This window comes from Megascapheus bottae, chromosome 10 (assembly GCF_031878675.1).
Source record: "Megascapheus bottae isolate mThoBot1 chromosome 10, mThoBot2.hap1, whole genome shotgun sequence".
Taxonomy (NCBI): domain Eukaryota; kingdom Metazoa; phylum Chordata; class Mammalia; order Rodentia; family Geomyidae; genus Megascapheus; species Megascapheus bottae.
The window spans coordinates 17976946-18100575 of record NC_143518.1 but is presented as its reverse complement, the minus strand read 5'-3'; the positions used below and the strand labels follow the sequence as shown (position 1 = coordinate 18100575).

General features: G+C 38.3%; 1 protein-coding gene across 6 annotated transcripts; it reads right to left on the bottom strand.

Moving 5' to 3' along the window:
* Positions 1-46961: 46961 nt before the first annotated feature.
* Edem3 (ER degradation enhancing alpha-mannosidase like protein 3) lies at positions 46962-117995 on the bottom strand. Of its 6 annotated transcripts, none has more exons than XM_090340247.1 (21): positions 117628-117995; positions 112152-112197; positions 90346-90446; positions 89867-89906; positions 86358-86470; positions 84826-84979; positions 81614-81748; positions 79107-79212; positions 75267-75364; positions 72920-73045; positions 72647-72730; positions 69893-69976; positions 69307-69431; positions 65484-65649; positions 65095-65249; positions 63180-63336; positions 60355-60546; positions 58790-58955; positions 56082-56267; positions 53256-53303; positions 46962-47443 (listed from the first exon to the last, which is right to left on the bottom strand). In XM_090340247.1, exons 1-21 carry the CDS (start codon positions 117786-117788, stop codon positions 47034-47036), a joined length of 2853 nt encoding a protein of 950 aa, XP_090196373.1. In that variant the 5' UTR covers positions 117789-117995; the 3' UTR covers positions 46962-47033. The 6 variants fall into 6 exon arrangements, with proteins under 6 accessions (XP_090196373.1, XP_090196374.1, XP_090196378.1 ...); XM_090340248.1 differs by having other exon boundaries at positions 63180-63333; XM_090340252.1 differs by lacking the exon at positions 117628-117995 and adding an exon at positions 113295-113429.
* Between the last annotated feature and the right edge of the window lie 5635 nt (positions 117996-123630).

Below are 123630 nucleotides of genomic sequence, written 5' to 3'. Positions count from 1 at the left end.
GAACCTCTAACCACCCCTGGTTGCTCTCCAGAGGAGGAACCCTTGTAGCTTTTCAAATCTGTGCGTCATCTCATATTTTTGTGTTCTTTTCTCTGGTTTCTGCACATAGGAGTCCCAGACTGGGTCTTTGTCTGAAGTCCCACAGCTTCAGTGAGCCGGGGATGGGACTGGCTTTGACGAAGGTTTTGGAATCAGATGCTGCTCACAATTTTTACCCTGAATGAGTAATACTATCAATACTTACTGGGTGTGTTCCAATTGGGCCCCAAATACACTCTTTACATGCATTTCTTCCCAGGGATTTCAGGGTCCCTCTGAACTCTGCACACAGGACCCACAGACTTGTCCATCAGTGCTTTCCACAAAATTCCAAAATGCCTTCGTGTCATAGCGGACACCAGTTAATGTAGGCTGGTTAGCTGAGATTAGCGACACAAATACCACCAAATACATGAGAACATCATTTGAGGGACTCAAAAGATACAAGCAGGTAGATATGTAGATGGTGATGGTGGTGATAATGAAGATGATAGATTAGATAGATAGACCAATAGATGTGGATGGATGGACGGATAGATGGATATGTAGATATATAGATAGATAGATAGATAGATAGATAGATAGATGGATAAATGATAGATAATACACAGATGGATAGATAGATGATAGATAAAGAGACAGATAGATAAAGATAGATAGATACATATTGTACACATACTGACCATAACATCAGAGAAAGTACTTCAGAGATCAAATCAGAGTGGTGATTATGATTGATATGGGAAACAAGGATGCAGACCAGAAGATGTTGAGGAAGAAGGTTGGCAGCCATGGAGTGACTCCCCTGGGGGAAGGGTAAGAGCACTCGTCTGAAAGAGAGGAATTTCTTATGACTTAGTGACTGACTCAGTGTGGTTCCAAACACAACAGAGGGCAAAGGCCCATCTGTTGCTCTCCATCCAAAATGTGCTTCCCAATGGGCTTTATGGCCCAATAAATAATATCAGCAGTGAATCAGTGCTGGCTGTGAACATTCATTGAGTCTGCCTCCCCACATACACAAAAGAAAAGAAAAGAGAGAGAGAAGAAAAGAAATCACTTTGGCAGAACTGCCTTGCTTGTTCATGACCAGTCCTCGCTGCTGACCTCCACTGAAGCTGTACTTCTGGAATGGCCGGGGCTATGTCCAATAGCAGTATCCAGATCTGATCCTTGGGGTAGTTTTCAGAATCCTGGTGAGGAGGACGGGCACTTGTATTTTCCAGCCTTCCCCCCCATCTCAGAATAGAGAGCCACTTCTGTACTGGCCCTGCTACTGAACTAGGAACTAGCAAAAAAAAAAAAAAAACCAAAACTACAAAAGAGTGGACTACAGGTGTGCAAATACAGTTCCAGAGGCTCACAGAGCCCTCCAAGGAAAGTCACTTAACAAGATGGGACACGAATGTGCAGATCCTGTGAGGAGCTCGCAGGGGACACATGAAGGGAAAAGAGAAGAGTCCCCACTGCTAGTGTGGAGTAAGAGACTGGTCTTTTTCAACACCAAGAGCTCACTATAATACCTGGGGAGGGGGGAGAGGAGGAAAAGAGGGGAAAACACTGGGAGAAAACAAAGGAGGTGACACTGGTCAAGAAGAAATGTACTCATTAGCTGACTTAAGTAACTCTAACTCCTCTGTACATTGCCTTTACAATAGTAATAATAAGACCAAGAGCTCAGACTAAGGAAAAGTTTTAGGGGTTTATTTGATTTCTAGGCATGATTTTGCTTGAGCCATTCCAAAGAAAGGGAACTTTATCCCCTATAGGAACATTGCCACCTTCCCTGGAAACTCCTGTGTGAGGCAAGAATCCTCCCCTCATAGCCAGACCTTAGGCAATAGTCTAATCCTACCCCTGCCCCTTCCCCCAGAGCATCCCTAACTACAGGAGATACATCCAGGCTAGAACTGGCATCCAGACAATGAGTTGCTTTCCAGGGTGCTGTTACAAGCCAGGAAATGTCCACCCTGTCCTGGCGAAAAAGTTGACCCTTTTCAGCCCTTCCAGGTTGACCCTGCATCCCAGAAAAGCTTGCAGGTCAAGAAGGGATCCATGAAATCAAGGGGCTGAGAGCAATGGCTGCTAATCTTCTGTACAAGTTTCCCTCAACTGAATAGACAGCAAAAGTCACACGCCCAGTTTCTTTGTTTAAGGGGAGGGAGTTGCTGTTATGGTAAGTGGGGTTACAGCTCTTCTGATAAAGGATAATGGGTGAGTTGGGGAATTGTGATTGCATGTAACCCCAGACATATGCATCTCCCCAGGTGGGCAGCCACTTCATGGTTGGAATTTCAAACGATCACCACATTTGTATGCAGCTCACTGGTCACTGGTATGTTCAACATTTTACCACAGACCTGACACACAGTCCTCACTCATGGAGGACTAAAGGCTTTGAATCCAACTAGCATAGAGAAGCTACCATAAAAATGCCAGCCTCTTTTCTTCTCAGGGATCCAGCAAAGGGATGAGGATCCTGGGAGGAATTCTGGCTGGCCTGTCACCAGTGCTTTGGTGTCAGATGAAGCCTCCTTGAGCTATTTCCTGTCAGCTAGTCACAACCCCAGGCTCTTGTCCACAAGGAGCAAGTAAGTCTCTCATGATCAGATTGGAATATAAATAGGGCTTTAGATTTGAAGGTTGGGCTTCATGGCCTGTGAGCTCGAGAAAGACAGCCCCCTTCCTAAGGGGCAGCATGCAGCATGCAAGTCACTAACAAGGCTCTGTGGAGTTTCTATTTCCCCCTCCCATGAAAAGGAAAGAAAGAAAGAAAGAAAGAAAGAAAGAAAGAAAGAAAGAAAGAAAGAAAGAAAGAAAGAAAGAAAGAGAAAGAAAGAGAGGGGAAGTTGTAAGTCAACTCATCCTGAGACCTTCATCTTTTCTCAAGATGATCTGTCTGGCCTGTTGTCTCTATTGACCCTGGGATTCTGAAAAAGTCCAATTAGGGCTCTGCTAGAAGACTCAGGGATGGCCCCACCCCCATGCCCACCACATGCAGAACTGGAAGAGCTTGAGGATCCTCAAGATCAGCACATGGATTTATGGAGACATGGAAGAAGACCACAAATTGGGAAATGTGGTCCTGAGGTCCTGCCTTCAATTTCCAAATGAGACTGACTTCTTAACAGAAACTGAAGTTGTTGAGACGGCTGAACACAGGCAGAGACTGAAGCACTTAGGGGAGTGACTGTGTCATCAAAGTCATTTCCTGGTCCCCAGTGGATCCATTTGTTACTGCCACTTAATAAGCAGTGGCCAGATGTTCCCTCCCACAATCCTTCTGATAACCCTTATAAATGGGTGTTGATCCTTTAGTTTACAACTGGGAAAACTGGGCCTCAGAGTGATTGAGTAACCTGCTCAGAGTCAGACAGTAATAAGTGGTAGAGCCACAAAGCCAGCTGAAGTCCATTCTATCCAGAGGCCTGGTTTGGAACCATTCGTTTCCAGTGATACCTTGAGTCACCATGTCATTGCCAGTGCACTTAGGCCACACCCTTGTCCAGCTGATAAACTGGACAGTCGTTTTCTCTACCTTTCTTACAATATCCCCTGTCCTTACCTTCCCTCAGTGGAAACAATGGCTCCCAGTTCACTCCTCCAGTCCTAAATTCCATGAGCACTCTCTCAGGAGTGTGCACTGCACAGGAGTGGAGACAGTTTCTGCCCGTGGCCAGCTGGTGTCCTAGGCTCTTTTTCTTTCCTCTCTTCTTTTTTCCTTACCATCTTCTCAAGCTTTCTGCTTTCTTCTCAACAACTAGATAATCTGGAGAAGGCCAGAGGTCAGCAAGGGTCATCCCAAGAAGTGTTAAACATTCCACCTGATTCTTCCCAAACCATACCTGGAGACCGATGCCAATGACAAAGTCTATATGGAATCTTATTGCATGTTTATTATTAGTGCAGGGCCTCCAGCTCTCAGCTCATGATCATCTCTCGTCAAAGAAGATAGACTTACTATTATTATCATTATTATTATTATTATTATTATTATTATTATTCAGTAATAGTAGCAGTATCATTTTTGGTGTAGTACTGGGTTTTGAACTTAGGTAGTCTACCACTTGAGCCATACCTCCAGCCCCTTTCTGTATTGGTTATTTTCAAGGCAGAGTTTTGCTTCATGCACAGCCTGCCTGAACTAGGATCCCCCTACTTGTGCATCTTCATTTATCTTGGAATGACAGCACATACCACTATGCCCATCCATTGATTGGCCCAAGCCAGTCTTGAGGCATGCCCCCCCCCCCTCCATCTCCCCTTGCCAAGTAATTGTGATTACAGTTGTGAACCACCACACCAAACTTAGGAGCACTTGCCAACGAGTCACTGCTGAGCAGGTTTACACTTGCTCTGTGTCTTACCGGATCAGGGAACAGAGAAGGATGCTATCACATTACTCATACTAACAAGGATTAGATGCTCTGCCTTTCACCAGCATTCACTCTTCATCATTGATTGGCTAAGACAGGCAGTCACTGAAAGCGCTAGTAGCCAATCAGGACCCCCTATGACTATCAACCGGTTTCTTTTCTGGGACGAGGAGGTAGAGACAAGCACTGGTTGGGAAGGTGACTTTATCAGATGAAGCTCAGTAAAAACTCATTGGGGGCTCCCAGCATCTGTGAGCAAGGCAATCCAGCCTCCTAGGTACCCAGTGGTTTTCAGGCTGGTGGGTGGTTGTTTTTCCTCCAAAGCCTTTGGCAGGCCTTTCCTCTCACCAGAGGGCTGTGGTTTGGGGAATGTTTTGACTTGAAACATTCAGGCCCCGGGTGGTATTTAGAGTTGTGAGACCCTTCTGTGCTAAAAGGCAAAAATGAACCCGTTGTGTAAAGAACAGGCAACAATTGTGCAGCTGCAAGGCTGGCTGGCTGAGAGTTGCCCCAGAGGAGCTAGCCATGTGGCAATAGGGGACCCTGTTCTGGTTCGTCCATCTGAAAGACCCCACACTCATGGTGGAAAAGCTTCCAGAATATTATCCCTTTGTCCTGGCTTTTTCTTGGCCTCTCTTCAGCCTCTTCCCAAAATACTCTCCTCCTGGGACTTGTGGTGTTCTTATGCTTGAGTGAGACCTCTTTTCCTACACCAGATGAACTTTGCTCAAGGAAGGGTGGCTGTTCAAGACAGCCTCACACAGGCTCCTTGTGGGTCTGGATTGGTAGGTCTTATCTCACAATGCTTACCTGAGGGAATAGGCTTGCTTTCCCTCCCAACAAAATGAGCCCAGAACACACCCATGGTGTTTCCATCATCTGAGAATGATGCTTCATCTCACTGAAACCAAGGATCACAAGAGAATATGAAAATCACAGGTTTCTAAATATTCAGCCTAAATAAAGGCTAACCCATTTACTAAAATAACAAAACCTTTTTTTTCCCAAAAAGAACCCACAACTAGCAATGACGCTGAACTAATTTACCACAGTAAATTCTCTTAGCTAGGAGCTGACAGCTCATGCCAGTAAGAGAGCTACGATCTGAGGACTGAGGTTTGAAGCCAGCCAGAACAGAAAAAAAAATTTTTTTAGATGCTTATCTCCAATTAACTGTCAAAAAGCTTAAATGATACAGATCCAGCCTTCAGAGAAAAAAACTGAGGAAGATCATGAGGCCCTAAATTCAATCCCTAGTACTGGCACAAAAATAAATAAGTATATAAATTTTTTTAAAGTTCTCTTAAAACCACAAATAAGCCCAATAAAAATAAAATATGCTTTTGTATAAAAATCAGGAAACAGAAACTGAAATTTGAATAGAAATGCAAAGGCTACCAGAATAAATTTTGAAAAAGAAGAATTTAGAAGATTACTACAACCTTATTTGAAGGTTGTACAGTTCTAGTAATCAAGAAAATGTGGCACTAGAGTAAATGTAAACACATTAATAGAACTGAAGTCCAGAAATAGGCCCAGACATATATTGTCAACTGTCTATAGACAGAGGTGTCAATGTATCTCAGTGAGGAAAATATTGACTTTCGAATAAATTGTGCCGTTATAATTGGACATTCACATCCATAAAATAAGCTTCAAACCATACAGAAAAAGTAAGCTTGAACTGGATCATAGTACTGAATGTAAGGACTAATATAATAAGGCTCCTAGAAGAAAACTAGAAGGTTAAATAAAACCCACAAAAAGCATAAATCATAAAAGAAAAATCTGGAAAGTTACTTCAAGATATTAAACTATTCTTGAAAAAACCATGAAAGCAATGGGAGTATGCAGAACAAGCTGATAAAATTAAGTGTAGAAGGCCAGGAGCATAGCCTAGTAGTAGCATGCTTGCCTCCCATGCATGAAGCCCTGGGTTTTATTCCTCGGTACCACATACACAGAAAAAGGCCAGAAATTGTTTTAAGTGGCAGAGTGCTAGTCTTGAGCAAAAAGTGTCCAAGGACAGTGCCCAAGCCCTGAGTTCAAGCCCCAGGACTAGCAAAAAAAAAAAAAATTAAGTGTAGAGCATTTGCCTGAGAAAGACATAATAAATGTAAATACTTGATACATGTAAATACTTGATAAACGTGCTCTCAACATCATTGCAGTAATCACTAGGGAAATGCAAGCCAAAACCACAATGAAAGGCTGCCACACACCCACTAAAAGAGACTAAAATACCAGGTGCACAGCAACTACCACTTTCTACGCACTTTGCCAATAGGTGTCCAAACATCGTACACAATCTTCAGCTTACTAAAAAGTTAAACCCCCCTTAACATGTCACTCAGAAATTCCTGTCTTCAGTATTTTCCAAGAAAGGGAAAATTCGTATCCACAAGCCTTGTATTTTAATGTTCATAACAATTCTGTTCACACACACTACTGCTTGGGACTCAATTGGCCACAATTGGTGGACAGCAGTTCCTCTGTTGGTCCCCACTGCTGTGGATGCTATACTGCTGTCACTCTTGCTCTAATGGTTTCAGTGCCCCCCACAGCTGCTTTCCACTACCCAGGACCTTAGGGTTACAATTAGCCTGAGGCTTTCAGCATTCCCATTGCCACTGTGAACCTAATGCCACTTGTGCCATGGCTTCAGCTACATCCAGAGATGCTAGCCTATCTACTGCTTCTTTTGCTGGTTCCACTCCTCCTCCCCTTCCCCCTCCTCCTCCCTTACCCCCTTCTCCTCTTCCTCTTCTTCCTCTTCTTCTTCTTCTTCTTCTTCTTCTTCTTCTTCTTCTTCTTCTTCTTCTTCTTCTTCTTCTTCTTCTTCTATCTTGTGCTGTCCTGAGGGTTTCAACTCAGGTCCTGGGTACTGTCTGTAAGTTTTTCAGGTCAACAGCTGAGCCATGATTTCACTTCAGGCTTCTGGATGGCTAACTGGAGATAACAGTCACATGGACTTTCCTGCCCAGGCTTGTTTCCAACCACAATCCTCAGATCTCAAACTCCTGAAAAGCAAGGATTACAGGCATGAGCTTCCAGGGCCTGGCTCTTCTCTTCTTTTTTACACTAAGCTCAGACATTCTGCTAATGATGAGAATCAAAAGTAGGCAAGGCTGACCACTTGGGAGAAGTCGCTGTTTAAATCTGCTGCTGTAACAGCAGGGGACAGCATATGGAGATGTCTCCCAGCTGCTCAGCAAGTGAGGTGAGAGGCGTGTTTCTACAACTTACATAGCCAGAAGTGGCTCATGTAATTCCCTCCTGTACATGGAGGAAAACTGTGTTTGTGTCAATCAGAGGCCTTCTGCTACGCCACGACAAAGTACCATCCCTTTGACTTTTGTGCCAATGGCTACAAGTCATCTAAAATTCACTAGTGGTAGCAAAAAAAAAAAAGTTCCCTGAAAACTGTGAACTGAGTCTGTATCTTCTGGACCCAGAGGCCTCAGTTTGAATACTGAAATGACAGCCAGCAGTCTGGTTGCTGACTGGAAGTTCTTTTCTCAAGGCAGCCTGACCCTAGGAAAAGCTTTAACAGTTGCCAATTAGGGATTTAAATCTCATCAACCCTAACATTTTAACTCATTTAAAAGAAAAATAAACTTTCAAAAGTTTGCTTACAACAAAGCCTTATTGTCAACGGTGATTGATTGAACAATATTTTCCAGTATTTCAGTAATGCTTAACTCTTGCCCTAGTGCTTCAGGAAGAAATGAGCCCCTGCCAACGGCTGCAGTATCTGTCTGCTGGCAAATGATTTAAAAATTATGGCACATCCACATAATCTAATAAAAGTGATCAAAGGAGTAATTCCTCATAGATGCAACAACATGGATAGATGTCAAAACTATTACAATAAGAGAAAGAAGTCAGCCTCAAATGTGACTCCATATCATATGTTTCCATTGACATGATATAGTGGAATAAATTACCAAGACAGAAAACAGATCAGAAAGCATCTGGGCTACAGAGGAAAGTACAGAAGGACATGAAGTCACTATTTTGGAGCAATAGTATATCAAACAATTTTTAAAAAATGAAGTCCATGGCACATAATTATACCCTAATAAATCTAACTTTAAAGCAAATGAATTCCCAAACCAGCTTGGATAATGGAAAGTCATAAATTTAGATCCCTTCATTTATATTTAGTGATAATTTATACCCATGAGGTCAAATTGTGCATTTACTCTGCCTAAAAACGATTATTTTGCCCCTGTATCGTCCCACTAGGGAAAGAAAGAAGAACTGAAATCAGTGATGTGATATTTGCCAGGCGTTCATCTTAGCAGATATTTGGCTTGTGGTTCTATGCTGTGGCCTGTGCTATGGTCTATGATGTGATCTAGGCTGTGGACTGATTATGTTCTCCCCTCCTCCCTCCCACGTCATATGTTCAAACCTTAACTCTCTGTATCTCTCAACACAACTTTATTTGGAGATAGAACAGATGTTTTTGAGCTTTTGTTAAAAAAAAAAAAGCCAAAGTCTAAAGATTGGGAAAATTACAGTCCTAGGCCAGACCAGACAACTGGTGCAAATAAAGGGCTGACTCGGGTATCTCCCCCCAACTGTACACCAAACCCAGCTGAAGAGACACATGGATTTGAGATGTCAGTGTGGAAATGCAGCAGAGCTTCTTTATACTCTGGGCATTTCCAGGAGTGCAGAAAATTGGCCTTCTGGGCTTCACTGGCTCCTAAAGACTCAATAAGTAATAGATTTCAAGTCAACAAAATATTCAACTGAAGTTGAGGTGACTTAAATGAATATTAGTGACTCCATTGCTTGTGGTGAGAAATAGTCACTCTCAGGAAGTGACTTGGTGTGTTTTCTTAATGATTATCTGTAAGTGGTTGTACAAAGGGGTTTCAACTCAACAATTAAGTTTATAAGAATAATTCCTCTTGATCAATGTCCCGTCTTTCATTGTTCATCCCATCCTTTCTAACCCTATGCGTGCCCTCAGGATACGCGATTCAATTTTCATGTACTTACACAGACCATAATGACTCTCCATTCATCTGTCCTCTTATACAACTCTTTGACTCTCCCCACCCCGAGCCATACCCTGCTTCAACACAATGTGTTTTAGGTACATTTTTTTTTTTGCCTGTCCTGGGGTTTGAACTCAGGGCCTGAGCCCAGTCCATGCACTTTCTCAAGGCTAATGATCTACCACTTGAGTCACATCACCACTTCTGGCTTTTTCTGTGTATGTGGTACCGAGGAATCAAACCCAGGGCTTTGTGCATGCTAGCCAAGCACTCTAGCACTAGGTCACACTCTTGGCTCCTCAGGTACATTTTTAAAAATTCAGCATCAGTCAGTCAGATAGAAGTCACCTAGTCAATCAAAGCAAGGTCACGGTAGGTATGGAAAGTAGAAAATAAGAGAGTTGAATATGGAAATCAAAGAGAAAGGGGGTTAGTTTGCTTTCTGTGCCTATGACTGAGCACCACAGACTAGGACTTTATAAACAATAGTACTGCAGTTAGTCATGATTCTGCAGAAATGATGGAGACTATACTAGAGAGATGCATGCTTGGTTTCTTTTCCTCTTTTTACAAAGCCACTAATGCTACCATGAACTTCCCTAATACTAATTATTGTCAAAATACTCAACTTCCAAATACCATTAGCACATAAATTTGAATATTAAGTTTTTCTAACACATGAAGTTTGCGGAAATACATTCAGACCACAGCAGGAACCTTGACAGAAGCAGTCTGGCTTCTGAAGAAGCAAAGACAGTTCTGTAGAGAACCAAGTAGAGATTTTGAATTTGAGAGGGAGAAGAGGGCCGGGAGTTTGGCCTAGGGGTAGAGTGCTTGCCTAGCATGCACGAAGACCCAGGTTCGATTCCTCGGTACCACATACTTAGAAAAAGCCAGAAGTGGTGCTGAGACTCAAGTGGTAGAGTTCTAGCCTTGAGAAAAATCCAAGGACAGTGCTCAGGCCCTGAGCTTAAGCCCAGGACTGGCAAAAAAAAAAAAAAAAAGAAAAAGAGAGGGGGAAGATTGCCCACCTGGTGATAGCCAGCCAGCAAGGAGCTTTGTAGAAATACATCAGGACTGTGGACAGAGGAGGTGACTTTAAATGCTCTGGCCTTGCTCCTCTTTCTGAAAATACCCCCTGGTGATATCTTTTGTGTGTTTCTTGAAACTTTTCCTTTCTATGTGCTTACCCCTTGCAACTCTACATATTCACAGCCTCTTCCTTTAATTTCTGTCCTTCTGAAAGGTCTTCCTTGTCACCTGTCCTTTGTTTGAAGTGAAATTCTTAGATTCTCCTTGCTCACTAAAAGCTTATTGAATGCCTGTCTCTTCTCATTCTTTAAGGCTGAGCACAGGCATCCTTTCCTCCAGTGGTCTTCGATGCCCTAGGCTCAGCCAGGTGACCTCTAGTTTACATGTGTCATACCTGACCACACTGGCCTACAATTACCCTGTGTCCTCTCTTCCTGCACCAGCCTGCGCCTGGGTGACAACCACACTTAGGGGATCTCACCTGTGTCCTTAGCACCCATCTAATCCTTGGGCCAAAAAGCCTGCTTATTCACATGTGGTTTGACTACATTGTCAAAATAAATAACTCATTAAATAAAGAAAATCAAAACCCAAAATTTAACATTCCTTAATGCGTATGACACAGCTTGGTAGCTGTACCAAAGCCCCCAGTCAACTCGGCTATGTGTGATCTGCTGAGTGTTTTCCTGCTTATTTTTGTGAAAATCTGCTTCCCCCAAATAGCAAACAGTTCCCCAAAAGCACGTCAAAGAAAATGTCTTAATTGAAGTGATAAAGTGCTGATGTGAGATGTGTTGGAACCTGCCAAGTCTTTAGCAGAAGTTGCCTGGCATTATGGGGCGGGGGGGGGGGTGAATGAATCAAGCATCTGCAGAACAGTATTAAACTCCATGCAGCCCGAGCATGGAGATTTTGCTTAGATAGGTTTGGACATACAAGGGTTTCCTGCATTCAGGTCATCTTGGGATGGAGGGATGAATGCAAAGGGGAGAGGGATGAAAACCGGATGGGCACAAGACCCTACCTGAAAAATAATGAAAACCAACAGGGCGTGGCTCAAGTGGTAGAAGCTGGGGGACAGCATGTGGGGGGAAACACTGTCCCAGAGAAAACCAGTGCTCAATCCAAGAAGCTACACCACTAGACTGGTGAAGGGAACATGGATCCCAAGTGTCACTTCCTGTGACTATCAGACTTATTCTTTCTCTACAAAGAAATGGGCAACGGCGAGAGAAGGCAGCGAGACTCCCAGGTATGTGCAAGTGTTGTCTACCTTAAGTACTAATGAGAAGGTCATGGCTACTCCACAGAGAAGCCTCCCTAGCCTTTCCCTGCCAGCTTGTGAGACAAAGGTCTCCCTCCTGATTTCTGCTTCAAAGAAGGAGGAATAAACTAAGAGAGAGGCTGAAAGTGAATTAAATTCAGTTCTGTCCCTCTTGTCTGAATGAAATTCAGTCCTATCCCTCTCATCTCATACCTATGAATAGCCTTTTGAATGAGTCACATTGAGACATTTATTTGCTGTCTCTGAGAAGGCTTTTACTTAAAATAGATCCCAAGCCATCTTTCTATGGTTCTGGGACTCTGGAACAGCCAAGGTGGGCATCGTTTCTTGGAGAAATGTGTATCTAAATCCGGTCTCAGTTTAACTGGGTTGCACCTCTCACACACCTTGAAACCCAAGGGTCATGAACCCTTCCCCAGAGACTCTCCTCTTGACTTCCTGTGGAAAAAATACTGCATAGTCTCTACAAACTTGGTATTTTCTAAACTCTGACATGGTTCCTTTAATAGCTTTAGAGAAAATACTGCTGTTGACAAATGGAGATAGCAAGGGTGGGCGAATTTTATGAATATTCAATGTACTGAGTATTCAATGTATGTATGTGAAAATAGAAGTAGGTAACTGGAGGGTTTGGTTGGGAGAGACAGAGAATGAAGGAAGAGGTGATATTGATCAAGATGCATTGCATCTATCCATTGATAGGTAGAACTGAGATGCTTTTGTTCAACTGCTTAAAGATAACTTAAAAAGAAATGATTTAGTTATTCTCTTTTGCATATAGCTTAAAAAGAAAAAAAAACTTTTTTGAGTAAATTAGCTAATGAGTATATTTCTCTTTTTTTGATGAAAGTTTTGAAAATCCAAAAGTCTTTAAAAAATATTTTATAGTAGAAAAGACTGATATTTGACCCCAAGTGTGCCTGGAAAGAGAGAAAAGAGATCTTTCTCCTAGGACCCAGTGTCAGCGGCTTCTCCCTGACTCTCAGATCTTAATCCCCTCTGAACAAGGCCTCTGCTTTGCTCATGTCATACAAACCTAGCACCTCATTTCCTCCCCTGCCCCAAGTCATTTTTAACTGTCGGATTGGGAAGGTTTGGTCCCGACAGGGCAATTAAATATTAATACCTTGATTGAAGAGTCTGTGTGAATCAATTAAAAGTAGAACATTTGAAGCTAGGACATTTTTAGTCTATTTTTTTTTCTTTCTGTGAGGAAAGTTTCTGCTATGGAACTCATCCCCGAGCAGTGTGGAGCTAAGACGTATGAGCTTTTCACCATCCACCTCAGACAAGGCTGTAGGCAAGGGCTGAAAGTTGTCTTTGTCCTACGGAGAGAATGAGAAAGGACCCCACAGGTCAGTCTCGGTGCTGTATGGGTGTCTTCACACAATGAATTTTCACTCTTTCTGGGTTCCCTTTTTGTTTCAGCTTGCATCAGACATTTGTGATTATTAGTTACTTTTTAAAAAATTGCACTGTGGGGCCGGGAGTTTGGCCTAGTGGTAGAGTGCTTGCCTAGCATGTACGAAGACCCAGGTTCGATTCCTCAGTACCCCACATACATAGCAAAAAGCCAGAAGTGGTACTGAGATTCAAGTGGTAGAGCTCTAGCCTTGAGAAAGTCCAACGACAGTGCTCAGGCCCTGAGCTCAAGCCTAGGACTGGCAAAAAAAAAAAAAAAAGAATAAAAAATTGCACTGTGAGGAAACACATGAAAGGAGAGATTTTGATGTGTCAGTACTGAGAGTTGAACCCAGAACTTTGTGCTTGCTCTACTGTTAAGACACACCATCAGCACTTTTTTTTTTTTTTTTTTTTTTTGCCAGTCCTGGGCTTGAGCTCAGGGCCTGAGCACTGTCCTTGGACTTTCTCAAGGCTAGAGCTCTACCACTTGAGCCTCAGCACCACTTCTGGCTTTTTTTTCTATATGTGGTACCGAGGAATTGAACCCGGGTCTTCATGCATGCTAGGCAAGCACTTTAACCACTAGGCCAAACTCCCGGCCCCATCCATCAGCACTTTTTGACACTGCTGGCTCATGCCTGTAACCCCGACTACTCAGTAGGCTGAGATCTGAGGATCACAGTTTGAAGGCACCCCAAGCAGAAAAGTTTGAGAGCTTTATGTCCAATTAACCAGCAAAAAGGCAGCAGTGACGATATGGTTCATGGCTCAAGTAGTAGGGCACCAGCCATGAACAGAAAAATCTAAGGAAGAGCACAGCACCCTGAGTTCAGAATTCAATACCAGCACAAAGAGAAAGAAAAAGAAAAGTTCCTGTAATTGTGAAGACTGATGAGTGTTAGATACTGTGTTCCAGGAGCTTTTATGCCATATAATTCCATACAGGGACAGAAAGTAGATCTATAAATGGATTACATGAGCAAGTCCTGGGCCTGTCATCTTTCTGGAACATCAAGGGCCTAAGCAAGCTTTGGCAAGCTTTTATTCACTAGGGCTTGGCTCTTAATTGGGCTCCTCTGCAGTACTCTAAGCACAGCTCTTCATGCTCGCCTATGGGGAAAGCCTCCTGGTTTAGCTACCAGATGAGGAAATGAAGTGTCATTGACTAGCAGATGCTTATGGGAGGGACTTGCCACCTGGCTCACAGATAAAGGGAACTAGTTCAGTGCAAAACAGGGAAGCAGGAGCAGCAGGAGTCACCGTAGGCAGAGCCAGTGCAACCTGAAAAAGAGCTGATACAAGGCTCTGGAGTGAAACTCCCAGGGTTATGCAATCCCTATCTGTTGCTACACAACTAACAACTCCCAAAGAGTATCAGCTTTAAAACTAGATGATTATTATCTCATAATAATTGCAGCTCAGTTAGATGGTTCTGGTTGGTTCTAGGTGACCTATGAAACTGTCACCAAGAAAGGCATCAACCAGGGCTGCCATCATCTGAAAGCTTGACTGTAGCAGGAGAACCCATGGCTATTGAGAGTTTCTTACTGGCTACCATAGAAGGCCTGGACCCTCACCACCAACGTCTCTCCATAGGCCCCTTAAGGGTCCTTATTATCTGTCAGCCAGCACCCCTCAGAAGAGGTGACCCAAGAGAAAGAGCCACTCCAAACCCCAATTCCTTCATAACCTAGTCTTGAATACCCCACTTTGTTGTTTCCTCTATGTTCTCTTGGTTGGAAGTGACTGGCAAAGCTCAGACCACACCTGACCAAGTAAGAATTAAGTGAAGAATTAAGAATTAAGTGAAGAATACCAAAGCATAGACATATTCTTAAGCATTGTAGAGAAGGTGGCCTCAGCAGCCAGTGCCAGCCAGAGAAGTTTTGTGCCAGAGGTGGCGTGCCACACTGAAGAATTAGGCATTGCAGGTATCATACATCAAGCCCATCACTTACCAGCTGGAGGAACTCAAAGGATATTTTACTTGCTCTGGACTTCAGTTTTTTCTTGTTGACAATGGAGTTAAAATTACTCATTTGTACTTAGTGCTATGAGAAACTGGGAAAGTGCATGTCAATTCCTCTTCTGAGTACACCGTGTGCACTCAGGAAATGTCAAGTATTAGTAAATTATCTTATGATACCTCTTAATCCTTAATTTCTGAGGAACTCTAAATTTATATACTGTACAAGATAGAGGAGTATATAAGCTGCTTAAAGAAGAGTAACATATATCACATAAATGGTAAGAAATATTTATATAATATGGTAATATAGTAAACTTGATTCATCTCTCAGCATGCTCTTCTAGGATGTGTGTGTGTGTGAGAGAGAGAGAGAGAGAGAGAGAGAGAGAGAGAGAGAGAGAGAGAGAGAGGAAGAGAGAGAGAAAGAGAGAGAGAGAGAGAGAGGAAGAGAGAGAGAAAGAGAGAGAGAGAGAGAGAGAGAGAGAGAGAGAGAGAGAGAGAGAAAATATCTACCCTTACTTCTCCAAAGACATTTTAAGTGGCTTAAAAAATTGGCAACTGCAAAGCAGAGATGCTAAAACATACATTTTTAAACAAGCAAAGGAAGCAAACAGTTACCCAGGGATATGTAAAGCGCAATTCCAATGATAAGAAAGACTATAATGAAAAGAGAAATAAAAATCATTCAAGACAAAATCGGAATCTATACCAAAATGAGCAAAGCACCATGGAGAAGATGATAAGGAGAATCTCAACCCTTCTCCAACAACCTGGCTCTGGAGGAATGCCCCACAAGGATGTCAGGACTGAACTCAGAAGGGAATGTGGCAACCTCTTTGTGGGAGGTACAATCATTATTTTGATAAAGTATCCACATGAAGGTGTGACTTTAAAGTGCTATTAATAGTGGCCATTCTGAGACACATCAAAGGGACCACACTCTCCTTAATGTTGCTTAGCTTAGACATAGTTTTGGGGTGTTGAGAAGAGTGATAGGTTTTCACTGAACACACCCATTGATGTTTTCTCTTTTTAAGTGATTGATGCTCTTAGAACAGGCTTGCTAGGCCATGGATAAATTCTTCTTCTGTGTCTGACTGCTTTGAATAGTGTGTGGACCCCCAATTAAACTTCACTCAAGCTACAAAAGTCATTGCAACTGTGGCTGCTGCTGAAGCCACAACTTACACTTCAGAAAGCCCTGCTGTAGTCATGATCACTCAGGACAGCATGTACCAGCTCCCAGAGACTTCCCTCTCGTCTGACCCCCATGACTCCACCTATCTTGAAGCTATGCTCATTCGGGCCAGGAGGAGTGACTTGCTGATGGTGCAAAAAGCAATCTTTATCATTGCACAGGCAAGCCTTGTGATCAGAACTAAAAGCCATGCACATGCCCGAATGTGGCTGATAGAACTAGAAACTATGTACAAGCAGGCCTCACCTCTTTTTGGACTTCAGAAGGAGACTGTTATTCAGTCCCTTTGGGACCAGTCTGGAGCTGAAGGCTTCCCTACTAAGTATCAACCTGATGGTACAACACAAGGCTCCATAAGACTCTTTCCTGCCATGCCTCTCATTTGCCTGCCTGTGTTATCACAGGTAGAGTGGGCTGAGCTGATTGCAGAGTAGAAAAAAAAACAAAACGGAGGTCTTTCAAACCCACTGTGGCAGCAGCAATGAAGAGGCTGAAAGCTCCAGGGCTCGTCCTTATACGAAAACAACGAAGAACTCAGACAGCTGACAGGATGATTAAGATGAGAAATCACATGGAGGGCCAGAAATAGAAATGGCAATAAGAGACCTTCCACCTAAGAAAAGTCCAGGGCCAGATGGATTCACAGCTGAATTCTATAAGGTCTTCAAAGCAGAGCTCACACCAATACTCCTCAAGCTCTTCAACGAAATTGAAAATGAAGGTTCCTTACCAAACTCATTCTATGAAGCCAGTATAACCCTCATCCCCAAACCAGACAGAGATTCATCAAAGAAAGAGAACTATAGACCCATTTCTTAGATGAACATTGATGCAAAACTTCTCAACAAAATACTGGCCAACCGTCTACAACAACTCATCAAAAAAATTATACACTATGATCAAACAGGATTCATCACAGGGAGGCAAAGTTGGTTCAACATACGCAAATCAATTAATATAATTCAACACATCAACAGGAGCAAGGACAAAAATCACATGATTGTCTCAATAGATGTGGAAAAGGCATTTGACAAGATCCAACACCCCTTTATGTTAAAAGCTCTGGAGAAACTAGGAATCCATGGAACATTCCTCAGTATAATAAAGGCTGTGTATGACAAACCCACAGCTAGTATTATACTTAATGGTGAAAAGCTAAAGTCATTCCCTCTAAAATCAGGAACGAGACAAGGATGCCCACTCTCTCTACTCCTCTTTAACATAGTATTAGAATTCCTAGCCAGAGCAATAAGGCAAGAAGCAAGCATAAAGGGGATCCAAATAGGGAAAGAGGAAGTAAAACTTTCCCTCTTTGCAGATGACATGATTCTGTATTTAAAGAATCCTATAGACTCCACTCCCAAACTCCTTGAGCTGATTCAAAACTTTGGAAGGGTAGCAGGGTATAAAATTAACCCTCAAAAATCAACTGTCTTCCTCTACACCAACAGTGAGAGGAATGAGGCAACAATCAGAAAAGCAACTCCTTTTGCAATAGCCTCAAAGAAAATAAAGTATCTAGGAATTAACTAAGACTGTAAAGGGCCTTTTTGATGAAAACTTTAAAACCCTGAAAAAGGAAATTAAAGCAGAACCAAGGAAATGGAAAAACCTCCCATGCTCCTGGATTGGAAGATTTAACATCGTGAAAATGACAATCTTGCCAAGGGCTATCTACAAATTCAACGCAATACCCATTAATATCCCAATGTCATTCTTCAAAGAAATAGAAGAGACAATCCAAAATTTCATATGGAATAATAAAAGACCCCGTATAGCAAAAACACTTCTTAGCAGAAAGAACAGCGCTGGAAGAATTTCAATACCAAACTTTAGACTCTATTAGAGAGCTATAATAATCAAAACAGCTTGGTACTGGCACAAGAACAGGCCTGAAGACCAATGGAATAGAACTGAGGACCCAAATATTAAACCACAGACCTATGGCCACCTAATCTTTGATAAGGGAGCCAAAAAAATAGAATAGAAGAAAGACAGCCTCTTCAACAAGTGCTGCTGGCAGAACTGGTTAAGCACCTGCAGAAAACTAAAGTTGGATCCTTCTTTGTCACCCTGCACTAGAATTAACTCCAAATGGATCAAAGACCTCGAGGTAAAAGCCAACACACTGAAAACTTTACAAGAAGGAATAGGAGATACACTAGGCCTCCTTGGCACAGGGCAAAACTTTCTTAATAAGGACCAAGAATCAGAACAAATCAGAGAAAGGCTGGATAAGTGGGACTGCATTAAACTGCAGAGCTTTTGTATGGCAAAGGAAATAGCTAGTAATTTAATTAGGAAGCTACAGAATGGGAGAAGATCTTCACCAACCATACAACAGACAAAGACCTCATATCTAAAATATATCAACAGCTCAAAAAATTGAATCACTCCAAGACTAATCTCCAAAGAAACAACCATCCCATTGAAAGATGGGCCAAAGACGTAAAGAGAGTCTTCTCTAAAGAAGAAATAAAAATGGCCAATTGAAGAAATACTCAACATCTCTGGTCATAAAAGAAATGCAAATCAAAACAACTCTAAGATTCCATCTCACTCCATTTAGAATGGCCAGGATCAAGAAAACTAATAACAACAGATGCTGGAGGGGATGTGGCCAGGAGGGATCACTACTACACTGTTGGTGGGAGTGCAAACTTGTTCAACCACTATGGAAAGCAGTATGGCAGTTCCTCAAAAGACTAAAAATAGAACTCCCCTATGACCCAGCAATTCCACTACTTGGCATTTACCCAATCATCCAGAAACCAGGACATACTAAATCCACTAGCACAACGATGTTCATTGCAGCACTACTTACCATAGCAAAGATATGGTACCAACCCAGATGCCCCTCAGTTGATGATTGGACAGCAAGATGTGGTATTTATATACAATGGAATTCTATACTGCCATCAGAAAGAACAACATCGCCCCATTTGTAAGGAAAAGGAAAGACTTAGAAAAATCATATTAAGTGAAGTAAGCCAGACTCAAAGGAACTTAGGCTCAATGGTTTCCCTCATTTGTCATAATCAGTAGAAACCTTGGGCTCTCCTAGCAGAGATTTGCAATAGAGCAAAACCTAGATACAGAAGGCCATATAGGATGAAGCTAAATGAAAGAATCTCTAGGATATAGAAACAAAAGCCATATAATGAGTGATTGTTGTCCTTAATGTGCTATGTTATCTCTCATCTCTTTTGCTGTCCCTTGGTTATCTCATATTGTTACAGTATCTCACTTTGTTATCTGATATATTGAATATATTTGTATTTGGTTATTTGAAATTGGATAGGAAAGGGGGGGAAAACAAGATGAGGGGTGGGGGTGGGGGGAAGAAAAATGGGGACCAAGACATGAGAAAGGGCATCAATGTATGTGAAGTGATGCACCTTCTACCTGGCAAATGTAATGTAACCCTTCTATTAATTACAATAAAAAATATATGGAAAAAAAGTTTCATTGAAAGATTTCCAAAGAGCCACCAAGGGTTAAGAGCCAAAGGTACCCAACAAGATACCCAACACTCAACAGGTATAGTTCTAGCTCCTGGTGCTGGCCCACTAACACTCAAAGCTTAGCATAATAAGCCCTAGAGCACCTAGAACTGTAAGCTTCTGGCTCTGAACAAAGTGTCTGATTCTCAGGGTCTGGAGCTGGAAGTTTCTTGGGTTTGAAAGCTTGGCATGTAAGCCCTTGGTACTCAAGAGCTCAGGATGCCAACATGAAAGGAGCTGCTTCTTATCTATTAGAGATTTCCACATCTTAAAGCAAAGAACGCCCAGCCAGTCATTTCTGTCAGTTCTACAAGGAGCTGAGCCTGCTTGCTGTATTTGAAAGAATGAATAGGAGATAGCTTACAGATCTTTTAATGGTATTTATCCAATATTCAGAGTTAAGATGGTAATAAAAAAAGCAGTGAGAGATTTTAAAACACTAAGGATCAATTGATAAGCTGAGTGCTTTCCATCAATAATCTAGCAACCATAAAACACTGAAATCAGGACTTCCATCTTCCAGATGAGAAAACTGACATACCATGTTCCTCAGCCACCCGACTGAGTGGGAGAATCAGGGTCTAAACCTGAGCAAGCTCCCTACTGTGGAATCTGAAGGACTGGGGACTGGCGTGTAAAGGACTGATGAAGCCTGGAAAGACTAGACAAGGCCTTCTACCCTGTGACTTAAGCAGCAAGAACTCCCAGCATGGACTCACAACAAGAAGTACTAGGAGAAATAAGTAGGCTTCTATAACAGACTACAAAGGAATGTAATTAGGCTCTAATCCTAGCTACTCAGGAGGCTGAGATCTGAGATCCCAGCAGACAAATCTTTTTAAGACTTTTATCTCTAACTAGTGAAAAAAATGCCTGGAACTGGAGGCATGACTCAAATGGTAGCCTACCAGTCGTCGGTGAAAAACCCAAGCAAGAGTGAAAGGCCTTGAGTTCACGTCCTAGGAATCTCTTGACCTGAGAGCCAATGGTATGGTTATTAGATAGAAACTCCCCTAAAGGAAGTCCGTAACTGAATAAGATCAGAAAAGAAACTAAGAGCTATTAATATAACAAAGATATAATAGACCCCGGACCATTCTGTTGTCAAGAAATGCATTTAACATCCTATAATCTGGCAAACTTTATTTTATGAAAACCTATGTTAAATCCTAAAGAACTGACAAGTTCTAGCTTAAAACATCACCAAGTTTCCATTCTGCTCAAGATTTGAAGATGTCTTTAAAAAGATAACCATAGTATTAGAGAGTAATGACCTCCTTTGGGCATTGTTACAGGTTCAGGGTTGCCTGGAGGGAAAAAAAAAAAAGCAACACACATGCGTAGTGAGAGAAGCACAAGTTTATTAACTTGAAGGTAGAGGGAGAGCAAAGTGGACATACACACCACATACCATGGAAACAGGCCTGACCAAGAAAGCCCCAAGGCCTGGACAGTGGTGCCTGGGACAAGGCAGAAATGGAAGGTTCTTTCATGGGAGGAGTCCTTTGTAAGGGACAGTTTGAGGAGCTGTTGGTAGTTATATAATAGTTTCCCTATGCACGGGTCCATTCCCATAATGCACTCTGTTAATATGATATTCATCATCTATTAGGTATAATCATGAGGCCTTGCTAAGCTGTCTCTCTGGGAAGTATACTAAGTGCAGTCAAATTCAGTAAAGTGCAGCACTGCCCTGTGTCCTTAGAGGGAATTTTATTTTGCTGAGAAAACATCCTTGCGATCAGGATGTGGCGCTCATTTGACCCATACGAGATTTATGGCCTGGTGGTTTTTGACAGTCATAAGGCAGTGTTAGGAAGGCACTTGGAGCATTCCTCAAGCCGAATCTGCAGGTAGGTCAATGGACGAGTCTCACAAATGGCCCTGGCAAGCATGGGCCTGGTTCTTTCTACCTGACTCAGCAGGAACAAGAAATTTGAAATCAGATTGTCTAACTTTGATTTCTGGTTCTGTACTGGTTAACTGGGTGAGTCACTTAATGGCTCAAGCCTTGTGAAATAAGGATAGCAATATCTGTATCTTTAACTGCTGTGAAGATCAATTAATTATCGTTATACGTACTAAAAATAATGTATGCATTGAGATATGGCATACCTATATTAGCTATTATGATTACAATTTTTTATTATCTGGGTGATGTATAGAGGGGTTACAATTATATTCGCCAGGTAGGAGGTACATTACTTCTCACACATTGATACCCCTTCTCCTAGTTTTGGTCCCCATTTCCCTCCCCCCACCCCCTTATGATTACAAATTTTAAATCCATCTACAAGTTTAACCTGAAGACATTTTAGCCACTTGGTTGTCCACCTGGAACTTGTTTTCCACAGCCTTACCTGTTCTCAGTACTCTGAAAGAAGGATTCGTTATCTTCATTCTTGAAATGGGTACTTTCAACATCACTTCACTTGAGGACTGATTTGGATCCTGGAAGGATATAACAAATAGTTTGTTCTTTGCAGCAATGCTTTGCTAGCTCCCAATTCCAAAGGAAATCAAACTAAAGACAGAGCACAAGACAAAGGCAAACTCACAGGCAGATGATATTCACTGGCAAGTTGAATTTAAGTATAGCAAATCCCTTACAGAGGATCCTCAGAACAATTCTTCAAGGGCAGATATGGTGTGAAAATTTTAGGGGGGGAGCTGTCTTTCTGGTATAATATTTCTTTGGCACTTCTCATGCTGGCAGTTGCAAGACAGTCATCTTGGCCCAAACAATGCTTTCCTATCTTCTGCATGTAAGTACTTTAATTTTACGTCATGGAAACATCATCTTTCAAATTCTTCCACACTATTTACTTATTTTCTTAATTTTTGAGTCTCCCTCTTTGCCAACTTAAAGTATTTCCCACTTATACAATGTCTTTAAATTTTTTTTTCATTGTGTCTTGTCATGTCTGATGGGGTACACTTACTTGTCATTCCAGCACCTAAGAGGCTGAGGCAGGAAGGTCAAGAGACTGAGGTCAAGAGACTGAGGTCATGAGCATCTGGGCTTCATAGGAAGACATTGTCTCAAAAACCTGATTTGTCTCTTTAATAACCTAATGATGTCAAAGGTCGATATTGAGGCTGCATGAAACTTTCTGATACCTTTCTTCTGTAAGAATATTTTGAGATCTGGGACTGGGAGTTTGGCCTAGTGGTAGAGTGCTTGCCTAGCATGCAACAAAGAACCAGATTTGACTCCTCGGTACCAAATACATGGAAAAGAAAAGGCAGAAGTGGTGCTGAGGCTCAAGTGGTAGAGCTCCAGCCCTGAGAAAGTCCAAGGACAGTGCTCAGGCCCTGAGCTCAAGCCCAAGACTGACCAAACAGACACACAAACAAAAGAATATTTTGAGATCTGATTGAGTTGCTGACTGAACATTGAAGGATATCTTTGATTTGTTCTCAGCAGCAGCAGGGATTTGCTGAGCCACGAAGTCATCTTCCCCAGAGAAAGATGTGACCCCAAAGACACAAAATGTCAGCTCCGTAAGTTGGCAAATGTGGGCTCCCTCATTTGACTCTCTTCAAGATGTAGAATGAAAGTTCTCATTTTGCATTTCCAAAATGTCCTAGCCAGTTGTCTCCCTCGCCCATTCAGTTTCACGGAAAACATTGAACATTAGCAGATAGAGAAAAAAAATGTAGCCTGTCTTCATTTTGCTTAAACCAGGAAGTTCTCTCCCCTAGCACCCATGTGTTCCGAGTGACAAACACCTCTAAAGCGGAAGCATTCCCTTCTTGAGCCATTCAGGGAGCTCTGAAAGAGCTGCAGTTTGTCTGCCAGCATGTCTCATGCTAGCTCCCCCTTGAAAGCCCCATCCTTCTGAAACTCATCCACCTAATAAAGCAGCCCTTTCTAAATGATGTGGTTTATTCTTTTAACTTTTTATTAAAAAGTATTTGGACAATTAATCAGCATTTTTTAGCATTAAATTAGAAAAGCAGCGCTGTTGTCTATATACACACACAGATATCTATGATCTGATAGGTAAGTGTTATAAATTACGTCTCATATGATATATAAACGTTGTGTATTATATATCATAGTATATAAGCATTGTCTATTTCCAATGTATAATATATAAATATTGTATAGTACTTATCTATAATATATAAGCATTGCATATTACCTATCTATAATATATAAACATTATATACTAATGTCTATATATAAGCATTATATCTATTTATATGAACATTGTGTATCATGTATCACATAGTGCATAAGCAGTGTACATTATCATATATAATCATTTTACATTTCACATTGCACAATAAATACATACTGAATATCATATGCCATAATATATAAGGCCTGTGCATTATCTTTCATACAATATGTATTTATAGTATAAAGTTTATATGCTATACATATATTTGTACATATGTATACTGTGTACTCTATGCTTCATGTCTACTCTCCAATCGATCTTTATAGTTTTTATAATTATGTGTTATATATTTATTCTATAGAATATATATTCTGTACATAGATTCCTATGTATCTATAGATAGATGAATCTATATTATATTCTATGTTCCATATATATGCTATAGAATATATAGATCATCCTGGCCCAGACAATAGTTTCTGTCTTGTGCACATAATAAGTAATTATTATAGAACCATCTTACAGAAACATCTGTAAGGGATTTGCTATACTTAAATTCAACTTGCCAGTGAATATCATCTGCCTGTGAGTTTGCCTTTGTCTTGTGCTCTGTCTTTAGTTTGATTTCTTTTGGCATTGAGCTCTAGCAAAAGATTTTTGCGAAGAAGAACAAACTGTTTGTTATATCCTTCCAGAATCCAAATAAATACTCAACTGAAGTGATGTTGAAATACCAATTTCAAGAATAGGAAAAGAGAAGCCAGGGAGCTCCTCTGTTTTGAAGACAGAAATCCCTCTTTTGAAATATACCAGATAAATAGCTATCTGTAAAATATATATATTTTATATCTAGATGCCTATATATCATTTATATCCTATAAAATATTTCCCCTTTGTCATATTTTTCTTTGATTTCCTAATGTTTACAATGAAAATACTCTCTCTATATATACTGTACACAGTCTCTATGTATCTTCTGTATAGACAGAAAAAATACATAGCTTGTCTACATTTACACATTTATCTCTATATAATATGTAATCAGGATACAACAAAAGCAAAGAACAGCCTCATATGGAGGAGTCTTCCTCACATTCTTGTGTTCATATAACAATATGCAAACATGAACACACATATGTAAAAGTTGTCAAATACATTTTGTAAAAATATCCTCCCCTCCCCATATTCTCTGGTGTACTTTCATCACTTAAAAACATATTGTGAAAATCTGTCTGTATGTGACTCTGTAAGTAAGCATGGTATTATGAAATTGGGAATGTACCTACACTTTTCTCTTGCTTGCAATAGATGTCTTTGAATTGATATGTTTATTGCTGAAGAATGGACTTTTTGCAGTAGAAATGATGAATCACAGGGAGTAGATACTTAAGAAGTATTGTCAAAACACATTTCTACCATTCTACCATTCTACTCAGCAATGAATTGTTTTCTAGAAATCTTTACCAACAGTAAAATCTCTCTCTCAGTGCTTGCCACCTTAATGGGTGAGGAGCAATTCACTGCTTTTCTGATGTGTGTTTCCCTGATTCAGAGCATGGGCAAAACATATGCAAGGCTTGGCTCTGTATAGGGCTTCTATACACCCAGGCTCCATCCAGAACACAGCATGCACTAGCTCCCACTCCTCCCCAAGCCAGAATTATAACCAACTAATCAACAGGAGTATTTCCAAAAAGATTATAGGTGAAGCATTTTTCATGCCTGGCATATGACTTGGTCAAACATATTATTTTCATGATATATGGTTCTATTGCTCATTGCTCATTTTTCTTCATCATTTTTGCATAAATATTTATTGACATAATGGGGCTTTTCTTCTGTGTGTGTGTGTGTGCGTGCACGTGTGTGCATGCATGCATGCGTGCTCGTGTGTGTGTGTGTGTGTGTGTGTGTGTGTGTGTGTGTGTATGTATGTTTGCTATTCCTGGGGCTGAAAATCAGGCCTGCACCCTGAACACTTTTGCTCCAGGCTAGCACACTATCCATTTGAGCTTCTAGCTTTTTTATTGTTAATTGCAGATAAGAGTTTATCTGATATATTGGATATATTTGTATTTGGTTAATTGAAATTGGATAGGGAAGGGGGGAAAACAAGGTGAGGGGTGGGGGTGGGGGGAGGGAAATGGGGACCAAGACATGAGAAAGGGTATCAATGTATGTGAATTAATGTACCTTCTATCTGCCAAATATAATGTAACCCTTCTATTAATTACAATAAAAAATATATGAAAAAAGAGTTTACCGATTTTCCTAGCTAAGCTGGCTTTGAACTGCAATCCTCAAATCTCAGCCTCCAGAGTAGTTAGGATTATAGACATATAATTGCCACCCGCACCCAGGTCTTTTAAATTTTTAAGAGCTTTTTCACATAATTTACTAATTGGTTTTTTCTTATTTTAAATGTTATCTTTCTCATGCTATCCTGTAGCTGAAATTTACTTGCTCTTTTTTTAACTCCTTAATTTATTGTATTAAAAACTGTGAAAAACATTGGTTTCTACATGAAAAGTCAGTTTAAAAACAAAAAAGATGGCAACTCAAATTTTACTGCTCATAGGCTACCCTTTTGTCCAGGAAGACATGAATAAGGTTCATTCAAAAAAAAATCATAAACCCATTCCTTTCTCAAAAGGACATATTTTAACTGTAAAAGCAAAGTGTTCTTCAGGGCGGTGCAAATGTATCTCCTGTGCCAGAGCTCAGATTTCTGCAGACTTGTTCAACTTCCTTGCTGCTTGGTGAATTTTTATGTTTATTTTGTGATGTGAAAAGAAAAGGAGAAAACAAAAATTCTTTTTTTTTCCTTTTTTAATGAATTTGGAATGTCCTCTGTACAGTCTGAAGGGAATTTGCAAAGCATTTTTATAAGACCTAGAGAACTGGGAGAAAAGGTGTTGTAGGACCAAATTATACAGTTAGAAAAAAAAATTACAGTAGGGGCTGGGAGTTTGGCCCAGTGGTAGAGTGCTTGCCTAGTATGCATGAAGACCAGAGTTCGATTCTTCGGTACCATATACATAGAAAAAGCCAGAAGTGGTGCTGAGGCTCAAGTGGTAGAGCTCTAGCCTTGAGAAAGCCCAAGGACAGCGCTCAGGCCCTGAGCTCAAGCCCAGGACTGGGAAAAAACTAAACTAAAAAATAACACTAAAAAAAGAATAACAATGGCGGGCACCAGTGGCTCATACCTGTAATCTTAGCTACTCAGGAGGATGAGATCTAAGCATCGAAGTTCAAAGCCAGCCCAGGCACTAAAGTCTGTGAGACTCTTATCTCCAATTAACCAGAAAACCGGAAGTGGTGCTATGACAGTCTTGAGCTAAAGAACTCTGGGACAACGCCAGGCCCAGAGTTCAAACCCCACGATCACCACCAACAACAACAACAAAAAAAGGAATGACACTGGTGAAGACTATTTTATAAGGTTACGTGAGCTACAATTAGTTGAAGAGAAACCAGTGTTCGATGGATCTGTCCACTTCAAGTCCTACCTAGATGACAATATCATTACTCTTTTTTTTTTCTTTTCTACCAGACCTAGGCTTGAGCTCAGGGCCTGAGCACTGTCCTTGGAGTTTCTCAAGGCTAGAGCGCTACCACTTGAGCATCGGCACCATTTCCGGCTTTTTTCTATGTATGTGGTACTGAGGAAGTGAACCCCGGTTTTCATGCATGCTGGGCAAGCATTCTACGACTAGGCCAAACTCCCAGGCCTGTGTCATTACTCTTTTCTTTTTTTTTGCCAGTCCTGGAGCTTGAACTCAACACCTGAGCATTGTCCCTGAGTTTCATTTACTTAAGGCTAGCACTATACCACTTGAGTCACAGTGCCACCATTAGCTTTTTTCCTGAGTCGTTTATTAGAGAAAAGAGTCTTCTCGTGTATTTTCCTTTCTGGGCTGGCTTTGAACCAGGATCCTCAAATCTCAGTCTCCTGAATAGCTAGGATTATAAGCATGTGTCACCGGTGCCTGGCTAAGGCACCTTTTGAATCATCCTGGGTGCAGATAATTCTTAGGACATGAAATGGAATGTGGGAAGCGTTGGTCATGGCCTGAGCTGAGGCACAGAGCAGTTTTTTCTCTCCTAGCCTTGAGCAGTGGGTTGAGAGTTAAGGTGTGAGCAGACAGGTCCTCTGTGACAGCCCTCAGGACAGCGCACCTGCACCATATTGCTCTGAGAGTAGCTGTTCTGCACATTAGTCATGACATATTCTTATACGCTGTCCTACTTCTCTTTCAGTATCCTTGGCCTTCAGAAAGGTCTGGTCCCTTCGCTATCAACTGGTGGCTACTTTTCTCAGGACAACCTGCCGGGGGCCTCCAGGTGACCCAGCTGAGTCTCCTTCAGGCTGTGCCTCCACAGCAGAATGCCCCCTTGCTCAGGTGTTTCTTTTTAGGTCTCCCTCATTTGGGAGTTCATAGAGAAGCTTATAGAATCTCAGCAAAGAGAGGGCAACACTGCCTGCCCATCCACCATGATTTTCTGCCCAACTGGCAGAGGTTTTTGAACCTGCACTGGAATTCATCCAGGGAGTGTCACGGTGTTGGGCTCTAATAAACATCTGCAAGACCACTTCTGTCCCAGGTTGCACATGCCATTGTAGACTCCCAGCTGCCAGGACAGTGGCAGGTAGGACGCAGGGGAGAAAGGGGAAGGCCTAGCCTGAACAACAGGGTGCAGGCAGAAATAGCTGATGGAGTCCCGTGACCAAAGTCGACTTCAAACACACAGACCCTGTCACCTAGGTCCTGGACGCCTGGCTTCATCCCTCAGCTCCTTCTCATAATGGTCTCACTCCAGCACCAAATCTCCAGTCCTGAACTTCCAGTCCTACCTTGATTAAAAAGCAGTCATGGGAAGGGGTGACACTGTCCAAAATCAATGTACTCTTAAAGCTAAGAACATACCCAGGCTCTCTTACCTAGTGGGCTCTCTCCCTGAGCAGGGAGGTAAGCTAGGCTTCCATTTCTTACCCAATAAGGACTCACTAACGGCAATCTTTTGGACCTTCAGTGCCATCGTAATGAAAATAACTCGACACAATGCCGGGTAAAGACAAGCGACAGTCAGGGCCAGAGTGAGGGGCCAAGTGACCACTGATCTACCAGGCCCCCAAATCCACAAGCTACACAATACCTCCACAATGCATAATGGCTCCTTCCCCCACCCACTCCCCTCTCTGTGGGGGGTTTCCTTCCGAAGCTGAGGAATTCTGCCTGTCTTTGAAACACAGCATCCCCAACAGCCAGCAGACCCCCCTGACATTTGTCCTTGGCCTGCTGACATCTCCCGCAGATCTGTCTCCCCCAGGGCAGGTGGCTGCGGAACCAGCCCTGTTCTGTTCCAGCCCAGCCCTCCTGCACCATCCCAGGTCAGTTTCCTCCTTGCTGACCATGAGTCTCCCATCTCCCTTCCTTTGCCCCTGCCAGGCTGTCAGGTGGCTTCACCCAGGCTCCAGAAAAATGTCAACTCAAAGTTGGGAATACGGACCCTCCTGCAAGCTTCAGGCAGCAGGAGCAGCACTGCCAATTAACTTCTATTCTGCCCACATGCCCAGCCCAGCACAATTACACAGTGGGCTTCCAGAACAGGCAGGGTGAGACTGCAGGAGCCCCAGCTCTTCCCTCCCCCTGGGCTGAACATAGGCTTTGGAATGGAGGCTGTGGAAGGGTGAGGGGTTTTGTGTGTGTGTGTGTGTGTGTGTGTGTGTGTGTGTGTGTGTGTGTGTGTGTGTGTGTGTGTTGGTCCCCAGCTGTTCCATGCAGCTGGGGATCTGGAGCATAACAGTGGAGGCAGGTGCTTCAACTCTATCCTGACACCTCTCCAAGCTCAGTGCTGGTACTTAAAGCAGGGGACCAGCAACATTTTCATTCTGTCAAGAGAAGGTACTAAGCAAAAGCACTTAGCACTTAGCATTTTGCTGGTTGATTGGAGCTAAGAGTCTCTCAGATTTGTTTGCCTTGCTGGTTTAGAACTGAGATCTTCTAATCTCATCCCCTGAGTAGCTAGGATTACAGGCATGAGCCACAGGCACTAGGCATAGAATTTATTTATTTTTTCATCATCACAGCAATGTCAGTGAAACATTTTAAGCAAAATATGCATACTAATTGTTTTAACCAGTGCTAACATCTTGTCAAATATACTTCCCATTTTTATTTTACGTTAAAAAGCAATCATGGGAAGGGGTGACATTGTCCAAAAATAAGTGTACTCTTTACCTGACTCACAAAACTACAACCTTTCTGTCCATCACCTTTATAATAACAATTTAAAAATGAAAAAAATAAACAGCGATCCTGACCAACTTGCTGGATCTCCTTTGTTCTTAATTCTCCAGTTTTCTCTCCTTTCTCATCGATAATGATAGCCCTGCTTGTACATATAGGCACATCCACAAGAGGATTTTCTTGTTTTTCTGCTTTGTGTGACCACTGGATTTTAAATGTTCATGTTCTGCTTTTGAGGAGTAGGATGCAGGCTTTTGGAGAGAGACATGGGAACTCTTGTCCCCTCTCCCTGACTCTGTCTGTAACCTCAGCCTCTGGGCTACTCAGGTATGCTTCTCTCTAGAAAAAGCAGAGAAAATAAACATTCCAATTCCATAAGGTACTTTGTGTGGTGAACAGACAATTGAATGGGTGTGGTCCGGGTTTATGGGCTAGTCAGGGAGCTCTCCTAGGGGGTGCAGAGAGCCTTAAACCCCACTACAAGAGAGTTTGGCCTAGTGGTTAAAGTGCTTGCCTAGCATGCATGAAGACCCGGGTTCGATTCCTCGGTACCACATACATAGAAAAAAAAAAAAGCCGGAAATGGTGCTGAGGCTCAAGTGGTAGAGCTCTAGCCTTGAGAAAGTCCAAGGACAGTGCTCAGGCCCTGAGCCCAAGCCCAGGACTGGCAAAAAAAAAAAAAAAAAAAAAAGAAAGTTCTATCTCTCAAGTGAAGAAGGCAGAGACAAAACACAAATGCCATGAACGTCATCAGGGACCTCTCAGGTGCCTGGCACTGTTTTAGGGGACTTCCGTGTGCTATCTCATTTTCTTCAACAGATGACATTTCTGAAGGATGGGGAGCTAAAAGGCAGGTGGCTGGTTGGCACATTAAAGAAAAGAAAGAAATGTTCAAGACTGGAATTCCTGCTGCGTCAAGACACCTAATTAGAAAACAATGTCACAGTGAAATTAGCGGAGCAAGACACTAGTTCTGCCAGAAGAGCTAAAAAAAACGAGTTACCAGAGAGATCACAGGCATAACCATTATCATCCCAACAATTCCAAGGCACAAACCAGAGGTCAGCCATGTCTGTGTCCCACTCAATGGGGTCACTTCCTGATGGCCTGGCCAGATTACTGAGAATCTATTAGTACAACAGAGATCCTTCCCTCCCTCCCTCCCTCCCAGGCTGGATTCCAGACTACTTGGAATCCTTTATCCTCCTGCCTCAGACTCTCTGGTGCTGAATTACTCTATGGAGAATTTTCTCCATAGAGTACATTGCAATTATTTCAACTTACTGAAATAGTTTATGAAGGAGAATTACCAGTTATCACTTCCAACTCAGAAATCCACTGTTATTAAAAAAAATATCCCACATTAGTACCATCTTCCATATTTATGGGGTGCAGAGGTTTCACATACTTATATTCCTCCAGGAGAGTCGGAGATTATATCATGGCAGGAGGTGGGGGTTGGGTGAGATTGGGGTGTTATAAAATTCTGAATGAGAAATAATACCTATCCATAGGGGACAATATCTATTAGGAAATCCTGTGACAAAACCATCTGTTATGAAAATATCCATAGCAAGAAGAAGAAGAAGAAAGAGGAGGAGGAGGAGGAGGAGGAGGAAAAAGAAGAAGAAGAAGAAGAAGAAGAAGAAGAAGAAGAAGAAGAAGAAGAAGAAGAGGAGGAGGAGGAGGAGGAGGAGGAGGAGGAGGAGGAGGAGGAGGAGGAAGATATCCATGTTATGTGTAGGTTAGGACATTTGACCTTGATACTGGCATGGTCAAGGACATTGAGCCCAGAGTGTGTGTCCCAGCAGTGAGCTGTGGACAGGAAAGAGACATGGAGACCAGTCAGGAGGCCAGTGGCTGCCCTTCATGGAGTCTACCTTCCTTCCTGCCTCTGCCTGCCCTCCTTCTCTACCTGTACCATCCGGGCTTTGCCTCCATTTCTTCTTCTCCACCTCTTTCAGTAGATACTTTTGTAGCACTAGCTTCTAAGACCTGTCCTTCCACTTGCCTGGTTGGCCCTGATCCTGCATGGCATCTCCTCTTTAAAACACAGCCTCTGGCAGCTCTCCTCCACTCCTCAGTGTTGCTCCCTCCCATTTAAGCTGTTCCTGCATCGACTCAACACCTAGCACCAGCATTCTTAAGACTCACAACCCTCCCTCCCCCGCCCCCTTCAGGTGAAAACTCACCTTGGGAAATGCCTTACTTGTGGAACTTCTATGGCTAAAATCCTTCTCAGTGAAAGTTACTACTAAGCAGCCTGCAAATGAGAAGATCTCAGGGAGAGGGGAAATGTTTATTAATACAGTGACTATCAGCATTCGATTGTAATTAATCTATCACCATCTGAAGAGAGTCAAGTGTGATGTTCCCCTTCTCCTTAACCCTGCTACAGCTTTGCTGGGGCTTTTTTTTTCTCCCTGTACTTGTTTTTGTTTGTCACAATTGGGATTTGAACTCAGGGCTACCCACTGGCTAGGTAAGCACTCTACCACTTGAGCCACATCCCATTCCTTTTTGCCTTAGACAGAGTCTTGTGCATTTTGCCCAGGCTGGCTGCTGACCAAAATCCTCTTACCTGTACTTCCTGCAGAGATGAGGTCGCAGGCATACACCACCCCTCCCAGCTTACTGACTGAGATGCCAGTTTGTCTGGGTGCCATGATCTGCCGGATGTCTGTCTCCAAGTAGCTGGCGTAACAGGTGTGAGGCATTTTACCCAGATAAGACTGAGTCCTTCTGTCTGTGTCTTGTTTGGGTAAATGTCAGCTGTTCACAGGTTACTGGTTTGCTAAGATGGGGGAGAGAACAACAAAAACTTCGGAGTGAAAGAATTTAGAACAGGTTGCTTTGTCACATATCCCCAAGCCCAGTTGTGGGTTTCTCGTTTCAGCGTCGGCCTGAGAGCAGAGTCCGAGGAGCGACTGCAGGAGTCGTGGCTGGACAAGTATTTAGGAAGTTTCTTCCTCCATTTGACCTAGTGCAGCTGACACTGTAACCAAAGGGGGCATTATACTTCCAGAAAAGTCTCAAGGAAAAGTATTGCAAGCCACAGTAGTGGCTGTGGGATCGAGCTCTAAAGGAAAGGATGGAGAGATTCAGCCAGGGAGTGTGAAAGTGGATGATAAAGCTCTTCTCTTAGAATATGGAGGCACCCAAGTAGTTCCAGATGACAAGGATTATTTCTTCTTTAGGGATAGTGACATACTTTCCAAGAATGGCATCATGTGAAGCTGCCCGATCCATGAAAGTTCTGAGATCTTTCATCATATCGATAATTTCCACATCTCCCTTTTAGAATAAACTGATGGTAACTAAACTAATGATAATAAAAAAAAAGAATATAGAAAAGGTCATTTTAGGATTTATTAACTTCAATCTTACATAAGCTTTTTACTGCATCCAAACACACCTCCTCTGGATGGCTGAGGACTTGGCAGTCCCAACTGTCATTGGGGGAAGGTTTGAGGACACAACCAAGCAGATGTATGCTGGCTGGCTGTAAACACAGGTGCTCAGATCTAGGCTGATATCTTTTTTATGTTTTAAAGGAGAGGAGTGGAGTTTAAAGGAGTATCACTTATTCCCTTCCAATTGGATTGTGTCATAATTTTCATCGCTGAGTTTGAAACTGCTAGAAATGATCCCATCATCTAATAAAGACTTCTTGCCTGCAGGCATGTTTGGTGTCTGCACTGATTGATAGGGTCTAATGAAATTTGCTTACCAACTGGAATCCTTTGGAGAATGCAATGTGTGCAGTCTATTTCCTTTGAATCTTTGCTTGAGCAATTCACTAAACATGTTACCTGAATGAACCCTGTGCCTCTGTTGGGAAGACCAAGCCTGAAATGTCTCTGCCCCTAATCCAGGCTCCAAGCCTGTGGGATATTTATCCATGCCTGCAGATGCTTATACATGATTATATGGCATTCTTGATTGAGCTTCCTCTCAGTTGCACTCAGTGTATTAAGAACATGCTTGGATTTAACTGTTTCTGCTCAAAATAGAAGCCTAACCAAAAACCCTTCTTGTGAACCACTATTGTATTTTATTGTTCTTTGAATGGGGGAGTAATACTAGAGACTGAATGCAGAGCCTTGTGCAGCTCAGGTAGGTGTTCTACCACTTGAACCATGCCCCCAGCCCTCTATGCTTTCATTTCTTTATCCCACAGGTCTCTTAGACTTTTGCCTGGGATCCAGCCTCAGACAATGATCCTCCTACCTCTGCTTCTCAAGTAGCTAGGATTCCAGAATTTGATGCTGCCTTCAGAGTTGGGATCACATAAGTGTGTTTTGAAAGCATACATGTTTTTTTCAGAGTAGTGTTTTGTACCCTTTGCTCGAAATATATGCTAATGATTTCTAGCTCCATTTGATCTTTGCAAGGAGTGTCTGTTCTGCCTTCTCCCAACCCTTCCTGCTTCGAGAACACGCAAGGGCCTGCTCTCCTGGGCAGTGATAATTCCCCAATGGTCAAGGGCCACAGATATAGCAGAATTCTACCTCTCTACATGCCGATGCAAGAGCTGAGGATCAAACTCAGCTGAGCCAAAGGCATTTGGGGTTTATGTCATTAAAAGTAAATATATGTGTTTGTTTAGATCTCTAGACCACAGATAAGTTCATTCTGTTTCTATTTTTGTTTGCTTTTTGCACATATTTTTATTGTGATTAATAGAAGGGTTACATTATATTCACCAGATAGAAGGTGCATTACTTCACAAACATTGATACCCTTTCTCATGTTTTGGTCCCCATTTCCCTCCCCCCCACTCCAGCCTCTCATCTTGTTTTCCCCCCTTCCTTATCCTATTTCAAATAACCAAATAAACATACATATATATATTTATAATATATCAGATAACAAGGAAAAATAATGTAACAATATGAGATAATCAAGGGACAGCAAGAGATGAGAAATAAGCCAGATTCAAAGGAACATAGGCTCAATGGTTTCCCTCATTTGTCATAATCAGTAGAAACCTTGGGCTCTCCTAGCAGAGATTTACAATAGAGCAAAACCTAGATACATAAGCTCATATAGGATGACGCTAAATGAAAGGACCTCTAGGATATAGAAACAAAAGCCATATAATGAGTGATTGTTGTCCTTAATGTACTATTTTTGTTTGTTTGTTTTTTTATGCCAGTCCTGGGGCTTGAACCCAGGGCTTGGGCACTATCCTTGAGTATTTTTGCTCAAGGCTAGAACTCTTCCATTTGAGCAACAGCTCCACTTCTGGCCCTTTTTTGTGGGGAGGAGGGATGAGGGGTGCTTAATTAGAGATAAGAGTTTCACAGACTTTCCTGCCTGGGATTAATTTCTTACTGCAATCCTCAGATCTCAGCCTCCTGAGTAGCTAGGATTACAGGTGTGAAACACTGGTGACCCACTTGGGTGGTTCTGAGATCATGTGGGCATGGCTCTTTCCACGTGGAACCATTCTTCCCTGTCCCAAAGCTCTGACAGATCTACCGCTTTTCCACAACATTTCCTTATCCTATTTCTAGTCCCCAACTTTCTTTAAAACAAATAATTTTTTTTCTTCAAAGAATATTTGATTTGGAAATCAGCATGTCAAATAAGTTTATTTAGAATTCTTCCATTTTTATCTAAATAGAGGGTAATAGTAGTCCCACCTGGATCCTCTTCTGTTCTGTAGCACCCAGAAAGAACTGTGCTAAGCCTAAAGCAAGCCACCTTCGAAGTCCTTCTGATGGATGCTCCATCCTCCAGGATGATGGGCGAATCCAGGCTGAGCTGACAGCCAATTCGGCCCCTAGGATGATCTGTTCTGTTATTGTTCTGTGTATTTGTGAGATGATTTGTCCACCGACCTTGCTCAGAACCCTAGGCAAAAGCACACATCCTGTCCCTCTGGTACTCCATATCACGTTCCAGGCTACTGAAAAGTGACAGATACTAGGATTCCATTCTCAAAGTACGGACTAGTAGAGTGTCAGTACTGATAGAACGTTCAATTCCTATGACTGAGTCCCCCCCACACTCCCACTTTCTCTGTCTGGCTTAACCTCAGGGGTTTTTCCATTAAAAGTTGGTGTCCTAACTGCTTGAGCCATTCTTCCACTTTTGACTTTTTTTTTTTTTGCTGATTAAATAAAGATAAGCTTCTCACAAATTTATCTACCAGGGCTGGTTTCAAACCAGATTTCAACCTCCTGAGTAGCCTGGATTACAGAGATGAGCTACCAGAGCTTGGCTGACATTTCTCCACAGAGAACCTCAGCCTCACACTGCATTAAAAGGAAAGCAACGCATGGTAAGATTTAGACACCAACACACACACACACACACACACACACACACACACACACACACACACACCAAAGGATGTATCACCCAGCCAAATTGCCACTAATGAGGACAGTGTGGATGGCCATAATGGCACTTGAAGGCACATTTATATACAGTGCTGTGCTACAGCTGATGATATGATGATAGCACTGATGCCACCACACTGGGTAAGCAGGGAGGCAGCTGACTGAAAACAGCCTTCCTTTGCAAGCTCCATTCAAGGTCACATAGAAGAAGAAGTGTGGCCACGCTAATGTCAGCAATCTGGCTCCAGGCTCTGGATGCTTCTTTCCCTTTTTCCTTCTTCACCCACTCCCTTTTCCTCTTCTCTCTCTCTTTCCTGTTCACCTATATTACTTTCACAAAGGAATTTCACTGTGCTATTTCCATACATACATAAAATACATGTCAATCAATTTCCCTCTCTTTCTTAGGCCCTCTGATCTTTAAAACAGTGTTTAACAAGTTTCATTATTCTATTTTTCACACATGAAAATGTATGTAGGAAGTACTCCAGTCATACTTATTCCTCCTTACAAACCCTTGTTGATCACTTATCTTCTATAGATAATGAAGATGAAAATGTGGCCCAAGCGGTAGCTCACACCTGTAATCCTAGCTACTCAGGAGGCTGAAATCTGAGGATCAAGGTTCAAAGCCAGCCCGGGCACTCTTACCTCCAATTAACCTCTACAAAATGGGAAGTGGGGCTTGACTCAAGGGTAGGTAGCTGAAGAGCTCAGGAACAGTAACCAGGCTGAGTTCAAGCCTCATGACCTCCCCCCCCAAAAAAAACCCTCACCTTTTCTCATGGTTAAAATGGGAATCACAAAGGTATCCATTTCCTAAAGACCTAATATATGAGCATTGTTATTCAAGGCATTGCAGAGTTTCATGAGTTTCAGTGAGATGCCTCTGATTGCACAAACTTGGAATTTTTCTTTCTTTCCTTATCAAGACAGATAAAAAAAAAAAGAGGGATGGAGGTGCAGTTCAATAAGAGTACATACTTAGCTTGCCTGAGGTCCTGGGCTCCATTCCCAGCACCACCGGACTGGGGATACAGAAACACAGAGACACAGGAAGACAGAGATACAGAGACATAGAGAGACAGAGACATATAGCGAGACAGAGAGATATGGAAAGTGGCATAACGACACACAGAAAGAAAGGCAGAGACAGAAAGCAGCATGTTGCTTATCATTCTTTCTGCCTGTGTTACTTGAAAGTTCAAGTTTAGTAATTGGGGTCTAGAGAATCATTTTTGCCTTCACTACAAAGCTGGGAACTCCTGGTGTAGAGACCCCTTGAACTGAGGACCCGAGTCCTTCAGGCCATACTGGGCACAGCCCACCCACTTTAATTACAATAAATATTAGCACAAAAGAATATACATTCTTTCATGAATGCATGTAATCATCAGGAAGAGAAGAGGAGAATAGTAGCTGCTAATGAGAATAGCCAGTTTTTCGAGAATTAAAAGATGTTTTTGCTTACATATGCTTACATACACAGTAAATGACCGAAGCCAATGGTTTCTAAGCTATGTTTTGTAGAGCCTGAGGTGTTGCCAGGCATGTAAGGGCAGCTCTGAAGTTGTTAATTATCTTCTTAGCTGAAGGTTACTTTACAAAGTACTGGATGGCTCTCTATGCAGCAGAGCCATGACTGAAACAAACACTTGCTATGGGCTGGTTCCTAGTTCCACATAATAAATTCTCGCTCAGTGTGATCTTGCTCTGTCACTTCCCACCTCTGGCATTAGTGTTCTGTCCCATGAGGAGTATCAATGATTCATTATCCTAACATTATTTGGGTTCTGAAATTCTAAGTTTCCTGCATTGTGTTTTCTTTGATAGCTCCTTCCAACAAAAACTCTCTAGCATCACCTTTGTACAACTGTCTCAGAACTGGCCCCATTTCCTTAACATTCTTCAGTGATTGTTAATCCCAGCTTTTGGAGAATGAAACACGTTTGGGATGCTGATGAAAACATTCACCTATTTCAAATCAGGCATTTCATTCCATTATCTTTTTTCCCCCATTTTTCCACTTCTCACAAGCTGGTACCAGCCTTGGTAGTACAAAAGTGAGCAGACCAAACTTCTCCTTTTTCCTTTTTATTTCTTCTTCTTCCTCTCCTTCCTCTTCCCCCTCCTCTTCCTCCTCCTCTTCCTTCTTCTTCTTCTTCTTCTTCTTCTTCTTCTTCTTCTTCTTCTTCTTCTTCTTCTTCTTTTCTTCTTCTTCTTCTTCTTCTTCTTCTTCTTCTTCTTCTTCTTCTTCTTCTTCTTCTTCTTCTTCTACAGTAAAGTCAAAGTTTTATACTTCCTTTGCTATCTACCACTATGCTGTACCTCCTGCCATATCTGTCCTGACTATTTTTAATAGCGCTAGCCTCTACATTTCAGTCTCCTGCTTAGCTGGGATGATAAGCATAGTCCACCATGCCCAGATATGGGATGAGATGAGGTCTCGTGAACCAGCCTGGACTTGAATCTTGATCCTCCCAGTCTCCAGCTCCAAAGCAACTTGGATTATAGTGATGCCTGTTAAACATTTCCTTTTTCTTAAAGGGTTCATAAGTCTGGAGATAAACTAGCAAAATACATTGCAAATAGCATTCTTGTGCAGTGTGTAGCTATCTCCTGGGTCTAGCCATTTTGGTTGGAGGTGATGAAATGTTTGACCAACAATCAGAAAAACTGATGGTTGCCTTGGAAACAAGGATACCAAGTTCTCCTGCCTATCATTTTTCAGGGGCTCTGGTAAGTATTATCTGTCTAGCTAGCCATAAAGCTTGGATCTGTGAACAGTCCTTTCTTCTGTCTGTGCTAAGCAGCTTCCATTCCCAGATCCCCTTGCTGGGTGGCTGGATGTGAGTAAGCACCTCTGTAAAGTGAAAGACTGCCCTGTGATGCAGGAACGACCTACCCAGGCTGCCCAGTCTGTGGTAATGCCTAGCGAGAGATCAAAAAGTGGCAGCTCTTTTATTCTCCTGTTGGTAGAGGGGGATTAGTCATCAGCTCCATTAGAGATGAGTCTTCTTTGAGGTGCTGCTGGGGGCTGGAAGAATCCTGTTGCACTGAGCAGCTTATGAAGGGATCCGAGGTCGGTATGTGGCTCTGAGGGGTCTCCTGGAACCAGTGAACCCTCAAGGACCCCGGAAGGAAGAATTTGGCGTGGAGGAGTTGGCAATCCAACCGGAACAGCTGATGATGAAGGCAGCAAAACTCAGGAGCAAAATCTCCATTGCTTGAGATACGGAGGGCCTCTGTGGTTGGCATCGGAAAATATGAAGGGGAATGGAGGCCTTGGATGTCACATGACATTTGTTTGTCTTGAACAATGTTATGGCCCAGATCTTGACCATCCTCGAAGGAGAAGGAAGTTAAGTCCTCGGAGGCACACCCTTGAAGGGGACACTGGGACGTCAGACCCTTTCTGTGTTCCCTGCACAGCTTTGACTTGTCGTGTGCCTCCTAAGCTCATGAAACCAACATGCCCAAACTGAAATCTCTGAACCCATCAGCCAAAAGAAACTGCTCCTCCTTTTGCCTATCACAAGTATTTTGTTACAGCCATAAAAAGATGAATAACATAGTGTTTTGAGATGGGTTTCTGGCTTCTTTCGAACATAGAAGATGGAGCTGTGCAATCTCGCAGCCCACTGGCACCAAGTACTTACTGTCTCCTGGAGATAACTCACTGCCGTACACAGATAAACAGCTGCTACAGCCAAGAAATCCCCTACCAGTCCTCCTTGAAGTGTTCTTTGAGGCTTTATATCAATATTGTTCTAGTGTCCTTCTTACCTTTCCAACTGCTCTTTTTCATCCTTTTTACACAAGTCCTTCCTCCTCTTATGTCCTTTGATGCCAGACATCCTAGTTTCCCTCTTCCATAGTTACACACTTTTCCCAGTACGTCTCATCTCTTCCCACAGTTCTGAGTCCTACCTAGATGTCGCTGATGTGCAATGCCTATGAAAATAAGTGAATTGTGCAGAAGGATAAAATAGGAGGGATCCGGTGTAGTATTTTATTTTGGGAAATTATGAAGATGCACAAATAGAATAGCTTCTCCTTTTCCAATTTCACTTTCTGTGGGTTTTTTATTCCCTGTCATGGCAATTGAACTCGGGGTCTGAGTGCTATCCCAGAGCCTTTTTTTTGCTCAAAGCGAGCACTCCACCATTCTACCACTCCAGTCATGGCTCCACTTCCGGTTGTTAGGTGGCTATTGGAGATTTCAGTCTCACAGACTTTCCTGTTTGGGCTGGCTTTGAATTGTGCTCTGATAATCTCAGCTCCTGAGTGGCTAGGATTACAGGCACCTGTGGTTTTTAACTAATCTGTGGTCCACTACTGTTTGACGAGAGCAGATGGAAAAACCTAGAAAGAAAAAGTCCTAAGTGTTCAGCTGTACTATACTCTAAGTCCTGTGATGAGATCTCAGAGTGTCTTGAGCCGTTTCATGCAGGCTGTGAAGCATCCCTTTGTCCAGTGCATCCACTCTGTATACACAGCCCACCTGTTAGTTTGTAGCCACAGTGCCTCTGCTCATGTAACCCCACACTAACACGTGTCACAGGATTATGGCCATTCACCTTGCTTCATCCCCTTGGTAGATACCATTTCATCTCATGTCACCACAGGATGAATACAGTCCAATAATTTGAGAAACCACATTCACCTGTCATAGTATATTGTTTTTTGTTTTGTTTTTGACTTTTTGGCCAGTCCTAGGGCTTGGGCACTGTACTTGAGTACTTTTGCTCAAGGCTAACACTCTGCCACTTGAGCCACCCCACCACTTTTGGATTTTTTTTTTAACCCCATGTATGTGGTACCAAGGAATTGAACAGATCTTTGTTCATGCTAGGCAAATACTTTAACCACTAGGCCACGTTCCTGGCCCCTCATTCTTTATTACTATTGTTAATATCTTCCTGTATCTTATCTAGAAACTGAACTTTATGCATAGACAGAAAAAAGTGTAGTTTAGTACTGTTTCAGACATTCACAAGGGGTACTGTGGATTGGGGGGTGTACTACATATAAATAAGGAAAGTACCTACCACCCAGCGATAACTGCCACTGATTTTCTGAGATTTAAAATAGAATCTCACTCCATGCTGATTTGAATCTGTATGTAAAGTGTATGTATACCCTTAAGAATTTTTCTTCATAAACAATGGCCCATTTTTTTTTAAAACCTTTACTTTTTTTTTTCACTGTTACATTCCCTACATCCTGTATGTGCCTGGCACATAGGTTTTCAGAAGGCCTTTGTTAAAGGAACAAATGCCACATGTATACACAAACTGATCATTGTTTATATACAATTCTAGATTTATCATTTAGCCCACTAAGTTGCTAAAAATTCTTTAGTGATTTTTCATTGTCCTTATAGATCATACAATCTTAAATTTTCGGAGCCAAGACACCCACAAACCTTAGCATCTCTCTGGCTTCTCTCCTTACTGGGCTAGGGGAACAGGTCACATGCTTCCACTTCAAAAATCTACAAATTCCAAGAGAAGAGAATCTGAACTATTAGGAACATCATTCCCACGCTGGAAACTAGTTAGGTATCCAGAGAATAGGAATATCAGAAATAATTGCTGAAGTCATTGTTGCTGAAGAACACATTCTTGGGCATTAAAGTATTTTATATTTTAATAAATGTACATTATTTTTATTTGGTGCCATACTGCTCTTAAACATGATCCTAAAGACATTTAGACGTGTACATTCCACTCTGTCACAGTATTTGGATGGTTGTAGTCTGTGGTTTGTCTCCTTTATCATCCTAGTTTCCCAGTAACAGATGAATTGAATTAAAAGGAAATAGAGGCTTTGATGTGTACTGTTGAATTGGCATCTCAAAAATGGATCCAACTTGTGGGGTGTGTGGGGTATGTGTGTGTTACTTGGGCTATTTGGCATTTCCACTAGCAGTGGAGATAAAACAAAAATAAGGACTCAATACATAGGCTTTTATGCAATGTTTTCTCCCATTTTCCTATAAGGACTGGGGCTATTTGGCTGAGGCTTCCTCGTGTGGGATTCCTGGTATCTATCTCTTTTACCAGGAATCCCACACGAGGAAGCCTCAGCCAAACAGGCAATCTGATGTTCCCTCTGGTTGCAGGGTGCTACAGTAAGGGCTGTAAGAGAATGGGTAGGAATTCCTTCACGTTGTGGTCAAATGGAGTCCAGCAGCCTGATCCTTCCATTTTCTTGTACATCTGGCTCAAGTCTGGGGTTCCAGCTCTCCAACATTAGGACAGAAAAAGTCCTAGGATTCAGACAGTACAGACTGTGTGGATTCTGCAGGTTATGGGTCAGTACAAGAGGAGTCCTTTTCATCTCTCTTTTCTCAAGGGTGACGTCATCAAGTGCTTGACAGGGGAGGAGTACTGGGAGTTTTGAAAGGATGAAAGCTATTGTTCCAGAGTGGAAAAATAAGAGAAGTGCAGCTAAAATTTGGAGAACAATCGGATCTCTCTTGAGATTTTCAGTCATGATTTAAAATTGAAGTCAGTTGGCAGTGGGGAAAAGATTTTATCCAGTTCCAACAGCTCTTCAAGCTTCAATGCAGGGGGGGTGGGACTTAATATTTAAGGTGTTTCCAAGTTAGCTCCACAGTAGAAAAGAGACTAACATGGGGAGCCCAGGATAGGTTCTATGCAACCACTGAGACCAACAGATTGGAGGTCTTGAGAATTGGACTAACAAACATGGAGGAGAGGAGACTGAGAGTGGAAACAGGCTTTTGACATGCTTTTCGTTATGTAACAGGACAAGGGGTCAGGATGTCATTTCCCTAACATTTCCTTATGGTCAGGCATTTCTAGGAGTAGCACATTACCAATACCAACACTGTGAATTATTATTTTTCTTCAACTCTAGTCTAAAATCCTGTGACACTATCTGAGTTGTGGAACTGTTCGGTGTATACTGTTCTCTGCAGTCACACGCACCCCCAAGCCCCCTATTTGGAGGTGAATCAAAAAGGAAAATAAGAATTGTGACTACAATGATTACAAAAATGCAAAAACTAGAACACAATATTTACATGTTTTATTAAATCTTTACAATCAGTAATTATAATCAAATACACAATTATATACAAGGATATATACATTTTGCCCAGACTTTTACATCACAGTACATAGTTTCCATTAGAAATATTGTATACATTTATCACCAAACGATAAAACCCAACAACAGTAGTGTTACAGCACCTGTTAGTACAGACATCTTTTTCATAAATTACATCATAAGAAAATATACGGCTGTAAATTGGGCTTTTAAAAATGTCTTTTATAAAATCTGAACATACAATGTTTCATTCACAGAATGTTTTTTTTTCTATGTTCTGACTGAAGCCTTGTGCATAAAACGACCAGTTGGACTATTTACTAAGTTCTACTCAACCCCTCTAAAATTAAAAGCACTATTTGAATTACTTATGCTGAGCTATGCTGAGCTTTCTTTATGATAAATTTGGCATAGGGTTTGGTGAGAGAACAAATGCTGGCTTTTCTATAAAAGGTTGTATTATGGCAATTTAAATTTAAAAAGATTCTTGAGAAATTAAAATCAGAAAGTGCACAATTTTTCATTTTAAAATCTCTAATACTGTGGGGGGGAATAAAATGTCACAAAATAATTTGTTCTGAAACAATTACATTCTTTTTGGAAGCTTATTAAAAGTTAAAAAGAAAAAAGAAAAGACAACCTATTACAAAAAAAAAATCCCATCCCAAAGATATCTAGTAAATTACAAGTCTTTCATGCTTAAACCTGATGGGAAAATTATTGAAAGTTATATTTCAATGGACTTTTACATGCAAAAAAAACCCCAAACAATAACTATTTTTATTAGGTAAACAAGTTTTTAAAAGTTGAAAATACCCAAATTAATACTTGCTCTAAAATATCTAACTTTTAACTTCCAGGTAAAATCCTTACTTGATTCCAGGTTTGTAAACATTATATAAATCTTTCCTAGCTAAACAATTTTATGGCTGTGGTGATCACTTCAGCTCTATTTCAAAGCAGTCAACATTTAACTGAGGTAGACCAGATGTTTCTAAATTCAGGAACACACCCCCCTCCTGTGAATCTTCAGCAAGTAAATAATATAGCTATGAAAGGTATTTAACAAACAAAACATTTTTAAAAGTCTAATACAGTTGGAATTTTTAAATGAACTCAAAAACTACTCTGTGGCAGTATGTCAAATAAACAAATGATTGCAGAGTCAACAATAATATTAGTGTTTGAAACCTAACATATATTTTTAACTGGAAAAATTGGGATCATTCCTTCTGAGTATTAAATATAACTGGAAATTTTTCTTTTCTCTTTTCTTCCTTTCCTTTTTCTTTTTTCTTAAAAGGATTTGAACACTTTGCTTCTAAATCTCAGTGAAGAGCAACAACGCCCCCTAAAGGCCAAGGGACGGGAGAGCGGCAGTAAGCGAGCCCTTCCTAGTGTGCCGCAGCCTCCCTCACGCCATCAAGTTCTTGAGGGAAAAAGGCTGTTTTGAAAACTCAGAGGAGTTAAGACATGGACAAAATGGCTTTGAGACACAAATGCAAGATTAAATCAAATGTATATAAGGCTTCTGTAATCAAAATCTTAGAAGAACATCTGCTCCTTTTCTCCAAGCCCCAGTCCTATAAACCAAGCGAAGTAATTAAGCTTCAGCTATTTTGGCAGCTTTGCAGTTAAGATGAATAAAGCACTATGTCTATCCTTCTGTATACTGTATGTATTATAGTTCTATCTTCTCATACCAAATTTCACATGCAGAGAGACTAAAGTTACTGGTTTTGGTGTCAGGATTAGTTAAGAGTCAACAGAAGTCTTGCTATTCTACTCTTCCACCCACCCCCCACAAGTGAATTATCCATAAGACTTATTCTTGCTGATTCAATTATGTTTAGCTGGAACCTTTGAAAGCAGGTATTTAGCCCCTTATAAGAGAATATGTTTACCTGGGATCTAACACGCTGTACACTAATATACATAACTACAATACAGCACTGCTGTTCTTGAACAGCTCCATATGTAAGTTATTCAGTACCTCAAAACCATGTTTCAGGAAAAGATTATTTTGTAATGTCATGGTAAAGAGAAAAGAATTAAGCCTCTCAAATATGTCCTTACAACTGATCAAGCTTAAAAAATAAATAAAATGAGTAAAGTCATGATTGCAATACAGGGCTGTCTACCAATATAATTGACCATTTTTTTTTTAAAGTTAAATGTAGCCAGCTCCAGACTGCCATCAAAAACAAAAAAGAAAAGGAAAAATGTTTTCATTAAGCTGTATGGCTATATATAATTGCTGTCGTGTAATATTTTTTACACAGGGCCCCATAGATCAATTTTCAAGTCCATATCAGAAGGAATATTAATTAAAACAAAACCTTAAAACTATGATTCAACAGAAAATGCCAAAGACTCCCCAGGTGATAACATCAGAAATCAGTTTTCAAGGAGAAAGCAGTAGCTACCCAGGAATTTTTTTAGATCACTTTCACAGTTTCATCATGGCTCCAGAGGACAGAGAAATGGAACAGCCATTAGGGATCCTACACACCTATCATGAGATGAAGTAGGGCCAATGGCTAAGATAACCCAGAGAATCAAACTACAAAGTATTGTAGCCCACAAATATACTATCCTAAGATCCACTTCAGAGTTGACATGGCTTCCCCTATGGAAGGCCCAGTGAGAAATCTGTATTACAACATTAGCTTCTCCCTTGCTCCATTTATGAGAAATACTAAGTAACAAATTTCCAGTCTATTATGTGACTTTTTATCCTGGTCCCATTGATTAGGCTATGGAGAAACTCTCTAGGAAAGCATTCTGGCTTTACCTTTGGTTTAAATAAAAAGGACATAGTTAGGAGGGGAAAATCTCAAGTCATCCTGAACATCTGTCCTCTATGAAGCCAGTGAAAAAGTGATGAGTGGAAACTTGTTCTACTGGATTGCATTTGCTTCATAACCGCTTAGGTCATGTATGAGTGTTTTGTAAAGGCAGCATAAAAGAATTTATGGTATTCATTTGTATCTTCCCCAAAGGGTCTCCAACCCCAAACCCTTTAATTAGAAAGCTACATAAACTCCTATGCCCCAATTCACTCAGAAATGTTTGTTTCTTGTCTATTCAGAGACTGTAGAAATATGGCTCCCAGGAATGCCCAGAAATCTTTCCCTGACATACAGGGTGTGCAATGCTGTCATCTGGGGCAGGTGGGGGGGGGTGCAGGGGGGTTGTGAGTTTCTGCTGTTGAGAGGACAGGTTAAAGGAGGTCAATTTGAATCAGCATGCTCCAGATTCCTATGATAACTACTATCCCAGTCAGAACGTGGTTGCTCATCCATACTCAAAGCTCCCACTGAACAGCTTGCTTTGTATTAGGGTGTTTATAACCACAGTTTATCTGTTCTTTTGAAATACCCACCACTGTGTTTTTCAGTGAGTCATAGCTCATCCTTCTCCATCATTTCAAATGCTTCTATATCTTCATTCCAGTCTGCTAATATGGAATCTATAGGCTGGGCCTTCTTATCCCAGCTAACATCAGGATTGGAGTTTTCCTCCATTTCTGATTGTTCTTCAAGTTGGTTGTCTAGGTCTGTACATTCACCATCAAGACTTGGAGTCTCATGGTTTGCTGTGGGACTTGTAGTCTGTTCAGGAGGGGAAATGGTTGCAGTATCCTCAGTATCTGTGGAAGATAATGACTCTGAGGGAGAGTTTAAAGAATTTTCTTCAGGAGTCTCTTGACCAACCAAATCAACTGTTGGAGAAATTGATACAATCTGTTCAGCACTTTGATTCTGAGAATCATTTTCAGAGGATGGTTGTTCTTCATTATCCATTTCAGGATCTGTATAAGAGACAAACGTGCTACTTTCATTCTTAAAAATTTATTGTTATAACTCCAGTAACACTGGATTTTTGCAATAAAATTAATAAACAAAGATAATCACTATTAATGCAGAGCATAGAGTACCAAAATTGCTAATAACTATCTAATAATGTGATCAGATTTTTCCATATATCTTATTTTGGAAAATATACTAATACCAGAAATGTTCTGAATTGGGAAAAAAATGACTAATAACTGATAGGACTGACTCTAACACTAAAAATAATATGAAAATTTATATGAATTTGCAATATATGGATTTTATTTACTGTCTAAATGCAGGAAGCTTGCATATACAAACATAATAAATAGAAACAAAACATAATAAATAGAAACAAGTTTAAACAGCACCAATTGTTACTGTATTTTACAATAGTATTTCTTGGAAAAGTGAAACTGCCACTCTGTAAGCCACAATGATTCAGATAACAAGAGTATGGATGATTACAGGTGTTAATGTGATTGATCAAATGAAGTATTGTCAGAAAGAACTCAAAGAGTAAAAATGAAAGACAAGAAGTCTTTTACTAAAATTTCTACATAAATCATTCTAAACTCTAGTAGGAAGTTGAAGAAACCTTGTATAATGAATGTAAGTAAAAACTACTAGAGGCATTTATTTAGAGTTTTGACACAAAAGTGCTCGAACAGCCTTGTTGCCCAACATACCATTCTGCTCTACCTCTTCCATGTGTTCAGGTAGACATCTAAACACACACCTGAAGACATCTAGATGCAAGAAAGTGCACAGTACCTGAGATATAGGTAAATGAGGTACAAACCCACACATTAACCAGCCCTTATTTATTACCAATGGTGGAGGGGTATTTTCAGAGAGTGATATTTACAGAGTAAATGAAAAACTACAACTGTGACACATTTGGAAAGAGATAAGTGGTTTTAGGAAAGTTAAGGGATTCTTTCAGAAAATAACACCTGAGCTGCAATTTAAAGGATAGTGTTTATTAAAGAAAATGGAACCTATTTAGAAAAAAATGGAAGGAAATATGAGCAAGAAGTAAAGTATAAGTGTGTATATATTCACTTTGATCAGCTAGAACTAGCTGATCAGAGAAATTCACATCCTTATGTTTATTTTGTTTTATTTTGGGGGTGAGAAGAGAGTGACTGAGGAGTCCTAACACATATTCTGTGTCTTCTGAGTTGTAAAAGAGGTACAATTTAGTGAGACAGGGAAACCAAAAAGGCTGGACGCTGGTTTCTTAGGCTAGGTTACTAAGAAATACTATAGCTAACACAATAGAATAAGAAAATAGAACAATGAGAATAATTACAAGAAAAGAAATAATCCAATTATCTCTATTTTCAGGTGGCAATTGTATGCTAAAATTAAAAGCAACTCTAATTTTAAAAATTACTGTCAAAATTAATAAAAGAATTTGATAAGATTAAAATAACTGTAAATACCACTAACTCTTCAGTAGACTAGCAAAAGTAAAATCCCATATTCTTTTGATCAGAAATAAAAGCTACAAAACAGAATTGAATTCATAATGAGAGGTACAGGACTCATACTGCTAAATTCTAAGGATTAAAATTAAAATATAAAACAAGACCTGATTAAATTCATAGAACAGAAAGTTCTTGAATAAAAAATCTTACTAGCCCAGCACAGTGGCTCAGACCTATAATCCTAGCTACTCAGGAGGCTGAGATCTGAGGATGGCAGTTCAAAGCCAGCCCAGGCACTAAAGACTGTGAGACTGGTACCTCCAATTAATCACTAGAAAAGGGGATGTGGGACTATGGTTCAAGGGGTAGGGCAGCAGCCTTGAGCTGAACAGCCCAGGGACAGTGCCCAGGCCCTGAGTTCAAGCCCCATAACCCACCAAAACAAACAAACAAACAAACAAACCTAAGTCTTACTATTGAACAATCCCCTAATTTAGATGTCAAATGAGCAATCATATCATTAGAAAATGAATCCCATTTCTACTTAAAATTTTTTGTTTCTTAACTTGATAAGTATTTGCTTAACAAATGGTTAAATAATTGACAAGTCTCCTAACATATTAAAAATAAATTCTGGTCAGGAACAGTGGCTCATATCTGTAATTGTAGCTACTCCGGAGACTGAGATCTGAAGATCACTGTTTAAAAATAGCCCAGGACACAAAAGTCTGTGAGACTCTTATTTCCAATTAACCACCAGAAAACTAGAAGTGGCAGAGTTCAAGTCCCACAACCGACAAAATTAAGTCATTAATTAATTCTGGGCTGGGAACATGGTAGAATGCTTGCCTCACCTGCATGAAGCCCTGAAGCCCTGGGATGTATCAATTCCTCAGTACCATACAAACAGAAAAAAAAACCGATGCTGTGGCTCAAGTGGTACAGTACTAAGCCTTGAGCACAGAGAGGCTCAGGGACAAAGCCAAGGCCTTGAGATCAAGCCCCAGACCCAGCAAAATAAATAAATAGATAAATAAATAAATAAATTAATTAAATAAAAATAATAATAACATAAAATAAATCAATATAAATAAATAAATTCTAGGGAAAATGAAGGAAGAGGTGACCCTGTTCAAAAAAATGCACTCAATACCTGGCAAATGTAAGTGTAATGCCTCTATAACAAAAATTAAATACATAAATTCCATGTGGCTCAAAAGGGAAAAAAAATGGGTAAAAAGTCCAGAAGAAAATTTAGGAAACTACTATGTAAAAATAACATGATGTGATCTTCTGAACAAGGATAGGAAACACTTGCGCTTTAAATGGATTAATATTTCAGTATTTGTTTATATAAAAATTTAAATGAAAGAAATTATGTCACAAATTCATGGGAAAATACTTTCATTCTTGTATGGTCCTAAACCCCTTACTGTGACATACTTAGCTCTTTACTTATCAATTTGTTTCTGACCTTCTTATCACTAACCTTCTCAATGTTGTATCATCATTTACATCTGTTACTCATCACTTACTTCCTCTTCTCAGGATATTTCTCTCAACTGTACTTTATGTGTCTACTGCAGTCACACATCTAGGTACTCTTTAGTAGATAGGTATGCATCTCTGTTAAACCAAGACCAAGCTCAATGAAAAATTATACCCTAAAAGGAAAATATGCTGACTAAAATGAAGAAGAAATACACTATCATATCTTGCTGGAAGGATGTGAATCACTACTGCAATTTACATTTTATTAAAATTAAAATATCCCACAACTTTTCTGCTAGTATTCCATTTTACTAAATCTCAAAATCACTGTGCAAGTAGATACATGCAGGATACTTCCTACACCACTGTATATAACACTAAAACAAACTAAAAAATATGGAAATAATTTGAATGCTTAACAGTGAAGTAGGTAAGTTACAATATAGTTGATATATAAGTGTTATGCAGCTTTTACAAGAATATTCTGTTTACCACTGGCTAAAAAAGGATGTCTTTAATATAAATTTGACTGTAAAGAGCAAGTTACTAAATTTTACTCACAATATTTCACCTTATTGTAAAAAGAAAAAAGTAACAATTTTGAAATGTATGAAGCAAGCACAAAGGCAAGTAGAAAAGACTACACACCTGACTTAACATTGCCTGGTTACCTCAGGAAAATGAGAGATTATGTAAAAGCATTTGTTATACCTCTACATGATCTTGTAACAGGTTTAAGCAAAAGACAACAATGGTCATTATAGGAACAGCATCAAATATCAACTAAATGAGAGAGAAAAGAGAGAGGGGGAAAGGGAATGGAGAAAAGGAGAGAGAGAAGGAAGGAAGGGAGAGGAAAGGAAAGAGGTAGGGAGGGAAAGGGAGGAAGAGGTAAGAGAGAGAATTTTCAAAGATACCTATACAAGAAAATGTGTTGGTTTTTTTACAAAGTTACTGAAAAAGATATAGGATGCAATCAGCAAAGTAAAAATGGTACAAAAGTAGTTAAGGTCTGCATATTGTTCTAATTCTTCAATGTACCTGTTCTCACCAGTATATGAGGTCATACAGTTTTACAATCCTAACTATGAAATATCACATTTAGGAACAGTTATGTACCAAACACACACACACACACACACACACACACACACACACACACACACACACACACGCAGAGAAGAATAAAGAAAATCTCAAAATACCAAAAAAAAAATCATTTTGCTACTAAAAGGGGAAAAGAACCTATGCAACCACTAGATGACTGGACATTCTACGATCATTCACTCATTCATCTGAACATTCAGTGTTTACAGAAAGCAAGGAATATTAACAATACACTGTCTTTTGCAGGGATAGGTTTGGAATTAAGCATCTTTCTAAACTGAAATTCTGGAAAGATGAGACACATAAGAAACACAGTATTGCACATATTTGTTTAACAGATTGTGGACAAATTAACTCAGAAATGTCACTTGTTTGGCCCAAGGAAGTAGCATCTCCACTTCAGAAATTACTACTTTCTTTCAAGCCAGGAGTTTGGCCTAGTGGCCTAGCATGCATGAAGACCCAGGTTCGATTCCTTGGTACCAATACATAGAAAAAAGCTGGAATTGGTGCTGAGGCTCAAGTGATAGAGTTCTAGCCTTGAGAAAAGTCCAAGGACAGTGCTCAGTCCCTGAGCTCAAGCTCAGGGCTGGCAAAAAGAAAAAAAAAAAAAAAAAAAAAAGAAATTACTGCTTTCATTTCTGAAGGAAACCATGTATTTGTGGCTAACGGGTAGAGGATGGCTTCAGATATGAGAATACTACTGGCTGTAATTTATCATCACAGTAAGAAGGTGGTGAGCACTTCTTTGAAGGCTCCTATTTTCTGTATATGCAAAGGACCACTTCATCAGCTCAATGTGACTTTATGAAGAACAGTATGTCTTTGTAATAGGAGGTCATTTTAGAGAAATTTTAGAGGACATTTTATTATTTGAGTTTTTGAGGCTATATTAATTGTACACATATACAGTAGTAACCACAACACTTCTATTCTCAGAAGCCTCGACTTTACCCGGTTATCAGAAGATTTTGCTGCAGGTTTCCATGCCCAATGTGGTAATATAATAGAACAAATCAATGATCATCACTACAGACCATAAATTATTAGGCTATTATCCTAGGTGAATGAAAAAGGCGACTTCATTAAGTTCAATAAGTTGTTGCCATTGATCTTTGTACAGTGATAAATATTAATTATAATGTATTACTGGTTTAGTTAATATGAGTTCATAATTCTCAAAGAACTATTAAATAAAAAAGATGATTTTTAAAACCTTTTATCAAAGGGTCACTCTATAACAGGAGTGAAATTCAAATGTTTTTAAAGTATCATTTAAATAAAGTGCCCATCAATTTCAAGATCATTATGGAGCACTATTCCCAAAGACTCCCCCCACCTCTAGCAGAAATCACCATATTCTTTCTTTGACATTGGAAGTACATCTTCTACCCTAATCCTATCAGTCCTAATCCTTTGTGTATTTATGCCCATTTAAACAAGCCAGTACTTTAAGTATTTTACATTTTCAAGTAAGGATGTTAGATAATAAATACCCAAAGAACAACATTGTGCTAGAGTGTCACTTGCACAGACATGGGTTAGTAAAGTCATCTACCCTGGCAATGTATATTCACAGAATCTGTGATGATAGGATCAGTAAACACTATTGTTGGATGGCTAATTAGACATAAAAATAAATTAAACAAGATATTATCATGGTAATCACTGAAATAAAATTATATACATATGTGTGTGTGCATACACGTAACACACATATGTGTATATAACTTAAGGTTTATTAATGCAAGATACTTACTACTATTAATAATGTAGTTTGGAATCATTTTACCTTTTAATATTGCTGCTGAAATTCCAATGGTAGCACAAAATGTGGGGGGAAAAGCAAAGGCATTAAAAAGTTACAAAGATTATTATTCTGTCTGTGTCTGATGTACCTAAATGCATGTATGTAAAAAAGAAGATCCCAATTTAGAAAGGATGGGAGTGATCAGATACACAGGAGAATTTAAGATGATTAGAAAATCTTTACATTGTATTCTATTCCCAACTACATATCCTTACATGCATACATCCTACTCACTCACTCTACTGCTCTTAAACACTTGATACTCAAAGAATCTCAAAGAAGAATAAAAGTAATATAGGAAGTCAGACAAAGATAAGTCTTAGATTGTTAATGTGCCTTTAAAAACAGATGTCTCAGGCTGGGAGTTTGGCCTAGTGGTATAGTGCTTGCCTAGCATGCGCAAAGACCAGTACCACATACACTTTAAAAAAAAAAAAAAAAAGAGTGGCTGGGAGTTTGGCCTAGTGGTTAAAGTGCTTGCCTAGCATGCATGAAGACCCGGGTTCAATTCCTCGGCACCACATACATAGAAAAAAGCCGGAAGTGGTGCTGAGGCTCAAGTGGTAGAGCTCTAGCCTTGAGAAAGTCCAAGGACAGTGCTCAGGCCCTGGGCTCAAGCCCAAGACTGGCAAAAAAAAAAAAAAAAAAAAAGCTGGAAGTGGTGCTGGGGCTCAAGTTGTAGAGCTCTAGCCTTGAGAAAGCCCAAGGACAGTGCTTACGCCTTGAGTTCAAGCCCTGGTACCGGCAAAAGTAAATAAATAATAAGATTTAAAAAATAAATAAATAAATAAATTAAAAACCAAACAGATGTCTCACTTCCAAGTTATACTGAACTGAATCAATCTCCTGCACATTTATTCCTTACAGGCCACAGGAACCTTACCTATATAAATCAGACAACTCCATGTATTTAAGGGGATGGGAGGAGGCAAGCTCTCTCTACATGGTGTCTCAAACTGATCAGAAAGAATACAACCACATGCAGAACTGCAGCCTAACTCACTTGCCTTGACTTCTCCCCCATCTCTTGGAATAAAACTATAAAAGGAACAGGTAAGCCCTTGCCTTCACATATACTTCACATATACTTAGTTAAGGTTTAAATGAATTTCAAATTACTAAGGAACACTTTGGCCAAGAGATAACTATATACTCCTATAATTTACAGCATGATATCTTTTTCAGGGATATTTGTAATTCTTGTAACTGTTAAACACCTGTATGACAAAAATAGATCTCTCCTCAGACATCAGTGGCTTAGTTAATCAGGAGGCTAAGAGGATCACATTTCAAAGCCAGCTCTGGCAGAAAAATATGATCATATAAAATGAGACTAACTGAAATGAACTCCAAGGAATGGAACCAAGGTTTTTTTTTATTATTGTTTTTAATATAACATGTGATTTCTTTTTCTTTTTGTCCCCTCCTCCTTCATTTACCCCCTATTGGTCAAGGTTTTTGATTCTAGTATCCTGTGTCTTGTATATGTTTATGTGAGTTGGCGAAGGGGAGGGAAAGAACAAAATGGTTAAAAAAAAACAAAGGGATGAACCAATGCAACAGTGATACTCACAAGACATGAAGCTGGAAATGAATTTCACAACTTTGGGGGGGTGGGGGAGGAAAGTAGGAGAAAAATGAAGGAGATGGGGAACAACATCAGACAAGAAATGACCTTATTTATTTAACTGTGACCCCTCCGCACACCATCTCTACTGCAAAATTAAATTCTTAAAAAATCTCCGTGAGACTCTTGTCCCATCAACCACTCAAAAAAACAGGAAGTGGAGCTGGGGCTCAGAGCGGTAGAGAGCCAGCCTTGAGCAAAAGAGCTCAGAGACAGGGCCAAGGCCCTAAGTTCAAGCCTATAAACAACAACAGCGACAACAACAACAAAAAGATTTCAGTGGAAAGACTTCTATGGCCCTCAGCAAGGCAGTGGTCATGTAATTATCACTTGTTACTGAGATCCACTGCTAACACAATGCATAAAGTAACATTTAAGCAATAGTTTCTTATTCCTTATAAAGCAAATTTAAGATGTATTATCAATGAAATTGAAATGGTGAACATTTCTGGATGCTAAAGTGGCTTAAATTTATTTTGTTGACAGTATAGGGTTTGGACTTAGCATCTTCCACTGGTTCTTTTTCTTTCTTGGCTGGCATTCTATCACTTGGGCCAGCCTAGTTGGAGATTATTTTGGAAATGGAGGCCCATGGACTTTCCTGCCCAGGCTGACACCAACTGTGGTCCTCTGGACCTCAGTCTTCTTCTGAGTAGGTAAATCACAGAGATGAGCAAACAGCACTTGGCTAAACCAATTTTCTTATGAGCTAGACAAAATCATAGTAAACATGATAAATTACTGATAGAACATGTCTGAAGTCAGCCAAGAGAGAAAATAAATGCTTTATTATTCTTAATTCCAAAAGGAAAATTTATTTTAAAATCATCTCTGGGAGCATAGCCTAGAGGTAGAGTGCTTGCTTGCACAGCATTTACAGAACCCTGGGTTCGCTTCCTCAATAGCACATAAACAAGAAAAAGCTGGAAGTGATACTGTGGCTCAAGTGGTAGAGTGCTAGCCTTGAGAAAGTTCAAGGACATTGCCCAGGCCCTGAGTTTAAGCCCATGAGAAAAAAAGAAAAAAACAAAAAAAAAAAGTTATTTACCAGTCAACGAAAGCAAACAAGCAAAACCTACTTTTTTTGTGATTCACTCTTATCAAATTACTGCTCACCTGTAGAAAAAACAAAGTGTTTTGACTCTTACCTCGATCTTTTGCTTTATCAGAAAGGAGCACTTCTACCTCCTCATATTCCCGGATGGCATCCAGTATGATGCTTCCTTCTTTGCTGAATAAGAACAGCATGGGAATCTTGATGTCATCTGTGTCCTTCCCATCACCTGCCATCTGGAACAGAGGGGCAGTATCACTGCTGCTCCCCTCATTGTCATCTAACCAGAAAACGAACACAGCAAGCATCAGGACTGCTGCCCATTGAAAAGACTCTGCAATTATTATTACTTTTTATCTGTTAACAGATTTATCATTAAAGAAATAATTTAAAAGTAGCAAAAGAGTTTATTCATCGAAGTTTAATGGAATGTCATTTATAATGTGTACAATTGAGCCTAACATTTTACTGTTATAAATATATTATAATGAACTACTCAATAGAACATAGAAGAAAACAGACATAATAAATAATATATAGAAAGAACAGAACATAAAATTCTATGATTAGGACTATAAAATTTTCAGATACTTAGACAAAAGCATAGAAACAGAAAAACTTAATATCTTATATTTCAGTGATAGAACTATTTTCCCTTCCTCCCCCAAAACAAGACTTGCTCAAGAAGAAATGTCTGCTGGGCATGGTGGTTCACACCTGTACTCCTAGCTTCAGGAGGCTGGGATCTGAGGATTTCGGTTAAAGCCAGCCCAGGTACTAAAGTCTGTGAGACTCTTACCTCCAATTAACTACTAGAAAACCGGAAGTGTCATTGTGGCTCAAGGGGCAGAGTGGTGGCCTTGAGCTGAAGAGCTCAGGGACAATGCCTGGCCCAGAGTTCAAGTCCCAACCTCCCCCTACCCCCACACACAAAAAAAGAAGAAATGTCTAAAAGAATAGTAATAGTAAGATACTAAATTCAATGTGAAAATTAAGTAATGACAAAGATGATGTCTTAATTCAGGAGTCAGGGAGCCGTACACCTGACACAGTAACTACTGAGGCTTATAACTGCAGTGATTCACCTCTGTGGCTCCAAGCAATGACAATAACATGCACACAGACCAGTGTGACTGTGTCCTAGTGAAACATATAGTTACAACAACAGGCATGGGACAGGATTAGCCTATGGTTTCCAGCTGCTGATTCAGTTACTAAACAGAATTTCCCCTAATATTCCTCTAATGAAATTTATTAATCCATTAAATTAACTCGGGAAGATCTATATGGAATAAGACCTAACTTGATTTTAAATGACTTTTCCTTTTCCCAATGGTGATAGGGATAGAATGCAGAGCATTCTACAGCACTACACTACTAATCTTTATTTGCGTTTTATAAAGTACTTACTTTTTTTTTTTGCCAGTCCTAGACTTAAACTAAGGGCCTAAGTGCAGTCCTTGGGCTTTCTCAAGGCTAGAGCTCTACCAATTGAGCCCACTACACCATTTCTGGCTTTTTTCTACGTATGTGGTTCTGAGGAATCGAATCCAGGTCTTCATGAATGCTAAGCAAGCACTTTACCACTAGCCAAACTCCCTGGCCCTATTTACTTACTTTTGATGGTACCTACAGCATGAATTCACAGCCTCTTCTTCCTAGGCAGGAACTCTGCTTGGGCTATGTCCCTAGCCCCTTTAGCTTAAGCTATCTCTCTGACGGTCTCATGTTTTCATCCAGCCAGACCCCGTTCATCTCCCTATCTCCCTACCTAGGCCTCTCACATAGCTGAAATCACAAGCACACCTCGCTTGTCAACTGAGATAGGGTCTGGTTGATTTTCTGCTCAGTGTGGCTTCAAAGTGAGACCTCCTACCTCTGTCTCCCACACAGCTGGGGTTACAGGTATGTCTCCCCACAGCTCACCCTACCACTAGCCCTTTAAATACCTTTTCATTTGCTCTCAATTCAAAATTCCATCCTAGTTGTGAGAAAGAAAAATGTAAACTGAATTTTCTCTGTGAGAAAAACAATTTATAAGAATTCAAAATTAAGAGGTGACCAGGGTCCGCTAGTTCTTTCTGAATGCAAACTATTTAAACAGAAAAATCTGTGTTGACCATGTCAAGTCATCATGTGTATGTCTTAATATAATAACAAAGCAAAACATTGGTGGAAATTTATGAGTAAAATGATTTAAAGCAAGTAATATGTAATTTCTGTGGGGAAAAAAATCCAAATTTTTATCAAAATTTGCTAACAATTAGTGTTTATATCTATGGACATTTTACACATATTATCTTTAAACTTCACAACTCTTTAAAGGTCGTTACCATCTTACTGGAATACAAAAGACTATTTTCAGAATAAGAGATAAAATGACGAAAGTTGGCCAAGATTACACTGCAGCTCTGTGGCAGAGCCAGGAACTGCACCCAAGACTTTGTCTACAGGCCTGTGTATCTGTGGAGGACTGGAAATTTCCCCTGGTTCCACTGGTGGCAGTGGTCAATCTCACACTAAGGATCTTAGGATCTCATGTGCACATCTCCCTTTACCCACCCCATCTTCAGGGCATACAGCAACTATTTTCACTGATATCCACATTAAAAAAACACTCTAGGCTTTCAAAACAAAGGCATTAGATATACAAAAATTATTAAGAGTCACTGAATTATCTTCCTTTCTGTTGTCAAAATAAAAATAACATGATACATTTATTAAATTTTAGAACATAAAAAGGAAAAAATCCTTAAAAAACACAGCCTCCTAATCAACACAATGGCATAGAAAATTACTTACCAATAACAATGCCACCAATGGCCCCAGCATTCTGGATATTGCGTGCCTTTTCTGCAAACATGCACTGTCCCCTCTGAACCAGTGCAATTTTCCCCGTCACTGCCTCAGGATTAGTAAGCTCTGAACAACCATTATATGGTTTACTGCTGGCAACAAATCCTCTTGTCTGTCAGAAATAAAAAGTAACCTAAAACTTTCTGTCTTCTCAAATCATAATCTAGCCATTAATGTTCAGTATCTAAAATTTCAAGAGAAATGCAACTCATTCTTTTTGATAACATATGAGACTTATACATGCCACAACTTTCTCTGTTTTATATATTTTGCATATCAGAGCACTGAAGGATTACTTCATTGTAGTTTTCATTTTATAAAGCATTTTTATCTACATTACTAGTCTGATCTTTACAATGACTCTAAGAGAAACATAGTATTTCCATTTTACATTTGGGGAAACTAAGATTTGGGTTAAATAATTTTCTCAAAGACACAACATTAGTCAGTGATACGGTTAAAACCTGTAGGCAGATTTGCTGCATACTATAACCCACATTTACAACAGATGGGAGACATTTTTAAACCACCATGGTAACCAGTAAAGTTTTTGAAAGAGGGAAAAAAATTGGTTTAAATCATATGAATTAGCAAGCTCCTCCTAGAAAATTAAACTACCAGAGAACTAATTATTCCGAGTTATTTTAACTTTCTTCCTCTCTAGACTGGATAGGTCTTTTTTTTTTTTTTAAAGTAACTGATACAAGGCAAGCAGAGCCTCAAATACAGGAAACATAATAGTTGGGAAATGAAATGAATATCAACCTCTAAATCTACATAACTTAAAATATATCCGGACAAAGTTTCAATTAGGAGAAATAGGAGTGGAAAAGCTTTAGACTGTCAAGATAGTAGGGTTCTATAACTGCAAACTTGCCATCATTAGTAGATAAACCTCTGAACTGTTCAGCTGAAGAGGTCTTTGTTGCTTTTATTATAACAAAAAAAAGGACTGTTTGAAATCTCTCTCCACAGCCACTAAAGCCACAGCACCTTTGCATTTAGCTGTTTGCTACACTAAGCTACTGAGTTAGATCTTTGACCAAAGAACAGTTATATTGGTTATTACAAAAGCTAAAGATGATTTCTAGATAAAGGTATTAGAGAAGAGAGCAATATTTTATATTTCAGAGTGACTTGAACTCAGCATCTTACACTTAGCATCTTACACATGCTCAGTATGCACTCTCTCACTGATATACATCTCAGTCTTACTGAACTACATTGTCCATAAAATTCTAAAAATATACTATATACCCTATACAAATTTAAAGTATACATCCTTCCTTGATTTAAATCTGAGAAACTGAATAGGTTTCTGTTTAACATTTTGTTTGTTGGTTTGTTTTTTGTGGTACTGGGGACTAAATCTTGTATATCCTTAACATCCACTGGGCTATAACCCTAGCATATGATTTTTCAAATAAATGAAAACTATTGAACTTAAAGGAAAAAAGAAAATATTTCATATTTTAAATTTAATTCCAACAAATCTATTTCAGTGGACATACCTCTTTATGTTTAGACAGATCTGGCCCAAACTGAGCTGGTCCAGCAGTCAATACTACCCTCCCAAAAAATGGGTGGGAGACAATTTGCACAGCTCTTGGAGGCAGCTGTTGTTCTTTCTGCTGTTGACTTGATAACTCAATCATCTCTTGCATGAACCTCAATCCATCTTCAGCATCAATTGAACTAGCAGCCTGTGAAAGACATTCATTCATTTTCTAAATGAAGTCCTCTCATCATTTTTCCTTCTAGCTAAGGTCTCTACAAAATACAACCCTATTTACCCTCAAAGTATTACTTTCATAAATTACATTTTCTGGAAAAACTGATTTAAACATTATAATGTTTCATTCACTAGTCTATGAATCACTATTTTTTTGTTAAACACTAGTTTAGGCTGGTCTCAAATTCACTATGTAGCACAGGCTGTCCTTGAACTCACAATCCTCCTGCCTCAGCCTCTGCAAGTCTGGGGAGGCACGTACTACCACACCAAGCTTATAAACCACTTTTGATGGATCTTGGTCTAATGTTCAAATGTTTCCTTTGCATCTCTCTGGTTTCCTCTTTGAAAAAATAAGCCTCTTATCTGAAACACATCTTCCCTCCTTGGAACTGGACTAACAAGAATATTCAATCTGACTCAAAACATGTATTAGGCCTTATTCTACCTTGGCACTTTCTGAGGTACTGAGGAGACATTCTTTTAAGTTTTCTTCTAGAGGAGAAATACATGACAAATTAACTATGTAAAATTCCCAAATGAGAAAATGGAATGGAAATACAGGCAAGGAAACAATTCATGTGCTTATTATATGCATCTGACAATCAGAAAGTACTGCTAGAATTCAATATTGACTGAAGAAAAGCTGAAGAAGGTCTATCATAGAAAAAAAAAAAAAGATGGAAGTCGGGCACAGTGACTCACGCCTGTAATCCTACTCAAGAGGCTGAAATCTGAGGATCAAGGTTCAAAGCCAGCCCTGGCACAAAAGGACCTGAGACTCTTATCTCCAAAAAAAAAAAAAAAAAGAAATAAAAAGAAAAAGGAAAAAAGAAAAAAAAGATGGATTACTACTACTTTACAAGAAAAACCAACAGGAATTGATCAGTCAGAAGATAGCGAATTCAAGCCTATCTTGAAATGTCTAGCACACACACATGATGGTTTAGAGAATAATAGTAGTTTACTGATGTACAATACCAGAAAAGAAAAAAAAATCAGATTTGGACAAATTGAGTCTGCGATTCAAAAGTATATAACAGAGAGATTAAAGTTAGGTTTAGGATCTAAGTTAGGAATCTGCTAAACACATATACACACATGTGTATATACACATATGTGTACATGCATCTAAGCAGCCATCTGAACAAAAACAGTAGCTGAGTTAGTAGAAACAGTAAAGACTCTTGGAGAAGAGTATATAAAGGAAAAAAATGTCATCATGATTTTTTCTGGTAATGCCCTACTTTGAGTGGATGTGGTAAAAAGGAGAACTATAGGGCCAGGAATTTGGCCTAGTGGTAGAGTGCTTGCCTAGCATGCACAAAGACCCGGGTTCGATTCCTCCGTACCCCACATACATAGCAAAAAGCCGGAAGTGGTGCTGAGCTCAAGTGGTAGAGTGCTAGCCTTGAGAAAGTCCAAGGACAGTGCTCAAGCCCTGAGCCCAAGCCCAGGACTGGCAAAAAAAAAAAAAAAAAGGAGAACTATGAGTATTTATAAAGCAGTGAGCACAGAAGAAAAAAACAAAAGAACTATTCTGCTGTATGTCCTAGAAACCAACTAAGGGAAATATTTTAAGAAGAGGTCAGTCAACATTTATAGGAAAGTTAAAGCATAGTGAGGAGCAAGAAGCCACATGGTAGCAACTACTTTACTCGCCTGAGTGAAGGCATTAGAGATGACACTTTACTAGAGAGAACACAAGAAACATAAAGAAGAAGGAATACTCTGATGAAAGATGGGTAGAGCGAGACTGTAGATAAAAATGTAAGGGAAAGGTGAAGATGTAGAGAGAAAGTTCAAATATGAGAGTACAGGATACCCCAATATAGTTCTAGGTTGGAAATTTAGTAAACTATGTCATTTTTTCAGAATTATGATGAGCAATTAAAAGATCCCACTATGAAAACTTTTAAAGTAGAAAAATGTATTTAAAATAAGTTCCACAAAAAGCACAGCATTAAGCGGGGCACGGTGGCTCATGCCTGTAATCCTAGCTACTCAGGAGGCTGAGATCTGAGGATTGCAGTTCAAAGCTAGCCCAAGTACTAAAGACTATAAGACTTTTATTTCCAACTAACCACTAGAAAACCAGAAGTGACACTATGGCTCAAGGGGTAGGGTGGTAGCTGAAGAGCTCAGGGATAGCCCAGGCCCAGAGTTCAAGCCACATGATCAACCAAAAAAATAATCTCATTATTGTTTCTAGACACAAATGAATGCAAATTTTCATTTCCATGATAAGTAAAATTCTTAGATTCAGATCTTTGGAAATTAAAATAATGCAGAATTATGAAATAACTTAAAACTACCAACTTTTGAAGTTTTGATCTAAATAAAATAATGGAATGATAATGAATTAAGAAACAGCAATTTTAAATCTAAATCCTAATTGACAAATTAACATAAGTAAATAACTCAACTTCATTTAAAGTAATTAAGATGATTTTTAAAGCTATTTTGACATGCTAAAATTCAGTCTCTGAACGATACAAAGCTTGTTTTATTTTGTTTTTTTATTTTTTAATGCCACTAACTATCAAAGCTAAGGAGATAAGGGCAGAGAAGAGAGAAAATCTAATTAGTGTAGCAAAGTCTTACTTGGATTGCATGCTGGACCAACTGGACTCTCCCATCTTTCAGATGAATCAAACTCACCCCCATCTTCTTCAGGATTTCTAAATGCTCAGGATTAGTGGCCATGAAATCTCTGGCTCTCAGAGGGGGTTTAGCTCCACTCCTGAAACTCTCTTCTCTGCTAAAAGTAATTATAGCCAGGACTTAAAAGGCTAACATTTAAAATTGGTATAAACAAATAAATAAATAAATAAATAAATAAAATTTTAAAAACAAAACAAAAATCTTTAGGCCTAATCAAAATAGCAAAATTGCTACATTTGGAACTAGCGAAACTGAAATAAATCACTTTTTTTACATATAACTTACTAATGAGTGGTACCACTTTCACATATAGTGAAACAGTATATCAACAGTATAATAGTTATATGAAGAGATAGAAAACAGATTTTGCTGGAGATTTGTTACTACTGTCTTCTTCCAAAAACAGACTTTTCTCCTAATATTTTAAAAGCCAAACTGACAGTATGAATATTGTTTCTCATTGCAAAATTAACTCATTAATTAGATGATTTTGCTGTACTAGGGATTAAACCCAAGACATGGAACATGCTTTAGCAATTAAAGCCATACCTCCAGTTCTTTCTATTTTCAAATATTTTTAATTTTTTTCTGTTTTTCATTAACATGTATTAATTGCACAAAGGAGTTTCACTGTATTGACATGCATGCATATATGTAATTTTATAATCATAATGATCCCTTCTGTCACTGTTTTGTATTATCTCATCTTTCACATTTTAAAATAATTTTCCATGAGTTTCAGTATCAATTTTGTCTTTGAGATTGGGTCTCCCTAACAATCCAGACTAAGCCAGATGTTGCAATCCTGTGTCTCCACCTCCTGAGTAGCAGGGATTACAGCTGTATGTCAGTATATGTTCCTTTTTACTTCTTTGCAATGGCCTTTGCAACTGATTAGAAGATGAACTTGTCTTTTTAACAACTAAGAATAAGTAGAATCTCCAAAAGTAAAAAAGCAAAATAAACACTTGTATTTTCATGTTACAGAAACTGTAATAGAAAAAAATTCTTACACATGTAAGATGTTAAAATATTTGATGAAATTATTATACTTAAAATGAGCTACAGTGAGGGATAGGTAGCTTATGCCTGTGATTGAGTTACTCAGGAGAGTTGAGATTAGGAATCACGGTTCAAAGCCAGCCTGGACAAGAAAGTCTGAAAGTATGATCCCCAATTAACTACACACGCTGGAAGTGGAGTTGTGATTCAAGTGGCAGAGCACTAGCCTCAAGCAAAAAAGTACACAGGCACACAGAGCTACAGAAATTAAAAATATATACTGTCTACTATTATTACTTGGTTCAGTAAACAAAAATGCATTGAAAACTTCCCTAACAATGAAACACATTGCTACAATTATGATTTACTATGTAACTCCTAATAATTTGGAGGAGGGGAATTTAAAGAGGGAGAGGATGTCTGAAGTTAGGGCACTACACTTGCTAGGCAGGCATTCTATCATTTGAGCCATGTATCCAGCCCTTTTCATTTTGTTTTTTGGATAGGGTCTCATTTATTTTGCCAGTGTCTTCTGAAATGTGAAGCGCCTACCTATGCCTTATGCAGAGTTAGGATGCAGGCACGCACTACCACATCCGGCTTATTAAAATAGTGTTTTGATAACATGCTGCCTAGGTTAGCCATGAATGATAATCTTCCTGATTTTGAGTTCCTGTGTAGCTGGGATTTCACATGTGAATCACCAATAATTTTTCATCAGTGATAACTATATACCTCAATTATCTTTGGTTTAAGTGAATGTTTTCTTGACTGCTATTTTCACTCCTTAAGTTTCCTGTCATTTGCTGAGAATTAAGCTTGATATTAACCAATATAAAATAATACATCTTACACTCTGATGATGCCTCTAGGACAGCTCTTATCCACCACATTTTTCAAGGGCTCACGAATGCGCTGAGCATACAATGGATCATGAGGGAAAAGAATCTGAGTATTTGGACAAGTCCAATCAAAATTACTGTCATCCAGTTCCGTATACTCTGAGGTCTACAATATAAAATAATTTTATATAAATAAAAATAATTACTTTGCTTAAAATTATGGTTCAAAAGGAAAGTTTAATGATATAAGAGGGTATACAAAGTACAATAAAAACATGAAATATAATTTTCCTCCTTTTATACATCTATTTACTGAATTCCAGTTATAGATTACATTTTGTTTGGAAAAATAACACAAATATCAAAAGTGCATAAGAAAATAATGCATTTTAAAACTTACTGTGTTCTTCTTAGAGATGCTTTGATTAGTAGTAGAGAGCCAAAGAGGTAACAGATGAGCTTCTGTGGTAAAAATGTAATCTTCTATGTCAAAAATAATGTCTTCTTTATCAGCAAATAATAGGTAAAGATATTTAAACATTTCAGCCAAGAAGAAAGAATCCATTCTAAAATGAATAGTTACAGATAAGTATGAGAACCTTAAAACATCTAATAAAGATCAAAAACCATACATCAATTTAGATGTGCACAGAAATCCAGAATGTACCAACCCTCCCAGGTAAAAATAGCCTTGCCACTAGGGATATTGCAAGAGAACAAAAAGGCTGCGGAGCTGCCTACAAAACCGGTACATTAAATCTTGTCAACAAGGAAGACAAGATCTTTCCATAGGCCTTCCAACTAGGGCAAATTCTCCATTTTGTTTATTGACAACTAATAGCAGAGAGGAAAACCAGATGGATTTTACTTGTGAAACCCTTTTAAGAAACTTCAATTAATATTAACAGAGCTGGATAAAGGTATACAACTTTTATGACATTTATTATTAGCTAGTTGTGATAAATTAGAAAGCATAAACAATAGTCATTTATAAAATTACATGAAAGTTACAACAGCATAATTATACTTTTAAAAATATGTGTCTACAAATTATTTAATGTTATAATGTTATAATGTTATTTAATGTTATAATTAAAAGTGTCAAGAAAAGAGCTGGCTGATTTGTAGCAACATCAAATTTAAATTTCTACCTCCCAAAGCATATCCAAGGTTTTGTGCTTGATCTTAGCCAAAAGGCCAGGAAGCAATGTATGAGTAATAAGTAACTTGTAGCTTACTGGACAGGTTGCAAGCTTCAAGCCAAGCACAACTCCTGGCACATAGTAGGCACTCAATAAATGTTTACCAAAAATTGAATGCAAACTTAAAGAATAACAGTAAGGAATAAGATGGAGAGGCATTAGACCACAGTAGTGAAGAACATGAGCTTTGGAAACAGACCTTTCTCTAATTAGCTGTAGGCCTCTGGCTACTACATTAGGGCTGTGGCTATAGTTTATTCTTCTGTAAAAGGAACTAACTAATCCACTCCTAACATATGTAACATGCTAAAAATGTTTGCTATTTAGCATTGCACCTGAAATATGTAAGATCAAAACTAATCTGGTTTATTTTGAAACAGAAACTCACATGTAAAGTTTTAAACTTTTCTGCTTATACTGGATTCTGATCTTGACAATACAAAAAACTTGGTCAACCTACAATATACTTGTCATAACCTTTTCTGAAACACTGGCAGTTATGCTGAGAATGGTAGACTGATGAACAAGGTATTGTTATTTGACAAATTTAAGAACTGATTATACAATATGATTTGTAAACATTTTTAAAAGGGTAGAACATGGTAAAAAGCACTAAAATATGAATCAGGTAGAGGCAGCAAGTTGAATATTTAATATCATCATCTAATTTTTATTTAAAAACTACAAACATGTACACGAAGGCAAACCATAGGCATTAAAAAAATGTCTAGAACACTGAAACACTACCAAATTGTTAACCAGTTAAGTCGAGAATAATATATTACAGATTTCCTTTTTTTTTCATTTAAATTCTTTTTAGTAACCTATTAAGAAAATAGAGGTAGTTTTCACTTGAAGAATTGTTTGTGTGTGTATGTGTATTTGTGTGTAGGTTTATTATATGAGTGCTTGTGAGCCACAGGACGGTACAAGTAGATTGTAAGGGAATAAGCATCCAAAAGTATGGAGCAACTGGTGGCCCATACCCTAGCTACTCAAAAGGCTGAGAGCTGAGGATCACGGTTCAAAACCAGCACACGCACTAAAGTCTGTGAGATTCTTAACTCCAATTAACCACCAGAAAACTAGAAATGGCACTGTGGCTAAAGTGGTACAGTGCTAGTCTTGGGCTGAAGAGCTCAGGGACAGCACCCAGGTCCAAAGTTCAAGCCCCATGACCAAAAGAAATAAAACAAAGAAAAACAAAAAACATGCAGCCTGTATCAGAAAGTTCTCAAGTGTCATGCAATGAAGCATTGGACATGACCTTATCCAAGAAGTTTCCCCATAACTTGAATGAAAAATTACTTAATGTATGTTTTCCAAGAGATTAGATTATTAAAATAACATGTATGTGTATCTGCTTCGATTACAGTTTTGACCTTAACCTCAAAGTATGACTGTGAACACATTCTCTATTTTGTCTTTGCTTTATGTTTTTCCTCATTAAAGTGGGGGCTATTTTAAGGATAAAATGCACATAAAGTTCTCAGAAGACTGTCTGGAGTGCAGAAAGCCATCCATAAATGTTACAAAAACACAAGGTATCTGCTTTCTCTCTTGCTGTGGTCTGTATATCCACATTCAGAAACCTACTCAGTTTTCATGAACTGTGGTCAGGAAAGGGATTCCAAAACTAAGTAACTATTATCCATATTCTCTTCATAGAAGGCTAAGGTACAATTGTTATATGATGTGTGATGTATTTGTCATGGCTTTAGTCCTCCGTCTGAAACATCTTTCATTTTTTTCTTCTAATTTGTTTGTCTTTCAGAATCCTCCAGGAACTTTTCAGTGACTACCACCACTTACCAACTTGCATTTCATGATATTCCATGTTTTCTAGAACTTATACAATGTTTTAAAAGTCTATTTTATATCTGCTGCCTTCAGTCATTCAGTGACAGAAAGGGAATGTCTTTGTTTTTAATCCTAAAACATCTGCATAATGCTGGCACATAAAAAATCTCAGTAAATATTTATAGCACGGTCATTGCTAACCAAATGAACAAATAGCTTCACTGTTCATTTAAAAGCGTAATAGCCAGATAGGGGTATCTTGGAATAACTAGACTGTAACTATCACATTGATGAAGTCCCCTTTTTATAGCTTAAGCATTTCATTCTCTCCTCATCTAGTATGCAATGACACAGGAACCACCAGTGGTCTTCTCCAGGCCTTGAAATCGGGAGCAGAATAAGAGTGTACATATTCACTAGATAAATGTTTTTGAAGAATTTTTTTGAGAGTAGGTACTGAGATTTGAACTACGATTTAAGCCATGCCCCTAAATCCTTTGTAATTTCATTTTTTTTTTTTTTTTTTTTGCCAGTCCTGGGCTTGAGCTCAGGGCCTGAGCACTGTCCTTGGACTTTCTCAAGGCTAGAGCTCTACCACTTGAGCCTCAGCACCACTTCCGGCTTTTTTCTATGTATGTGGTACCGAGGAATCGAACCCGGGTCTTCATGCATGCTAGGCAAACACTTTAACCACTAGGCCAAACTCCCGGCCCCTGTAATTTCATTTTTGTTGCTGTTTTTATAGGAGGTCTCATGCATTTTCCGGGTTATCCATATTCCTCCTACTTTCACAATCCAATTAGCTGAAATTATAGGTATGTACCACTATGCCTACATTTTTCCTTTTGAAGAATTTTTGAATAAACAGGAATCATAATTTAGGTCTTTAATAATTTTGATGAGTTCTAACAAGCTCGTATATTAATATTACCAAGGGTAACAGAGATATATTTCTAAGATTTCTTATATTGGTTCTGGTATAATATATTCACTAATCTACTTCAGCACCTATTATGTGTCTGATACTATAAGAAAAATGCAGACTTTTCAAACCATTTTCAATGTGTCTATTAATTCAAGAATGTTAAGAGGCAAATGAACTCAAGTTTTACATTCTCATCCTTTCTTAAACATTAAACTTATCTGAATCCTAACAAGTAATTGTAGGCCATAATGTGTCAGAGTCACCCTTGAGGAAAAGCATGTGAGTGATTCTTTTACCTGTCCTCATGACTTCCAGTACGAACATCCTTCATGGCAGCAAATCCGCAAGGCACTCTAGCATACTTATTTAAATTTTCAATAAGTGTTTTCCCTACTTCAAGGTAGTAAGGATCTCCTGTAGCCTATTAAAAAGGAGAATATATGTATACATATATATAGCTTATATATTACCATATACCCATTCATTTGTCAAATATTTATTGAGTACCAACTAGATGCCAGGCACTGTATCAGGCACTGGAATGCATATTACCATAGAACCTACATTTTTTTTTAATTTACAAATAAACCGCATCAGTTAGATTAAAATTGTAATGTCTGGAAAGTTGCCTTCTTAAAGAGACATACTTTAGAAAGCAATTCTAGAATACAAAATTTCTCTTTATAAAAAGATTTACAAAAATATTTTGAAAAGGTATAAAATTTATATGCCAAGTCTTGCATCTTTTAGACACTCAGTGCACTAGATTGATGTGTGATACAGCCAACCATTATAACATTAAATACCAATTTCTACTACAAACTAACAAGAGAGCCAACAGAGAACAGGAAGTAAAAAGCATCAAGGGGTAAATTATCTTACTTTATATAAGAAGTAGGTGCTTTCTGCAAATTCTGGTCTTAAAGGATGTTGAGCCCAATGTACTCTGAAATCTGTAGTAAATGCCTGTGCAAAACAACATATAAGTAGGCACCAAAATGTGATTTAAAATAAGTAAATCTAGAATATATGAAAACATAATACATAAATTAAAATATAAATGACAATTTATTTCCTATGTAACACTGATTTTCACTGCTTAAAATCACAATTCATTCTTGCAAAAGATATTTTTTTATCAACTTAATAGCATTTATAACTTAATAAGCATTTGAGCAAGTAGGAAAATCAGGGAAACTCAAGTTATGAAGGTCAATAATGTCAATACATAAATCCCAATGGTGTATATAACTTTTTCTTTTGTTCCTTCTCTCCTTATTCCACTTAACTATTACCAAGTCCTTATAATTTCCTTTTAAATGTCTTTTACTAATAAAACTATATGTCTATTTGTGATATACAAATGATGTTTTCATTTTTGTATATATATGAAATAGCTAAGTCAAGCTAATTAATATACTTTACTGGGACCAGAAGTATGGCCTAGTGGTAGAGTGCTTGCTTAGCACTTGGTACCATATACATAGAAAAAGCCAAAGGTGGTGCTATGGCTCACATGATAGAGCACTAACCTTGAAGAAAGCCCAAGGACAGGGCCCAGGCCATGAGTTCAAGCCCCAGGCCAAAAAATAGTATATGTATACACACACACACACACACACACACACACACACACACACACACACACACATACATATACTTTACTGAATACACTATTGTTTCTGTGTTCAGAGCACTTAAAATCTACTGTCAACTGTTTTGAAATTTTTATGTTTGTACTTTGGCACATGCCTTCTTTTTATAACAACCTCAAACCTTCTGAATATTCAGACAAGGAAATTACTTCAAAAAATAAACAATTGAATATTTTATAGCATGTAACCATTTTGAAAGAAAAATAAAAGCAGTAGACAAATCAAGACAAGAAGGGGAGAAGAACAATGCAATAAAAATGTAATGCATAGCCTACAAAATTAAGAAAAGTGAGAGAAGGGATGTCTTAGAAGGGATGGGTAGGAATATTGAAAGGTATAACACTGATCAAGATGCAGTCTATTCATAAACTGCTTTGTGGAATGGGAACTCTCTGTATAACTACTTAAAATAATACAAATATATTAAAAATGTAATGGAAACCAAATAAAATTTAATGTGATAAATGTATTTAACTGAAACCTCACTTTGTTCTACATATGTATAAGAACTTTCTGAAAAAGTTTAATCATTTTAGGATAAAAACATTCTAAATTGGTATAATGCTTAAGTACCTCAATAATTAGGGACAGAACAAGGCCATACATCCATTTGGGAATTAGTAACTATACTTTACTGCAAAGCCAAAAAACATACTTTTCAATATCAAAAATGATTGAAATCTCATCCTTTCACTGTAGCAAGAGTATTTATTACTAATATATTTATACAAAAGGAAGAGTAGCCAGCCACTGGTGGCTCATACCCTGTAATCTAAGTTCTCAGAAGGCTGAGATCTAAGGATCATGGTTCAAAGACAGCCCAAGCACCAAAACGACTCTGATCTCCAATTAAATACCAAAAAGCCAAAGTGCAGCTGTACCTCAAGTGATAGAGCACTAGCCTTAAATACAAAAGCTCAGGAACAGAAACCAGGCCCTGAGGTCAAAACCCAGGACTGGAACCAAAAAAAAGGTAATTCTTAGTCATCATGAAGATGACCTGATACTCTCCAGATTTCTAGGAAGTATGTGTGACCAGTAAGTGTACAGCTAATGTATATAGTTTCCATTAAGCAAGCTTCATAAAACTGAAGTGACAAGATAAGTCTACCTGGAAGATATATATAAAAGTTAGAATGAGACACTATCAAGACAAAGAGATAGCTCAGTAGTAGAGTGCTTGGATAATGTGCCCGAGGCCCTGGGTTGCATCTTCGGCACTTCACACACAAACAAGAAACAACACTACACTGGAATATGGGTTAGAGAAGGCTGAGAAGCACTAAATTGTTTGGGGTTTTTTTTTTTGGTTCATCATGGGGCTTGAACTCTGAGCCTGGGCGCTGGCCCTGAGCTCTTCAGTTCAAGGTTACCGCCCTACTCCTGGAGCCACAGTGCCATTTCCGATTTTCTAGTGATTAATTGGAGACTTTCATGCCCAGCTGGCTTCTAAACTAGATTCTCAGATCTCAGCCTTCTCAGTAGCTAGGATTACAGGTGTAAACCACCAGAACCTGGCAGGATTTTATACATATGTAAAATTAAAATAATACAAGTATTATTCTAAGTAAGACTTCTCTTAATACATGAAGTTTAACAAGAATATAAAGAGCAAAAACATAATACTGTGCAAATAAATTAAACCAAGAGGGCCGGGAGTTTGGCCTAGTGGTTAAAGTGCTTGCCTAGCATGCATGAAGACCCAGGTTCGATTCCTCAGTACCACATACATAGAAAAAAAAGCCGGAAATGGTGCTGAGGCTGAAGTGGTAGAGCTCTAGCCTTAAGAATGTCCAAGGACAGTGTTCAGGCCCTGAGCTCAAGCCCAGGACTGGCAAAAATAAATAAATAAATTAATTAATTAATTAATTAAACCAAGAAAAAATTATAAAAGTAAATGTCTTGAAGTAAATGTCATTTTCTACTTTTAAATTAGCAATGTATAATACATAAGTAAATAAGAACTACAAAGATTACTTACCTCTGGTAGAAAATTGTGTTTTTTAATCACCTGATATAACATTTCATGAGTTTCAATAGCAGGTCTAATATCCCCTTTTAAAACCTACAATTGAACAACAAATATTACCTCATTATAGTATGAGCTAGTTCTACCCATAATCATTATGTAAATAAATATATACAATAATCAGCTTTGTAACATGGTAAAACTCTGTCAATTAATTTTAGAGATTACAAAGGTGCTTAATTACAATATATTATATTTAAATATTAACAAAACATTTCTTTCTACCTGTAAGCCTGGAAAAAAGGCAAGCAGGGCATCCATCCAAGTTCGGGCATTCAGCATTGGTTTGTGGATGTGCACATCAAGCAGAAGAGGTGGCTGGCTGATGTACCTCATGATGGCATTGTAGTGCTGAAGGATCACAAATGTGGTTAGGGAAGTAGATAAAAAACAAAAACATGCACTACTCTAAACTCACAAAATTACAGTAAAGAAATCAAGCCTGACTTTATATATATTTACAAATAATTTCGCTATTTGTCATTTAACTGTAAAACATTTAAATTCTAAAGAAATCTTTCTAAAATTATTATATTTCCTTACATCCTTTAAATCAGATGCAAGACTGCAAACATAGCTCAGTAGTACAGCACTGAATATAGCAAAAGGCAAGGTCCTGACTCCTAGCAACACACACACACACACACACACACACACACACACACACATTATGTAAAATCATAACTCACACAAATAAGATTAGTATAAAATCAAAGTGATTCAAAGACAGAATCCTAGGGCAAGTATGGTATGTACTTATAATCTATTATTCAAGAAGTTGAAGCAAGGAGAATAAGTGCTTGAAGTTAGCCTAGGATGCATAGAGAGACCCTGTCTCAAGAGAAAAATAAGTCAGATGCTTAGTATTAATGACTATATATAATATGTGACCTGCTAAGCACGAAGATCTGAACAGCTTGTCCCTTCTTCTGTAGGATTAGCACACTGTGAGTACACCTCTGTGTTCCTGTGATGCTCTTAGGATCCCTTTGGAATATTGTTGTAGCCTATATTACAGAATTAGGTTTCTCTTGTATCTAGAAAATTTGATCCGTTCTGAACACAGTATTTTGAGCTTACTACTGCTGGAAGTAATGCATCTAATCTCTATTAACATTCATCTAATCTCTATTAACATTCTTATGGCATGCTATCTCTGCCTTTCACCTTCTTAGTAACTCTTCCCATTTCACACTAGGTACTTCTCTGCTTTGAAAAAAGGACAAATTGTGCTAATGAGCCAACAAAAAGTTCCTGTTCTAATCTGATTCAAGAATTTTCTTACTCCTGTTCTAATTTTTGTTTAGAATTGAACCCAGAGCCTTAAGCTTGCGAGGCAGATACTGAAGCCCATACCCTCAGCCTAGAAGAAATCCTGTTATAATCAAATAATATATGTAATAGTATGTTAAAGCAGTTGATAGAAAACTTGTTTTAAAATGTTGCTGTTATTGTTTTGCTACTTTATTAATAACTCTTACTAAGCATCTGCCAAGTTAAAGAATTCCTCTAAAAACTTTGTATATAATGTTCATTTAATCTTCCCAATAACCTTTAAAAGCACTAGTACTGGGACCAGGAGTTTGGCCTAGTGGTAGTGTTTGCCTAGCATGCACAAAGATCCGGGTTCGATTCCTTGGCACCACATACATAGAAAAAAAAGCCAGAAGTGGTGCTGAAGCTCAAGTTGTAGAGCTCTAGCCTTGAGAAAGTCGAAGGACAGTGATCAAGCCCTGAGCTGAAGCCCAGGACTGGCAAAAAAAAAAAGCACTAGTACACACAATTTGTAGATGAGAAATATGCTTGCATTAAGTTCATAGAACCAAGAAGTGGTATAAACAGGACTTACACCAAGCTATCTCGCCTGCTTTTTACCAAGGTAACACAAAGCTTCATGTATATAATGTGGGTAAACTGATGTGGGCAAAGAAGAAAGTAAATTATGTTTGAAATAATATAGTAATATAACTAATCACATTTATAATTACCTATATACTAGTAATATAATTATAATATTAATTTTGTTTGTATCAATAACAAAGGTAATTCAGTTGTGTTCAACAATCCTATGCATATCTAAAAGTTTATGACTATAATTCTGAATCAATTTTAAAACTTAAGACCTGCTTTCAAAATGTATACTTAGTGCCTCCAAGTCTCCAAAACCCCATTTGACCTGATCAAGATTAAGCCAAACCTCCAACATTTCAAACCTCCAACATTTCAAACAGAATTGAAATTCAAAGGAGAAAGATAACTGTAACTTATTTCAGTAACTGCTTTTCATGTATAAAAGACTAGGTAAAATTCAAACCTGTATATATTATCACTTCCTGACAGACTTAAGATAATTTCTAAATAAGATAGAAACAAAAATACTCTATAATATAAATTATATTAAATAATGTAAATTATACATAACATTGGAATAATACAAATTTTAGCATATTCCTAGTCCAGTATCATCAAGGTAAACTTACAAAAAATATTATATATAGGTAATTAGTTTCTTTCAAAATCTGTAGTCAGATGAAGCAAGCTATAAAATTAATAGAAAACTGGATCAACTTACTGTATTAAATCTTTCCAGAAAACTGTCATCTCCAAGCAAGACATAGGCTTTCAACAGATACTCATAATATGAATCAATCCCTGCTCCAACTCCACTATCTGCAGAAAATACAAATAAATGATGCCTCATTAAGTAAGTCCTAAAAATTCCTTAGGATATAAATGAGAGCTACTAGTAACAATGAAAAATACATTTAAACATGAAATTATTTAAAGTAAAAATTATACATTTACAAAAATATTAACTCTACTATATAATAGTTCTTTTGCTGACAATGGTTTGTTTAAAATATATTGACTTGGGGCCGGGAGTTTGGCCTAGTGGTTAAAGTGCTTGCCTAGCATGCACGAAGACCCGGGTTCGATTCCTTGGTACCACATACATAGAAAAATGCCAGAAGTGGTGCTGAGGCTCAAGTAGTACAGCTCTAGCCTTGAGAAAGTCGAAGGACAGTGATCAAGCCCTGAGCTCAAGCCCAGGACTGGCAAAAAAAAAAAATATTGACTTTCAAAATTAGTGATGGGGCTGGGAGTTTGGCCTACTGATAGAGTGCTTGCCTAGCATGCCTGAAGACCCGGGTCGATTCCTTGGAACCATATACATACAAAAAAGCTGGAAGTGGTGCTGTGGCTCTAGTGGTAGAGCAGTAGCCTTGAGAAAGCCCAAGGACAGTTTTCAGGCCCTGAGTTCAAGCACCAGGACTAGTAAAAAAAAAAGTAATAATTATAAAGGTCTTATTTAAAACAGGAGATATTAGCAAATATGAAGCAATATAAAAATTAGCAAATATATGAACTAGTAGTGATAAGGTTACAGCAACTGTAAAGAACATATATAAAAGAATAACCAAATATTTAAAAAAAAAAACAATTTCTAGCAAGAAACAGTAAGAGTTTAAATTGAAGTGACCCAAAAAATATTAAAAGGAGAAAACAAAGTTATAGTGTCATTTTTAGAATATCTTCTCAGTTTTACTTTGATATTTATATATCTTATAGAGAAAAAAAAGAGAGAGAGATCACCTATTAGGGCTTAAAAATACAAACAGCAGGGGCAGGGAGTTTGGCCTACTGGTAGAGTGCTCATCTAGCATGCACGAAGACCCGGGTTTGATTCCTCGGCACCACATACATAGAAAAAAGCTGGAAGTGGTGCTGTGGCTCAAGTGGTAGAGCTCTAGCCTTGAGAAAAGTCCAAGGATAATGCTTAGGGCCTGAGTTCAAGCCCCACAACTGAAAAAAAAAAAAGATAAAAATACAAACAGCAATCTGACACCTGTTGCTCACACTTATAATCCTAACTAGTCAAGATGCTGAGATTTGAGGATCATCATTAAAGCCAGCCTGAATAGAAAAGGCAGTAAGACTCATCTCTAATTAACCACCAAAAAGCTGAAAGTGGAGCTGTGATTCAAGTAACAGAGCATTGGCCTTGAGCAAAATAACTCAGGTCCTAAGTTCAAGCTCCAAAAATGGCACATAAATAAATAAGTAAGTAAATAAATAAATAAATATTTTTTTTCTTCAGAGAAGACTCTCTTTAAGTCTTTGGCCCATCTTTTTTTTAAGTTTCATTTATTTTATTTTTTTTTAATTTAAGAAATCATGAGTAGCTGTTTCTGGATTTTGGAGCATTCTCTAGAACTATAATAATTAGAAAGTGAAACAAATAAAGCCACAAATATCAGTTTAAAATTTCTATTTATAAAAGAAGATAATATTTAGTCTCCAAAAGACTTACGACACAATTCATTGCATCATTTTTTTTTTTGCTCAACCTCTATTCCTTGCTTCATAGTATATATTAAAAACAATAATATACCACTGGACTTCATCAACCTATGAGCTTTCAATAGTCTTTTCATTTCCTTTTTTGGAGGTTCTAGAGTTCAAAACTCAGGGCTTTGCTCTTGTTAGGCAAATGCTTTACCACTTGAGCCACTCCTTCCTTTAAAACTGGATTATAATAAACTGAGCTATATTCATAGCACTACAAGATAATGAATTTAGGGAAGAGGCTATGGCTCAAGAGATAGAGCACCTGCCTACAAAATTCAATATCTAAATACCGCCAAAAATAGAAAAAAAGGCAATAATAGGCTTAAACAATATTACTGTAAAATTTTTTAAAGAATTTATTAACATTGATTTTTACATCATATTTTAAATGACAAGTTTAACATACAAGTGTTCAAGGAGGGAATCTCTATTTACAATCACTGGGACTTAGTATTTAGAACTTAATCACAATTAGGCTAAGGGTTTGTATGTCATAGAAACATATTAATTTATGAAATAAAACATTATGTCTATAGTCATAGGTTTTTATGTCTATATAGTTATGTTTATATTTCCAATACCATGTCCATAGCTTCGGGTATGCATTAAGACAGAAAAAAAATGGAATGGGATAAAATTTGGGGTGGAGGGAAACAAGGGATAGGAGACCATACTAAGGTTTGTTTTCAGGAGTTAGATGTAGGTATTAATTTAAAACAAAAGGAATGAACAGATGTGATGGCACATGCCTGTAACCTCCACAAGAGGTGAAGACAAAGGGACAATGGCTCAAGGCCAGCCTAGTAACAAGATCCTATCCCAAAATAAACTGGCAATAGTAACATACACTTTGGTCCTACCTTACCCAAGAGTCATAGGTAGAGGAAGATCACTGTCTTAGGCCAGTCTAACAAAAGCAAGAAACCCAATGTGAAAAACAAGTGGTAGAGAACACTTGCCTAGTTAAGTGTGACAGGCTGAGTTCAACCCCCATACTTCCAAAAAACTCCAAAAGATATGTAGTTAAGCCAGGCATGGTGGCTCAGGCCTGTAATCCTAGCTCCCCAGGAGGCTGAGATGTAAGGATCGAGGTTCGAAGACAGCATGAAAGTCTGTATGACTCTAATCTATAATTAACCCCTAGAAAACTGGAAGTGGCAGTGTGGTTCAAGTGGTAGAGTTCTAGACTTGAGCTGAAGAGCTCAGGGACAGCACCTAGGCCCAGAGTTCAAGTCCCACAACCAACAACAACAACAAAGAAATGCCAAATCAAATTACAACGTATCAGTTGTACACTGTAGTTTGGCAAAACCCAATTATCTGGCAAAATAGTATTGGAGATGTTAAAACAGACTCTTGAAGTTTAGCCTAGTGGTAGAGTGCTTGCCTAGCATGTACAAACACCCAGGTTCAATTCCTCAGTACCACAAACATAGAGAAAAAGCTGGAAGTGGTGCAGAGGCTCAAGTGGTAGAGCTCTAGCCTTGAGAAAGTCCAACGACAGTGCTCAGGCCCTGAGCTCAAGCCCATGACTGGCAAAAAAAAAAAAAATTGGGATTTTTAATTATTTCCTTAAATCAAAGGGACTAAAATTGATTATAATAATATCATTAAATCTATACACTAAAGTATATCTTGCTGTGAGGTATTTGAAATACTGACTCTACTTCTCAAAGAAATTCATGTTTTGCCAGGTGCTGATGCCTCACACCTGTAATCCTAGCTTCTCAGGAGACTGGGATCTGAGGATCATGATTCAAAGCCAGCCTGGGCACAAAAGTCCATTACAGTCTTATCTCCAATTAACCTCCAGAAAACTGGAAGGGTAGGGCAGTAGCCTTGAGCTGAATAGCTTAGCAACAGCACCCAGGCCCAGAGTTCAAGTCCCATGACCAACAACAACAACAAATATATATATGTCTGTTTCATCTATATATTTATGTCACATGGCCCAAGGCATGAAAGTAGAATAGTGTTCCAAAGATTATTTTAACTAATAAAAATAATTTCCCAACAATTCTGAGGGTGTGAAGGTTTGACTATAAAAGCCTAATTTACATACCTTTTCGTACCCAATCTCCAGTATGAATGTTGATAGTCACACCTACTAAATTACTACTCCTCTGTCTTTTCTCCCAGAGAAAATCAAGAGCTTTTCGTGCATATTCCTGTAATTAAAAAAGAAATCTTACTTGAAACTGTATAACTTTGACAAAAGGAACAAACATGAATCAAAGGTCCACAGGATACTTTATAAAAAGATCAAGAAAATTCCTAAAATATCCATTTATACTAAAAATTTCCTTAAAGTCACACCTTTCCTGGCTCTGTCAGTTTAGTTAAGGATTCTAAATAGATTGTTTGGTGTGAGATATTGCACTTGGAGACCATGAAAGGTTCATCTACTCTTGCATTCTCCTCTCATATTCACATACATGTACTATTAACCACTTCAACTGTGAGCATAATTAAATACACTTAAGATAATTTCTATCGCTTGAATACAAAGTGAGTATATTAGCACCCATTTTATGAGTAAATCATCTACTTGGCTACTGAATATTTGGTATAATATCAAATATAGCATTATGGTAAATTTTTCCTTTTTCATTTATTTTTACTGATTCACACTATCTCTAAATGATTTCCGATGCAATTTTTGGCTTTAGATAAAAAGATGTCACAAAATCTAAAAGCAAAGGGCATGTGTAAGTGAGATTTAAGTTTTAGAGTATGAACCTATAGTAGTATGCAGAACATACTGCTATAATAAAAAAATAATAAATAAAAACATTAAACTAGCTAGATGCCTGTGGATCACGCCTGTAATCCCAGCTACTCAGGAAGCTGAGTTCTAAGGATTGTTAATTTGGAGGCAACCCAGCCAGGCAAATCTGTGATTCTCTTATCCCCAAATAAAATAAACCAAAAAAGCTGGAAGTAGAGCTATGGTTCAAGTGGTAGAGTACTAGCACTGAGCAAAACAACTCAACAGCATTCTGATCCAGATTTTAAGCAAACACAAACATACACACCATTAAACTAAATTCACATTGCAGTTTAAGAATAGAGAACAAAAAGTTTTAATTGTGGATCTAATTTCAGTCAAAAATGTAATCAATAAAACATGATGAACTGGTCCTTAAGACATTTGAATTAGACATATATACACAAAAAGAACATATTATTTCTTTTGTATATATTCATATCCATTGTCTGTTGTTGGCAAATACTTCTATTTCTGCTCTGTCCATATATATCATTTATTGGGTTCTTAATTCAACTAAGTTAGCTGGGCGTGGTGGCTCACACCTGTAATCCTAGCTACTCAGGAGGCTGAGATCTGAAGATTGCAGTTCAAAGCCAGCCTGGGCACTAAAGAATGTGAAACTCTATTCTCCAATTAATCACTAGAAAATGAGAAGTGGGGCTGTGGCTCAAGGAGTAGGGCAGTAGCCTTAAGCTGAAGAGCTCAGAGACACAGCCCAAGCCAAGAGTTCAAGCCCCATGACCCACCAAAAAAAAAAAAGTTCACCTAAATTATACACTTAAATAAGATTTGTTCAAACAACTCTTGCACTCTGATGATTTTAATTGAATTTGGGGTTTTTTTGTTTGTCTGTTTTTGCCAGTCCAGGGGACTGAACTCAGGGCCTGAGCACTGTCCTTGGGCTGGCCCCAAGGTTAGTGCTCTACCACTTGAGCCACAGCAGCAGTTCTGGCTTTTCTATATATGTGGTACCAAGGAATCAAACCCGGGTCTTTGTGCATGCTAGGCAAGTACTCTACCACTAGGTCAAACTCTTGGCCTGAATTTGTTTTTAAATGCCAGACACAGCTAAATCACAATTAACTATGTGGAGGATACTAAATGTTTTGGATAATAAACAACATTTCCCATGCAGATTATTCTCAATTAAGATTTACATGCAGGGAGGGGTGGGGGTGGGGGGAAGGAAATGAGGACCAAGACATGTGAAAGGGTATCAATGTATGGGAATTAATGCACCATCTATCTGGCAAATATCATGTAACCCTTCTATTAATTACAATAAAAAATATATGAAAAAGTAAAAAAAAAAAAGATTAACATGCAGGGCCAGGAGTGTGGACTAGTGGTAAAGTGCTTGCCTAGCATACACAAAGCCCTGGGTTCGATTCCTTGATACCACACACATAGAAAAGGCTGGAAGTGGTGCTATGGTTCAAGTGGTAGAGCTCTAGCCTTGAGAAAGTTCAAGGAGAGTACTCAGGCCCTGAGTTCAAGCCCCAAGACCTCAAATAAAACATGCAATATTTCACATTAAGATCTCATATCAATTTGAGCCATCAAGTTTAGAAAACTAAAATTGAACTTTATAGTTTGTGCAGGTCGTATTTAATGTTAAATTTAATGTAGCCAACAAAGACTTGTTTTGACAATTTAAAAATATGTAACAAAATTTGGATAAAAAGCTCATGAAAATAGTAATTGTCCAACTGATAATCCTAATATCTATATGATGAAAAATAATTACTAAGTTAGCTATGCCCAATACCCAGAAGATCAAAGATCAAAGAAAAGCAAACCTCAAATACTGTTGCTCCTGTGAATCGACTTAAAGCAGCAAATTCAAGGATCAGGGTACCGGCACAAGCTGTACAGGTATCGGTCTCTGTTCCTGTCCGAGCTTCCGGTTTTCTGATGCCAAACTTTAAATTAATCTGAATACAACCACAATTATCTAATCAGCAATTGTCAAGGGATAGTATCATTTCTAATATGTTATTTCAACTATTGTTTTTCTTTAAAAAAAAAACCAATGTGATGATCTTGGTCATTTTTCAAAAATTATTCAGAGAAATATATCCTAAACATTATTTATAGAGAATGTAAGTTTTTAATTCCTCCCTTGATGATATAAAAATGCATTATCATTACAACAGTGACAGAAATACCTTCTATAACTATTTTTTCACTCCATCTGCACTCAAATTCACAAGGACCTTTGCATTATTATCCTTAGTTAATAAGATCATTAGGACTAACAAATATTTTTTAAAAAGGCAAAACTCAATAAAAAAAAATTCAGCTATACCAACTGCACTAAGATAAAGTATAATGATATTTTCAATGTGGATCAACAGTAAACGGTATATTCTTGTTCAATTAATCACTAAAATCAACTGACCAATATCTATTAATTACATACTACCTACTAGATATTATGGTAAGACATTAAGAAGATCCATTTGGGGCTGGGAGTTTAGCCTAGTGGTAGAGTGCTTGCCTAGCATGCATGAAGACCCGGGTTCGATTCCTCAGTACCACATACATAGAAAAAAGCCGGAAATGGTGCTGAGGCTCAAGTGGTAGAGCTCTAGCCTTGAGAAAGTCCAAGGACAGTGCTCAGGCCCTGCGCTCAAGCCCAGGACTGGCAAAAAAAAAGAAGATCCATTTGTTTCCTTAAAATCCAGACAGACTAATAAAACATATATAAGACAGTAAATTAATGGGAAGCCATCAATAAGTGCTAAGCAAAGCTAACTGATAAAAACAATATAAAATTTAGATTATGAGTAGTAATGTAAAATTGTAAAACTCAGGGAAGGGTCATAAGAAAGCATAAGTAAGACAGAAAAGAATAAACATTTATATCCCATTTTTAGTATCTTTTGCCCAAAAGTACTTTAAACTATTACCATTTTACTTTATTAAAATAATATTCAAGATGGGTACCAGTGACCCATGTAATCCTAGCTACCCAGGAGGCTGAGCTATGAGGATTGTGATTGGAAGTAGACAAAGCTGGAAAGTCTGTGGCTCCAACTGACTACCAGAAAACCAGAAGCAGCACTGTGGCTTAAAAAGGTAGAGCATTAGCCTTGAGTGAAAGAGCTCAGCAACAGAGCCCAAGCCCTGCTGAGTTCAAGCCCCATGACCAAAAAATATATACGTGTGTGTGTGTGTGTGTTACTATATATTTTCAGGATATCCCTATATTAAATTACAGCCTATTATCCCAAGATAGTTGCTATAAAATGATGTAAAAAGATTGTTTCATAACACAAATACTAATACTACCAGATAATTTCCACCTTTTACCTTGAAGGTAAGTATCAATAAACGATTTTTAAAAGCAAAGTCAAGATGTAGTTTCCGTGCTTGTTGTGTTTTTGCGTGCCAATCCTGGGGCTTGAACTCAGAGCCTGGGTGCTACCTCTGGGCTTTTGTGATCAAAGCTAATACCCTATCACTTGGGCCACAGCTTTTTTGATAGTTTATTGGAGAGAGAAGTCTCATAAGCTTTCCTGCTTGGCTGGCTTCAAACTGCAGTCCTCAGATCTCAGGCTCCAGAGTGGCAAGGATTACAGGTATAAACCAACAGTACATAGCCTGAAATTTTTTTGCTACCAAAAGCCACTATCTTTTCTACCAGAGAAGGATGACATAACCAATGTTTGTTTTTATTTATGGACATTTGAGAAAGAAGCTGGAATATTCCTCATCTCATTAAGTCTAATGGCAAGGTAAAAAGAGAGAGCAAATGGTAATAGCTCCCAACAAATACTGTGAAATGTCAAAAAAAAAAAAAAAAGGCTTATTATTCTACTTACTTCATGGCTTAAAACAAAGACAAAAGTATAATACACGTTTTATACTTGGAAGAATTTGGAATCTGGTGTTTCTCAATTTGTGAGTCAACAAAAAATAATTTTTAAAACTTTTTTGTTGAAAGGTAAAGAGTACATTACCTATAATAAATTTACCGACACTATACAATAACAAGGAAACTCTCATTCAAAATGACCCCATATTTTCCTTACAAAATTGACAAATGAATGGCAACATACGTGCTGATAACAGTACAATGGCATATGTACTTTCATGTATCACTAAGTGGAAAAAAATCTCTCAGGAGAGCAAATGAGCAATAAGTGCTCAAATTCTTCCTCACTACTCTAAAACATATTTCCTCTTTTAATTATATCATAATAAAATTCTACTGGCTCCAATATCATCACAGCAATAAGAAAAGAAAAAATTTTAAGAGCTTTATAATAGCTGAGATCTTTGACTTGGCTAAGAGGGAAAGAACATGTTATAATGAAACAAACTAGAAGCAAGAGCTCTTTATATCTTCAATGGCTTCCTTTGCTTTAAATATACAATTTTCTGGGAGAGGATTAAACAAAATCCAACACAGCCCTTTAAACTATTAATACAAGGTAAATACTTACACTGCAATTTCTTCTACCTTTAATCTACCGTATTACATCCTTCAAGATCTGTATGCATTCTACTCTCCTTGAGGTTTTTAGAACATCTTCTCTTGAAGCTTCTGTTTTTTGGACAGTATCTGCTACAGTATGGTTTGGCTAAATCTTTGAAAGCACTCCTTTTCACTGGCTCTACTTGGTCATCATGACTCATCTGTGCATGTGCAGTGTTCGCTCTACAGCCTCGAATTTGAGAGCAACATCTACCTACTCTCATTGCTTCAACCATAACTTTGCACCAACAATTCTGGCCTATGTCCTAGCCCGGCATCTGTTTCTTCTTTCTGAAGCATTATCTGATCTGTTACACTGATACACAGTACAGCTGAAACTAATTTAATTCTCACATCACTTAAATGTAAGTTAAATGAAATGTCAACATAAATTTGTTATACAGATTTGAAGCATTTTTCTTCCAGCCTCAAGCAGATGAGAAACAGGGGATGTGAACATAAAAATTCACTTGTAATGAGTGAAAAAGCAGTCTATAAAGACAGATCTTCATTCCCAAAATGACTTACTCGGGGATAAGGAAGGCCACTGGTAGTATTGAAAGCTGGTAAAAGTTTGTAACCCAATTGCTTGGCCATTTGGAGAAGTTCATCATTGTACCACTGCATGTATTCACCTTTTTCTTTCAGCATGATTGCCAATGAGTGTCCACCCAAAAGACCCCTAGGATAACAAAGATGAAACATTACCTGTATCTTACCAATACTTAAATGCTATTTAATCCTAAACAACTTAGCATACATAAGAAAAAATACAGGAAGAACTTTATTCTTTACTGGTTACTCATTTTATAATGAACTACTAGTTGCAGAGTCAATATATTTTTAAACCAGATGATATATGTTGTTATAATAGCACTCTAGTTACATAATGCTATATAACTTAACAATTTTAAAAGGCTTAGCTTTTCTTAACATCCTAGAAATCATGCTTATTATAACAATGTAATAAATTTTAACAACTTTTGATTTCTAATTCTTATAAAATTGTTCACTTAATATAACATTTTAAAGTAAAAATACCTCTTAATCAAACATAATAAGAAACTGAAAAGTTACCTAACTTTTTGATAATATGTAATTGAAGAGTAGATTCATTTTGACAAAACAAAATGAGTTACAACATAATTCTGTTTAAAAATAAAACTTTCCTAATGTTGAAACAAATGAACAAATCTTGCAATTATTTTTAAACATTTCATGAGTGGTAACCCTATAAAATTCATTTCATTTGCCTTTGCTGCAGAGATGCTTCACTAAAGCTAGAAAAATATGGAAGTTATTGAAAAAAATTGATATAACTAATATGAAAAATATCCAACTTCTAACTCCTTTTTACACACTGGTCCATATGGATTTGACTCTACAACTATTTCCACAGACTGACAGTTGTGATGGATACAATACAAGGATAACCTCTGTTTCATAATAACCTAAATAACCTAAATTTTATCTTTTAAACATGAGAAACTTCTTTCTTTCTTACCTTCAACCAGCCTTAAACTTTACTATAAAATTATAGTTTCAGGGGCCGGGAGTTTGGCCCAGTGGTAAGGTGCTTGCCTAGCATGCAAGAAGACCCGGGTTCAATTCCTCGGTACCACATACATAGAAAAAAGCTGGAAGTGGTGCTGAGGCTCAAGTGGTAGAGCTCTAGCCTTGGGAAAGTCCAAGGACAGTGCTCAGGCCCTGAGCTCAAGCCCAGGACTGGCAAAAAAAAAAAAAAAAAAATTATAGTTTCAAGCTGGACACTGGTGGCTCACTCCTGTAATCCTAGCTACTTAGGAGGCTGAGATCTGAGGAGGCTGAGATCTGAGGATCTTGGTCCAAAGTTAGCCCAGCAGAAAAGTCCCTGTGGAATTCTTATCTCCAATTAACTACTCAAAATAAAAAATAAACAGAAATGGGACTGTGGCTCAAAGTAGTAGAACACAGGGCAATAGCCTTGAACAAAAGAATTTAGACAAGACCAGTCCCTGAGTTCAAATCCCATGACTAACAACAACAACAACAAAATTATAGTTTCATTGCCTTATACTTACCCAAGAACTCTGATGTTTGTTTCAAAGACTGATACAACTACATCATTATCCAAATTAACATCTCTTAAAACTTTTCTCACTGCATCTTCAAATTCTTTGGTCTTATTTAATACCTAGGACGAGAAAATGACAAAATAAAAGTCTTTTCTACCAAGTCAAGGAGAAATAGCTTTAGAATGAACAAGTACAAGCAATTTTAATACACTAGGTCTCAAGTGACTGACATAGTATTTCCCTTAATTATAAAAATATGATCATGTTTAAAGCTAAAAAAGAATCGTGCTTAATAACAATATCTTAACATCTTTTTAGACACAATGAAGTAGCTTTAAGAATCTTAAAAAAAAAATAGCGTGGTTCACGCCTATAATTAGAGATACTAAGGGAGGCTAAGAGCTAAGAACTAGGGTTTAAAGCAAGCAGGAAAATCTGTGAGAAACTTATCTCCAGTCAACTACTCCCCAGTGAGCTGTAAGTGGAGCTCAAGTATTAGAACACTAGCTTTGAGCAAAAAGTCATTCAGTGCCCTGACTCTGAATTCAAGCCCCAGAACTGGCATTAATTAATTAATTACTTAAGCTGAAGAGCTCAGGGACAGCACCTAGGTCCAGAGTTCAAGCCCCACAACTGACAAAAAAATTAAAGAGACAAAATACTTTATATAGGTTGAGCATCGCTAAGACAAAATACAAAATCCTAAAATTTTCAATGTGATGCTGGGATTATGCAAGTGTTTCAGATTTCTGGATTCACAGTCTCAACCTGTAAAAGTTATGCCAGCAATTCACACTTTTAACTTCTCTAACACTAAACAATTCAAATAAAAGATACTCTCTTCTTGTCTTTTTATCTCTCTCCGGTTTCACTCCCACACCACTCTCTCTGATCCTCATATACGATCCATATACCATCATCAATTAGGATTTGGGTTTTGATTTCCAAGTCAGAACAACAACAAAAACATCCTTTTCATCAAACTACTCAAAATTCGTTTATGTTCAGAAGAAATATTCTCCTCAACTGACTGATTCTGAGCTATCCACCTGCCCACTTCACTCCACAGATGCCCTGGTTCACTAAGGAGGCAGTGTAATGCTGAAGTAAAATGTGGGCTTTATTTTATTTTTGGTGAACCAAGTCAAGTTACATGAATCTTTATTGTTTCTTCATCTACAAAAAGAAAAATCTACTCCTATAGGCTTGTTGTCTTAAGTGACATAATGTAAGTAACGTGTATTTTAGCAGTGTCTGACTTTTTAAGTCACTGTTTTTATATTACCAGCAAGCCTAGAAGCCTGAAACTAAAAACTGATTCTTGCAATGAGCTCCATGAAGGGAACTGTCATGCATGTCCTGCTGTCATTTTCCGTTTAAGGACAAAATTAGATGTATTTATAAAGATGAGTAGTTCAAAAGTAGTTCAACCTTATTTTACTATTTAATCTCTTTAAGAAGAATTTGTAATATTTTTTGAGTTGACACTTTCAATAAAAATTATAATTTAAGTAAGAAATGTTTCCTAAGAATATGTGTCTAACATTCAGTAAAACTTAAGATTTAAGCCCTGAATTGATCACAGCAGGAAATCTCATCCTAAACTCACTGCTCTCTCCTCTTTATCTCGAAATGAATGTGAGAAATGAGAGGGAACTGTCATATGGAAAAATAAAGCCAAGATGACAGATTAAAAAAAAATTAAGTGCATCTGTGGGTCTTTCCCAACACATAGTTTCTAGTCATCACCTACTTGTCCACATCAAGGTAGACTTGATGTGCATTACTCAGTTACCAATAAATAACACCCATTTAGGTTCTCCCAGATGGTCATGTGTACCTTTCAGGATATCTTGTATATCTTTTTTTTCTTTCCTAATATATGCAGAAAACCTAGGACCAAATCATAAATAAGGCATACAATATTCTCTCTATTTTCTCAGCTATTACAATATTGTCGTACATTTCATTAATTGCTAAAAAAAAATGAACCCAAGACTTTCAAAACACTGGTTCATTTAAAAATGTCTAACCAAATATGTGGCTATTAGATCCAAACAGTACAAGAGCGAGGACTCAATATTTGCATACCCAATGCTATGGACATGGAACTGGAAATATAAACACAACTACACAGACATAAAAACTTATGACTCTATAATGTTTTATTACACAGATTAATACATAATCTATGACATACATACCCTCAGCCTAATTTTGATTATGTTCTAAAATCTAAGTGCCAGTGTTTGTATATAGAGATTCCCTTCTTGAATATTTGTTTGTTAAACACGTCATTTGAAATATGATGTAAAAATAAATGTTAATAAATTCTTTAAAAAAATGTCTAACCAAACAGAGTATTTCAGACATATCTGCACTTCAAAACTCAGGAGTGGCTTTAGAAAATTAAACAATAAGCTGGGCAGAGTAGCTCACGCCTATAATCCTAGCTACTCAGGAAGCTGAAACCTGAGGATTGTGGTTCAAAGTCAGCAGAGGCATTAAAGTCCCTGAGACTCTTATCTCCAATTAACTACCAGAAAACCAGAAGTGGCACTATGGCTCAAGGAGTAGGGCGGTAACCTAAAGCTGAAGAGCTCAGGGATAACGCCTAGGCTCAGAGTTCAAGTTCCATGACCCACAAAAAAAAAAAAAAAAAGAAAAAGAAAAAAAGGGCCAGGAGTTTGGCCTAGTGGTAAAGTGCTTGCCTAGCATGCACGAAGACCCAGGTTTGATTCCTTGGTACCACATACTTAGAAAAAGACAGAAGTGGTGCTGAGGATCAAGTGGTAGCATTCTAGCCTTGAGAAAAATCCAAGGACAGTCCTCAGGCCCTGAGCTTAAGCCCAGGACTGGCAAAAAAAAAAGAAAAAAAGAAAAAAGTAAGACCATGGAAACAGTATCAGGAAATAAAGCTTGGTTCTAAAAATAGACTGCTATCCCCCTTCAAATTTTTGTCTTGTTTTTAAACAAGTATTTGAGATATTAACTCAAATTATACTTTTAAGAAAATCCTTAAATAAATCTACTTGTATATCATATTGATCAAAACAAAACACTACAGGACACTGTATTTAGAAATTGATGACATCTGGAACTCAGTCTCTCCCTTCTGCCATCAGCAGCAATTCTGAACTAGTTTAACTTTTTAACTAATTTAAATGATTTCTACATTATGTAAGATTGGAAGATTCAAAAAGTCATTACTTGGTGCTAAAAAAAATCATTGCTGGGAAACAATTTTTTTTATAAAATAACATAAAAAGATTTCAATTAAACAATTTCAGTATTTTTGAAAATACTGATGCTATTTTCCAAAATTACTTTCTTCTACTGGTTTCAACATCCAAGAAAGAAAGAAAAAAATCCTTACTAGCTAAAATATCATCACACAATTGAACAACTTTAAATCTAAAAGCTTCTATTCCACAGTTACTGCATTGCATTAACAAACCCTGTGTACCTATTATGAACTTTATAAAACAGATGATTCCAAGAAAAAATAAACATACCACAAGAGTGTCCAAAGAATCAATCAGTGTTAGGGAGAATCTAAGAAACAAGTATAAAAAGATGCAAAACATTAGAATTTGAAATATTATATCCATAAGTGGTTAAGTAGACTAACCTTCATTCTATCAGCTGGGAGTTTCTATTTGCTAACACACTTATATGTCAATATTACAATGTATGAAGATGGAGAGGTGTGAAAAGCTATGCATTAGAACACTGATTAACTCTTATTTTAACATATATGAAAATAGTAAAGCACCAACATTTTATCACGTTTATGACTTTATGCATTTTAAGATTTCATTACAATTTTAACTTTTAAAAGTTACATTCAACTTATTAGCAAGCTACTTTTCTCTGATCTAAGAGATAATTTTATTTACAAAGACAACAAAAGAAACAAAGGAGTTGAATGCAATATTTATAGCAATCTTAGGTACTTTGTGGTGTCCAGCTATGCTTTGTTTCTTATACTCACTTTCCTAAGGCATCATCAACATCACCCCGACTTGGCTCCTGGCCTCTAACTCGGCCTCTACAGGTTAAAGGCATGAGCTCATCAGCTGGGTAAGCATGTTCCTGCCAAGAAAATCTTAGTAAATCACTAAGGAAAATAAAGAAAAGTACACAGCACTTAGAGAGTAAGAGCTATCTATCATTTAAAAACAAGTTTTTAAAATAAAAGTCACAAATTGTACTATCCTTTTAATCTTTGAAAAATTACAATTTTTAACTGTAAATATAATAGTACATTCTTGGGGAAAATCCCAAATAGTACCAAAAAAAACTTCTCCAATGTGATTTCCCTCCACTAATTAACCTCCTTTATTATCATTAAGACAAGCATTTTATCATTCCCAAATACATACACAAATATCTTTTCAAATGTTTAAGTGTTTACTTATTTTATTTTTTGACATAAGATTTTCCCTGTAGATCCCAGACTGTCCTTGAACTTTTGATCCTCTCGTCTCAGAATCTCAATTGCTGGAATTATAGGAATGCCCCAGCATACCTAGTAGTTAAGAGCTGAGACTTGACCAGACTCTCTAAGTCAACTTGGTGGGGACTGATTTATCAGTGTCTACTAGTAATGAGGAACATATCTAGTCTAGTTCATATATTGTACATGTTTATTTTCAATGCTGGGAACTGACTGAATTATTCACCCATGCTAGCCAAATGTTCTACTCCAATACTCTCATTCAAAATTTTACTTACAAACAGTTGCTCATATGTACATATTGCTCTAAAATTTGTTTACTTAAATCACTGGGTATCTTTCCATGCTGTAGTTTTACAGATGTGCAGTATTCTAGTAACCACAAAGTGATCATTTAATACTATATTTACCTTTTTATTAAGCACAATTCTATACATTTAGATAATTTAATTATGGCAACAACCCCCAGATTTAATTATCCTCAAGTCAGATGACAAAACTGAGGCCCGGGAAAAATCAAAGCATCTGCATTATTATTTGTTGTTGTTGTTTACTAGTCATGGGGCTTGAACTCAGGGCCTGGGCTCTATCCCTGAGCCTCTCTGTGCTCTACCACTTACACCACAGCACCACTTCTGGTTTTTTCTGTTTATGTGGTACTGGGGAATCCAACTCAGGGCTTCAGGAATACTAGACAAGCAATCTACCACTAAGCCATATTCTCATTGCATTAATTTGTAATGAAGATATATTTTTAAACTAAAAAAAAAGAAAAACAAGTTCAGTAATCTAAACTATTAATGACTATGAAGAGCTAGTGATACATGTGAGAAACTAAATTTATAAAAATAGTTCAACAATCCAGATGCCCTACTGCAGATGAATGGATACAGAAAATGTGGTATATATATATATATATACACAATGGAATTCTACATAGCCAACAGACAAGATAAAATAATGGCATTCGCAGGGAAGTGGATGAATCATGTTGAGTGAGACAAGTCAAGACCAAAGGAACAAAAGGCGCATGGTATCCTTAATATGTGGCTATTAGATCCAAAGAGTACAAGAGCGAGGACTCAATATCTGCATACCCAAAGCTATGGTCATGATAATGGAAATATAAACTATATAGACATAAAAACCTATGACTTTAGAGACATGTTTTATTTCATAAAATAATATGATATACAAACCCTTAGCCTAATTTTGATTATGTTCTAAAAACTAAGTGCTAGTGATTATATATAGAGATTCCCTTCTTGAACACCTGTTAAACATGTCATTTGAAATATGATGTAAAAATCAATGTTAATAAATTCTTTAATAAAAAAAAAAAGAATAGTGGCCGGGAGTTTGGCCTAGTGGTTAAAGTGCTTGCCTAGCATGCATGAAGACTGGGTTTGATTCCTCGGTACCACATGTAGGAAAAAGCCGGAAGTGGTGCTGAGGCTCAAGTGGTAGAGCTCTAGCCTTGAAAAAGTCCAAGGACAGTGCTCAGGCCCTGAGCTCAAGCCCAGGACTGGCAAAAAAAAAAAAAGAATAGTTCAGTATCCAGGCACAGTGACTCACACCTGTAATCCTAGCTACTCAGGAAGCTTTTTAGTGCCAGCATGGTTACTAAAAAGTCTGTGAGTCTCTTATCTCCAATTAATCGCCCGAAAACTGGAGTGGTACTATGGATCAAGGAGAAGGATGGTAGCCTTGAATGAAGAGCTCAGGGACAAGGCCCAGACCCAGAGTTCAAGTCCCACAATCAAAAAAAAAAAAAAAATAGCTCAGTTAACAGTTCTACTCCTAGATGTGAAGAATCAGTTAGTAAAGTTAAGTCTCCCATATTATGTTCAGTTAGGACTTAATATGTAAAAACAAAATAAATGCTTCTAAGTTCCTCTTTTCATATCATACCTGTTAATCCTTTGTTTACATATCTCCAAATTTTCTTTCACAGACATTACAATTTATTCAAGGACTATATTACTTAGCAATTTCTCCTTTTCCTTTTTTATATATATTTATTGTTATTATAAAGGTGATGAACAGAGGGATTAGTTACATATGTCTTGTATGTTTCTTTTGAACAGTGTCATTCCTTCCCTCCGGCTCTCCCAGTTTTTCCCTCCTATAAGTTCTACAGTTTATTTTCAACATGTCTGGTGAGTACCACTACCATATCTTTCACCCTTTCTGTGCCCTCCCACCCTCCACCAAACAAACAAACTTGCAAACAAGACAAAATGTAAAGAAAACAAAAACAACAAAGAAAAGTACCTCATTTCCATTTCTTGGAGTTCATTTTGATAAATATTACTTTATGTAATCATATTTTTGCGCAAAGTTACTTTGTACAGTTATCCTCTCCTGATGCTTCTACCTTTTTAGATAAGAATAACCATGACAATTCACTTCCATGATGACAGAATATATGCAGAGACCTTCTTTTCCACTGAGTTAAATAACTTTTTAAATAATTTTCATTTTCAAGTACCAAATGTGCCATCAGAACATAAAATAAAGTAGAATATATATAAATATTAAGGATGAAGACAAACTTAGACCCTACATCTCTGGGCATTTCATGTAATACAACATGAGGTGGTAGCTGAGACTATTGGCCCTACACATGGCCAAAAGTTAGCTCTTTAAACTCTGACGTTGCTTCCATGAAACTGACCTAAAATATTCCCACTTTCTGGCCATTAATGATAACTGAAAAAGGAAAGAAGAAAAGAAAGAGATGCTGATCTTTATTTTTTCCTCATCATGGAAAAGTCCTTAAAAGACTTCATTAAGATTAATGTGAGGATTGGGAGTTTGGACTATTGGTAGAGTGCTTGCCAAGCATGCACAAAGACCCAGGTTTGATTTCTTGGGAACATATACACAGAAAAAAGCAAACCAGAAGTGGTGCTATGGCGCAAGTGGTAGATAGAGCTCTAGCCTTGAGAAAGCCCAAGGACAGTGATCAGGCTGTCAGTTCAAGCCCCAGGACTGGCAGGAAAAAAAAAAAGGTTAATGTGATTCTAAGGAGCCATTATGTCAGGAACATATTTCAATCTTAGATAGGACTTATCAACTCCTAGCCAAAAATAATAGGATTAACATGCTCATAGTTTTCTCTACTCAATTTAGGATTTTTGGTCAGTCATGTTTTTTTTCCCCCCTTTGTGGGGTCTCACTACATGTAAGATTCAATTACTCCTGCATAGGTAAGCAAGCACCCAAAAACATGGTTCAAGGGTCAGTTACCACAGTATTTTAACTGAGTAAAATATAATATGCATGCTATTTCTTCAGTCCACAAATCACTGTATAAAGATTAAGTCATGGTCAGTGATCAATCATATAACTTCTTTCAAAGCCTACCTGTGATTGGTGGCATGTGAGTACACAGACAGTTCATATACAAACAGCAAGTATATGGTTGTATTGCCTTCTTAACATGCAGGTAATTACCCAAAAATGGAGAATCAAATAAAATTTACCTAAACAATATGAAAGTTCAGAGGGAAGGAAGAAAATAAAGAAAGATGGAAAAAGGAGGAATTGGGGGAGAGGGGAAGGGAGGAAAAAAGAGGAAGAGAGGTAAGAAGACAAAGGAGGGAAGGGGAAAAGAGGAAAGGAATAAAGGACAGAAAGAAGTAGCAAATATCAGTTGCAACTCCACTTCAGGGAAGCTGACACATGGCATTTTTCTTTTTCTTTCTTTCTTTCTTTTTTTTTTTTTTTTTTTTTTTTTTGCCAGTCCTGGGCTTGAGCTCAGGGCCTGAGCACTGTCCTTGGACTTTCTCAAGGCTAGAGCTCTACCACTAGAGCCACAGCACCACTTCCAGCTTTTTATATGTATGTGGTACTGAGGAATCTAACCCAGGTCTTCATGGATGCTAGGCAAGCACTCCCACTAGCCAAACTTACAGTCCAATATATGGCATTTTTCTATTCCTCCGTTCTTCAGTTTTTATTTTGATTCTTCTCCTGGTTGCCTGTTATATACTGAAATAGTTCTTATTTGTTTTAAAGGAATCATAGAAATTATATTTTTCTAGTACTTCTAGGTTAGGTTATCTCTTGTCTTATACCTGAAGAACAGAAATGCTTAAAGACATATATTCTACCAGGTATGGTAGCACATATCTGTACATTTCAGCACTTAGAAAGAAAAGGCAGGGAAATAAGTTCAAAACCAATCAGCGAGACCCTCTCAGACAGCAAGATCCTCTCTGAAACAAACATGGCTTATTTCTCATTCCTACAAAAATTTGAAGATAATGGTTCTATACCCTTCTTGGGGTCACTGAGTGCTGCTACAGCAATATTTCCAAGACCAGATCTATCATATACCATGTGTGACTTGTTTCAATCACCTGATCGTCCATCAATTCTGGTTTGTTGTTTTTGTTTTTTTTTTAATTTAGAATTGACCTTTATATAAAGTCCAGTGATTCCCAACTCTGGAACCCATATCATATTGTTCAATTTAGATTTAAAAATTAATTGTATATTAATTATACAAAGAGGTAAGCACTATATGCCCACGCATACATAAAACTTGCTTTAATCAAATTCACCTCCTCTGTTATACATTTAACTTAGTTACATCTCTTTTTACAATTTTTGTGGGTTCACACAAATATAAGGTACTTAAATAACATTCCTCTCATCACCCTCCCCTCATTAATACCTCTGAATCTCACTATTTCCCTTCCATGTCATTTTTTTAGGTCAAGGATCTGCAGGAAAAACAAAACAAAACAAAGCAAAACAAGGCATGGGGCCGGGAGCGTAGCCTAGTGGTAGAGTGTTCGCCTAACATGCATAAAGCCTTGGGTTCAATTCCTCGGTACCACATACTCAGAAAAAAACTAGAAGTAGAGGTGTGGTTCAAGTGGTAGAGAGCAAGCTTTGAGCAAAAAGTGTCCAAGACTTGTTTGTTAAACATGTCATTTGAAATATATGAAAAAAAATCAATGTTAATAAATTCTTTAATTAAAAAAAAAAAAAGTGTCCAAGGACAATGCCCAGGCCCCATGACTGGCCAAAAAAAGAAAATTTAGTATTTGTCTTTCTGAATGATGGAACTCATACTCATATCATCCTTAGTCTCTCCTAATGTCAACGCAGTTACCTAACACTTTAGAAAAGAAAAACGGAATACAGACCAAGAACACTAAATACATGGTCAACAGAAAAAAGAAGCCAGGAACCCTAATCCTACCACACAAGACTGAAACCTAAGGATCTCAGGTGGAGCCAGCCCTTGCAGAAAAGTCCTGAAGATTGTATCTCCAATTAACAAGCAAAAAGAGCTGAAATAGAGGCATGGAGGCATGGCTCATGTAGTAGAGTGCCAGCCATGAACAAAAAAGCTGAGCAAGAACTCAAGGCCCTAAGTTCAAGCCTCAGTACCAAGCAAAAAACAAAAATATCGAATGTTCTAAAATGACTCATTACCTGAGAAGAAGATTCTATGCAACAAATGGTTTCATATAATTAGAATCATAATGCAGCTAACAAGTTCTGAATACTGTACTTCATAATTTTACTGATGCAAATAGTTTCAGCATATTCCTAATCACACATCTTTTTACTTTCCATCATATTTAACATGTGTAGTAATACAAGAAAAGTGATTTTTTTTTTTTTTTTACAATCCTGGGGCTTGAACTCAGAGCCTGGGCACTGTCATTGGACACTCAAGGGTAGTACTTGAGCTACCCACAGCACCACTTCCGGCTTTTTCTTGTGCATGTGGTGCAAAGGGATCAAATCCAAGGCTTCTTTTTTTTTTAATTGTTTGGATAACGTATAGAGGGGTTATAGTTACATTTGTTAGGTAGTAGGTGCATTACTTCTCACACATTAATACCCCTTTTTATGTTTCCCTTTCCCTTCCCCTACTCACTCCCAATCATTTTGTTTTCACCCCTTCCCGTCCCTATTTCAAATAATCATATATATAATACACCAATAACTGTTAGATACAGTAACAACATGAGATTAACCAAAAGGGCAAAAAAAAAAAAGAAAGGAAAAATAACATAGTACATCAAGAACAACAATCACACAAGATAAATCTCTTGTTTCCATATCCTAGAGTTCATTTCATTTAGTATTTAGTCTCATCCTATATGACCTCATGTACATAGGTTTTGAGCTACTGTAATCCTCTGCTAGCAGAGTCCTACATGTGTTAAACCCAAGGCTTTGGGGCATGCTAGGGGAGCACTCTACCACTGGGCTACATACTCCTGGTCCCGAGTGATGATTTTTAAAGTTGCATATGCGGGTTGTAAAAAGTTCCTTACTATTTTGGACCACTGCTCAGAAATTTCATATTACTGTTTCATACAATTCTGTATGAAGTTAAATATGAATTAAAACTCCAAATATAAATAAGAATTTTAATCCTGTACTTATATTACTACTAATTACAAAGCAGAATAAACAAAGGAACTTTGAACAAATACTTTCTGTTCTTTGTTCCAAGAATTAAAGAAAAATAAAAAACAAGGCCTTTCCTTTTGGTTAACCACAAAGCAAACAACAGTGTTTGCAAAAATCGCATACGTGGCAAACAAATGACCTTCCTCAGCTTCAAGCATTCTTAGCAATGTGTTGTCATGATAAGTGTTAACAAATGGATCATGTCATTCTAACATGACTCAGTCATAAAAACGTTTACTAATTATTATCTGGAAGTAAAATTCAGCTGACAAAAGAATCCTTGCAAATTAATTATAATAGGTGCCTAACTAAAAATGAGTAAGCAAAAGGAAGCAATTAAGAAAATGAAACAAAGTATTGTAGATTTTTCACAGCAGACTCTAAAACTTAGCAAGACTTTAGGTGAAAAGGCTCTAAACTAGTTAAATCAAAAGTTTCAAAAATGAACTTTTTAGTAAAAACCAATTCTAAAACTAAGGGAAGAAACACTGCTGTACTAAAGTAATTTTACATCATTAATTATAAAAGTTACTGGAAATATCAGGCATAATTTATAATGGTTACATAAATTTTATACTTCTAGATTGTAATTAAATATCTTCTGCCTTGATGCAGATAAGACTTTCTTAGCATTAAAGCTAAGTGATATGTAATAAGCGAAATGTTGCAAATTAACATTTATAATAAGCTAAATGTTGCACTTGCTAGCTACTGATTACACATGCATACTTCCCACACCACATTTCCCTATACTTTTCTATAGTGAGTATTACCCTTTCAAGTACTGTATTTTTTTTTTTTTTGCGGGTCCTAGGGCTTGAACTTAGGAGCCTAGCCACTGTCCTTGGACACTGTTTGCTCAAGACCACTTGAGCCACAGCACCACTTCCAACTTATTCTGTATATGCGGTACTGAGAAATGGAACCCAGGGCTTCATGAGTGCTAGGTGAGCACTCTACCACTAGGCTACATTCCCGCCCCATCAAGTACTGTATTTTACAAAATGTTACTTAGCCCTGATAAACAAAACTGAGTTTTCTCCTATGATTTTAAGTTAATCACTATAAAGTATCAATATTTTAAATTTGTACTCAAAGTTAAATGAGAACCAAAGCTTCTCAAATTTTTAAGACATATAGTCAATTTGCTTTTGTTTGGTAATTAATCATGGTAATAGATCGTTATAATGAAAGTCCTGATCTAAACATAGGCTCAATGGTTTCCCTCATTCGTCATAATCAGTAGAAACCTTGGGCTCTACTAGCAGAGATCTGCAATAGAGCAAAATCTTGATACATAAGGACATATAATGTGAAGCTAATTGAAAGGACCTCCAGGATACTGAAACAAAAGCCATATAATGAATGATTATTGTCCTTAATGTACTATGTTGTCTCTCATCTCCTTTGCTGTCCCTTGGTCATCTCATATTGTTATAGTATCTCACTTTGTTATCTGATATATTGAATTTATTTGTATTTGGATATTTGAAATTTGATAGGGAAGGGGGGAAAACCAAGACGGGTGGGGGGTGGGGGGGGAGGGAAATGGGTACCAAGACATGTGAAAGGGTATCAATGTATGTGAATTAATGCACCTTCTATCTGGCAAATATCATGTAACCCTTTTACTAATTACAATAAAAAATAAATAAATTAATTAATTAAAAAAAAAAAAAGAAAGTCCTGATCTAACAGATTTAAGTCAAAAATTGTAGCAATATATGCTGGGCGCTTGTGGCTCATACTTAGAATTCTAGCGACTCGGGAGCCTGAGCTTTAAGGATTGTGGTTCTAAGCCAGCCCTGGCAGGAAAGTCTATGAGACTCTTACTTCCAGTTAACCACCAGAAAACCAAAATGGAGCTGTGGTAGAGTGCTAACCTTGAGAAAAAAAGGCTGAGGGATAGCACCTAGACCCTGAGTTCAAGCTCTATTATGAACAAACAAACAAAAAAAAACTGACAAAATTCAATACCCTTTCATGACACAAATTGTCAGCAAACTAAGAACTAAAGGAAATCTAACCTGATAATTAGCATCCTTGAAAAACCAACAGCTAACCTTATACTTAATATTTAAGATGAACTGCTTTCTCCATAAGACAAGAAACAAGACAACCCCATCACTTTTCAACATAGTACTGAAGTTGTAGCCATGGCCATAAAGAAAAAGAAAACAAAGACATCAAAAAATAAAGTAACATGTTTTTGCTCATAGGTGACATGGCAGGCAATATGGAAAAATACTAAGGACTCTACCAAAAAAGCTTCTAGTAAGCTTGCATGGCATAAACCTAAAAGATAAGAAGGTATTGTGTTTCTGTGTAACATCAATGAATAGTGAATATTAAAATTAGAACACCCACAATTTACAATACCATCTAAATTTTAAAACAGGTATGCATTCAAAAATTAACAAAAGATGTACACAGATCTGTAAACTGAAAACTATAAAATATTACAACATTAAATAAAGCCTACACAACAGCCACCATATTCACATATTGAATACTAGTTTAAAAAAATAAAAAGCTGTATGTTATCTCTCATCTCTTTTGCTGTTCCTTTGTTATCTCATATTGTCACAATATCTCACTTTGTTATCTGATATATTGGATACATTTGTATTTGGTTACTTGAAATTGGACAGGGAAGGGGGGAAAACCAAGAGGGGGGGGTGGGGGAGAGGGTAATGGGGACCAAGACATGTGGAAGGGTATCAGTGTATGTAAATTAATGCACCTTCTATCTGGCAAATATCATGTAACCCTTTTATTAAATACAATAAAAAATATTTTAAAAAAATTAATAAATAAATAAAAAGCTGGGGCAGCAAGTTTGGCCTAGTGGTAAGAGTGCTTGCCTAGCATGCATGAGGATCAGGATTTGATTCCTTGGTACCCCATACATAGAAAAAGCTGGAAGTGGGGCTGTGGCTCAAGTGGTAGATCTCTAGCCTTGAGAAAGTCCAAAGACAGTGCTTGCATACATACATACATACATACTAAAAAGCTGTCTCCATATTGAACTATGTAACACCAACAAAAAGCTCAAAGGGGTTCACTAAAAATAAAAATTGACAACGTAATTTTTTAAGATTTAAATGGAGGGTTTGGCCTAGTGGTAGAGTGCTTGCACGAGGACCAGGGTTCGATTCCTCAGTACCACATACATAGAAAATGCTAGGAATGGTGCTGTGGCTCAATTGGTAGCTAGCCTTGAGGAAAAAGCCCAAGTGCTCAGGCCCTTAGTTCAAGCCCAAGGACTGGCAAAAAAAAAAAAAATGTAAATGGAGATACATTCAAATAACCAACAATTTTGAAAAAGACAAGCTGAAAGATTTAGCACTGTTTGAAGTTCAAAAAGTAATGTGCCTACTACCTGATGAATGTAACTGTAACCCCTCTATACATTATCTGACAATAAAATATAATTTAAAAAAAGATTAGCACTGTATGAGTTTAGAAATAATCATTAAGCTGCAATGATCAGTTTGATATAATATTGGCATAAGATGTTTAGATCAGCAGAACAAAATGCTCGACCTATCTGCATATCTATAAACAACTGACTTTTTTAAACTGTTGTCAAACCAATTTTGTAGGGGGGTGTCTAGTGCTTTCAACAAGTGATATTGGATGAAAGGGGAAAAAAATGGAAGAAAATAAAGGATGGGGTGGCACTGTTCAAAATGAAATGTACTCATTACCTGACTTATGTAGCTGTAATCCCTCTGTGTACATCACCTTTACAATTAAAAAATGATATTAGAATTGCATGCCCACACAAATTAAAAATGCAAATAAGCCTTTATTGCATATCATAGGCAAAAATTCTCTCAATATTAGTTAACAAATCTAAATGAACTAGCTAAAATTATATTACCTAAAGGAAGAGCTTTGTATCCCTAGACCAGGCAATTTTTTTTTTTTTGGTCGTGGGACTTGAATTCTGGGCTGGGCGCTGTCCCTGAGCTCTTCCGCTCAAGGCTACCCCCATAACCCTTGAGCCACAGCACCACTTCTGGTTTTTCTGGTAGTTAATTGGAGATAAGAGTCTCAGGTTCTCAGTCCAGGCTGACTCTGAACCTCGATCCTCAGATCTCAGTCTCTTAAGCAGCTAGGATTACAGGCATAGGCCAGTATTTTCTAAATAAACTATAAACATATAACATAGATTATAAAATTAAAAATGATAAATTAGACTTGATCACAATTTAAAACATTTGCTAGGTACTGGAGGTAATCCTATTCAGGATGTTGAGAGTTGAAAGTCTTAAGTTTGAAGCCAGCCTAGGCAGAAATGTCCATGAAACTGAGACTCATTGACAATCAAGACACCAAAAGCCAGAAGTAGAATTGTGGCTCAACTAGTAGAGCACCAGCCCTGAGCAAAAAAATCTCAGGAACAGTATCCAAGCCCCCTTGAATTCAAGCCCCAGGACTGGCACCAAAATTTAAAAAAAAAAAAAATGATTTGCGTATGTTGAACCAGCTTTGCCTCCCTGTGATGAATCCAGTTTGATCATAGTGTATAATTTTTTTGATGAGTTGTTGTAGACGGTTGGCCAGTATTTTGTTGAGAAGTTTTGCATCGATTTTCATCAAAGATATAGGTCTATAGTTCTCTTTCTTTGATGAATCTCTGTCTGGTTTGGGGATGAGGGTTATACTGGCTTCATAGAATGAGTTTGGTAAGGAACCTTCATTTTCAATTTCGTTGAAGAGCTTGAGGAGTATTAGTGTGAGCTCTGCTTTGAAGACCTTATAGAATTCAGCTGTGAATCCATCTGGCCCTGGGCTTTTCTTAGGTGGAAGTTCTCTAATTGCCATTTCTATTTCAGAGCTTGAAATAGGCCTGTTGAGTTGGCTTAGTTCTTCTTGGTTCAGTGTGGGTATGTTAATATTGGCTAGGAATTCATCCATTTCATCTAGATTCTCAAATTTGTTGGCATAAAGGTTTGAGAAGTATTCCCTCATGATATTCTGGATCTTGGTAATTTCTGTCGTGATATTACCATTTTCATCTGCGATTTTGTTTATTTCGATATGCTCTCTTTTTTTGGTAAGATTTGCTAAGGGCTTGTCAATTTTGTTAATTCTTTCAAAGAACCAACTCCTTATTCAACACATCAACAGGAGCAAAGACAAAAATCACATGATTGTCTCAATAGACGCAGAAAAGGCATTTGACAAGATCCAACGCCCCTTTATGTTAAAAGCTCTGGAGAAACTAGGAATGCATGGAACATTCCTCAATGTAATAAAGGCTGTGTATGAGAAACCTACTGCTAGTATTACACTTAATGGTGAAAATCTAAAGCCATTCCCTCTAAAATCAGGAACGAGACAAGGATGCCCACTCTCTCCACTCCTCTTTAACATAGTACTAGAATTCCTAGCCAGTGCAATAAGGCAAGAAGCAAGCATAAAGGGATCCAAGTAGGGAAAGAGGAAATAAAACTATCCCTCTTTGCAGATGACATGATTCTGTATTTAAAGAATCCTATAGACTCTACTCCCAAGCTCCTTGAGCTGATCCAAAGCTTTGGAAGAGTAGCAGGCTATAAAATCAACCCTCAAAAATCAACTGCCTTCCTTTATGCCAACAGTGAGAGGAACGAGGCAATAATCAGGAAAGAAACTCCTTTCACAATAGCCTCAAAGAAAATAAAGTACCTAGGAATTAGCTTAACTAAGAATGTAAAGGACCTTTTTGACGAAAACTTTAAAACCCTAAAAAAGGAAATTAAAGCAGAACTAAGGAAATGGAAAAACCTCCCATGCCCCTGGATTGGAAGAATCAACATTGTGAAAATGACAATCTTGCCAAGAGCTATCTACAAATTCAATGCAATACCCATCAACATACCAATGTCATTCTTTAAAGAAATAGAAGAGGCAATCCAAAATTTCATATGGAATAATAAAAGACTCCGTATAGCAAAAACACTTCTTAGCAGAAAGAACAGCGCTGGAGGAATTTCAATACCAAACTTTAGACTCTATTACAGAGCTATAATTCTCAAAACAGCTTGGTACTGGCACAGGAACAGGCCTGAAGACCAATGGAATAGAACTGAGGACCCAGATATTAAACCACAGACCTATGGCCACCTAATCTTTGATAAGGGAGCCAAAAAAATAGAATGGAAGAAAGACAGCCTCTTCAACAAGTTGTGCTGGCAGAATTGGTTAAGCACCTGCAGAAAACTAAAGCTGGATCCTTCTTTGTCACCTTGCACTAGAATTAACTCCAAATGGATCAAAGACCTGGAGGTAAAAGCTGACACACTGAAAACTCTACAGGAAGGAATAGGAGATACACTAGGCCTCCTTGGCACAGGTCGAAACTTTCTTAATAAGGACCAAGAATCACAACAAATCAGAGAAAGGCTGGATAAGTGGGACTGCATTAAACTGCAGAGCTTTTGCATGGCAAAGGACATAGCTAGTAAACTAATCAGGAAGCCTACAGAGTGGGAGAAGATCTTCACCAACCCCAAACAACAGACAAAGGCCTCATATCTAAAATATATCAACAACTCAAAAAATTGAATCACTCCAAAACTAACCTCCAAAGTAACAACCATCCCATTAAAAAATGGGCCAAAGACTTAAAGAGAGTCTTCTCTGAAGAAGAAACAAAAATGGCCTATAGACACATGAAGAAATGCTCAACATCTCTGGTCATAAAAGAAATGCAAATCAAAACAACTCTAAGATTCCACCTCACTCCAGCTAGAATGGCCAGGATCAGGAAAACGAATGACAACAGATGCTGGAGGGGATGTGGCCAGGAGGGATCACTACTACACTGTTGGTGGGAGTGCAAACTCGTCCAACCACTATGGAAAGCAGTGTGGCAGTGCCTCAAAAGGCTAAACATAGAACTCCCCTATGACCCAGCAATTCCACTACTTGGCATTTACCCAACCATCCAGAAACAAGGACATACTAAACCCACTAGCACAACAATGTTCATTGCAGCACTATTCACCATAGCAAAGATATGGAACCAACCTAGATGTCCCTCAGTTGATGAGTGGATCAACAAGTTGTGGTATTTGTACACAATGGAATTCTATGCTGCTGTCAGAAAGAATGACATCGCCCCATTTGTTAGGAAATGGAAAGACTTAGAAAAAATCATATTAAGTGAAGTAAGCCAGACTCAAAGGAACTTAGGCTCAATGGTTTCCCTCATTCGTCATAATCAGTAGAAACCTTGGGCTCTACTAGCAGAGATCTGCAATAGAGCAAAATCTTGATACATAAGGACATATAATGTGAAGCTAATTGAAAGGACCTCCAGGATACTGAAACAAAAGCCATATAATGAATGATTGTTGTCCTTAATGTACTATGTTGTCTCTCATCTCCTTTGCTGTCCCTTGGTTATCTCATATTGGTATAGTATCTCACTTTGTTATCTGATATAATGAATTTATTTGTATTTGGATATTTGAAATTTGATAGGGAAGGGGGGAAAACCAAGACGAGTGGGGGGTGTGGGGGGGGGAGGGAAACGGGTACCAAGACATGTGAAAGGGTATCAATGTATGTGAATTAATACACCTTCTATCTGGCAAATATCATATAACCCTTTTACTAATTACAATAAAAAAAAAATGCTTCAAAAGTCACTAAGAGCCAAGCAGGTGGCTCATGCCTGTAATCCTAGCTACTCAGGAGACTGAGATCTGAGGATCAAAGTTCAAAGCCAGCCCAGGCACAAAAGGACCTGAGACTCTTATCTCCAATAAACTTCTGGAAAATGGGAAGTGGGGCTTGGCTCAAGGGTAGAGTGGTAGCCTTGGGACAGCCTGGGACAGCACCCAAGCCGATTCAAGCCCCATGACCCACAAAAAAAAAGAAAGAAAAAAAAAACAAGAGGCACTACATAGTAAGAAAATTAAAAGCCAATGTGCAAACTGTCAGAATATGTATTTATAAGCTAAATTTATAAACTAAACACTTACCAAAGGACCTATTAATCCCAGTCCTACGTAGGAAAATGTAAGCCCACATAAATACTACCTATGTAGGAAATACAGGAAAATATAAGCCCACATAAATACTACACTACAGGTAAGTGTAAGTCTAACTCTATAAAACACTGCCAGACTTAGCCGGGTGTTGTGGCTCATGCCTGTCATCCTAGCTACTCAGGAGGCTGGGATCGGAGTGAGGATCATCGTTTAAAGCCAGCCTAGGCACTAGAGTTCCTGAGACTCTTATCCCCAATTAATACTACACACAGGTGCACAGCAGTTTTAGGCACAGTGACTTACACCTGTCATCCTAGCTACACAAAACATTGAAATCTGAGGATGACAATTAGAGGCCAGCCCAGGCAGGAAAGTCTGTGACTTTTATCCCCAATTAACCACCAAAAAGAAAGCAGTAGAGCTGTAGCTCAAGTGGTAGAATGCCATCCTTGAGTGAAAAAGCTAAGAGACAACCTGAGTTCAAGCCTCAATACAAATAATATCCAAAAGACTAGAAACAAGTCAAATATTAATCAATTAGTGGTGTTCTAAATCAACTTTACATTACTGAAAATTATGCACAAAAAACTAAATGTTTATTTCTTATAAGTTAAACAGAAGGACCTGGTTCTAATGAGTTAAAATTCTAATTGGAATATCAGAGTGTGAATATGAAGCATGATGAAAGGACATGGTAGACTTTCTTATGTAAGTTTGGTAGCATTTTAAGATGTTCTAAGAGGTTAAGGAACACTGATTAACAAATGGTAGTACCACAAAAAGTGAAATAAAAATTTATAACCAGCCCCACTTAAGTACAATTTCTAAAATGTTATGTTTGCAAATTACTCTTTTAGAGGGAGGGAGGCAGCACTGAAGTTTGAACTTAGGGCCTACCACTTGCCAGGTGGCACAATACTACTGAGTTTCTGGTCTTGTTTTCCACTGGTTATTTTTAAGATAGGGTTTCACTTCCAGACCAGGCATAGTTGTGGTCTGAGTTGTGGTCTGCCTACTTTAAGCTTTCCGTCATTGCTGGAATCACAGGTGTGTCCCATTGCATCCAGTTTCCCTCTTAAGTTCAGTTTCCACCCTGGAGATGGAACCTTTTGGACTCTAGTCTGGGCTGGAACCTTAGTCCTTTCAATCTTAGGTCTCTTACATATCTTGGAATGACAAAAAAAAAAAAAAAAAAAAAAAAAAAAAACCACCACTCTGCACAGCTATCGGTTGAATCTCAAGAACTTTTCCACTTGAACTAGCTTCACACTGTGTCATTCTCCTATTCTCAGCTCCCAAGTAACTAGGGATTACAAATGTGAGTCACCATAGTCCAGCCATAATATTCCTTTTCATGAACAAATTAATAATAAGAAACATCAGGTAAAGTTTTATATGGCAAAGATGAAAAAGGTTTACATGTATGCAAAATAATGTGAATGAGTTTAATGACCCATAACCATATACTTAAAAATTACTTGAATGGTACATTGTCTGCTTTATGTTTTACTTAATAAAAAAAAATCTAAACCTTCGCATATGGTGGCTGATGCCGTCTCAGATACTAAAGAGGAAGAAATGAAGAAGATTAAGGCCAGTCTAGACAACCAAGTTAGAGATTCTAACAAGCTAGGGAGGGAAGTATGTACCTGTCATCCCAGTCATGAGGCTTAGCCACATACAGAAATGCAGTCTGAAGCTACACCAGTCAAAAACACAATACCCTACCTCAAAAGAAACTAAAACAAATAATGGCGAGAGGTACGGCTCAAATAGTGGAGTACATGCCAAGCAAATGTTCATTACTGCCAAAAGAAAGAAAAAAAATTCATTACTAAGAAAACATACATAAATCTGGAAACCCACAGGAAACTGCATTTAAAAATAGCTCCTCTGATTTAATGAGAAAGACTAATTAGCTGAGTATGATGGCTTAAAGCTGTAATCTCAGCCTGCTCCAGCAAGAGCACAGAGATCATGAGTTCAAGGCCACACCAGACTTTTTAATCAAGATCCTTTCTCAAACAAAGAAATCCACAAAATAAAGACTAATCTGTTATTTCTTTCACAAAAATGAAACTATCCAATATACAAGAGATACAGATTAGGTATGACCTTACTTGTCAAAGAAAACTGGCTTTTACAATTCTTTCCAAATCTATGTCAAATGCTTAGGACTCTATCAAGTACAGCCTTTCCTTACATTTCAAACCCTGGGAGACAAACAATGTCAGGGAGCTCAGAAGAAAAAAGGTTCTGCATTTAGTGGCCCAGACAAATGTCATTTGACTAACTTAATTTACAAACTTAATTCAGCATATTCAAAACATGTTACTAGAGGCCCTACTGTGGCCCATGTTCTGGGGTTAAGTGAGGTTATACAAGAACTGCCTAAAATAACATAAAATTTCATGTTATTTGTAAAAAAGAAAAAGCCATCTGTGCAATTCTGTGGGTAAACAGCAGTGTAATGGGACTAAAGATTTTTCAAATAGATATGTTACTAATTATGCCAATAACTAATAAAATCAGAAATCCTTGGTTACAACTCTAGGGGTGGCAGAGATGTAATCTACCTAAAGCCAGCAAGACATTTTTACTGGGAAATCACAAGAAGAGAATCTTTTATTTCATTAGTGAAAAGAAAATGTAAACCTAAAAGAATACATACGTAGGGCAGAAAGAAAAGAATGCTTTAAGGAATATCTCAGGAGGGAGCTGTGAAATTAAATGTAAATGAATTTTTTTATTCTTTTTTATTGTCAGGATAATGTACAGAGGGGTTACAGTTACATTCGTCAGGTAGTAGGTGCATTACTTCTCGCACATTGATAGCTCTTCTCATGTTTTTTGTCCCCGTTTCCCACTCAATCCATAAATTTTTAGGAGGAAAATTTTAATCCCAGGCAGAGCACATATAATGATGATAGTAGTTACTATCAGTTGCTAGTACCCACAGAGGAAGTAAACTCTTAGGCAGCATTCCTATTTGCCAGACAGTTCTAACATGCTGTGAGGCAAGCAAACGACTGTCTCCATTTTACAGAAAGGAAGAAACAGGTTCAAGATTAGGAAACTTTCCGGTTGTCAGCATGCAGGTGGCAAGTAGGTGGCTTAGCCACCTCAGGGTATCCTGTTCTAAGTCCAGAGTGCTTGCTCACAATTGTTATACGTGTATTTTCCTGGGAACCAAGAGGATTAAAAAAGTGTCCTAGTTGGAGACTAGCTTGGAGAATAATAATAGAAAGAAGTAGTAAGCCATAAAGAAAAGCTTTCAACATTAAAAGCCTACCATGTATCAGGCATTTCATATCTAAGCACAGGAAACAACTAACTAGGAGATTTATGGGTCCCACCAGACATTTACTGTAAGTTTTAATTTTTAAAGACTCTTACTAAGTTACTGCTTTGAGTTTAAAAGACAATTATCTTGTATGTCATATCACAATACTCGAGTACAAAAAAAAAATGATCTTCACAAGATTTAGGGGTTTTTCTTTCAGTTTAATTTTTTTAAACAAACATTAAATAAGGGCCGGAGCGTGGTCTAATGGTAAGAGTGCTTGCCTAGCATGCACGAAGCCCTAGGTTCCATTCCTTGCTTCCACAAACACGGAAAAAGTCAAAAGTGGTGGTGTGGCTCAAGTGGTAGAACATTAGCCGTGAGAAAGCCCAAGGACAGTGTTTAGGCTTTGAGTTCAAGCCTCAGGACTGGCAAAAAAAAAAAAAAAATTAATATTCCAGTCAACATACTGAGCAGAGGACACAAAAAAGACAACAAAAATGAAGAAAAACCTTTATTCTCAAAACTCTTAGTCTACAAAAATCATCTGCAATACTTCTCTTTCATACTGTTAAGACACTGCTCAGTGTGATTATCTGAACCATTTAGGGACCAACTTCATAAGTGGGGATCAAAACTATTTAACCCTATATGAAGCAAATGATGCTTCTTAACAAAGAAGCTAAAATTGCTTCAACTAACTTCAAGTAACAACAGGTACCTTGATCTCTTTTATATTTTAGAACAGTGCTGTGTTAGTTTCAAGTTGAGAACTTGAAAGCAAAGAGTAAATTCTAGATTAAATCTTGGGTTACAAGTATCACATAGACTGGACACAACACAAGTACACTACAAGTATTCCTTATGTTGTAATACACCCCAACATTTAAAAGCACGTACTACAGTGACCTACAGATGAGGATGGCCTCATCTTAGAAAATGTGGAAGAGGATGTTATCTCCAGAAATTCATAAGTGTAAGAGTTGAAATCCTCCTCACTTAGATCTTATAAGTAGTTTGTTGTAGCCAAAACTTATCCTGTTTGATCACAAGAGTAACGGCCAGAAAGTCCTGCGAGGGTGGCACTATCTGCTTATCACAAACCCACTAATTTGGTATGCTCTATAGCAGGAAAAAAATTATACTGACATAATGTTCTGCTATGTACCTATTAATGATATAATTTTATAGAGAGGCTTTCATTCATAGCAACATGTAATAAAGTCACTAATCTGTATTTTTATTCAACTCTGGAATTGAAAATATGCACTTAAAAGTTGGCTATACTAGAAGCGTAGCATGAGCCCACTTCATCCTCTCTAAAACATTACCCTAGAGTTGCTCAACTTTACTTTTTCCATACGGAATTGACCAGAAATAAATTATTTTCAAAGAAATATTAAGGGAATAGCTAAAATTTGGAGAAATGAATCTAAAAATGCCTTTACCAAATGAAAATATAAAAGATGGCAAGGACTAATAAATTTCTTTTTTAAAAAGTGTTTACTATGTATAATATACATACTTAGATGTTCATATATAAGAATGTTGATATATGAACATATTTTGCTAATATAAATGAAAATGGATCCAGAAAACTAGTTGAAAATTCAAATAGACTTAAAGTTAGTTCTCTATTGAACATTTTATAGCCTGTAATCATACTGAAAATCTACTGACACAGGGTCATAGGGTAAAAGCAGAGATAATAAGAAATTCTTAGAATAAGTTCATTAAAACTCTTCAAAATTATTCATTTATATGTAAAACTTTCTTTTGAGCTCTAAAACTTGCTTGCTAGATTATCTACATTGCTATTTAAAAGGTCTCTAAATTTTCCCTTTTTCTTTGTTTCCTTAAGGTAGAATGTTTTTCAACTAATAAAGCTAAAATGCTATTCATCTTAAAGGTCCTCTAAAAGATACTTAAAACAATATGATCAGCAAGCAGAAAGCAAAATATGTTCAATACAAAGTCCACAAAAAATAGAACTTGAACAAAGGCTTAACTCCTTTAGTGGTTTTCTACATAAGAGTGTGTATTATTGCAGTTTCTTTTAACTAGTTTTGAGCATGAATTTCCTTTTAAGACAATTATAACATCTTTTCCACGTTTGCTTCTATAGTATCCAGTTATACACAGCACTCAATCAATAAATACCTCACAATGCCCAAGTAAACTGTATAAATAGAAACTTGCATAATGTGACTTCAGTCATTTCTTACATATTCAATAACTGATTCTCTAAGAAACACTACTAGGAATAATCTGTTAACTTGTATCTGTCCTGCTTTTTAAAACTGTTCTTTAAAAAAAAAATGTGCTAAGGACCAGGAGTTTGGCCCAGTGGTAGAGTGCTTGCCTAGCATGCACAAAGACCCAGGTTCAATTCCTTGGTACTACATACATAGAGGAAGCCAGAAGTGGTGATGTGGCTCAAGTGATAGAACTCTAACCTTGAGAATGTCCAAGAACAGTGTTCAGGTCCTGAGTTCAAGCCCCAGGACTGGCAAAAAAGAGAAAGTGCTAATATTTACCCAAATGATCACAAATAAGGCTACAATGAAGCTACCAGCACCACTATGTTCACTGCAGCATCATTTACCATAGCTAAGATATGGCACCAACCCAGATGCCCCTCAGTAGCTGAATGGATCAAGAAAATGTGGCATATATACACAATGGAATGCTATGCTTCCATCAGAAAGAACAGCATCATCCAATTTGTTAGTAAATGGAAAGATATGGGAAAAAATCATATTAAGTAAGCCAGACCCAAAGAAACATAGGTTCCATGGTTTACCTCATTTGTAATAATCAGTATATGTCTAGAATAGTCCTAGCAGAGAATCATAAGAGCTCAATAGCTATATACATATGACCATATAAAATGATACTAATTGAAATGAACTCCAAAAGATATGGAAACAAGATTTATTTTTTCTTTTTTCTGTTTTTTTTTTTCCTCTGGTTTATCTCATTGTCACTGTTTTTTATTCTGGTGCCCAATGTTTATTTGATTTGGGAAAGGAAAGGAGAAAACCAAAATGGAAAGACAAAGAACAAAGAGTGAATCAATGTAACAGTGATACTCACAAGACACTATGTTGGAAATGAACTTTACAACTTAGGGGAAAAAGGAATTGCCAGGGAGGGTAAGTGGGAGAAAAATGAGGGAGAGGGTAACTCTGTTTGACAAGAAATGTACTCATTACCTCACTTATATAATTATAATCCCTCTTTACATCAACTTTCCAATAAAATTAAATTTTTTAAAAATGTGTATTAATTCAGGTTCCAAAATCTCCACATGATTGTGTTCATGTAACAACCAGTTCATAAAAGGGTACATAAAGAGCCAGGTGGCTCATACCTGTAATCCTAGCTACTCAAGAGGCTGAGATCTGAGGATCAGGGTTCAAAGCCAGCCCGGCACAAAAGTCTGCGAGAGTCCTATCTCCACTTAACAACCAGAAAACCAGAAGTAATGTTGTGGCTCAAGTGGTCGACCACTATCCATGAGCTGAAGAGCTCAAGGACAGCACTCAAACCAAGAGTTCAAGCCCCACAACCAACTTTAAAGAAAAAAAGAGGCACATAAAGACAAGTTTCTTACTTACCATATAGTTACCATAAGCATGATCAAACATTTCCAGTACTTGATTCCTAATTTGGGGGTGGGGGTAAGAAAAAAATAAAGAAAGGTTAAGTATATTCCATTTGCTTTTTTAAAAGTTCATTTTCCTACAAAAAAAAAACACTCCTATGAACTTAAAAATTCAGTTACAAGGAAATACAAACATAATCAGAAAAATTGGCCAGTTAGTAGATATATTTTCATTAACTCATCACAATGCTGAGCTAAACTTTTACTGGACCTAGAATTTTTTTTTAACTCATCTTGGAGATTCCCTAAGAATATCACTAAATGATACAAGCCATGATGATAAGAAAAATGCTGAAAGGTAATCACTGCAGCTCTTAATGTAATTATTTAATCTGTGTATCCTGAACGAAAAATACTACACTGCTAGAGAGCCCCCCCGAAAACAGTTATTGGTACCATTTTTCTTATATTTTATATGTAATTATACAGTATTCTTATACTTTCTGCCAAATTATAGAAACAAGTATGTGTGTTAATATAAAATTGTGTCCGTTCTATAGGATTTCTACCACTTGAGCCATGCTGTGTCCTTTCTGCTTTTAGTTATTTTTCAGATACAGTCTCATACTTTTTGCCTGAGATGGGCCTCAATCTCCCCAGCAACTCCCAAGTTATCTTTAGAGTTGCTGAGATTACAGGCGTAATACACTGCCCAGCCATAAAATAATACTTTATTAAGCCTCTGTCTATCTCATTAAACTGAACCAAACCAATAATGTCACCAGAAGGGCAGTAGATCCCATCTGTAATCCTAGTTATACGGGAGTTCAAGATATGAGGATACAGATTTGAAGCCAACTTGCACAAAGAAAACCTACAGACTCTTATCTCCAATTAGTCACCACAAAGCCAGAAGTGGAGCTGTTATTCAAAAGGCAGAATGCCATCCTTGAATGAAAAAGCAAAAGGACAACACCCCTGAGTTCAAGCCCCAGGACCAATATAACACACATACATACACATACATACAGACAGACATACACACACACACAGCCTAATTTTAGTACATATATATTGCTTGTCATATCTTTCAAAAAATATTTTATGATGCAATCCGTTTCCTCCTAAAAACAAAGAAACAAAAAACAGTATTTACCTCTAAAATGAGGTTTGTTCCAGCACTGAGACTGAGGCAGTTTGCAGTGAGGCTACGCTGGTCTACGTAGTGAGACTTCTCTCAAAAATAAATGAAATACCACACAGAGACAGATGAGAGAGGAAAAAAAAATGCCTATTCTTCAAATCTACATGAAGCCTGGATTTACTAAATCAAAACCTGCAAGAAAAAAGGTAGGGACTAGGGAATCAATCTCACAATGAAAACTCATAATCAAGGGCTTGAATGGTACTGGAAAAATTACTAAAGTTAGCACTATGATAGACAAGGCCAAATCAATAATCAAGAAAATAACGTTTACTAAGTCTTCTTTTTCCAAACTTCCAGTTACTAATAGTAACAAACGAAAAAACATGTTACAGAAAATGATTGCTTATATTGTAATTTTTGCTTCCTATGGTACTGCCATTGTCATTTTAAAAACTGTAATCCTAAACCAGGTAGTGGCTCAGTCCTGTAATCCTAACTAAGCAGGAGGCTGAGATCTGATTGCAGTTTCAAGCCAGCCTGGGCAAGAAAGCCTAGGGCAAGGCTATGGCTGAAGTGGTAGAGCACTAGCCTTGAGAAAAAATAAATTAGCTTACTGATAATACTTAGGCCCTGAGTTCAAGCTCTAGGAGAGTCACCAAAAAGGGAAAAAAGAAAAGAACCTGTAATCCCAGATGATGAAATGCTGGTAATGATGCTAGCTGACAGAAAAGACCCAATTTCCAAACCCTAGCTTTAAGCACTAGACTATTATCTACAAAAATTAAACCTTAACTATTTTAATGAATAATCACTTAAGCACCTAACCATCAAAACAAGATCTTACCACCACTTTGCTAAAACACTAATTTTTTATACATTCATATATATACTTACATATTATTTTAAATACTATATATACAAAATATAGTATATATACATAAAAAATATGTATATATACCATATATAAACATCTATATATTTTCATGTAAATAAGTATATTTTATGTATATAACTATATATAAAGTATATAAGCTTACACACACACATATGTATGTATGTATATGTATATATATATATATATATATACACACACACACACACACACACACACAAGGATATGGATCAAATGAGCTCCAAAAATTATGGAGTATCTTAATGAATCACAATAAGCATCTGCTATACTGAGGATGACAAAGATCTCTCAAGCTAGAAACAAAAGGTAAGTATACATAAAAAGATGGAAATTTTCTCTTAAGTGCCTATATTAATAAATGGAATACAAATTCTATTTTTCCCTTCCCTAAGATCCACATAAAATATCAAGAATTAGACATTTCTGAACTTGGTGAGGATAGTCAAATATGGGTACATGAACAGGTAACAGATGCTTTAACTTCCTAACTCAACTTTGCAATACCAAATTTTCAAAATTATGAGTAGATTTGCATGGGAGGACACAATTGTTCTGCAACCTTACATATATGCAACATATGTTCAGCAAGTTTCCTAAGACCTACTTAATACCCAGCTGCTCTCTAGCACATTTAGTCCTAACAAAGGCAAGTACAGAATGTTAAATCAAAAAGTTAAATATTGAGGCCAGGAGTTTAGCCTAGTGTTAGAGTGCTTGCCTAGCATGCACGAAAACTTGGGTTCGATTCCTTGGTACCACATACATAGAAAAAAGCCAAAAATGATGCTGTGGCTCAAGTGGTAGAGCTCTAGCATTGAGATAGCCCAAAGATAGTGTTCAGGCCATGAGTTCAAGGCCTAGGACTGACAAAATAAATAAATAATTTTAAAAAAAAAAGTTAACGGGGCCAGGAGTTTGGCCTAGTAGTAGAGTGCTTGCCTAGCATGCACAAAGACCAGGGTTCGATTCCTCGGTACCACATACATAGAAAAAGGCCAGAAGTGGCGCTATGGCTCAAGTGGTAGAGCACTAGCCTTGAGAAAACACAAGGACAGTTCTCAGGCTCTGGGCCCAAGCCCAGGACTGGAAAAAAAAAAAAAAAAAAAAAAAAAAAGTTAAATACTACCGATGTAAAGTAACAAGCCTCAATAACTGGAATTTTACTTTTGAAAATTAGCTCAAAATATGAGCTAAAAGCTTAAGCCAGTATGTCCCATTAAAAATTCTAGTCAAAAATTTACTTATCTAGGGCTGGGTGTCTGGCCTAGTGGTAGAGTGCTTGCCTAGTATGCACGATGACCCAGGTTCAATTCCTCAAACCACAAACATAGAAAAAAGCCAGAAGTGGGGCTGTGGCTCAAGCTTTGAGAAAACCCGAGGACAGTGCTCAGGCCCTGAGCTCAAGCCCGGGACTGGCACAAAGAAAAAAAATATTTACTTATCTAATAAATATTTTACCAAATGAAGAATTTTAATAAAGCAAGGGGCAAGGAAGGTGGTAGCAAATCAAATAAAATATTTTCAGTCCTTAACAGATTTAATACTTTTCTTCTAGTGTTAAGGAAATGCAGCACCATAGATAGAATAATGGGTTCTGGGGTGAGACACAACTGGCTTTGAAAGCTGGCTCCACCAATTCCTAGCATGTTGGCTTAAATCTTAATTTCTTTATTTGCAAAGAAGAAAGCCACCTCATGATCAAATAGGAAGAGTTACACACATAACTGGGCTAAGAGTTGGGCTATTAGGTAAAAGTTATCAGTGATACCTTCAATTCAAAGAGAAAATGTAAGGTACTCATGACAGTTTACTGATCAGTATGTTTTCACAGTTGATACTTCCCCTTTTTCTTACATGACTTCTGTTGTTATTTTATTTTAAAATGAGTATGAATCTTGTAATGACTCAAATAAAGGACATAAATTAAACCAGGATGGTTCAACTTCCCTTTCATCTTTACACTAACTAAACTATCTTTCCATCTTTTAAAAATCTGGGCACAGGGCCGGGAGTTTGGCCTAGTGTTAGAGTGCTTGCCTAGCATGCATAAAGACCTGGGTTCGATTCCTTGGTACCCCACATACATAGCAAAAAAGCCGGAAGTGGCGCTGAGGCTCAAGTGGTAGAGCTCTAGCCTTGAGAAAGTCCAAGGACAGTGCTCAGGCCCTGAGCTCAAGCCCAGGACTGGCAAAAAAAAAAAAAAATCTGGGCACAGAAGTATTTCTATATTATTCTACAACTTCCTTTATTTTGGTTTGCCTTGGAAAAATATCCTGGATTGATTTCTAATGAAAGATCTCTTCCTTAATAAGGTGAAACATATCCAATCATTTCCTTCCCAGGAAATGCACACTCTGCATAACTATCTCCTTGTTGTACTTCTGTAAAGGAGATATGCAAAGATAAGTCCGAGGAGTCAAAAAATATATCATTTAAATTTTAGGAGACAGTCTTAATAAGTTACATTACACTGTACCAAATTATGTTTTCCCACCTCAACTAGCCAATATTGCATCCCCGTGTTTCATATTTTGATGGGCAAAGCCAAATTATTTCATTATTTTAATTTGCATCTCCCCTGTCCATGAGGCTGAGTAACTTTTCGTATTTACTGCCTATCTGCACTTCCACTCGTGACTTAACTGATCATGCCTTTGCCTATTTTCCATTAATTCTCGGCTTCATTATGATTATTATTCATCGGTGGTGAGATTGCTCGTCTGCTAGTACTGCTGAGTCTGAACTCGACGTTGCAAATGCAACGGATATGTTTATGGCACTTCCAAGACTGATGAAAAACTACTCGGAGTCAATAAATAGGTAATGTTCAGTTAGGGCTTCTGAGTTAGACCATCAGTCTGTTCCATTACGAGAATGCTGTGCAGAAAATAAATAAATAAATAAATAAATAAATAAATAAATAAATAAATAAAAGAAAAAGAAACTGGCATGGAAAAGTCCAAGTTCCAAAACGCCTCCTCCCTTTCCCTAACAGGTGTAAACCCCACTTCCTTCACTAAGGGCGAGATCCACACCCCCCCCCCCCAACCCCGGCCGGTGGCTCGCTTGGGTTAAGAACCGTGCACCGCTGGGAAGGCAATGCGGACCCCCGCGCCGGCTAGCCCGGAGGTAGGTCCCCGACCCCCCGGCCGCCGCCACTCGGCGGCTGACCTCCCGGAGCCCCCGCACGTGTCGCCCCGCAGCCCGGGGGACACCCGCATCCCCCGAGGTCACGTCGCGGGCAGGGTCCCTCCCAGTCCCCGTCTTGGCCGGGCCGCTCACCCGGGCTCGGCGCTCGCGCGGCAGCGTCTGTTCGGAGCCGGGCAGCAGCGCCCGTCCGGGTCGGGGTGACAGACCCTCGCCGGCGGACCCGCGAGGCCCCCCACGAGCGCGAGCGCGCGCGCGCACCCGGCGACCAGGCACCCTTACCCCAGCCGCTGCTTCTCCTCCCGACTCATGGGCGCGGCCGCCGCCGTCCTCACCGACGTGGCGGACAGCAGGCAGAGAGCGGCCGTGGCCGCCACCAGGCTCCAGGGCGCTCGCTGGGGCACCGGGGACCCGCAGCCCCAGCCGCCGCCGGCTGTGCTCATGGCCCAGCGGTTCCGCGCAGGCGCGGCGGCTGCTACGCCCGGGCGGCGGGACACATTGCCGGACACCGGCGGGTAGGGGGGCTGCAAGCCGGGGCGAGGGCGGGCTGTGAACCGTGGCGGGCGGCCGCCGGCGCCAAACTGTTTGTCAAAGCCACCGAGCCGGTCTTCAGCGCCAGCGCTGCCACCGCCCTCCGCCCTCCGCCCTCCTCCCTCAGCCGTCCGGAGCGCCACCCCCAGCTTTCCGGTGTCGTAGTCTAGGAAACTGCCTCCCAGACGCGACTTCCGGGTAGGAGCCCAGTCGTTGGACCTGAGAGCCAATGGGGACGGCGACGGAGAGGGGCTGGTCTCAGAAATCGGAGAAGGCATTGGCCGGTAGAAGGGATACGTGGACAAAAGGCGGGACTAGAGAGGGACCCCCCCCCCACCTCGCTTCGACCCACCTCCGACCCCCGAGTTGCCACCTGGAGACTACGCATCCCGGCATGCACTGCCTTCTCCGGCTGGACCACAGCCTTACTCCCCCCACCCCACCCCTCACTGAATTTCCTCGCTGTGTGGCGCATTGCACCCTGGGACCTGTAGTCCTCAAAGAGCCACCGTCGGTCAGGGCGAGAGGCTTGTCTTAGAGCGCTGCTACCACGCCTTAGTCCGGTGGAACCTGTCATTTATTTACTCTCTTCCTGCAGGTGTCTCCCGGAGGGCTGACGGTGCGAGGTGCGCTGAGCCCAGGTCCCTGCTGCTTGCCCTAGGGAACAGTGTTACAATTGCCCTGTGCCCTCGGGGAAATTACAAATCCCTCAAATAGTGGCTGGAGTAAAACCCTGTGCTCAGGGTTTACTTTCATCATCTTACACACGGTTCTCGACTCTAGTAAGTAGGGAACCTCCATCTCGATTTTTGCACACAAGGAAAGCAAGATTTAGAGACCTTAAACTCTTACCACACACTGTGTCACTGTGTCATCCCAACCAACTTTTGAAGCCCTTGAATTTTTACTGCAGCTCTGGACCTTAAAGACCTAGGGGATGGTTAAGATAGCAAAGATGATTGGGAGGGGGTGGGAGAGGGAAACAGGGACAACTCCATACATTATCCCGACAATAAAATTTAAAAAAAAACTTTTTAAACATAGCTACCTAAAGAAAAAAAAAGGGAAAAATCTATGTGGGAAGGGAGTGGGGGTGAGGGGGGGGACGGATAGCAAGGAACTGGGGTGACTGATTGCTAATAACCACTAGTGAAATGACCAGTAGACCAGTGGGTTTCCTCTTGCAAAAACACATTGCTTTCTGATAATTCAGTAGGTAGTAAGGGAGTTGAGCCAAGCTGTAACCTCGGTGACCACAATAAATTGCTTACTCTGCTGCTCAGCAGCATTCAGCTTTCTGTAGACTTCTTTATGGTCTTACACCGCTTATCCCCTACCTCTCTGGCTGACCATTCAGGCTACATCAATAACACACCCTGCTTCTAAATCTGTCTGAAAATACAAATATTTCATTGTGTTTTCTTTTGTCCCTTCTCTTTTTGTACTCAAAATTATTCTTTAGGGGGTCCTTACACAAATTCGACCAACTGTGGTTGATTTCTACATCAATATCTGTCTTGATCGTTAGACTCATATTTCCATCTCCTTAACAGAGATGCCTTTGTTTCTGGCTTCAGGGTAGCTGAAATGTAAAATGATTTAAATTAATGCATCAGAAATATCTTCAACTCAACCTCCTTTTCATAGATGGAGTCCAACACGTTGCCACTTTTCCTAGACTATACCTCTGCAGCCTTTCAGGCAGTTACCTTTCTATACTCCTGCTCAGTTGGAGGCTTCATGAGCTGTTCCTCAACCATTGCAATGATATCCTAAGTTATTTCCTACCATGCCACTCAATTCTGCATTGCTATAGAGCTGGCATTCAAGTGCATCAATAATAAAAATCCCCATCTTGTATCATTTCTGTCTTTGCTTTTTATCATTTTTTCTGTTACCCTGCCATCTTGAACACCCATAACTCATTAAGGCTTGGCTCAGATTCCACAAAAGCCCTTCTCAAACCTTGCAGTGAGCACAAATTACCTTCATTTCTGTTTCCCAGTATCTATGTCTTTATGCTTGCAACTGTCATGTCCACTAGATTGTGACCAGTTGAAGTGTAATAACTAGGTTATTCTAAAACTCCTATAAATATGTCACTCCCCAAGTAGATGCTCTAATATTGAGTATACTTGTTTTTTTATTCCTTCAGTTTTATAGTCTATAAAATGAACTGATATGATCCTTTTGTATATTCAGATTGATGCTATAAAAACTCATGAGGTCAGTTCATGTTTAACTGTATTGTTAAGAGCCTGTTTCCATCCTGGATCCTCTTTGGCAAATGCAATGGTGAGTTTAGCTATATAAATACAGCCCTGTGAATTGATCTTGGCTCTGGCATAGAGAACATGTCACATTAAAGGTCAGTACCAATCACCCAGTGTTTGAAAACTAAGCAAAAAGAAAATAGGAACATATTCACAGTTTTTGGTTATCCTTTCAAATCAGTTATTTGAAGTGGTTAATTGGCAATAACTCCATTTTCTTTACCTCTGGACATTTAGATAGTTATAAGAAATCCAAATTTACTATTAAATATCATTAAGAAAAAAAAACATCTTAAAGAAAAAAATAGTAGCTTTTAGTGGTTAAAGTTTTCTGCAGTCTTTTGTTTGTTTTCAAACCAGATTGCATAATGCTAACACTGTATAATTAAGAGCCAGAACACATTCTTTGGTGACTTGCTGAACAATATGTTTTTCTTTCTCATTGAAGTGTGGTGTCTAGCCAATGCTTCAAACCATTTTTCACTGACCTCCGTAAAACCTTAAGTAGAAAAGCTGGTATGGCTTCAAAATTATCAAAATTTACCTTATCTAAGGTAGAGCCTAAAGAAGTGAAAGAAAAACATATTCATGACGTATGTTTTAAAGGATCACTCCTTCTACCACCTTAATGGAAAAAAATATTCTTATCTAATCAGCAATTTGTGGAAACAAGGAAAGAACTGAATCTGGTTTATTTTCAAAACCTAAAAACCAGTGCTGAAAAGGGAGGTGGGCATTAATTGTGAGACCTTGGAATTACATGGGAGGCACTTAGAAAAATAGGGATAAATATGGGGCCAACTTTGAATGTGTAAACCGCATTTGAAATGAGAAAAACCTGGGTGCCAATGGCTCATGCCTGTAGTTTTAGCTATTCAGGAGGCTGAGATCTGAGGATCAAGGATGAAGGACAGTCCAAGAAGACAAATTCAGTGAGATTCTTATTTCCAATTAAATAGCAAAAAGCTGGAAGTGGAGATATGAGTCAAGTGATAGTTCACCAGCATTGAGCTTTTGGAAAAAGCCTAGCAAGAGTGTCAAACACCAGTATTGGCACAAAGAAGGAAGAGGAAGAGGAGGAGAGGGAGGGAAAAGGAAGGTCATTTATAAATAACCTTTGGCCTGTTAAGAGTTTGTTTGCACAGCTTTGTAGCTTATGTAAATATGTATGTTCAGTTTCCTGCCTGGATGTGTCAGAAGTAAAAAGAGAGGTATAGTGGCTTCCAATAGAACCATATGGATTCTCAAACATAAGTGAGAGGTTCTACCCTAATTTGATGGCTCAGAAAGAGTCCTATCAGATTGAGACCAGCTGTATAAGACTGGTCACAGAATAAGCAGTTGCCCCCCCAGTGACATCTTCACTGCTACAGATCTAATTATGTGTATAACTCGTATGGAATTTGGGAGTGGTGATATCATTCTCCAAATGGCTTTTCCCACTAGTGGATAGTGTTTGGAATTCACAGAACACTTTTCCTGACCACCTAGTCTTACAAACCTTCAAATCGACAATCCTTATATTTATAACTAGGGACCTTAAGGACAGAAGAAGGAGTATTAAAAAAAAACAAACAAACAAAACTTCAGTGAACACTGGGGCAGACTCCCTGTGTGACTGCCTGCCTGCCTGCCTTACCCAATTCTAAGAAAGAAAATAAGGGGTTTATATTATTCACTACCTGCCAAAATTTCCTCAGGGCTTTTTCCACTTCTCAGTCTGGATTTGAGAACTTCAGAACACTATCTCAGCAGCCATTGTCACAAGCAAAAGATTTTACTCTTGTTTCGTGTTAAGCTGACTCCTGTGATTGAGTCTCATTTACTAACCATTTCCCACTGACTTCAGATATCAGAAGCAAAGCTCAGTCTTCATGTCTTTTCCTGTGGTCCTTTTCTTACATACCAACAAAATCCCCACTTTCTAATTTAATATGAACACAAGTTCTTAAATCAGAAAGGTAGTCTTTAGCCTGCGAGATAAGGACTCTTAGAAGGATGTCCTTCTAGTCCTAAAATTAGATTCAACATGCCCTCCCCCAGAAGTTTCCTGTATTTTATCACATCCTTTACAATGTTCATGAATTTTTTAAAAAAAAATTAAGAATAGATATGGAAAGGGGATATTAAAGGAAGATCACTAGCTTTCTCCAGTGTTAAAGAAGGAGAAAACAATGCTAGAACGTTGAAAAACAAATCATGGTAAAGGCCCACAGATGTTCAAGGATAAGATGTCTCAAGATGGGTGTGACCAATAGAGTCTAATATTGCAGAAAGGTCAAAGAAGAGCAAAAATCCTTATCCTATTTGTACATGTACAAAGGGTGGGTTCTGTGTGCAGTAGATACTCAGTTGATGTTGATAGAGAAAGTTGGGCCATTAAATAATTTGAGAAGAGTAAGTAAGAAAATGACCTAAATAAAGTGATACATGAATGACAAATTTAATTAGACAATGCGTTCACTTCAATCATATATACGAAAAGAGAGAGTGGCACTAATAGGGCATTTTGTAAACTTAGTGAACAGAATCCATCTCCCTCAAAGTTAGAGCCAGCTTTATACACAGGTGAGGTAGACAGTGGCTGCCATGGAGTAATACAGGAGCTGTATGTCTCTATGCTACGTCACACCTCCTTCTCTCATTACAGTGCATGGAAAACCTGTTCTTCTAGAAGCAAGTACAGACCATCTGGAGTTAGTGTAGGCCATAGTGGCTGGTTAAAAGTTTAAAGAGCCAAACTTTGGTGGCTCATGCCTGTAATCCTAGTTACTGGGGAGGCTGAGATCTGAGGATCACTGTTTGAAGCCAGCCCAGGTGGGAAAGTCTGTGAGACTCTTAGATTCAAGAAACTACTCAAAAAAAAAAAAAAAAAAACCACCACCACCACCACCAACAAACCTGGAAGTGGCACTGTGGTTGGGGTGGGAGAGCGCTAACCTTGAACAAAAGAAGCTCAGGAACAGCACCCAGGCCTAGATTTCAAGGCACAGGACTGGGGGAAAGAAGTATACAGAAATATCAGAAGCAAAGGTCAGTCTTCATGACTTTTCCTGTGGTCCCTACTTTTAATTCCCTACTTTGTTGAAGGCTATAATATAATGAATTTTTATATGTAATGCTTTTAATTTAAAAAAAGTTTTCATAAATACTTTATTATGTCTAGCATACATAAATGGATATACTTATGTGGAGTTTAAACATAGTAAAAATTGTGATGCTAAAAATAATGCTGTGGAAAAAAACCACAGTGATGGAAAAATATCTCAAATATATTGACATACAGATAATATTTAGAAGCAGACAGGTAACCCAGGGTGAGGAAAAATTCTACTCCATGGTTATCTAGAAACTCAAGTTGATATTTTACCACCTTGCAGGCATCTATCTCCTTGGTAGAAATTAGTGAATGAGTATTATATGAAATTTCCAGGCTATCTGGTGAAAAGTAGACAGACATTTCTGTTTTTTGAGAAAGAGA

Coding starts and splice junctions, on each gene's coding strand:
- Edem3 (XM_090340247.1), bottom strand. CDS start 117,788: ATGAGCACAGCCGGCGGCGGCTGGGGCTGCGGGTCCCCGGTGCCCCAG. Junction 69,977..72,646: donor AACACAATTTTCTACCAGAG/GTAAGTAATCTT, acceptor TGTTTTGCACAG/GCATTTACTACAGATTTCAG. Junction 60,547..63,179: donor TGGTCCAGCATGCAATCCAA/GTAAGACTTTGC, acceptor TGTCTTTCACAG/GCTGCTAGTTCAATTGATGC.